General features: G+C 48.5%; 9 protein-coding genes across 19 annotated transcripts in view; 7 read left to right on the top strand and 2 right to left on the bottom strand.

Moving 5' to 3' along the window:
- Positions 1–1,648: 1,648 nt before the first annotated feature.
- TMED10 (transmembrane p24 trafficking protein 10) lies at positions 1,649–22,842 on the top strand. The gene is made up of 5 exons (XM_006268390.4): positions 1,649–1,963; positions 5,748–5,868; positions 11,832–11,905; positions 18,854–18,980; positions 19,477–22,842. Exons 1-5 carry the CDS (start codon positions 1,664–1,666, stop codon positions 19,596–19,598), a joined length of 744 nt encoding a protein of 247 aa, XP_006268452.2. The 5' UTR covers positions 1,649–1,663; the 3' UTR covers positions 19,599–22,842.
- A 13,725-nt stretch (positions 22,843–36,567) lies between these two features.
- Positions 36,568–71,134, top strand: NEK9 (NIMA related kinase 9). The gene is made up of 22 exons (XM_059723096.1): positions 36,568–36,880; positions 38,247–38,424; positions 42,135–42,190; positions 43,046–43,116; positions 46,746–46,851; positions 48,994–49,125; positions 49,743–49,853; positions 50,493–50,557; positions 51,657–51,707; positions 56,853–57,045; positions 58,415–58,559; positions 60,753–60,953; positions 61,435–61,481; positions 62,841–62,996; positions 63,364–63,472; positions 64,178–64,339; positions 64,757–64,927; positions 65,155–65,214; positions 66,092–66,282; positions 67,056–67,220; positions 68,030–68,242; positions 68,662–71,134. Exons 1-22 carry the CDS (start codon positions 36,689–36,691, stop codon positions 68,779–68,781), a joined length of 2,895 nt encoding a protein of 964 aa, XP_059579079.1. The 5' UTR covers positions 36,568–36,688; the 3' UTR covers positions 68,782–71,134.
- A 3,149-nt stretch (positions 71,135–74,283) lies between these two features.
- ZC2HC1C (zinc finger C2HC-type containing 1C) lies at positions 74,284–79,018 on the bottom strand. 2 transcript variants are annotated; one of them, XM_014611351.3, is made up of 3 exons: positions 78,754–79,018; positions 75,497–75,629; positions 74,284–74,688 (listed from the first exon to the last, which is right to left on the bottom strand). In XM_014611351.3, exons 2-3 carry the CDS (start codon positions 75,614–75,616, stop codon positions 74,422–74,424), a joined length of 387 nt encoding a protein of 128 aa, XP_014466837.1. In that variant the 5' UTR covers positions 75,617–75,629; positions 78,754–79,018; the 3' UTR covers positions 74,284–74,421. The 2 variants fall into 2 exon arrangements, with proteins under 2 accessions (XP_014466837.1, XP_006268424.1); XM_006268362.4 differs by having other exon boundaries at positions 75,497–76,793; positions 78,754–79,017.
- On the top strand, positions 79,000–79,945 carry ACYP1 (acylphosphatase 1). 4 transcript variants are annotated; one of them, XM_006268361.4, is made up of 3 exons: positions 79,000–79,033; positions 79,217–79,303; positions 79,412–79,945. In XM_006268361.4, the coding sequence occupies exons 2-3, from the start codon at positions 79,229–79,231 to the stop codon at positions 79,625–79,627; spliced, it is 291 nt and encodes a 96-aa protein (XP_006268423.1). In that variant the 5' UTR covers positions 79,000–79,033; positions 79,217–79,228; the 3' UTR covers positions 79,628–79,945. The 4 variants fall into 4 exon arrangements, with proteins under 4 accessions (XP_006268423.1, XP_006268422.1, XP_014466838.1 ...); XM_006268360.4 differs by having other exon boundaries at positions 79,017–79,037; XM_014611352.3 differs by lacking the exon at positions 79,000–79,033 and having other exon boundaries at positions 79,063–79,270.
- A 96-nt stretch (positions 79,946–80,041) lies between these two features.
- On the top strand, positions 80,042–86,341 carry LOC106740476 (DNA mismatch repair protein Mlh3). Its single transcript, XM_014611317.3, has 2 exons — positions 80,042–81,438; positions 82,338–86,341. The coding sequence occupies exon 2, from the start codon at positions 82,409–82,411 to the stop codon at positions 85,754–85,756; it is 3,348 nt and encodes a 1,115-aa protein (XP_014466803.1). The 5' UTR covers positions 80,042–81,438; positions 82,338–82,408; the 3' UTR covers positions 85,757–86,341.
- Positions 86,342–87,196: 855 nt separating this feature from the next.
- On the top strand, positions 87,197–103,117 carry LOC102567928 (DNA mismatch repair protein Mlh3; the record flags this gene model as incomplete). The annotated part of the gene is made up of 11 exons (XM_014611250.3): positions 87,197–87,311; positions 87,967–88,037; positions 89,201–89,305; positions 93,245–93,317; positions 94,185–94,256; positions 95,800–95,908; positions 98,747–98,903; positions 99,867–99,890; positions 100,325–100,403; positions 101,659–101,810; positions 102,676–103,117. Coding segments are annotated over 11 exons (1,050 nt in total), but the record flags the coding sequence as incomplete, so codon positions are not given.
- A 1,157-nt stretch (positions 103,118–104,274) lies between these two features.
- EIF2B2 (eukaryotic translation initiation factor 2B subunit beta) lies at positions 104,275–111,785 on the bottom strand. Of its 2 annotated transcripts, XM_006268357.4 has the most exons (8): positions 111,555–111,782; positions 110,961–111,081; positions 110,142–110,290; positions 108,784–108,947; positions 108,334–108,429; positions 107,126–107,263; positions 105,636–105,702; positions 104,275–104,808 (listed from the first exon to the last, which is right to left on the bottom strand). In XM_006268357.4, exons 1-8 carry the CDS (start codon positions 111,715–111,717, stop codon positions 104,651–104,653), a joined length of 1,056 nt encoding a protein of 351 aa, XP_006268419.1. In that variant the 5' UTR covers positions 111,718–111,782; the 3' UTR covers positions 104,275–104,650. The 2 variants fall into 2 exon arrangements, with proteins under 2 accessions (XP_006268419.1, XP_006268420.1); XM_006268358.4 differs by lacking the exon at positions 107,126–107,263 and having other exon boundaries at positions 111,555–111,785.
- A 16,492-nt stretch (positions 111,786–128,277) lies between these two features.
- PGF (placental growth factor) lies at positions 128,278–134,810 on the top strand. Of its 2 annotated transcripts, none has more exons than XM_059723094.1 (7): positions 128,278–128,450; positions 128,819–128,861; positions 129,841–130,037; positions 131,006–131,082; positions 132,064–132,093; positions 132,153–132,243; positions 133,871–134,810. In XM_059723094.1, the coding sequence occupies exons 1-6, from the start codon at positions 128,385–128,387 to the stop codon at positions 132,202–132,204; spliced, it is 465 nt and encodes a 154-aa protein (XP_059579077.1). In that variant the 5' UTR covers positions 128,278–128,384; the 3' UTR covers positions 132,205–132,243; positions 133,871–134,810. The 2 variants fall into 2 exon arrangements, with proteins under 2 accessions (XP_059579077.1, XP_059579076.1); XM_059723093.1 differs by having other exon boundaries at positions 128,283–128,450; positions 132,181–132,243.
- RPS6KL1 (ribosomal protein S6 kinase like 1) overlaps positions 134,515–138,728 on the top strand; it is a 17,339-nt gene continuing 13,125 nt past the window's right edge. Inside the window, exons 1-2 of one of the 5 annotated variants that reach the window (XM_019499250.2) lie at positions 134,515–134,604; positions 137,070–137,384. In XM_019499250.2, coding sequence (XP_019354795.2) covers positions 137,117–137,384 — 268 coding nt within the window. In that variant the 5' untranslated portion in view covers positions 134,515–134,604; positions 137,070–137,116. Of the gene's footprint in view, positions 134,605–134,914; positions 137,385–138,728 lie in introns of those variants that run through there. The other 4 variants (XM_019499248.2, XM_019499247.2, XM_019499249.2 and 1 more) reach the window with 4 other exon arrangements.

The following is a 138,728-nucleotide window of genomic DNA, read 5'->3' as shown; positions in this document are numbered from 1 at the left end:
TGTCTTCTGTAGCTACAGAGAAAAGCCCATCTGCATCCTCTGTAATCGCCCTTCAGGTATTTGAAGACTAATGAAAGCCCCACTCAGTCTTCTCTGACTAAACCACCCTATTTCTTTCAGCCTTTCCTCGTAAGTCTTGCCTCCTAGGCCCCAGTCATTCTTGCTCTGCTCTGGGCTCATTAAAATCTGCCCCTGACATTTTTGAAGTATGGGGCCCAGAACTGGACATGGTAGGCTGGGGGAGGAGGGGCCTTGCCAGGGCTGAACAGAGTGGAAGAATCACTTCGGTGGGCACACACTTCTCACAAGACAACCACTCTTTCTCCAGTCTCTCAGTTCTAATCCTCAAAGGCAGTTTACAAAACACCTTTCATAGACAAGCCTACAACTTCACTTCATAAATCTATTGGATACAAAAAATCACAGACTAAATATAGACATTGGATTGACAGCACATTATAACCTGCCTGCCATCTGACAACCCCAGGCAATCAGTCTGCATTTTATCAGCTACATTCTGTCACCAGTTCAACATTCCCCCTTCCTTCCCTGCCCCACCTGTCTCACACCTATTGTCTCCCATTCCCTCTGAACCTCACCGCCACACATTTGCATCTTTACAGACCAGCATTTTACATACTGGCTTCTGTTCTACCCAGGAAAGCATATAAAACAACACTGGACTCTCCTTATATCTGAAGAAGGGTGTTTGTGCCCGAAAGTTTGCAAAGAACAATTTTTCCAACTATTTAGTTGGTCTAATAAAAGATATCACATCTAGCTGAAGAACCGTCTGCCGTGCCTGAAGCCAGTGAGCTTCATACCACCAAAGCCTGTGCTACAGAGCTAGCTAGCTAGTAGAACTAGATAGACAGACAGACACGCGTGCACACACACTTAGTTAGGTAGACACTGTCTCTCTCAGGTTAGCCTGTAAGGTACCAGTCTTCCTGCCTGCTTCTTGACTTCAGCCTAACAAAGCCAGCTCTGTCCCACCTCCCCCAGGTCAGGTCAAATGAGTAAATGTCTCCCTCCCCTCCAGCTCTTCAGAGCCAACATGATGCTCCTCAGGAGCATCCTGCACAGATGCATGGCAGGACAGGGTCCCGAGGCCCTCCTGCCCTAAGCAGGGGCTGAACTAGAGGTCCTTGTGAGGCCCCTGTCAGCTCTGCTCCTCTGTGCCTCAGCATGGGGCAGCCTGGGGAGAGAGTGGCTGGGATAGCTGCTAGGGGAAGGTTCCTGCCTAGAGTTGGCAAGCAGTAGGCTTGGCAAGTCAATCAGTTGACTCTATATTTTTGAGAGGGTCAAAGATGATAGCAAATTTACAAAAAACCCTATTTCTTTGTAGTTTTCTTGACAGAAATATGATGTATTGTTTTTGACACATTCCTTCATGGAAAACTTGTGCTTTTCCTATGTATTATTTGGACCCTTTGGCAATTTTTTACAATGTTTGACTGCTCAATTGACCAAACTTTATTTGACGAACCCAATCCCCACCCCTCCCCAGCAGCGAAGAGGCACGTGGCAGCGCCCCGGTCCCAAGGCTGGAACAGGCCGCGCCGCTGCGGCACAAGGACACGCTACGGCTGCGCGCGCCTACGAGGCCGCGCGCCACTGACCATTCTACTACCGCCCCACAGCAGGGCACGCGCGGCGCAGGATGACGCGGCCCCACGCCCGCCCCGCCCCCGGTGACGCACCACGCAGGCGGTGGCGGGTCACGTGCGGCGCGCGGACGTGCGGCCTGTGGCATCCGGAGCGCCGTGCCGCCGCCATGTTGCCGCTGCCTCCGTTGTTGTTGCTGCTGCTGGCGGGCCCCGCGCGGCCCATCTCCTTCCAGCTGCCGGGCAAGGCGCGCAAGTGCCTGCGCGAGGAGATCCACCGCGACACGCTGGTCACGGGAGAGTACGAGATCGGCGCCCCGCCCGGCTCCTCCGCTGGCCCCGCCGCTAACCTCAAGGTGCCGCCGCGGGCCGGGGGGGGGGCCAGGGGGCCGAGCCCGCCGCAGAGCCTGGACCGCGGCCTACACGTGGCACCGGGGGAGGGGCCCCACGTGGCGGCGCCGGCGCTTGGGGCAGCTCCGCTGCCGCAGCAGCGCCCCCCGCCGGCCCCGCCCATGCAGCTGCTGTGTTACGGTGGGGAGACCCCCATCGTCTGCGCTAGGCGGCAGCCCTGGGCGGCCCCGGGTCCTGGGCGGCTGCACACGCCCTTCCGGTGCCCGTGAGCCCCGCTGGGAGGGCGGGGCGCTGATGGGGTGGCAGAGCTCCGCTTGCTACCTGGGGGTGCTCTGGTGCCCGGGGTGAGCCCCCGAACTCCCTGCCTGGCGCCTCCTGGCTCTGTGCTGCTCCCCGTTCCTGCTCCTGGTACCAAGCACCTGCAGGGATCTCCTGTAGTGCTGCCTCCTTCTGTGGGATTGGTGCTGTAGACAGCCATGAGGTGCTGAGTAAGCAACAAGTTTGAATTTAAAAGCTGTCTTCTCTTGCCCGTGTGCAGCCGCCCCGGTGGAGCAGTGGCCTGCTGCGTGTCTTGCTGCCCTGCTCTGCTGTTTGAGTGCTGTGTGCAGGCTATGTGTTGGCTCTGCCCTAGGAGTGCTGGCTTTTGCCAATGCTTTTTAATGCAGTTCCTTTGCCATTGTGTACTTGGATGCAGAAGGGCGAGGCCAGAGCAGGATGTCTTCAGGTGGCACCTTTTCTTTGGCACCGGAAGTCAGAGTGATGCGGCAAGCTCCCCCTGGTTAGCTATGAACCTGTAGGAGGCTGGGAGTTGATATCGATTGTACTTGGGATGGTTCTTATTGATGAACAGAGTCCTGAGGGTTTGTGAAATCCCAATATGAACAGTGGCACCCTCTGTGCGTGAAGGCTGCTAAGTGCGCCAGCTGGCTGCAGAGTCTAGGCTCTTGGGTGGATGACGTTCCCCATGGCCCCGGTCACGTGCAGCTGTCTCATTGTTCAATTCCCCACACTCCCAGCGTGATGTGTTGTTTGTCAAGCGAGAACAATGCTGTGTCTGTGGGGGGGAGCAGTGTTACTGTAAATAACGCTAGGATATCATGAAGAAACTCTTTCAGGCTGGCTTCTCCCCCACAGAAGTGTTGATTGGGCTTTGTGCAGCTATCCTCTCTCCCATATGCTCGGTTTAACAGATAATGTGTTTGGCTGAGTCTGAGTAATGGGCCCAGTTGATGGGAACAGACAGCAGAGGTGTTATTGTCTGAACTGTGGTTTATGGGTAGTCTGCTGCTAGTGCTGGGGAGAGAACCCAGTCTGGGTTCTGGGGGAGAAATGAGTTAGTCCCAGGAACAGCACAGCCTCGTTTATGCAGAGAGGTATTTAACTGTGTTAATCTGAGGCCAGGCAGAAGGCTTGGCAGAGTTGTATTTTAGAGACTACCTAATTCAGGGATGTGTAAATTTTCATAATCAACAGCTTACTTTGTGAGATGTTTTTGTGGCATCACATGAAGTGAGCTGGTGCTTGTGAAATATTATGCATCTCTGAATTGGTTCGTTTATATGGTGCAACTCTACCCTGCTTTTCTGCTTGTTTCTGTAGAGAGAGCGGCAGGGGTTCCTCCAGCCCCAGAACACAGCAGACAGGGCCCAGCTAACCTTAGAGCAGCAGCGCCCCATGTAGAAGAGACCATTTCAAGTCAGTCCTACTTCTTGCCCACCAGCAGTCGATCTCTTGGATTGATGCCCTGTTGTGCAGACCGTACAGCATCACCCTGAATTAGCTTTGGTGAGTCAAGGTGGTACTGTGACTGGTCTCCAGGGCTGGTGAGCCGGAAGGCTGAACTCTGCCTAGGCAGAGGCCCATCTAGTACCAGATGGTCCAGAGCAGTGGTTCTCTGCAAATGGGTCCTGGTAAAATAGGTTAACATTGATGACCAGTCCTGACCCAATAAATAGTTTAAGTAGAAAACAGCCCTCTGGCCCTGCCGGTGCCCCTCACTCCCAACCCCAACTCCTGGGGGGTGGGGCATGGGGTGCCCCAAACAGCCCCTTGCAAGCTGGAACTCTGCTGGGGAAAAGCCATGGTTTCCCATGTTTTTTTCTATTTTAAATCCATTTTTAAAGTTGGTTGATCCATTTTTAAAGTTTGTTCGCGACCCTTTCATATATTCTTGCAACTCATTTCTGGGTCAAGAAATGCTGGTCCAGAGGAAGGAGCAAGAAGTGCTACAGAGCAAGTTTCTCCCTAATCTCCTGTCGGTTTATGGTTTGTTCCCTGATGTAGGAGGGTTTATCTATCGCCCTTGTTTTTATCCTGGCTGACGTGGCAGTTCTATCAATCGTGTTAAATAGCTGAATCTTTTTTGCTGAATCCTACAAAGTTCTGGGCTCCAGTGGTCTTTTGTAGGAGTTAATTAGATGCTCTGATGATAAATAAGGAGAGTGTTTCTTTTCACAAGTGTTTAAACGTGCTGCCTTTCCATTTTATTGTTTGCCTTTTTGCTTTGCTATTGTGAGCAGGGGTTGGGGGAGGGTTGATAGGATTGCCTGACTTAGCTTTTCTATGTCTTCATTATGTTGAATACCTCTGTCTTACTTTCATACCTCCCCTCTAAACTTGTCCCAAATCTTTCATCTGTTCTCATGAAAGACTTTCCAGACCTTTTCTCATTTCAACACCCCTTTCATTTCTGCTGTTTTTTCAGAGAGTGTGATCAGATGAGGGCAAGGTATCATTTCATGTAAGGCATGGTAAAACCTCAAGTATTCTTTTCTGTCATGCTCCTTAATTGAGGTGTTTATGTTTTTAGGCCACTGCTGCCTACTAACCAGGGCTCTTTGCTGTGTGGTGCACAATGGTTCTCAGGTCTCTTTCTTGAGCAGTGTCTGTCATTGGTCCTGTCTGTCAATTTAACTCCTCTGGACTTGAGAGAAGAATCTAGAAAGTATTGTAGTCTAAAAAGATGGCCTCCTGAGGTCCCTTCCAATCCTAATTTCCTATTCTGATTGTGCCATTGACACACACTAGCAATTATTCTGGTGCAGCCTTTGAGATCTGAAAGCCTGTCTGATCTACCCTGAGCAAAGTGGCCACTTTTTTACAAATCTGACACCTAGACTTTGCCTGGCTCAGGGCTATACAAGCAGTTTGTTCCGGGGGAGCAAATGTGTCCCTTTTTGCATTTTTATAGCTGGAGAACCAGTCCTATTTATCCCTTATTGTCTCTCTGAAGGAACCAGAGAATCCTCTGTTTGTCTGTGCATTGCTTTAGGTCAGCAGTTGGCAACATTTCCTGGTAGGCTGGATCTGAGGTGGCTGACAGTAGAACCTGAATACTGCTGCTTCTCCCTGCCACTCAGTTGCAGCACAGCAGAGGAAAGGGCCCAGGCCAGGAAGTCCCTGTTGCCAAACACTGTTGAGCACTCCAGCCATTGAATGCTTCTGGAGCCAGTCACTCTGGGCTGAAAGTTGCTGATGCCTGCTTTAGGGGATTGCAAATCTAACGTGTAAGAAGATAGGAAGCATGAATAGTGATTCAAGGGAACCAGAACACCTAAATTAGTCTGCATCCAATGCTTTTTAATTAACCACATGCTAGAAGTCCCCCTGGCTTTTGTCAGCTCAGGATATGATTGAAGGAACTGAGTTGGGGTGAGGGAAGAAAAGAGTCTGGTGGAAGTGACAAACATGCAGGGTCCTGGAAAACGCTGCTTGCATTTTCTGCTTGGCCTAGGCATGTGGACATAGTGGGACTGTATTTCCCACTCTCATGATCCATCTCTCCTACAGATAACTGACTCGGCTGGACATATCCTCTATGCCAAGGAGGATGCTACTAAGGGCAAGTTCGCCTTCACAACTGAGGACTATGACATGTTTGAGGCCTGTTTTGAGAGCAAGCTACCTGTGGGTAAGTGAAAAAAAGGCTGGCTGCTTCCAGCACTCCAGTCAAGTGCATTTAGATGAGGGGAACATTTGGGAAAGGGTTTGGGGTAAAGTGACCCCCTGTCTTGTTTGCAGAGCACTTCGCAATTATTCAGGGGGAGCAGTGGGAGGAATGAGATTCCTTAGGTCAAGATGTTCAGTGTTACAGAATAGGCATAACACTAGCTGTTAGATCAGGGTGGGCAAAATATGGCCCAGGGCAGGTCCCTTGGCCTCACCCAGTGCAAGTGCAGAGGGCAGCCTGGACCATGGCGCACGTGGCTGGTCCCACTGCTCCCAGACACACAGTGGGGCTGGGACATCACAGCAGCTGGATTCTGCCTCCTGGCAGCCCCAGTGACGGCTCATTCTAGTGGCCACTGGCAGTGGGCACCACCAGATCTGGCCCTGCTGACTGAGCACCCTGGCCTGTCTACCCAGCACCCATTGCCAGAGGTGCTGGACAGAGAGGGTGGGTCAGGTCTCCAGGGAGATGGGCCCAAGACCCCAGCAGGCAGGGCATGCTCAGTGAGGCGGATGGGGTGGGGATGGGGCTCTGACTGGGCAGGGAGAGGTGACCAGGGCCAAGATTGCAGGGCAGTGGCTAGGGCAGAGCCGTAATCTGCTTCTTGCTTGACATCCTGACAGGCCTGACGTGGGAGCGAGGCAGAGCCCATGCCTGTGACTTGGCTCTTGCTGCCCCTGCCTCTGCAGAGTTGTATGCGGTCAGCCCCAGTACAGCATGGCTGCGGAGCAGTGTGGTTTAGCAGCGTGGGATGTCTCTGATGGATTGTTACCAGATTAGGCCACCCTGTGCTTTTGGGCCACCCTGCGCTATACTGGAGCTACCCGCATGTGCCTGTGCTGGGGTGGGAGTTGGGTCATGAGTATATGCTTCACCCTTCTCCCAGGTTGGGCTGGTCAGGATCTGTTGTACAGGGAGTGAATTGCTGCTCTGCCCTGGCCCCATGCTGTTACTGCCACAAGATCTTGGCTGTGGCCCTGACCCCACCCTCCCATCACACTCCCACCCTCTGTTCCTTGTCTTCCCAGGCCCTGGCCCATCAGCCCAGCTGTGCACACCCTGTCGGTGTACTAATCTACTAGTTGGAGCTCATCACAACTCCCTAAGTGGCCCTCCAGCCCAAATAATTGCCCATCCCTCTAGTTAAATGGAGAACAGTCACTACCTGCATTATTGTTGAGAGTGAAGTTGTCCTTATGTCTAGTCAGCAGAGTACTCAGGGATTCTTTTGGTTGAGGCCCAAGACAAAGGACAGGGAGGACTCCCTGAAGAAGAACCATGGTGCTCACTAGAGGAGGAAGACAGATCCCCCAGAAGTCTAAACGGGACAAGACTATCCCTTCTTGCACTTCCATTCTGCTTCTCCTTTCAGGCTCCTTTCCTTCCTCCCTGTTTGCCCACCTCTTCGTTTTCTTTGGAGGAATGTGATCTCTATGTGCCCCCAATGGTGGCAGCCATGTGCCAGGCTAGTAGCCCCTCTCTAGGGAGGGTGTTTTAACCTTTAGCAATGCTTTTGGGCTGTACCCAGGACCCCTTCCTTTGAGTGATCCACTGACGGAAGGGGAGACGAGGAGGACGTCAGTCTTGCATTTGTGCTGCAGGGACAGTTGCTTAATGAGCATTTGTGCTGGCGTTTCCTGTGAGCATGACGCATTTGCCTGTCTCTTGGCTGAGCATCTGGGCAGGATCAACTTCAGCATGAATACCCTAAAACAGCAAACATGTGGGCTCCTTCCCCAATTTGAGGAGAAGTATCTCTGCTTCCTTCTCTCATTTTCTTCAGGCTTAAGGGCTCTCAAGTCCTCTCACAGTCACTACACAGATTATGCTTTTGGGTATACCATTTCTTTCATGCCTTATCCCAAAAGATCCCAGCATGCTTTGCTTACCAAACATAGAGATCATCTCATCTCCAAACCCTGCCCAAAGCAAGGCACCTTTGCTGTGGGACCCAACAGCTATTTTGAACGTCATTTGGGATATGAGTAACTCCTGCAGAGGAATTTTCAAAGGAAAGTGATACTGGCCTTGGGTGGGATGCTGGTTATGTGATCCTTGTGTGCTGTTTCTCAGGATCTTCAGTGACCCCAAGTGCTCAGGGCTTTGGTTGTACTTCTCATTTAAAACGGAAGTGCCTCCAGAAGCCCAGTTCTCCAGTAACACTGCACTGGGGCACTAGGGGCAATGTTGACTCATTCACACCCTTCACTATACTACTTGTCTCTTCCTGGAACATGTCCAGACATTTCCATACACACTTTCTGTCTCCACTCAGCTGCCTCTGCTGCCAGCAGGCAAGAGGCAGCTTCTGCTGCCACATGATCACATGCACTCCCATGCACTTCTGGCAGCTCTGTGTGACTGTTCAGCAATTGGGCTGCCAGACTGGAGTTGACTCTAGAAATGTACCAGTTGCTGAAGGGACCACAGAAGCTGGCAAAAGGTGCAGGAGTGTCTCCTTGTGCCTTCTGCCAGCTACTGGACAATAGCAAGAGCCTTGCTTTGCTTGGCAGAGGTGGTTTAATTCTGCCAGCAGAGCATCGGGTACCACTGACAACTTTATGGTATAACTAAGCCTTCACTTTCATTATCATAGTCTGAGGCAATGTGGCTTTAGGGTTGCTTCAGTTAGCTGTATGTAGACTTGTGTTCCTGCTGCTGCTGACAAATGCTTCAGTCTTGGCCCTGGCCCCTCACAGCTTGCTGTTAGGCTCCCTTGAGTTTTCTTTTAGCAATTTCTATCTTGATGCAGGCAGAGGATTTCCAGGTGCAGCTTCCCTACAGGGACTCAGTGGTGTGAGGTAACTCCAAATGCCAGTGCCTGAGAGCTCAGAATTCCTCAACTCTGAGGGTTAGTATTTGGTGGCAGCTGAGCTGCCTATGTCTCTGTATCCAGTGGTGCCATGGATTCTGCAGTTGGGACCTTGCAGGCAATGCTGTTGCATATGCAGAGCTTAGTGAACGAAGACATGTAGAGCTGCAGTGACTAAAAGGGTATGGGTTCCTAAGGCTCTGGGGGACTTGAGTTTTTTGGAGAGGAAGCTCTAGAGTCCTGTGAACTGTTGGCTGTGGGAGAATTGACTGAACTCTGCTAAACCTGTCCTGATGGCTGATTCTCCTTGCACCTCTGTAAAGACATTACAGCCTGGCCCCCATTAGGCTGGGAGGACAGTAGACTTTGCTCAACAAAGCAAACAGATCTTCCTGGGCTGCAGCCAGGGAGGTCACTGTCATCAGCATTGTGGCTGTGTTGGGGAAGCAGAGCTGTTGGTGGAGGAAATATGGGGCCGTTGGACCAGGTGGGGTTTGGGCAAAAGGGATTTCTCAACCCCTGGCCGCAGAAATGGGGAAGTGGAACTGAGAGGCAGCAGTGTAACTCTGTGTGAAGAGCTCCAGGCTCTGGGACAGTGCTGCCCACCAGTGCTGGGGATCTCCCTGTATTTGTGAGTGGTCAGCAGGCTGTTTCCTCTTCTTCCCCAGCACTTAGCTCTTGAGGCTGTGGTTGTCTCGTCCTGCATTTGCCCAGTAGCATGGAAGCACCCTGCCACTAATTCCTTAGAGGCTCTTGCTCTGGGCTGAGCATCACCTATTTTCAGGCCAGAATTGCCCTTGGGATCCCCCACTGCCAGTGAAATAAACAAATGCCTGGTTCTCTCTTTTTTTTTTTTTTTTTTTTTTTGGGGGGGGGGGATGGACAGACTGGAGCATAATTTTGGTGCCAACGCTGGGAGCTCTCCCCTATATGTCTGAAGCGGCGCTTTCTCTTTCTGCTCATTTCCTCACCTCAGGAAGAGAGAGACCTTGTCTGGGGTAGTCTCAGTGCCTTTCCAGGGTGACCTGTTGGAAAGGCCTTATCTCCCTGGGGTGGGCTTTGCAGCAACTGGACTGTGAATCAGGACTTCTCATCTCCAAAACCATGGGAACATTGTTTTTATTTCACTCCTGCCACCACCAGCTCTAGGAACAGTAAGGAGTTATTTGGACTCAGATGAGATTGTGCAGTAGTTGGGGCCCAGCTTGAGTTTCTCTCTGGAATGTCTCTGGACTTGGGGTCCTCCTACCTCTGTAGGAGGTCTGCTTCTCCCTTCATTGTGCTCAGCATTTCTTATGCTCTTACAGTCCTCTAGCAGCTGTCTCTTATGCTCACCCTGCCAGCTACGGTTTCTTCCCTCAGTCTGAGACAAAGCCCACATGGTGGTTGAAATGCAAAGGTTGTGTGTTGCATTGTAAGCAGCAGATGAGATTTAGTTTTTAATTCTGTCTTCATGGTGTTTCCTCTTTGTGCATTTCATTACTTGGTTTCTAAAAAATAAACTAATTGCATCATGTCCAACCCTAAGGATCCCCACCCCCAGCAAGGTTTGAACTCTGACCCTTGAGATCCTACAGACCAGACATCACTCACTTGAGTTAGAGCAGTACCTTATCTGTAGGCTGGACCACCTGCTAAGAAAGGTTGCAAAGTATGTAGTACCCCCAGGTTCTACAGCTACTTGGGAGATAGGTGTCCAGGACTCTGCTCTTGGCTGTGGAGGGATGGCTGGCTAGTCCTTTTCAGGTTGCTGGCCAGAATGACCCAGCTCAGGCACAGGGTGGGTGGGAGCTAAGACCCAGCTGGCATGGAGAGCTCCTGCTTCCACTGCTGTTTCCCAGAGGAAGCACAGGGAGAACAACCTCTGCCAAACACTGCTTAAGGCCCCATCTGCAGGCTGGATAAAATGGCTCCGTGGGCCGGATTCAGCCTACAAGTCATAGGTAGCTGACCCCTAGGAGAGAAGAGCTGTGTACCTCTGTTTGGCATGTTGACCCTGAAAAGCAGGGTAAATGAGGGAGGACAAGGGGATGAAACTTTATCTTGTATTTGGGGTCTGGGATCTATTCCCCTCTCTGCCTTATGCAGCCTTTCCAGTTAACTGCTTTGTAACCTGGAGGGGTGACACCTGACCATCTCCTGAAGCACTGCAAGCTTTGAGTATACTTTGTGATAAGAATTGGAAGTGCTCCAGCCAGTAAAGGTGAGATCTGGACCCTGGCAGTCAGCCCTGGAGACTTTTCCTTAGGCTGCAGAGTGTTTGGCTGGGAGCATCTCACATCTGTGAAGACTTCCTAGTTAGATGGCATGGTGGAACAAGTTGCTTGGTTCAGTTTACATATGAGCTGCTCTGCAAAATGCTGCCCCCTGGATGTTGTCTCTCCTTGCCTGCCAAACACAGTACTAGGATGTCACCATGTTGCTGTTGGCATAAGCTTCCCCATCCCCTCTTTGACTTGTTTTTGGTGGTAGCTTTCCCTGTCTTTAAGTGCTTCCTTGCCCTAGCGTGGCTGTTGGCTGCAACCTTTATCATAGTCATTGTGTGCATCTAGTCCAGCAGCTCAGTGGCACAGGGCTGAGCAGGCTCTGGGTATGCTTAACAGTTTGTGCCACAAGTGTAGCCAAGGTAAGTGCACTGATGAACTGTTTGCAGTCACTTCTGCAGGCTTCACTATAGACTAGCTGCATCATTGCATTGAAGAGGGGGCTGCTTTTGCTGTGTCATATGCAAAATTAGCTGTGAACTTAGATTCTGGCAGCTTGCTCATGTGGCTTGTACTAGGCAGGAGAGTGGTTCCTCAGTCCAGTATCTCTTCCTGTGATGACTCCCCGCTGGGCAGTTTGTACCTGTCATAGCTTGTTCTTCGTTTCCTCTTGCAGTGGTTTGTATCCTGCTACTTTGTGGTTTTGGCTACAGCTTGCTTGCATTATCTCTGGGAGATCCTCCCTCAGCCGGGGTTTGTTCAGAAGTGTCTGTGACTTGAGGCAGGACTGTGCAGCTGGCCGGAGGTGCATAAGGGAGGGGTGTTGAGTCCTTCCCCAGTGTGGGGAGCTGGTGATTTCCTGGCAGGCAGAACTCCGTACACAATGAATCCTTTCATTGCACTTCCAGGAACAGGGCGGATGCCGGACCAGCTTGTGATCCTGGACATGAAGCATGGAGTGGAAGCAAAGAACTACGAGGAGGTATGTCTCTTTCCTAGCACTCATGTGATTCCAGGGCAGATCTGGGGCTCGTGATGGGAAGCTGCTTTCCCAGCTGTGATGACAGCCTGTCTGCAACCCAGAGCTTCCAGACGAGCCTTGTGGTAGAGCTTTAAAAAAACTGCTACTCAAATTCTGTGGGGGCTGAGTCCCAGTGTGTGAATTTCTTAAGTCAGGCAGCTTGACTTGGCTTCTGGATGTACGTATTAGAAGCAGCCAGCAGCTGAGACCAGTAGCTTTCTCTGCCCCAGCAACCTAGGACAACTTGACAAGGGAGCTATTCCTCCTAGATGTGAAGCAGGATTACAAAAGGCACTGACTTGTGAGGTGCCCAGGGACAATTTCAGTGTCTCATACTTAGGACAGCTAAAACTTACTCCTGTTTGGTTTGACACTGTCTGTGGGGTATAGTGGGGCTTGAGAGCTGAATCTCTCAGACCCTTTGAGTCCTAGCTTTCAGCTTCACCCAGGACCCTTTTTGTTGGGCCTGGGCTTGGGATATCATTTGCCTTGTGGTTGGGAGTCTCTGGATGGTTTGGCCCATGGGTTTTGATGACTTGTGTTAACGAGCAGACTTGAGCTTTTTGGCATTTGACCTTCAGTGGTATTGGTGCCTGGGAAGATCAGAGCCCCAAGGTGGGGAAGGCTCTTAGAGATGTTCATTGGCAATAACAGGTATGCACCAGATAGGAAACCAGAGTGGCTTAGGGAAAAGAGTGGGCAGCAAAGCAGGTAGGAATTTGCAAAATAATGTGGTGGCAGGTAAGGTTAGTGCTACCCCTGAGGTAAGTACATAGAACCCATGTCTGCTGGAGCAAGGAGAAGACAGACCCTCTACAATCCTGGGCTGACCATGCCTGGGGCACTGCATTCGGTTGTGGGCAGCCACTGTCAGGCTGCTGACAAATTAAGGGCTCAGAAGAGCAAGCACTGATTGGGGAGTAGCTAATGGCATGGGCGTGGGCCTGAGGGAGACGTGATGAGTTAATTTGGTTGACACCTGGGAGAGATTAGCCAGGAGGATTAGGATGAAATCAAGGTGCGCACGCGCACACACACGCACACACATGCGCGCGCACACACACACACACCCCCCCCTTAAAGAAATGGAACTGTTAAAAACATACAGCCCCCAGTGAGGTCACAGCTGATGTAAATGTGCTTATACCACTGTACCTTGCTCCTGTGCTGGAAGGAGCTTGATCTTCTATACTAGCCTAAACAGCCCTGTATTTACTTTGTACAGACTCCTCTCTAGGCCCCACCACAGTCTGACAGAACAGACACTGAAGCAGAGTTCCCATACAGTTTGAAGATGGGGCTGCGAGATGTAGGAAACTCTGATTGACCCACTTACATGCCTTGGTGAAGCCACTCCCAGGATTAGGACCAGGGTCAGCAAAGGAGCTGAAAGCCCAGTACCCATGCAAGTTCTTAGGGCCCTGTCTGCATGAGAGGGACTTCCTTGGCACAGCACGTTGCCTCGAGCTATTGACAGCTCAAGGAGGCTTGATGTCAGCTGCCTGAGGAAGGACTGCCCCCTAGTGTGCAGCCTGTGCATTGCATAGAGTTTGGTTCAAAGCATCAAGGGCCATACTCCTCCTGTAGAGACATGCTGCTAGGTGAAGCCTTTTTGGAACACCCTTGGCTGCCAGCCCCCCTGACTCTGAATCCCATCTTGGCTCTTACCTCAAAGAAGAGCGGTTAAATATCCATTTCTAGGTGAGGGATGAGAGTGAATTTGGCAGTGGTTTGGTAGGAGGTGTGGGGAGTTGCTGTGGTGCTAGCCCCTATCATACATGTGGTGCAGCAGTGTAAAAAGCAGCTGGCATTAACGTGGCTTATTCCAGTGTCGAGTGAGCCCTGGTTGCTGACACCACCGTGCAGCATATGGCTAGTAGGAACTTGCTCCTGTGTCATTTTTCACTGCAAACTCTTAAAGGGAGATTACCAGGTTTCCCTTTAGCTTTGCCTATTAACCTTGTTCAGGGGTGTGAAGGTCTCAACCTGGGACAAGTGCAGGCTGTTCCCTGGTGGAGTCTTCCTTTTCCCATCCTTTCATTCTGAATATGGGGAAAAATAGCATCTCGTTAATGTCTGGGCTTGTTTCCTCAGCATGGATTTGGCCACAGAATTCCTTGGATAGCTCCTGTGGGCCTGCTGTTTGCAGGGTTGGGTATGTCATGCATAAAGCTCTTCACCAGGGGTGGGCAAAATGTCGCTTACGGACCGGATGTGGCCCACCAAGCCATTTTACCTGGCCCATGGGGCCCCTAAAAAATTTAGCAAATTAATATTAGTCTGCACTGGGCTGCCTGTCATGCAGCCCTCGATGGCTTGTCAAAAATCAGTAAGCGGCCCTCTGCCCAAAAGAATTGCCCGCCCCTGCTCGTTAAAGAACTGCTTGGCTAGTTCATGGCATCCCAATTTTGAACGTTTCTGTAAACCCATTCATTCGCTTTTTGCTCCGTCCACCTCAGAAGGACCAGTGTTTCTAGAGCAGTACTTTTCAACATTTTTCCATTTGCAGACCCCCTTGAATTGTAAGTATGGGTATTCACATACTTTTGATTGATCATAGTCATCTTTTGCGGACCCCTTAGATGTGGTCTGTGGACCCCTATGGGGTCTGTGGACCACAGGTTGAAAACCATTGTGCTAGCCTGTCTGGTGTTTAAGCTCCCCCTGCTGGCTGCACTGAACAGCTGCAGCTGTATCAAGACACTTGTCTTATGTTTGTTTCTGGAAGTAAGGTCTTAAGGGTCTGGGGGCACAGGTGGTGTTCTCGTTGATCCTCCCAGTCTCAGGCTATGGGCTGAGAAGGGACAGGAGGATCTATGTGGTCAACCAAAGACTGCGGTGCTGGTGTCATCAGGAAGGCTTTGGCTTTCATGACCACAGCCCGCTCTTTGGCGAGAGAGGCAGCGAGCTCCTGGGAAGAGATGGCCTCCACCTCTCTCCCCTAGGGAGGAGGCTCTTCTCAGCCAGACTGGCTGACCTGCTCCACCGGGCTTTAAACTAAGCCCGTTGGGGGACGGGGGACTACCGCCACTGCTGGCCCGCTGAGCAATCCTTGCGAAGCCAGCGGATCACGGCACTCAAGGGAGCCCGCCCCAGCCCTGGTAAAATCTGTGGGCAAGGAAGGAGCCCCCCAGGGGGCACTTGCCTGCCTGTACACTAATGCCAGGAGCCTGGGGAATAAGCAGGAGGAACTCATTCTCCTGCTCAGTGCAAACAATTACGATGTCATAGGGATCACGGAGACCTGGTGGGACTCCACCCATGACTGGACCACGGGGATAGATGGCTATACCCTGTACAGGAGGGATTGTGTAGAGAAAAGAGGCGGGGGTGTAGCTCTCTATGTTAAGGAAAGCAATGTGTCCACCCTGGTCGCCAATATCGGCTTGCAGGGACGGCTGGAGACCCTCTGGGTTAAAATCCGTGGAAAACACGGCACAGGGAACACAATAGTGGGAGTCTATTACAGACCTCCCACCCAAAGTCCTGAGCTTGACCAGGGGTTTGCCCAGGAACTGGCTGAGGCCGCATGCTCCAGGACCATGGTTGTCATGGGTGACTTCAATTACCCGGACATCTCGTGGGAGGATCGCTCAACAAAATCTGAGCGGTCGCAGAGCTTCCTCTCGTGCGTGGATGACCTCTACCTGACTCAAGAAGTCTATGGGCCAACGAGAGGCAAAGCGCTGCTCGACCTGGTGCTGGCTACTGTGGATAACCTAGTCGGCGACCTAGTGATCGATGGGAAGCTGGGTGACAGCGACCACGAGCTGATCACCTTCACCATCCGCCAAAAAGCTGGCAAGTCCGTCAGCAACACGGAAGTCCTTGACTTCAGGAAAGCTGACTTTGACAAGCTCAGGAGGCTTGTCAGTGAGGCCCTAAGGGACTGTGACCACAGGGAGAGGGGAGTTCAAGAAGAGTGGTTGCTCCTCAAGGGAGCGATCCTCAATGCACAAACTAAGTCTATTCCATCTCGGAGGAAAGGCAGCAAGAGGGCACAGCAGCCCCCCTGGCTCTCCAGGGACCTAGCAGACCTCCTGAGGCTAAAAAGAAAGGCCTACAAAGGATGGAGGATGGGAGTCACCTCCAAGGAGGATTATTCTGCACTGGTCCGGTCCTGTAGGGAGCTGACTAGGAAAGCCAAGGCTGCAACTGAACTCCAGCTAGCTTTGAGCATCAAGGACAATAAAAAGTCTTTTTTCAGATACATGGGGAGCCGGAGGAAAAGCAGGGGCAACGTTGGACCCCTGCTGAACCAGATGGGGCAACTGACAACTGACGCCCAGGAAAAAGCCAACCTATTAAATAGGTACTTTGCGTCGGTCTTTCATCAGCCCCATGGGACGCCCATGCCCGCTACAGGGCCGGGAAGTCCGGGTGAGGGTGATCCCCTGCCCTCCATTAATGCTGACTTCGTGAAGGAACATCTTGAGAAGCTGGATACCTTCAAGTCAGCCGGCCCTGACAATCTTCACTCCAGGGTACTCAAGGAGCTGGCGAGCATCATAGCCCAGCCTCTAGCGCGGATCTTTGAAAACTCTTGGTGCTCTGGTGTAGTGCCCGAAGACTGGAAGAAGGCCAATGTGGTGCCTATCTTCAAGAAAGGGAGGGAAGTGGATCTGGCTAACTATAGGCCCATCAGCCTGACTTCTATCCCGGGGAAGATCTTAGAAAAGTTTATTAAGGAGGCCATCCTTAATGGACTGGCCGACGCCAACATCTTAAGGGATAGCCAGCACGGGTTTGTCACGGGTAGGTCTTGCTTGACCAATCTCATTTCCTTCTACGACCAGGTGACCTATCACCTGGACAACGGAGATGAGATTGATGTCATATATCTTGACTTCAAAAAAGCCTTCGATCTGGTGTCCCATGATCGTCTCTTGGAGAAACTGGCCAATTGTCGCCTTGGGTCCACCACGATCCACTGGCTGGAAAATTGGCTCCGGGGTCGGACCCAGAGGGTAGTAATTGATGGAAGTCACTCATCGTGGTGTCCTGTGACCAGTGGGGTCCCCCAGGGCTCTGTCCTTGGACCCATACTGTTCAACATCTTCATCAATGATGTGGACACTGGAGTCAGAAGTGGACTGGCCAAGTTTGCCGATGACACCAAACTTTGGGGCAAAGCATCCACACCAGAAGACAGGTGGATGATCCAGGCTGACCTGGACAGGCTCAGCAAGTGGGCGGACGAGAATCTGATGGTGTTCAACACTGATAAATGCAAGGTTCTCCACCTTGGGGGAAAAAAAACCTTCAGCATCCTTATAGGCTCGGCAGTGCTTTGTTGGCTAGCACTATGGAAGAAAGAGACTTGGGGGTCATCATTGACCACAAGATGAACATGAGCCTGCAATGCGATGCTGAGGCTAGTAAAGCGACCAAAACGCTGGCTTGCATCCATAGATGCTTCTCAAGCAAATCCCGGGACGTCATTCTCCCCCTGTACTCGGCCTTAGTGAGGCCGCAGCTGGAGTACTGCGTCCAGTTTTGGGCTCCACAATTCAAAAAGGATGTGGAGAAGCTTGAGAGAGTCCAGAGAAGAGCCACGCACATGATCAGAGGTCAGGGAAGCAGACACTACGATGACAGGCTGAGAGCCCTGGGGCTCTTTAGCCTGGAAAAGCGCAGGCTCAGGGGTGATCTGATGGCCACCTACAAGTTTATCAGGGGTGACCACCAGTATCTGGGGGAACATTTGTTCACCAGAGCGCCCCAAGGGATGACGAGGTCGAATGATCACAAACTACTACAAGATCGTTTCAGGCTGGACGTAAGGAAGAATTTCTTTACTGTCCGAGCCCCCAAGGTCTGGAACAGCCTGCCACCGAAGGTTGTTCAAGCGCCTTCATTGAACACCTTCAAGATGAAACTGGATGCTTATCTTGCTGGGATCCTATGACCCCAGCTGACTTCCTGCCCTTTGGGCGGGGGGCTGGACTCGATGATCTTCCGAGGTCCCTTCCAGCCCTAATGTCTATGAAATCTATGAAAGTAATTCCGCTGTGCCAGAGACACTGCCCAGTCTTGGGCCAGGCAGTGACCAGTGCATGGGGTTCCTCTATCCTTCTCCTTTCAGAATTAATTGCGTTTCATGCCTCCTTATATGAGCCTTACCAGTGTGGTAGCCCTGGGGAATAAACGGTGGTATTCCTTCACTCAATGTCACTTGCTTGTATTGCTGTGTGAAATTTACCACTTATACATGTTGCTGCCACACTGCAAGGAGATTTTAAGCATAGTAAAGGCAAGAATTGCCATCTGCTTCTCAGTAGCCTCCGTTGTATCACATTGCCATTCTTATGCTGTAGGTTGAGGTACAGTGTAGTCAGGTCATATCCCTTCTGGGAAGAAGAAATTAATTCATTGTGTTCAGACACTTTTAAGCTTGGATGTCTGTAGTAAGAGTGTGGGCTTTCTGATTGAATTTCCTGCATTGTTTTTTGAAAAATTCTTAGGCCTGAGGTGCAAAGGCTTCCCTTGCTGGTATTACACCATCACCTGCAGCTTGGTCTTTTCATGTTTTTCTTTCTTGGAGGTTCGGGTCCATGGGAGACTCTGGCAGCCCACACCTCAGAAATCAGTTATGAATAAACTAGAATTGGGGGGAATCAGGAAAGGATGTGCATAAGCACACGTTTATATGCCTGCATAGTTCTTGCTGTGAGGAACAAATGTTTGATATTTCACAGGGGGTGGTGAGGTGTAATCACTGTGTTGCCCTACAGTGTTTTCTGGCCTTTGAGGGACAACTTCTCTGGGGAGAGAAGCACGCTGCGCCTCCTCCTCCTCCCCCCCCCCCCCCCCTCGGCATATGCGACTTGAAATGTGCTCAGATTGGTTTCAGGAGTAGCCCACACAGGAGCTATTGTTCCTTGCTAGTGACTGATTTTCCTTTACCAGATTGCTAAAGTGGAGAAGCTAAAGCCTCTGGAGGTGGAGCTGCGGCGCCTGGAGGACCTTTCTGAGTCAATTGTCAATGATTTTGCTTACATGAAGAAACGAGAGGAGGAGATGAGGGACACCAATGGTAAGAATTCATGTATCCCCTTCCCCCCAAGAGGACAGGAGATGTCAGAACTGTCTTCTCACCAGGTCTTTGTTATTGGGGCAGAATTTGGAGTTCAATCTGCAGCTGTTCCTAATTATTTCATTCCCTATTTAGAAACTTCCAAAGACTGTTGGAGTTGGGAGGTTGGAGGGAATATTCAGTTAGTCCTGGATCTCTCCTCTCTAGTTGTAGGTTCCTTCTTTCTCCATCTCCTGGTCCCTAATGTGTGCTCATGTTCCAGCCCAATGCTGCTTCTATCAGATTGAGCAGTTTTACCGTTATGACAGTGCTGCATTGTCCATTTGCCCTATTCCCTCCTTCCTGCCCCTCACCGTCCTCCACTGTGCATGAAATCCCACCTTTGAAGCTTGGCAGGGTGGGGAAAGGTGAGGCGCTGGAGATGACTGTTCAGGAAGTACTGGTTACCTGGCTCTGGGTCTTTTGTGCTTCTGCAATGGTTTATTGTCTATTTCAGAGTCAACCAACACGAGGGTCTTGTACTTCAGCATCTTCTCCATGTGCTGTCTTATTGGACTGGCCACCTGGCAGGTTTTTTACCTGCGTCGCTTCTTCAAAGCCAAGAAGTTGATTGAGTAAGAAGGCAACTCCCGTTCCCCTCTCCTGAGCCCTGCTGGACACCATCGGAACCCAACAATGGCTCTTCAGAGCCATCTTATAGATGATACCACTGACTGGAGCTTTCCTGCAGGAACTGGCCCCCTAAAGTGGGAGGAGGGGAGCATAAGCACTGGAGACAGCTGGGGGAGTCTTCAGTCCTGTTGGAATATGGGTTTGGGGGAGGGTGTGATGGGTGCAGGGACTCAGGGGGCAGCGATTAAATAAAAATGATGTTTCCCTGACAGCTGCAGTTGGCTTTTGCTGCTGTCTGTTCTCCTTTATAATTTAGGTTTGATTCTGTCTCCTATCATGCCTGTGACCATTGCATTACTCTAAGTGACTTGAATCTGCTGAGCTTGTTCTCTGCCACACTAAAACTGGGGTGGGGAAGGGGTGGGACCCCAAGCTCTGACCTGGTGGAACCATATCCTTGTGCCAGCAGGGCTTGTTGCAAAGTGACATGGGTTACTGTTTTAGCAGGGACTCTGAGGCATAGTCTTTGTCAGACCTTGGTGTTTCTCCCTGTGGGAGCTGGAATCCTTGGCTGATGACTGGAGGGAATTGGGCACATGGGTGTGGAGGAAGGGGAACTAAATAATTTAACAATAAATTGTGGAGCTTGGAGATGAGAAGCCTGCCTTGCCTCAGACAAGTTGTTTGCATTTGGCCCAGTCTGACTGGCTATTTTGCCTTGGATTTGCTTTTTCCATTCTGGAATGATGAAGCAGTTTCCTAAAAGCAGCTTTGTTTCTGAGGAGCTTTGTGTGAAAATGGGAAGCCTCACACAGGTATATTTGTAGTGCGAATGGGAACGTGGTAGGTTGGGAATTTCAGTCTTTGGTAAAGAACAGTGAACCCCTCTTCTCATCTGACATGGCTAGACGATGCAGTGTGAGGCTGGCTGGACTTCTATTTTACCAGACTTTAAAACAGGCAGCAGTAGCTTGGTTTAGCTGTAGCAAAGTGGAATGTGAAGCCTTGCATGTGGTGTACCCTGTGTGCATGGGGAGACCCTACATACCATCTAGCAAAGGAGTGGATAGGGGAATGTAGATGACCTGGAGTACAATGTACTGGGAATTGTCATATGCCCTTCTGTAAGTCTCCAAGCAGGTGAGAACTTGTGGTGAGGGTAAAATTGTCTTGGAAACCTTCCTAAGCTGATGAAAACAGCTATGCTGTAGAGAGGAGGAAGTCCTTTGTGATTCTTCTCTTGCCAGCGTGGTGCTGTGCTGAAACAATGCAGTCTGGGAGGACCAGGTAGGCTCATTTCCTGAACGTATTCCACAGCAATTTCTAGACAGAATTATTACAGTTCTTCCACCTTGTCTGCATTTCCATGGAATAAAAGGTTCAGTAGCCTGGAAAACCCCCAGCCCTATAACTTGGCTCTCGTGGCTGGTAGTGTTATGTGTCTCTAACCCTGGGCCTCCTTACTATTCAGAAAAAGCAGCTTTTGTGGGGTTTTTTTAATGTTGTGAACTTAGACTAGAAATAAGTTAATATTTGTGCTGGGGTGGGGTGGTCCAGAGTCAAAGATTGTCATAACGCAGGACTGTCCGCTGTTGCCTCATCACTTCAGGCGCTTTGAATTTTTGTACTGTTTGAAATTGTGTGTCTTTTTAGGCTTCTTGGTTTCTCCTCACCAACCTCCCCATTCCTGCTGCCAGGATTGTGGCATTGCTAGTTCCACCTGCAAGTGCTCAGACTGTTTCTAAAATCCTGCTTATTTTTATAAGCTATATTAAGAACCTTTAAAGCAGGGGTGTCCAACCTTTTTGAATGTGGGGCCGGATCACGAACTTTTTATCGCCCAGTGGTCTGGCGAGCCATATTCAAAGATGGCACAGGAAGTGGTATCATATCAGGAAGTGATGTCACGTGACCTTTGACACCAGTGAAGTTGCAGGGGTTGACATCGTGCTGGTTGACATGGCATGCATGCCTGGGTTGACATAGTGCTGCAGGAGCTGCCTGGCTACAACCGGGTTGACCTGGTGCTGGAGAAGCTGTGGGGCCAGGCTGGGGTTAACCTGGGGCCTGCCTGGCCTGCCAGTGCCATGCCCAGGTTGACATGGTGCTGCAGGACCCGCCTGGGCAGAACCAGGGCGGCATCGGCCAGGAAAAGCAGCATGCAGCTGAAGCCAGCTTCCCATGTGCTGCTTGGGACGGGAGGAGACCGGCCAGGTCTGCACCGGCCAGTAGAAGCGGCAGTGGAGCCGTGTGCCGCTGGGGACTGACCGGTGCAGGCTCGTCCCGTCCCGTCCTGTGCCGAGTGGCACATGGCCCCACCACCACTTCTGCTGGCTGGTGCAGACCTGGCCGGGCTCCTCCTGCCCCAGCAGCACATGAGAAGCGGCCCCCTTGGGGCCTTGCGCGTGGGCAGCCAGGCCTGGAGAACTGCAGCGCCCGGGGGGAGACTGCCCGGGGGGAGCCAGCGGCCACTGCTTGGTGTCCTGCGCGGGACCGCTTCCCCGGTCCCCGTGGGGGTAAGCAGCTCCCCTCCCCCTGCTGCTGGCTGGGGCCTGCGGGTCAGCCCTGCCCGTCTCGCCGCAGCCCAGCTGCTGCTGTGGCTCTGCGCTCTGCTGCTACTGTGGTGGCGGCACGCTCAGCAGCAGCAGCTCTGCGCCCTGCGCCGCTGCCACCACCGCTCTGCTCCGCAGTGGTGGCTCCGCACTCTGTGCCTCCACAGTGGCTCTGCATTCCACAGCGGCGGCTCAACACTCCGCGCCACTGCCGCCATGGGCCAGATAAAATGGCTTGGCGGGCCGCATGTTGGACAAACCTGCTCTAAATCCTGTCTGCTTTATCCCTCTAAATGCTTGGAAGCTGTTAGAACACGGAGTAGCAGGGATGCCATAGTAGGTTGAGATTGAGCTTCAAAGGCATTTAGACTGTCTGAAGACTGTAGCGGAGCTGCTGTATTTATACAAAAGAAAAGAGAATATTTGGAGGTGGCCTCTCTTGATTCCCTGTTCACTAAGGTGCGGTGTTTTCTGATTTATCTGATGTAAATGAGGTGGGGAGACTTGCTTTACACCTGGCTGTCTCTTGCTCCTTTAATTCCCTTGGGGTTGCCCAGCTTCCTTTTCTGCTCATTGTGGTGGTTGAATGGTTTTCAGGACACAGGTGTGAGAATCTTGTACATATCTGCCTGTAATTTCTGGTTTGGGGATTTTTGTCAATTTTCTCAATAAAATTTGTTTAATTTTGTTGGGAGAAACTCCTGAATAATCTGTGAGAGAATCTTGTCCTCTTCATGGCACATACCTGCTAACTACTGCTTCCTGCAGTACTGCCCTCAGTCTTCCAAAGCCAGTCATCCAAACACAAGGACCCTGGTAAGCTTTGGGACCTAAGAGACTCAGGGTTTCCTCTGGTTCAGATTTTACTAACGGATTGTAAATATGTTTTTCTAAAGAATGGAGGTGAACTACAGGCTCCTACAAAGTGCAAAAGCGACCAGTCTCTGTCTAGTGCAGCACAGTTGTCTTCCTGACGATGGCTGCTTGACCTCTTATGAAAGGGCTACCTCTAATGGGAGCAAGAATTCCTTGTTCATTAAATCTATGCCCTCATCACTAATTGTGCAGTCTGAGGATGGTTACCATTTCTGAACCTACCACTGTTTAGTTTCACTAACTTAGCTTGTAACAGAGTTGGATTTGTGTTGTCAACATGAAATGCTCTGCACCTGCTTTAGCAGTCTGTGACATACAGTTCAAGTTAAATCCTATTCATGAGTAGAAGAAGTTGGGTTAGTTTCATCTTAAATTCACACATTAAAGATGAGATTGCTTATTTGTCATCCACATGGGGCAGCAACTAGAATACACTGGAACCTATTCTCCCATTCAGGTAGAGCTCCGTTGCTGTGTTAATATGCATCTTTCTTGGACACAGTGTCTCCTACTACATCTTTTTCTCACCTGCTCTGTGCATGGAGACTGGAGCCATTGGTAGGTTCTTTCATGACTAGTGAACCAGTTTTGTTTTTATGAAAACCCTTTGCTGCCCTTGGAATACAAAACAAAATAATTCAGACAAGTGATTCAAAGAAAACTAGCGTTCCTCAGTGAAGATCTTTTAAAAACCAATGTAATTCATGATTTTGTGGCAGCTTGCTTTTTATAATATGTATATCCTATGGACATTGGTTCTCATGGTGGACCATGCTGAGGCCTCAGCTATTGTGAATCCTCCCAGGTAGTGGGCTGTCTGCTGTATTTATACAGTGTCTGGCATGCTGGGCCCCAGCCTTTAAGTACTACTGAAATACTATTAGATGGTGTTGTCAGTCAAAATTTCAGAAAGCCCCTCCAGGTAAGACTTATTTTCTCAGCAAGTCCTTGCTTGAGTTTTAGGTATGTATTCACTTAGAGTTATTCTGTTTGGCAAGTTTGGATCTGGGTCTGACTTAGTGTTGATGGTGCTGATCTGGTGCATTAGTTCACTTTCCCCTCTGAGAAGTGGGCTGAAGCTGAATGTAGCAGTCTGCCAGCTCGAGGAACCTGGGGGCAGTCTGCAGGTTGGTAGGGACTACAGCCCAGCTGCAGGCAGTAAAACCTGATTACAGGCTACCTAGGAGGACTGGGCCAGCTCAACCAATTAAGAGGGCTCCTGCGGGAAGGAGCCAGAGGGAAAGAGAAGGAATTAGAATGGGAGAGTTGGGCTCAGAGAAAGGAGCCCAGGACAGGCACAGTCATGAGCTGAGAGTGAAGATAAGCAGGCAGCCAGAAGTAGAGGAGTGAGAGCTGTGATAGGCAGACAGTTGAGAGCCGAGGGGGAAAGAGCTGCAGGGTCAGCACAGTGGGCCTTGAGGATCCTGCCTGGAGTGCCTTTCTCCTGGGAGATGGCCAGAGACTGGGAATTCAGCAGATTCTGTGTATGGTTAGAGAAAAGTGTGTGGTCTGGGAGAAGACCTTGTGAGAGTAGTTTGTGCTGTGCTAGAGCTTTTGCTGATTGACTCTTGCTGGGAGAGAGCTTGCCCTAGCAGAGTACAGACAATAAACAGAGAAGGTGAGTCTATAAAAGGACACCGAAAGACTGAGTGAGGAGTTAGTTGACCTTGAACCCACTACACTGAGCTGCAGAGATGGGCTCAGACCCAACTATCTGAACATGTGACAAACATCATTATTAAATCTAGAATTGCCTTGCAGCAGAACTGCATCAGGCACTTCCAGTTCCTTTCCACCCACCCATTCTAACTGAATGCAACTAGCAGTTTAATTATTGTATTGCTTAGACAGCACATTAATATATTAAAGGTATACTTTCATACGTTTCATCTCCTGCTGTGTCAGGGCAGGTTCTGAACTCCATTCAGAATGCCTGCTGCAACTGTTCTGTTACCTTTTTAAAATTATCCTGTGCCATATCGCACATCTCTCAGAAGTGAGAAATGACCAAAATGTGGAATGCCTGTTTTGTATGGTGTGCCATAACCGACAGATCATTGTATTTAATTCTAACACTTATTTTTAAGGGTGTTTTCCCCCCTGTTTGATTCAGATGAACCAGACATGCTGTTAGTCATTAGGGTAGAGAGTCCCTGGTTGGGCATCTTATAGGGCAACAGGGATTTGGGGAAGGAGGAATGGTTTCTGCCAGATTGCAACATTAAAAAGATGGCAGCGTTCCCATATCCCAGCTGCATTGGTTTAGGTTGGCTCCTAGGCCTCCTTTGCTTCTGCCTCTATTATGTTCCTCTTTCTTCCTGAGGCCTAGAAGGTCCTCATCTGCTCCTCTCCCTTTCCCTGTAATGAGCAGGGAGAAATCCCCAGGGTGAGAGTTTAACTGCCCTAAAGCTAATGGTTGCCTCGGGGAGCAGTTCCTTTTTTACAAGAGGGAGCAGAGAGAGAGTGGATACCTGTCTGGGATGAATGTTGCTTTTGCAATACTTAGTTTATCTAGCAACCTTAATTTTGAACTACTCTGTGGGTTTTGTCCTCTGTGTATGTCTGAACAACCATGTTTTTTAACTACAAATTCTTAGGGGGGAAAAAAAAAGCAGAAGATACTTTGAGAGTTTAAGATGACTTTAACTAAAAATTATATTTGACTTAAACTTTAAATTATTTGGGTAAAACTAACTTTGAGATAGAGAATTCAGGTGAATTATTTTCAGTGCATAAAGTGGCATATGTGTATGTTTTTGTTAGGGGGTTTTTTGTTTTGAAAGTTAGAAATAATTTTGTCCATAGTCTGATATGGTTGTAAACTCCCTACAGCAGGTCTCGCCTTCTTTTGTGCTCGCAAACTACTAGGATGCTCCCACCTGAGACTTTTAGTGCTACCACCAATAAATTATAAGGAGAAAGCAGGAATTCTCATTCATATTTATTCTACATGGGCCTTGTGAATTCCTGCTGAGTTTACTGGTTCCATGTATAGCTGAAAGTTCCTGTATTTTTTTCTGTAGGATTAACCTTTTCTATCTGCACTTCTGCAAATGCTAGATATGCTTTGGTCAAATGTGAGTGATTGGGTTTAGTTCATGTGTAACAGTGTAAAATGTAAGTGTGGGATAGACAGGAGGTCACACTAAATGAACTAATGGCTATTTCTGGCTTTAGCCTCTATGAAAGGATGGATAGTAACCTTTGTTCTGGAGGGTTCTAATTTCCTCCCCACTCCTTTTCTCAGCAAAATATAAGTCTCCCCCTTCTAGTGGAGTTAGTCAATTCAGTGCTTTTATGATGTGCTGGGAAAGGCAAAGAGCTTTGACATGGATGATTTCACTGTGCATTAAGTTTGATATCCTGTTTGCCAGAGTCCACTTGCATCAAATTTTACATGCATGAATTACTTGCATGGAAAATATAAATGTCAGCAACCAATGAGACACAATCCAAGTTAAATCCTACTCATGAATAGAAACTGAGTTAGCCTCACATTAACATGTGTTCCTCCCCTATCAAAATCTTCTCATTCTACAGTTATAAATTGTAGTCTGGGGTGGGCAATTATTTTGGGCGGAGGGCCACTTACTGAGTTTCGACAAGCCGTCGAGGGTCGTGTGATAGGCAGCCCAGGGCAGATTAATATTAATTTTCTAAATTTTTTTAGGGGCCCCGCAGGCTGGATAGAATGGCCTGGTGGGCCACATCCAGTCCCCTGGCCAGATTTTGCCCACCTCTGCTGTAGTCAATGCTGAAAATGTAACATGGTGGCCTCTCTGAGGAATGGCTGAATTACAGCAGTAATTCCCAGAGGCTGCCATCAGGATTGGTGTCCTATTTTGGTGCTAATTACACAAACATAAGTCAGTCTGTCCCCTAGTCTGCTTACAGTCCAAATAGGTACAGAATGTAATCGGTGGGTAGAGATTAGAACCAGTGGAAAAAATAAGTGACTGAATAAAGAATACACTTAAAATCACTTATGTTTACAGTTTGGAGAGTATAGCATAGCAAATCAGTTATAGGCGAATCATTAGAAGCCTTTGGTTCCCTTTAAAAAATAATCCAAATGTACAGGACTGATGATGACAAAGGTTGAGCACAATGGGCCTTGAGAACCCTGCTTGGAATGCCTTTCTCATGGGAGTTGGCCAGAGACTCAGAGTCCAGCAGATTCTGTGTGTATGGTTAGAGAAAACCAGGTGGTTTTCTCTAACTTTTTTCCTCTGGAGAAGCTCAAGAGAGTCCAGAGGAGAGCCATGTGAATGATTAGAGAACAAGAGAGCAGGCCTTATGAGGAGAGGCTGAGAGACGTGCAACTCTTCAGCCTGGAAAAGCATAGGTTATGGGGGGGAGGGGTGCCTTGGTGGCAGCCTATAAGTATATAAGGGGTGTGCATTGGGAACTAGGAGAACGTCTGTTCACCAGGGCACCCCATGCAAGCACCTACTCTGGACTCATTCAAAAGGCTGTTTATCTTGCTGGAATCATCTGATCCATGCATACTTCCTGCCTCTAGCAGGGAAGCTGGACTCGATCTCATGAGGTCCCTTCCAAGACCCTAATGTTTATGAAATTATGAAATATGGTGCTTCCTTTCAACGTGTATGTAACAGAATCCTGCATCTGACAGAGATAGGAATGTACAGAGAGCCTGTTAGCAGCAGAAGAATATTCCCAGTGCTCTAGAGGAGCATATGAAAACAAGATCTAGTACCAAATCTTGGTGATAAAGAGGCTGAAGTCCCAAGGTGAAATTCTGGTCCTATTGAAATATACAGGAGACTTCAATGGGGACAGGATTTTGCCTAAGATCTGCTGTAATCAAAGCCCTTAGCCCTAATGTGTGAATGTTGCTGATTGTGCAAGGATGTGCCTGGGCATGGAAACTGTCTTTTTACAAGTCTTAAGTCAAAAACAGGCACTTGGGGGCATTTGCCAATCAGCCTCTGTAGTTACCAACTTTTTGGTGGAGGATGGGAGGGACAGCAGAGAGACTTTTGTAAACTTGACTGAAAGAGTGAACAGTAAGAGCACACAAGGAAGGTGAACCTTTCCTATATTCCTGGAGCCAGGACTTAAGGCCTGCCTAGCGGTATCTTTCAGTTGCAAATGCTCTTTAGGTACTGGCCAGCTGTTAATTGTCTAGAGCTCTGCCAAAGCCTTATTAAAAGAAGTAGGATGTAAATGAGACATTTTCTCATGTGTTAAGGGCCATCTGATCCATTTGTAGAGCCTTCAATGACATTAACAGGAATCTGCAGGAAGAGGGCAGTGTATGGCACATATGGCTGGCAGTGATACATCACTTAGTAGAAATGCAATCTGTAGGTTTGCAAGGACCCTGCAGAATTAGCTGAGTATCTGGAAAGCTACATGGCTTGACAGAAGGTGCACTAGTCTGCCAACTTCCAGTTGAATCACTCTGGGAGAGGCACCAGGGAGCTGTTTGAAAATGGATGATATTAACTGATTGCAGAAGGAAAGGAACAATATGCAGAACAAACAGAGGAATCTTCTCGACCAGCTCCATTGTACAGGTGTCTCTACCTGTGCTGGTTTCTCATATCATCCTAGATTCTCAGCACTATCAGGGGGTGTTCCCTGAAGTTACTGGGCTATAAGCTTGCATTGACTTGGACTTCCCTGGATGCAAAACTTTGGGAATGAAATACCTGGTGACACATGATATTGCTTGCAATAGATTTCCCCCTCTGTCAGCTGCTTGAGACATGGCTAGAGGTGTTTGTCTTTGCATTCCATGGATAAAGTGGTGTAGGTTGTAGCTGTGTTGGTTTAAGGATATAGGCAGACAAGGTTCTTTGGGTGAATCTGACATCTGTTATTAGACCAACTTAAATAGTTGAGAAAAAAATGTCCTAGCAAGCTTTCGGGTTTAAAAACCCTTTGTCAGGCTGAGGAAGCCTCTGCAGTTGGTGTGTGCTCTTCCTGGATGGAATGAACAGCACTATTCATTCCTATTGGAATCTATTCATTCCATCCAGGAATCTATTCCTCAGCCTGGTAAAGGTTTTTTAAACCCGAAAGCTTGCTAGGACATTTTTTTCTCAACTATTTAAGTTGGTCTAATAACAGATGTCAGATTCACCCAAAGAACCTTGTCTGCCTATGGATAAAGTGCAAGATTATCTTGGGTTTAGGTGTCTTGAGGTAAAAATTCTAGTGGAGGCACTGCAGTTTTTACTTTGATATAGCTGGTCAAATTACATCCAGGTGAGAGGATAGGGTTCACCCTCACCAGCTAGAGCAAGGTAGAATTCTGTATATTTCTCTTTAGGACTTTTACCTCAAAGGAGCTATTCCCTTGAGGTAAAGGAATAATTTTTTGCATAACTTAAACTTATATCATGCATAAGTATATATAATTTTGCAAACATGCAACCATGGTGCCTAGGGCTGCATGGTTCTTGGGGGCATTGAACCGAGGATTGCAAAGCTCTCTGTTGTCTGGGCATCTCCTTTTATTCCCTGGGGAAAGGCAGGGATGGCTGCTTGCCATCCATCTGTCACTAGAATCATTTACATTCTTTATGGGATGATGAGAACTTGCATCAGTCAATTGCTAGAAGACGCACAATATTTTTGCTTTGGTTTATGAGGCTAGCCATGTGCTCTGCCAATGCCCTGTGCATACCATTTTACTTATGGTTCTCACTCTTTGGCCTTCCCCATGACATTTGACGCAGTTGTTTCTGGGCTTTTGCTGCAACAGTGAGATACTTGTATTTGTCTCTCTTGAAAGGTGGTAGACCATGCTGACCACTTGCATCTTAAACAGTCCATTAGTTTAGGCTCCTCAACTTTTCAGGCTTGCCTAAATAGTCTGTTGCGGGACTTGTGGTGTCTGAGTAACATTCCCCTCATGCCTGCTAAGTCAAATGCACAGTGGATGCCTGGGAGAGCTGCATAAGCACATTGAGACTTAATTTGATCTATATTATTTAATTTTCTGATACTTACGATTGAATAACTTCCTCTTGGGGACTGTTACTCCAAGTCGTTTGGAACAGTCCTTGTAAATTTTAATCTCACCTCTGACTGTTTTCTGTTTTATCTTCCTTCCTAACATGAGGGGTGTTTCCCTGTGCTTTTGAATCATATACAATGACATTATGTGATTTTCTTTTTGCATAAACCACAGCAGAGAATTCTGTGTTGCATTAGACTTTTTTCTAGGGGTGAATTAGCCTCTCCCTGTTAGGTCGCAGCATCTCTGTCTACAGCACACAGCTCTGTCTTGCAGTTGCATCCTATTGCAACTGTCATTTGTGTTGCAGAAAATTCTCACCTCACGGTTCCTTTTATTGATTTTTGCTTTCCAGGTTTCTCTCTTTCTCCACTGAGTACCTAGGGTTAATATAACTTCACTCCACATGTACAATATTAGCTATACTATTATTTTTCCAAGTTGAATCTCACTCTGTTTCTGTTTCCAGAGACCTTTACATGTATTTCTCATCATCAGTGTCTACACCTCTTGCAACACTTATGTATTTAGTGAATGAGCTGTCATCTTCCTCTTGAAGATCATTAATGATGGGCTTAAATGAGACTGGCTCTAACAACTGATCAGGTGCTATGGCAGCATTCCTACTTAACCAATTTGAATTTATCTTGCAGTTTAGATTTGGTGAGATTTTACGCTTTACCAAATCCACACATTCTTTTCTAAATTAGTGCTCCTGTTCACTAATTTTGTTTTAAAAAGAAAACAAATGCATCTGACAAGGTTTATTTTATTCACCCATATTGCACCTTATTGTTCCTCACTCCCTAGTGGCCAGTTTTTGTTACCCCCTATTTGTGTTGAGTAGAATCTTGTTATGGAAGCAGGTCCATTAATTTTACAGTGAGCAGCTTCTCACTCCACTTTGAAGGCAGGAAAACATGGTCCTTGATGTCCTGTGGTGGTCTTCTCAATATTTGTTTTATCATTTAATGAAGATCAGAATGGCTGGAAGGGACCACCAGAGATAATCTACTCCAGCCTGCTGCCTGAGGTAGGTTCATCCCTGTCCAAACCATCCTATACAAACCCATAGTCCTCCTAGCAAAATTATAGTCAATCCTGACACAATACAAGACATAACACCCTAATCTGCCACAGGTAAAGCAAGAGGACCAGAGCAGCCAACATCCTGGTGCTGCAAAGGTGGTTAAAATATGCTTGAGAGATCCCAGAAAGCCATACCCTTGCTAAAGAGGAAGGCAAAATCCTCCATGGTTTATACCATTCTAATCATGGGATAAAATTCCTTCCTGACCCCAAATATGGCAGTTGGTCTGACCTTGAGCAGAGGGGCAAGACCCTCTAGCCAGATACCTCCAGGTTTAAGTTCCAGCAGGTGCAGGTGCATCCCAGTCAAAATCCCAAGCTTTGGCTGCAGCCAACACCCAATGCCTCTGGAAGGCTTAAAAAAACCCCAAAAACTGACAGCAGTAGGAGGGGAAAAAATATCTCTTGGTGCCATGTGGCAACCAGCAAGAGCAAAAATGGAAAGGAATACTCCTTATTTTCATTTGAACATGAGTATTCATATATTGATTCTTATTCCCTATATAAGCTATAGTTAATCTATAATTAGCTTTGTTTATCATCAAGCCACCAAATGTACTCAAGGCATCCTTACAACCTTTACCCTAGCTTTTCTTTTCAGTCCATCTTCCTTGAATTTTCTAAAATGGTTCACAGTGACATTCTCTTGCATGAACATTTCCTTTGCCTGTTTTTCTTTTAACCAAATTATGACCAAGCAAATACAAATCTATAGTATGCTATTCTATCATGAAACATCTTAAAGAATACTATAGTCTACACAGGTGACCTCCCCATGGCAGAGGGGCTGTGTGTGCAAATATTGACCTTCTCTATAGAGTGTATCTGAGTGTTTACACACCTCTAAAAAGACTTCATTCTAAAGCTGAAAATGTAGCACTGCCATCTTTTTTTCCTGGCTTTGAAGGACAGGTGGAAGAGAGAAGCTTACCTCATAACAACAAATGAGTTTTGATGGGCAAGTAATTTACTCATTTAAAACCGGTACATTTAATGGAAATACTAAGCAGCTCTTTAACCCTAACAGCATTAGCAGTTACCAAATCATGTCATATCCTAATGAGCAAGGAAGAGCTGGTCTGTTTTCAGTGTCACCAAAAAGATAGCTGGATGGACCTTAATTGCTACATTTCAGACTCCCTAACTCCCCAGACTCCAGTTGGTGTGCTTAAGATCAAATATAAACATTTGTATATTTCCTGATCTGTAACCACTACTCTCAAAACAAAACAGCGAAAGGATACATGGCTTACAATTTTAATGGAAAAATATGTAACCCTGGGCATGACACTACCTGTGCCTTCACCTGAATAGTGGGATCCTGGGGTACCCAGTGGCCCTGCCCAGCTCCCTGGGTAGCTGCTGCAGGGTCCCCAAGTGGAGAGCATCTCCTTACAATCAAACAACCTTGCAGACTTATAAAACTATTTATAGGATTTAATTATTGACAAGATAACATAACCAATGCAATAAAACAAATGTTACACTGCATGTCCTAGTGATGGTGGCTTAAGGGTTAATGCTTCTTGGATACACTTTACACTAGGGCAGGGGTGTCCAACCTTTTTGAATGTGGGGCTGGATCACGAACTTTTTATCACCCAGTGGGTAGATGAGCCATATTCAAAGATGTCACAGGAAGTGGTATTATATCAGGAAGTGATGTCATGTGACCTTTGACAACAGTGAAGCTGCAGGGGCTGACATGGTGCTGGTTGACATGGCACGCATGCCCAGGTTGACACGATGCTGCAGGAGCTGCTTGGCTACAACTGGGTTGACCTGGTGCTGGAGAAGCTGCAGGGCCAGGCTGGGGCTAACCTGGGGCCTGCCCAGCCTGCCAGTGCCATGCCTGGGTTGACATGGTGCTGCAGGACCCACCTGGGCAGAACCAGGTTGGCACCAGCCAGGAAAAGCAGCATGCAGCTGAAGCCAGCTTCCCATGTGCTGCTGGAGATGGGAGGAGACCGGCCAGGTCTGCACCGGCCAGAAGTGGCGGTGGAGCTGTGTGCCGCTGGGGACTGACCGGTGCGGGCCCGTCCCGTCCCGTCACATCCCGAGCGGCACATGGCTCCACCGCCACTTCTGGCCAGAGCAGACCTGGCCTGGCTCCTCCTGCCCCAGCAGCACATGAGAAGCGGCTCCCCTTGGGGCCTTGCGCATGGGCGGCCAGACTGGGAAAGCTGCAGTGCCTGGGGGGCAAAACTGGCCAGGGGAGCAGGCGCTGCCTTGCTGTGGGGCAGGGCAGTGGGGCTGGCTTGAAGCAGGCGGGTAAGGAGGCAGGCACGGGCTGGCAGTGCCAGCGGGCGCTGCTTGGCCTCCTGCGTGGGGCTGCTCCCCCAGGCCCCACAGGGGTAAGCAGCTCCCCTCCCCTCGCTGCCAGCTGGGGCCTGTGGGCTGACCCTGCCCACCTCACCACAGCCCCCGCTCTGCTGCTGTGGCCACTCCGCGCTGCAGCTCCGCTCTCCGCAGCAGCAGCTCTGCAGTCTGCGCTGCTGCCCCACGGGCCAGATAAAATGGCTTGGGGGGGCCGCATGGTGGCCCATGGGCCATATGTTGGGCAAGCCTGCACTAGGGGAAGGTATGCAAATTACCCATGATGAATAAGGAACCAATACATAAATACATTGATACTCCAACTAATAAACCATCAAGAACTTATTTACACAGTCTATAACTTGTACAGTGTGTACTGAGGACCCTGGTGGGGTGTCTCAGGGAGCAGGACTGTCTGTCCCTGCACAGGATCTGTGGGCAGTCCCTGAGGCTGGCGTCTAGCTCCAGGGATCTTGGTGCAGCAGGCAGTGGCTCCTCCCCTGCAGTCACCAGCCACACAGGGGCTTGCAGGAGGAGGGTCTTTCCATGCTTGGAGTCTCCTCACAGGCAGCTCCTCTGTTGTTCTGCCCCAGCAGTGCTCTGAGGGGAAAGGGGGGAGAACAGACACACCATAGCACTCTTCCCTGTCGCCTCTTGCTGCTACTTCTGCAGGGCTCTGCCAGGGGCTCTCAGAGGGGCAGCCATGGGGAGATCCTTTCCCTGGTCTCCAGCCTGTCCACCCCCCACTTTTCTCTCCCTGGGAAAACTTTTAACCAAGCCTCTCAGCCAGTCCCAGGCCAGGGCTCTTCCTGGGCTTTTGCTAACCTCTCTCATTCCAACTGGATGTTGCTGGGGTTACATCACCCCTCCCACTTCCAAGAGGGCTACCTCCAAAATAGCTTTACTTGCCCTCAGGGCAAACAGTGTCCCTACTGGGACAAACTGTCTTTTCGCACTCTGTCCCTCTGCAGGGCAGTCCTTCCTATTCCTTCAGGTGGATCCAGTTTTAATGCTACTACAAATAAATTATCCTCCTATGATTAAGTCATTAGTACTTCCTTCTGTTAGTTGGGCTATTGCAATTGCAAGTAAAATATTATTCATAGGGCTGTCAATTTAATATCATCTTGGGTACAGAAATATTTGACATGGCAAAGAGGAGGACATAACATGTTACAGGTGATTATAAATTATTAAATGTTTCTTCTATATCTGACTTCAATGCCATTTACCCTATCACAAATGATCTAATCATCTTAACAAGTTTTTAACTTTGGAATGCAATTTTAATATCTAAGAAAATAAAATGGCAAGCTCCCTTATGGCTATTGAATAACTCCTTAAGATTGTGTACCATACTTAGCTGAGAGGAAAATGACTGAATTCAGGTAACACATCTGTCTGATAAAGAAAGTGAGCTCTTCATCAGTATAAACTAATAACTGATATTCCAGATCCCTGTTTCAAACTATTTTCACTATTAAGGCATTTCTTGTTTTGGGAAATAAATAGAAAGAACTTCAACTCTACCTTTTGGGAAGTTGAATAATGAATACTTCAACAAGAGCTTAGAGAATTTCTAATGCGCATAGATTTTTTTTAATTGATATTCTAGGAACTCATGGCAAAAATCATGGAGAGGTGAAATACAGAATTAAAAACACATTATTTTGTGGAAGCTGGATGTTGATATATGACCAGGTTAACTCTAGAATAAATAATGAACACAGGATGACACAATGTTTTTCAAAGTACATTACATTACTCAAAAACAAATGACTGATTTATGGTTTTGTTTTGGATGCAGGTAAAAATATTCATATTCAGACTGGGGATTTTACATGTAAGATTCTTGTATGGCAAGAGTCTGGCTGGAAACTATAGATTACATGCTCAATTTGAGCAATTGTTTGGTTTATTTAATCCAGGTGTTTGTATTTAAATAATTTTGGGATAAATAATAGTAAACCAATAAAAGAAATCTTATGAAAGGAGTGCTGTTAGAAGTGTTCCTTAAGCAAGCTTAACATTCTTTTGATAGAAATTTGGTACATGATTTCCTAGGTATTCTTAGGCAGAAGGTGGGACAGATTTGCAGCTTAGCCTAACTGATTTGGACAAATTTGGGTTCTGTAGGCAACCCTGCTGAGACCATGGTTAACTAATCAAGTCTGTAAGGGATTTGTTCTGCAATTTCAGGTTCAAATTGGTTGGATTTGAATGTGACAGTGCAGAACTTGAACAGGGACTGCAGTTTCATATCTCATTACCTGCACTAGGTGTCCATTGTCCCTGGGCAGCTAGTGGGGCTGTGGCAGTTGGAGGCTACCCTGCAGCCTGTATCAGTGGTATTAACTACTTTGTTCCTCTTAATTGATCTCAACATCTCACTTCCTCCCTCCCTCCCTTGGCAGCGACCCCCTCCCTATCCCTTTCTTTCTGACAGTCCATTCATTGCATTCGAGGAAGCGGGTTGTCGCTTCGGGAAGCTCATGCCTCTCTGAACCAGTTAGTGTCTAAAGTGCCCCCTGTTCTACCTTCTGCCTGACTTGGGAGTAATAGCTTAACACCTCTAGGCCTTTTTAAAAGCCATTAGAAAAAAATGCAGATGACAGGACATGGAACGGCCCTGTCTGCTTGCGTTAGTCACCTCGTCCGCGGGGCTGGGAGGAGAGCCCCGGCAGGGACTTCCTAAACCCCGGCTACAGCAGCGCCTGCTCTCACCCTCCCTCGGCTTCCTCAGCCAGCGGGACGGGCCAGCGGAGGCAGACAGCAGGCTGCGGCCGCCCCGCACACCTCTGGGGCTCGTGGTGGGGGAGGAGGGCGGCTCGGCCGGGGGGCGCTGCCCGCCGCTCTCCCGCCTCCCTCCGACGCCCGCTCTCCGCTTCTTGGCCGCGGGCAGACCCTGAGCCAGCCCGGGCCCGGCCGCGGGGCTTCTCCGTGCAGCCGCCTGCTCGTGTCCGTCAGGAGCCGAGGCTGCCGCTGCCTCTCGGGCAGGCCTGGGTGGGCGCCCCCCCCCGCAACTGCAGCCCGGTGTGGAGAAGGCGCGTCCCCCAGCCGGAGCCAGGCCCACGACGCAGCCCCTCCCCCGGCCGGCGGCACCAGCCCGCGGGGCCCAGGGCGGGGCGGGGGAAGCGGTTCCGGGTCGCGGCGCGGCGGCACGGGGCCGTGCTGAGGGCGGGGCGCGGCGGCCTCAGCCTCGGGCTCAGGGGCCCGACCCCGACCCCTTCCCCCTCCCCCTCCCTCTCCCTCCACGGGCCGGGCCGGGCGCGATGTCGCTGGGCGAGTACGAGCGGCACTGCGACTCTGTCAGCTCCGACTTCGGCGGCGGCAGCGGGGAGGGGCTGGCGGGGCGCGGCGGGGCGCGGGGCGGCGGCGCGGAGCAGGAGGAGCTGCACTACGTGCCCATCCGCGTGCTGGGCCGCGGCGCCTTCGGCGAGGCCACGCTCTACCGCCGCACCGAGGTGGGCGCCGCTCGCGCCGCGCCGGGGCCGGGGCCGGGGCCGGGGCGGGCTGAGGCAGGCAGAGTCCTGGGCCCTCAGTGCCCGTCCGGGAGGCTCCCCGGGTAGCCCTGCCTGCGCCCGCCGGCTCCAGCCCTGGCTGTGTGTGTGTGAGGGAAGGGGCAGCCCCTGCCCACAAACTGGCTAATTGTGGCCTCTTCAGCTTCCGTGGGTGGCCCGGGCCCCCGTGCTCTACAGCCAGAGGCCGGGACCTTGCTGGGGCTGAGGCTGGTGGCTGGGGATGGTAAGAGCCCGGGCTCCGTTTCTGAGTGCCACCGTAAGGGAGATGGTGAGAAACCCCTGCTGGACAGGGCCCTGCATCTTTCTCTTGGCTGCTGCTGGCCAGGAAGGGCACATGGGCATCTTGCAGAGCTGCCCATAACTCGCCCAGCCAGCCGGGTGAATCTCCGCTAGGATCGCTGGTGCTGACTTTTCCCCCCGTTGTCACTTCCAACTATCCTTCCACTTATTTTTTTTTTTTTGGCCACATATGTTTTTGCTGCTGGCAGAGAACAGTACGTAAGGCAGTTACCGAATGAAAATCTCTAGGTGTTGTTATCACATCTTTCATGCTGAGGGAGACATCTAGGTGTTAGGGCAGTGTAAGAGTGCTGTTGGAGCCATGATAGTCTAGAAATTATGCGAGAGGCCAGGGTTTCTTAGTGATCCCTTTTATTGGCCCGACAACGTAGTTGGGCTAGAATTAAACAGGGAAGAATGTCTTGCATTCGAAAGTTAATCTGACCTCTAGCTCAACTACATCATTAATCCAATAAAGCATATTACCCCAAGAAATCCTTGCCTCAGTATTATGGCATGAATGGTTGGGAGTTTGCAGTGACTTCACCACAAATGTTGATAGACTGATCTAATAGATGGGCAGTTTGATTCCTTAGCTTCTACAAGGGTAAATTCTTTGTAATTCCCTGTGTCTTTCCTGGGAGGAAGCTGAGAGGTTCTGACAGCCATTCTTCCTACATGGGGATGGAACCAAATAATTTTTATTATTGAATGCAGAATGTGTTTGGATTTGTTCAAGGCAGAAACAAAACCCCAAGAAACCTTTCCTCTGCAAAGGCTCTACTTTCTTTTTCAAAGAAGAGTGGTTGACAGACAGCTGAAAAAACAGCTACATGTCACTATTCAGGAGCAAGGAAGCTGAAAATTAATTTTGGGGTGAATCTTTGTTTGAAATCTGTGTGTGTATAAATAAAAAAGTAGAAAGTCTGTACTTTTCTTGGACACTTAATTTCCTGCCATAAGGGCACATGTTGTTCTCTCCTCTTCCCAGTAACGTATTTTAATTAAAAAGTCATTTCTTGTGTTTCAGGATGACTCGCTTGTAGTTTGGAAGGAGGTGGATCTGACCCGGCTGTCAGAAAAGGAACGTCGTGATGCTTTGAATGAAATTGTTATCCTTGCTCTGTTGCATCATGACAACATCATTGCCTACTACAATCACTTCATGGATAACACCACGCTGCTGATCGAGCTGGAGTACTGTAATGGTGAGGTTCTCATTCCCACTTACAAATGGGAGGCTGCCATGCACCTCTGTTGCCCTTCTCAAGAAGCTGCTGGAGGTCAGGTGTATTTCTTGTATATCATCTAGAGCAGCATTTCCCAACCAATGTGCTGCGGCACATGTGCTGTCAGGCATGTCCAGGTGTGCCACGGCCTTTTGGGCTGGAGCCATGACCCCTACCTGCTGCTGCTGCGGACACAGACAGATGGGGAGTGTGGCTCCAGCTAGGCAGGGGACATGGCTCTAGCCTAAAATGCATCTGGCTGGCCGTGTGCCACCCTCCGCCCCCCCTGCTCCGCATGCTTTTTTAGTGTGCTGCAGTGCTTTTTTATTTAGGTATGTGTGCTGTGAGGTGAAAAAGTTTGGGAAATGCTGTTCTAGAGGGGAGAGAGATAGAGCCAAACCCTGCAGTGCAGCTAGCAAAGAGGAGGTTGAGAGCTCTTTCGTGTTGGCCTGTTTGGGAGATGCCAACGAGAGAAATGCCCAGTACAGGGTGTTCCAGATACTGTCCAGTTTCTGGAACATTATGAGTAGATGAAACAATATAAGCAGGGTATTTCTAATACACAGCTCTTTCACACTTTTGCATATACATACAAACTAGGATGCAGCAGGGAAAGACAGGTTGTTCAGGTTGTGACTTTATTTTAGGATTGTAGTCAGAAAAAAAATCATGTCTTTTTCAAGACTCCTTTCATTTGATCGTTAGAACTAGAGTGTGAAAATCCACTTGTCCAGGCTGAGTAGGAACTTGTACTGGTCAGTGCCATCAGCTTCTGCAGTCTCTGCCATTTCGGAGATAAATGCTTCTAGCCATTATGGTTGTAATGAGAATCTTCCAAACTTGAATTGGGTATAGTTCTGTGCAATGATAGTTTCCCAAGTCTGCAGAGAGACTGATCCCAGTTGGGGACAGGGAAGTGGGAAGATGCCACTGTTATGTGTAGCCCAGCTACAGCTAATGGGAGGAGGAAGGTATGTATGTAGAGCTACTATCTCCATGTCTTAGAGCAAGGAGCACTACAACCTGTGTGTGTGTGTGTGTGTATTTATACAGATAGAGTGCGACCAGTCCAGTGAAGAGCTTTAGTCCTGTTGCACCAGTAGATCATTATAGTAAACACTGATTAGTGTGCCATTTCAAAGGGAATGCAAATAATGGCAAATTATCCAGCAGTAACCAATAACCAGGAATTGATAATTGGTGGGGAGGGAGGCTGGCAGGGAGCGGAACAGCAGCAAATTAAACCATAGCAGTGAATTAATCTGTGGGCAAATTAATCAGAATTTACTGCATTCTCTGGTAGAATTCCCTCATACTGCCACTGTGGAAAGGGTGAGGACTCTACCTGAGGTGTTACTGGCAGAGGGAGGCACCTGCACAAGAATCTTTTGTAGAGAGCAGGCAAGGATGGCCAGGCCTTTCCAGCCACTTGGGTCTGCTGCACTTTGTTTGGAGGTAGGCTGAAGTCCAGCATAAGAGAAGGAAAGCATTAAGAGTCTCAATTTGGGGCCAGTATAAATTGATTGGAGGGGATGGAGAAGGACTGTATCTATCAGTTCAGTTGCACACGTTCATTCACACACTCTCAGTGAATTGTTTTATTTGGGGACTCTCCAGCTTTACTTGAATTATCTGGCATAGGAAGAGAAAAATATTTCAACTACAATAGACTGGGATCTTCAGGCCCAGCAGGTTAGGGTACACAGTGGGGTTGAGGAGAGACCATGATTGTGGGCTGAGAATGTGGCTTAGGATATAGGTGTGTTTTGCTACTTGTATTTTTTCAGTCACATTTCACTGTAAGAGATATTAGATTAAATTTTTAGACAAGTTTGTGTTAGAAACGATCAAATAAGTTGTGGAAATAAAATGTGGACAAAAAAGCACATGAAGAATGCCTGTCTTCTTTATAACACCTTTTAAGGGGGTTTACAAGTGATTTTTTTCCCCCATTTTATGGATGGGAAAGCTGCAGTATAGAGACATTGTATGGGCACATATCAATAGCAGAAAAGCCAGATTCTTCCTGGAAGAGTGCCAGTTAATAATAATATGTGGAAAATACTTTGACACATACTTTATAGGCAGACATAATCACTGAAGAAAGAGCAGGGAAGAGGGAGTTTGGTCTGATAGTGGTGAACAAGCCAGCCATAAACTTGATGTGATGCAAAAAAAACTAGCATGCTTTTTGGCCTGTATGTGCACAGCAGCATCATATAAATAAGGAAGTGATTTGTTTCCTTATGAATGTTTGTTGAGATTGCACTGGAGATGATTATGGGTAAGGGCTGGAAGGTTTATTCTCTAAAGGAAAAGAAGAGCTAGAGATTAATAGCTTGTATTGACTTACTCAGGAGTAGGAAAAAGTGTTTTAAAATAATGTAAAAATGTGAACATGGCTGGGAGAGAAACTGTCCAGAGCATTGCGGGGTATAACTGGGGAAAAATGGGACTCTTAATACAGGATGTCTTCTCAAGGGAAGTGAAGAACCTCTGTGGACATATCCATATAGGTTTTCATAGATTCATAGATTGTTAGGGGCTGTAGATCATTGGGTCCATCCCCCCTGCTCTAGGCAGGAAGACAACTTGGATTAGATGACCCCAGTGAGGGTCTCCTCTTGAAAACCTCCACCACCTCTGGAGGGAATTTATTGCATAGTCTGGACACCCTGACTCTGAAGGAGTTTTTCCTGGTGTTAATCCTGAAGCAGCCTTCCAGGAGTTTGTGCCCATTGGTTCTGGTCTTCCCCAGGGTGCCCTAGTGAACAGTTGTTCACCGAGCTCCTGATGCACTCTGATATATCAGTAAGCCGCTATCAAGACAAACTGAATCTGTAGGAAATATCCTGCTCTGTACCTCTGGGGATGGAAAGGCAGCCTACTGGGTCTGTTCCATTCTATTAACCCTAATAACCTTGGGACATGAATACATGATCATGGAGGATTGAGACGGAAGCAGGATGAGATTAAAGATTTGCCACTTGCTGGGAAGGTGCTGGTTTGTTTGGGAGCCTGTTCTTGCTCACTGGGTGCTGCAGGCTACTTTGTTCATGATTTCTTGTAGCTCTTGTGCTTCAGCTTTCTTCACTGGGATTGCTAAGCAGCTTGCAGAGGCTGACAGTGACTATTGATGAAGAAAGCTGTTCTAGTTGGATTGCCAGTGTCACGTCTGTTTGTCCTTCATCAGGACACTTGATGATCATAGAGGTAGAAGGCTGGGTGCAACGGGGGCAAGCTTGATTTGGGAGGATGGGGCTGCAATTACTGCTGCTCTCTGAAGTGGCAATTTTTGTTTTGAGGTTCTTGTGCAGGAGAATCTAGTCTGTTTTCTTGTGCAAGGTAGAAAGGTCTGCCTGTTCCAGGAAATGCTGGGAGGTAAAGGGTTAAGGGAGTGCTGTCATTTCATTCAGGGCCACCTCTTAGAACAGATTGAAGCTGGTGCTCAAAAAAAACAATCCCTATCTGGCTTTTGACATGCCCAGTCTATTTTTAGAGGGAAGAAGGGTGTATTTTGGAGGAGAACTTTGTTTTGGAAGCTCCTGCAGAGTCTGAGTGAAGGGCACAGAGGGAAAGCGGTTTCCTTTATAGAGGCTTCAGGCATCCAGCAGGTTTCCCAACTATACATTAGCAGAGTAATTACCCCCATTAACCAGGTTGTGCTTTTCTTTCACTTTTAATTACAGGAGGGAACCTCTATGATAAGATCCTGAGGCAGAAAGACCAGCTGTTTGAAGAAGAGGTAATTTAGACTATTTGAGGAGAGTGGTGGGGCGGGGCTTAGTGCTGTCAAACATGTCCCATTATCTTAAGTATTGATACCTTAACTAATTTCCATAACATTGGCATTCCTCTACCCTAGTCAAGAGTCTCTATGGGTATTCTTTGTGCTGTAGTCCTGCCTCTTAGATGTCTAAAGCAGTTATGTAGCATCAGGAAGACTTTCTTTCAGGCTGTGGATATCTCTAAATAATGAACTAGGGAGAAATAATGAAAGGAGAGGCTTTGAGAACCTCACTTAAATCACCCCTTCTGCTTTCTATTCTGGTTATTGCTCTTCTCAACTCTTGGCCTTTCACAGGGTCTTTTCCAAGTATGACTAATTCTTTATTGGCATTACGAGTTTGTCTTGCCATAGGCATTTTCCTGGACTATTCTTTGTTACTCTATTTCACTTCCCATTAATTATCCACACTCATGCCATCCACCTCCCACGGTATTCTAAGATCCCTCACACTTACCTATTCATATACTGAACCTAAGGGCTTTATGGATCATGGAAAGGCTTACATGGTCCAAGTTAAAGATTCATAAGACACCCCCATCCTGGATTTCCCCATTAGCTGCCAAGTTACTGATTACTGTGGTACTGATCACAGTGTGTCTTGACATTTATTTGATCAAATGATTTTGTGTAGGTTCGCTGTTGTAACCCATCCCCATCCTCTTTTAGGGGACTGATAAAGATGTCTCTCTCAAAGAACATCTGGCCAGTGGTTTCCCTGCTGACTGTCTTCAGGTCCTCATGCTTTAGCTTTCAAGGAGAGTGGTGTTTGTTTTGCAGTCTCACATACAGCTTTTGTTCCTCCCTCTGCAGATGGTGCTGTGGTACCTGTTTCAGATTGCATCAGCGGTGAGCTGCATCCATAGAGCTGGAATCCTTCATAGGTAGGTGTTGCATGTAAAGAGGCTAGTGTGAGCCTGTGGAACATGTGTCAGAGGACAGAATCCCTCTGAGAACTCGGTGTTCTTACTTTTGGAGCAGCCTGCCCCTAGCTGAGGTGAGGCATGGGAAGAGGGAAATTGGCATGTGCCTGTTTGTCCCTTTGGAAAGTTTCCTTGCGTTGAGCCTAGCTGGATCTCCCTGGATTAAAGACCCCCATCATCCATGAGTTTTCTTTAGGTTAAAAGCAGCATCATCAGCTCTATATAATGAACTAGAAAGCAGTCTTTCTGGCTAGCCTGTGCTGCATCTGTCATCTGCTCTCTGGGGAAGTCTGAAATCTGAATTAATTAGTAAAAAGTCCAGATAAGAAAGGAGTAAACTGGCCTCTGACTGTTTGAGCCACAAAACAGATATTTCCTAAGTGAAGCAGGATTGAGATAGTTTCTGCCTCACTAGCAACTGTCTCCATCTGGAGAATGATGCATGATCTTATGTGAAGTTGTTAAATCTGTGATGTTATTTCTGTGAGCTAATAGAAGCATAGTCTGATTGGCGCATCACTGTGGCATCCACACTTGTCATGTGGCCAAAACATATGACACAATTATCCTGGGTTTGGTTCAGCTGTATTTCCTTGGCCTATTATTTCAGTGCATCACTGGCCTCTTGATAATGACAGTCGTCACATTCTGTCTGATAAAAGGAGGAAATAGGGTTTTTTTTGCCCATTTTTGAGGAATGAGACAAGTTGCTACCTACTCTGTATGTCAGGAGTGGCCAAGGCATGGGCAAAATGACAAGGCTCATGAGTTTTGTAATGCATCTCCTATTTAAGGTAGTGGTATGGGCTGTAAAAATTACTATTCCCAGGATGAAGTGTGATGTGGATGTTCAGCAAAGTTGGTGTGTTGCATTTTGCCTTTGCATCACGGTCCTCATGAAACATATCTATACAGGAGAGCCCAGTCATTTGTATCTGGGTGATTTGCAACCCATTTAATTCATAACTGTTTGCTGCAACTTTTACTTGAGAGTGCCTCTCCTCCACTCACCTGTAGCTCATCCACAGTCTTGCACAGCTGATTGAAGGAGCAGCACCCTTTGAAATTAAAAGCCTCTGAAAATAGCTGGAGCCCCTCAGGAGTTCTGCCTAGCTGTTTGCTGTGACTCTGTACATGTTACTTCTCAAACCCTCATCAGAGCTGAGTTGGGGACCTGTCCTTGTGAAGTATTTGGGTCCTACCATATCACAATTTGTTCCATTTTATACATATTGGATACATCCACCTGAGTAACCTTCATTAGGAGAATCATTTGGGAGTTTTTTTGCCAGCTGCCCATTTTGGGTTTTGGGGTTTTCTTGTTTTGGGGTTTTGTTTTGTTTTTTTATTAATGGCAGATGTGATGCTCTCTGCTGCTTGGTAACGATAGCCCTACTCCATGGACTCAGAGCACCTCTCTGCTGTCCAACATGACAGTGAGGGTCACAGTTTTGAGTAGGGGTACACTGATAGAGATTTTTGGGGCCAATACCAATAGCCAGTTTTTAAGGAGGCATATCGGCCAGTACTGATCTGATTTCCGATACACAGCTCTTCAGCTTGAAGAGCTGTGTCCAGCTGGTTAGTTGGGAGGGAAGTGGGGGTGCAGATCAAGGCACCTGCGGTGAGGGAGGGAATGGGGCTGGGGCAGGGGCAGTTGCTGACCAGCCAGGGCGGGGAGGGGCGTGGGACAGAGCCACAAGCAGCTTGTCTAGGAGGCGGGGGCATGTATCCCCCGGATCTGTGCGGGGCAGGGTGGGCTGGGGCTGGGGTAAGACGGGTGTGGCTCATCGGAGGGGCATGGGAAGAGAGGGTGGGGTGGCTCCTGCCGCTGTGTGCAGCTCGTTTGGTGGCTCCCGCTGCTGCTTCATCCACTCGTGGGGGTGGGACAGGCATGTGCCCCCAGATCTGCGTGGGGCAGACTGGGGCTGGGCTTTTCCTTGCCAGGCAGATCTGGGGGCACATGCCGCCCTCTACCCCATTCCCTCCTGGACGAGCGGCAGGAGCTGCCAGATGAGAACTGGATGAGCCGCATGCAGCCAGTGAGAGCCGTGCCTCCATCCCATGCCCACCCTGGCTTCAGTTGGGTAGTCCCAGCCCCAACCCTAACCCCAGCCCCACACCCTCCCTTACTGCAGGGGGCCTTGATCTGCCCTTCTACCACACCAGACTTACCAGCTGTATGCAGTACTCCACACTGCTGGCTCTGCTCCTTACTGCCTACGTGCTGCACTGCGGCTATGTGCATGCGTGGGCATTTATTAGACAAATTATTGGCCACATTGGGCCAATTTCCAGTACAGAAATTTTCTTTATATTGGTGCTGATCTGATATCAGACCAATGTATCAGTGCGTCTCTAGTCTTGAGGGATGTCAGTGCCCCCATTGTTCCTTGGGTGCTGCGCTGAATTTGTTTTTGAGTGTTTGAAGCTCTTTCCTCCCACTGCACACATTACCAGAAGATACATCTGCACGGCTACCCCTGCACTGTTGACCCTGCAGCCACACAGCAACGACCTGACCCATTGGCCCTGCTCTGTGGGCACCGTATGCAGAAACAAGATGGTGCTGCTGTGAGGGAGCCTCTACTGCTCCCCTCAAGATCTTTCTCCAGCATGCTTGAGCACAATGGAGGGGAGCTCCCATGAAGTGACCTCATTGCTTCATTTTCAGGCTTGGCCTTGTGGAGCTGGTGTGGATGCAGGGGGTGGGGCTGTGTTGTTCAGTGGCAGTCTTGAGGATGTCAGGGCAGCCGTGCTCCTCTGTGGTTATCCAGAGGGACATAGCCTACTGGATAAATGCAGTGTTCTCCTCTGCTTGGGGTTGCCTGGAGCTGTTCTTGGAAATGTTTGCTGGTACATTGGGGGGCATTTATTTAGAGATGCTGGCCCTAGGGGGCATGTAACACCCACAGTTCATGGATTGCAGTGACTTCCTCTTTACAGTTCCAGGTACTAATATTGGTGTGCAGTGCTCTAAATGTAGAATAGTTTGTCAGGGGTTGTGTGCTCTCACTGAGTTCTGGAATTTAACTTTCTTCATAGCTGAGGGAATCTTTTGACTTTCTGGAATGAATGTATAGCTTGTCTGTTCCCAAAAGCCTGAGCAGGGTAAGAGTGGGGATGATCTGTTTAACAGCTAGGCCCTAGGGTTTGATCTTCCAGTGTGTTTGTATTAGAATGTATTAATAACTTTTTTTTGGTGAAGTCAGAGATGCCCTGCCCTCGGCTGCTGATAGAAATGGCAAAAAATAAAGCTTTTTAATGGCCTTCACTGGAGAGTGGGTTCAGAGGGGAAAGAACTGCACTTGTTCTGTGGCTTGTACATTGGGATCTGAAGGATGAACATGTTATTTTTCTGTGTCTGTGTGTATGATAATATAGCTGCTAGGCAGTTTAGGATGAGATCTTCTCAGTCTCTGCAACACTGGGAGAACTTCATGTATGAAGAGGAGAAAATCAGTTCTGGTACAGTAAAGACAGCTGTTTCAGGACCAAGACTGAAGGGATGGTAGTGTGTGTTCACTCCAAATTCTGATGATTGAAATCCAGGCATGTTTTTCTAATGATTCTTTTCTTTCTCCTTCTAGGGATATCAAAACATTAAATATCTTCTTAACCAAGGCAAACCTGATTAAACTGGGAGATTATGGGTTAGCAAAGAAGTTGAACTCTGAGTATTCCATGGCTGAGACTGTGAGTATCTATTTGTTTTGTCTTTTGAATTAATGGCGTTGTCTCCACTTCTTCAATGTCTGATGGATGTTTCCTGGGGGGCAGAGCTAGGACATTGCAATTTTCCTGCCATTTACCTTGTGTGATCTTTCCTTCCCTCTCCACATCCTTGTTAATCTCAGTAGTTTTTGAGAGTAACCAACTATTTTGCCACTTTCCCCTGCCCTGGGGAAATGTCAGTATGTTCATTGCTGAAATTTATTTTTTGGAGACATGTCTCATTTCCAGGCTGGTGATTGAAGAGTAGCAATAGACTACATGCTCGAAGCAATATTTGGAACATGTTTCTTGAAATATAAAATGTGGCTGTATTAAAGGAGTTCTGCGCTTCTCATCCCAGCATCTGATAAATGGCATTTCTGAGGGCTTATCTATGCAAGATAGTGCAGTGACATGCAGATACTTAAGCTAGCCCTGAATGAGCTGAAACTGGAAGTAGTGTATATGCATTAATGCAGTGCTTTCCTTGGTCTCATTGCTTCAAAAGGCCTTCTCAGCCATCAAGTGCAGCCCCCTATATCTGCAGGCAACCATTTATCCAAGACTCTTTTTGCTTACTTTTTCAGGATCTAGAGGAGAGGCCCACTAAAGATGAGTTGCTTGCCCACCTCCCTTTCTCAGTAAAGGCAGGGCTACTTAGATCACTGCACTAGCGTGGCTCTAATTCTTCCACCCAAGGTAGCTTAAATCTGTTTCCTCAGGACTGCATTGTGTCATGTCAACGTACTCTAGAACACTTGCCACTTCAGCATAAGAGCTCTGAACTAAACATAAAGAGTGCAAAAGTGTCCAGGAGAAATGGTAGCTTTTACTCCTGTCTCTGAGATAATGGGGTGTCTCAATATTTATGTTAATTTTTCTTTTTGATTAGTTTTCTGAATATCCTTTCTGGGGAAGAGGTTTACAGAAAAGGTGAATTTTAAGCTTCCAATTTTGTCAGCTTTCAGACTGGTTTCATTCCAGTCCTCTCCAGCAGAGTATTTCACAACCTGAGTTCTAATGTAGAAAATGGTATGCTGCAGTCATCTGGGATCTTGGCCTTCCAGCTCCACTGTTCCTGTGGTGAATAGCATACTTGGAAGGGGAGATGGTCTTTTAGGTCCCAGTGCATTAATGGCTGTGTGTGTTAGGACATTAGCCAACTCTCACTTCCCCTGTACCTGCCCTGATAGGTTTAATGATTGCTATTGGTGTCATCTTGGGATGTATAATTAAGTGTTTGTCAACTTCCTTCCAGAACATCAACATCATTATGCAGCCCCATAATAAACATGAGCATAACATTACTGTACAAAGTCTCTGGAAGCATCTGCTATAGCAAAATCATTTCAATTATGACATGTTTTTCCCAGGCTCATAACTTTCCAAGAAATTTACCTTTTGTGCAAGGAATTTCCATGCTGGTTTGTTACCCAAATGGAATGAGGAGTGGAAAGTTCGAGCAAAATTCCTTTAATCTCTTTAGCTGCTTTGAGCAGGCTGGCCATGCTTTCATTCTTACCAGTCTCCCATCTGGCTGAAGTTTAAACCTGACAATGATTAGAGCTCACAGAGTTGTCCGCTTACCATATGGCATAAGTGAAAATGGATGGTAGAATAGAAGGAATGGGAAAGTAGAAGGGATTGAAGTATCCCTCCCTTTGACTCTACTTGACCCTTTCATTCTGAAATAGAACAGTCCTTGTCTTGTCAACATCCCATAATCATAAAGGGCTGCTTAGAGCTGGAGATGGCATCTGCTTTCAGATACTTTCTGGATCCATTTTCTCTCGCCCTTCCCAGGACAGTTGGGAGGGGATGGGGTTAATTGGGTGGCTGAGCCTCATTTTATGACCTATTCTGAACCCTTGTTTGCCTTCCCAAGTCAGGCAGCAAAAAGGGAGGCAAGGGCTGCAATTCCTGTTCCTGTACTAGTGATATCCACTATATGCTACATCAGAGTTCTAGCAGCTAGGTGTTTTCAGCTTTCTTATAAACACATGACAGACAGGATTTGCAATGGAAATGTTTGGTAGGCCTGTAATAACTGTCATGGGTAGTAAAGTCCAGAAACCAGGACCTGGCTGGTATGTGTCTGACATCTTTCTGTTCTTTGTTTTCTAGCTGGTGGGCACCCCATACTACATGTCCCCAGAGCTCTGTCAGGGAGTGAAATACAACTTCAAATCTGATATTTGGGCAGTGGGCTGTGTCGTTTTTGAGCTTCTCACCCTGAAGAGAACCTTTGATGCCACAGTAAGTCTGCATAACAAGGGACAAACCCATTGTGTTAGTGGTGGTTGTTCCAATGTCTGCACTGATCCTGTGGCTTTTGTTATCGCTTGCTTTTCTTTGTGAGCAGTGATTGTTTGAGTATGAAGAAATTGATAGGGAAAGCATTGGTCTCAAAAACAGTGTTTAAATCCTGTTGTCCTGGTCCCACCTCAGTTGTGAGAGGAGTGTGTCTGTCTGATATATCTGAGAGTCACTGTATGCCTGTGTGAGTGGGTAAAATTATGTGCTGTCACTTTGTCTGCCTTGTCAGTGGAGGCTAAACTCCAATGAGTGAGAGCTGCATAGTGCCTTGGAGTTTGGGGGTGAGCAGCAGCTAGGGTACTCCTTCTCATTGAGACAACCTGAAGTACTGAGATGAGTCTGCCCTCCCCTCCCTCAATGGGTCATTTAGAATAAAAAATGATGTTGCCACCAAGGTCTGATCATGGCAGAGGTAGCATTTCTGTTGGTGAGTCTAGTCACACAGGGACTGGAAAGAGGAGGAGGGCATGTTTCTGCAGTAAACCTCTAAGGCGCCCTGCATCTCCTCCTGTTGAGCATGTTCAGCTCCTTTACAGTAGCACACTGTTTCTACCTAGAACCCTCTGAACTTGTGTGTGAAGATTGTACAGGGGAATCGGGCCATGGAGGTTGATTCCACTGTCTACTCCTGGGAGCTGATCCAGATGGTGAACTCCTGCCTCGATCAGGTTGGTGAGATGTATTTTCTTCTCAGATCCTTTACCCAGCTGCCCCAGTCATGCAGTTTTGAGGGCAACTGGTGAGCTGTGTGTTGCTGGGTGAGGGCTGGTGATATAAGAAGGGTTCTTACATGCAGCTGCCTGTGCAACTCAGTATGTTGGTGAGAGTGATCTGACCTTCCTTCTGCTCTCTAAAGCTACCTCGTTTGGATACTTTCCCAGCCTGATGGGACTGTGGGAGCTGAAGGGTCTGTTTGATGCTGTTTTTAGGTGCTAGTTAGTTGAAGTTACTATATCTCAGCACTGTAGAGATGGAACATTCTTCCAGAATAGCCTATTTGGGCTCCAGCTCTCTGGACTGCATCTCTTGTTGCCCTTGCAGTGTTTCTTGGAGACAGCTACATTTCATATCCTTGGAACGTGCAAGTCTGCAAATCAAGAAGCTAGCATTTACCCTTCATTTTCCGGACACTTGGCTAGCCTCTTGTTTCACTGTGGTGTGACCCCTTTCTATTCTGAAAGGAAGTACCACAAGGGAAAGAGGCTGGGGGGAGGCAGGCGGGGCTAGAATGAGTTATCCTGTTTTAAGATTTCACTGTAGATAATGACCCTTTCCCTAGGGAATGACCTGTTGCTCACCTCTTTCAGGATCCTGAGAAGAGACCCACTGCAGATGAGCTGCTTGAACACCCCCTTCTCAGCAAACGCAGGAGGTAACCAGATGTTTTCACCTCAGACCTGATTGAGTCATGGGTGTTAGGAGGAACAATGGGGCTGCCTTGTGCAGAGGAGTTACTTTGGTGCTTCCCAAGTTAACTGTTTGGAATGACATCTCTTGGGCACTTGTAGAGTCATTATAAAGGACCTTTTATCATCTCCTGCATCTCATGTATCAAGCCCAGTCCTGGGTTTTCTCTCTTCGCCCTTCTTTGGAGACCTGTAATGAAAATGTACCACTATTAGTAGTTATTTGCAACTCTGGTCCTCTGTAGGCTACCCCTCTTTGTTCAAGAGCCTGGAGGTTTTAACATGTGCTCCTCTGTAGTGACTTAAATGGCCTGGTTAAGAATTTGTTTCTGCCATTTGTTATTGTTATTCAATCATAACACCTTGTAGTCCCAGTCCTGGACCAAGACTGCTATTAGGCTGGTCATTGTACAAAGAGAACAATATGATAGCTTCTTCCCCAGAACACTGACAGTCCAACTAATCTACAGAGACTAGGCTGTCTTATTCATATGATAGGGTGGCTGTGGGCTGAGACATTGGACAGTCTGAGTCATGCTTTGGCCATCCTCATGGTAGTAGACCTATTTACTTGGACTCAAGTGGGGTTTTTTTTGTTTGTTTTTTTGTGGGTTTTTTTGTTTTTGTTTGTTTGTTTGTTTGTTTTTTTGGGTTTTTTTTACTGGTAGCCAGTCTTCAGAATAGTACCACAGAGTGGTGTTTTTCTGAATATACCATCTTTAGGAAGATGCATAAAACTGAAGTCTTGATACCACTTTCCCAATTAAAAGTGCCAGGCCACTCTTCACACAAGTAAGGTGTTTGTTTCAGTGCTCCAGTTCTAGTGTATATGTTCCCCCTGCAGCTTTATTAGCTCTGTAACAGATTACTTCTATCCTGATTGTTACTCTTATTGCTGTGCTCTATTAAACAGTCATCTTGTTCCACCCCAGTGAGAGCAGCATTTATTGGAAAGGGAAGCCATCCTTGTATATGGTTTTTCAGTTTGTGGAGTCTGTAAATTGCTTTGGGATATAATAACTCACTGTTTTTTATAACCTTTCTTTTTTTTCCCCTCTGTGTCAGGGAGATGGAAGAGAAGGTTACACTGCTTAATGGGCCAAACAAACGACACAGGTAATTCCATGGCTGCCTGTTTAAATGGACGCTTGTAGATAAACATTTCTTAGATTAAAAAAAGCGTTGCTGAGAGTAGGATAGTGATGTACCTTCCAGAGTCTTTGGGCTAACTAAATCAGAGATGCATAGGCTTTTGTGAGCCTGAGTTCGCTTAATCAGATGCTGTGAAAGGACATGCATAGAGCAGTGTATCAAAGAGCAAATGCTTTGAATACAAAAAGGAGAGAGGGAGGTGGGGGCAGTACTAGGGGAGGCAAACAGGTAATAAACCCATAGTGACAAAGGGGTCACAAAAGCTAATCCAGGTAACAGGATTATGATCTGTAATCATTTTATGCCGTACTTAACATGATTCAGTCTGTGGATGACCATTGTAACAAAGTGTCATAGTTTAGGAGAAATTTAAATGCTTGGAATTTAGTGAATTCCTACAGCTTTGCCCTGATATTTGGTCTGTCCTCTACCTATATGTGGAGATTATGTGGTATCTTGCACAACTATAGTCTCCCTGCTGAAAGGTGAATTCCACAGTGGTCTGATCGATGTATGAGATTATAATCTCTTAGCCTCTTTTCAGGCTTCTTAGGTGTAAAGATGGGAGGGGATCTCCGTTTAAGTGGAGAGTGAATGGATCTCTGTCTTTGAAATCAGTCACACAGTTAGTGGCATGTTACATTTATCTGTCTTGCTGGAGCAATATACAGCTGAGAAAAACAGGTCACCAGTGTACATCTCTACTCCTCAGGTTACTTTGTTATGTGGCTTGACTTTGTGAATGACTTGAAGGAAAAGGTAGAGTGGTGGCATTAGGAGGTGGCCAGCAACAGTCTGTTCTTGACCTTTCTGGACTCAAGGCACCCCTTGCTGGGTTTGAGGCACGTCTCACTGACTTCAGGGCACCCCTCTGTAACTTGTGCGTGAATTGTGTGGCACCTAACTTCAAAAAGTAATTTTATAAATTGCAGTGCTTACTTCCCTACAGAGGGGCTGGGCAGTGGCTGGGGGAGATTGACCAGTCAGGGACAAGCCTGAGCCTGCACTTATCTACTTAGACTATCCTCTTAGGGCATTTATGCACATACGTTTTCATGCTGTGATGCACCAGAGATCCAGTTTGTTGGAGCAGACTCGATTAATTGCACCCAGCACTGCGTCACATGCATTTGTATAAACGGCAAGCTGTGTGTCAGTGCTGGGGAAATGTCAGTGGCACGCTTTTGAACTAAAACACATGGAAGGTAGGGATTATTGGAACATAACATGGAAGGTGTTTTAGTTCAAAAGCGCACCACTGCCATTTTCCCAGTGCATTTTGCCATTTATATAAATATATGTGATGCAGTGCCAGGTGCTTTCAAAAGCACTTGGGCTGCATCACACATGTCTAAAAATGCCTTTAATCTTTTCACACCTTGAGATACCCTTCAGAGGATTTAGGCTTACCCCAGTGGAGAATCACTAGTCTATATGTTCCTTCTGACCTTCCTTCTTAATGAACAGGAGTTAGAATGAATTTCCTATCAGTTTGGGTGTCTGAGTACTTAGGGCTTGTAGACAGGTTGAGGAGTTGTTTGTGTTTTGAGGTTCATAGAAAAATGGATAGCCTCATAGAAAAATGGGGCTGGTAAAGGCTCAGGAGGTCATGTAGTCCATCCCTGTGCTCAAGGCAGGATCATTCCTGTAGAATCATGCCAGAGAAATATTTGACTAATGTGTATGTAACATTCAGTGATGGAGAGTCCACAGCCTCTTTAGGAAATCTGTTCCATTGCTTAACCACCCTCAAAATGAGAAAGTTCTTCCTACTTTCCAACCTACATTTCCTGTGTTGGAATTTAATTTAATTGCTTCTTGTCCTGTCCCAGTGGATATGGAGAGCAATTTAATCACCATTCTCTTTATAATAATCTTTTTTTGTATCTGAAGATTGTTATGCAATTTGCCCTCAGTCTTCTCTTCTGTAGGCTAAATAAGCTCCATTATTCTGGCCTTTCTTCATATGTCATTTTCATTACACTTCTGGTCATTTTATTGCTCTCCTCTGGACTCCTTACAATTTGTCCCAGTATCCAAGATGAGGCCACGCTAGCGCCAGCTAGAGTTGAAGTCACTTCCCTTGACTTGCCTGTTAACTTTCCTGTTAATACATCCCAATAGGCTGCTTGCTTTTTTGCAATGATATTACAGTGCATGGTTGATTTGTTTATACTCAGTTGGTGATCCACTATAAACCTGAGATCCTTTTCTGTAGTGCTGCAGTCAAACCAGTCATTCCCCAATTTGTATTTGTGTATTTGACTGTCCCTTCCCAAGTATGTTGCTTGGCATTTGTCCTTACAGAACTTCATTCAATTTAATTTGAACCAGGTTATCGAGGTTGTTTTGAATCCTAATCCTGTTCTCCAAAGCATCCACTATACCTCCCAGTTTGGTGCTGTCTGCAGATTTCCATCCTCAAAGTAATTTAATGAAAATATTGAATAGTACTGGACCCAAGACAAATTCCTGGGAAACCCAACTTGATGTCTCTTGATATCGCTAATGGCTGTTCTTTGAGTATGATTATCCAGTTAGTTAAACAACCTCTGTATAGTAGTTTCATCTACCCCACACTTCATCAGCTTGCTTATAAGGATGTTATGTGAGAAGCTGAGACATGCCCATCCAAAAGGCTCATTACCTTGTCATACAAAGAAATAAAGAATTATTTGCCCTTGACAAATCCATTTTGGATCTCAGGCTGGCATTGAGAGGGCCATTATGATGGGCTGTGATATGTTTCTAGGACAGTTGGAAGGGAGAGTAGTGAGTGGAGATTGGACTCTTCAGGCCAAAGTGGCAACATTGGATTTAGGCTTTTTAAAGGACCAGATATTAGAAGCTGGCTATCCTTGAATGTGTAAGTGGTTGAGTATACCAGAAGAAGGTCAAATCACCACCGTTATATCATGAGTGGCTTGTGTTTCAGCTAGTCTGTAAACTAAGGAAGACTAGAGAGTCTGTCCTTCTTCAGTGTTCGAAAACTAGTGCTAAAATGGAATAGTGACAATGTTAATATTGCTACTAGAAAATGAACTATAAGTTTTCTGGTCTTTCTAGCTTGTAACATTTTATAAGCAATAAAAAACTTAGCAGTCGTTTGAGGGGTGCTGCATTTTTATTTTCAGTAGCTGTAACAAAGTGTTTGTCTGAGAATCTCCTTTGTGTGTGTGTAGAAGTGGAGGGTAGGAGAGAGTGTTTTGTGCTCAGATAACTTGAAATTCTACATCAGCTGTTTTAGAGAGAATTGTGATTGTAGGGAGAGGAGAAGAACACAATTAAGGAGGTAAGGATTAACACTAATTCCCCCCTTGCAAAAGAACTGCAAATAATCCATAGTTTGTTTGTGGGGTTTTTTTAGTAAAAATCATGTGACAAACTCTCATCCTCAGAGACTAATTTACTTTCTGTTGAGAGTGCCTGTGCCTGTAAAACAAAATGATCAGAGGGTGGGGTGGTGGTCAGAGCAGGTACCCAGCATCCTCAGGACATTGTAATCACTGCCCAGGGGAATCATGCTACTTGGGAGCAATTTGACTACCAGTTGTTTGAATTTTGTGACAGTCTTTCATAAACCTGGGATTGTGGATGAGTTCTGGAATCTTTTCTAATGTACATAGCAGGTGACTGTAGCAGATCATTTTTTCTGCTGGTGAATTGTTATATAGTTTGATTTTCTTTTCTTTTTTTTTCCCCTCACAGATTAGAAAGTGTTGGGCAAGCTCTTCATGGAGTTGCATTACTTGTCATTAGAGGTGCACTGATATGTCTGCGCCCTATGGGATCAGCACTGATAAAGGGAAAATTAACATTATTGGGGTTTTTTTGGCCAGTGTAGCTGATAATGTCACCAATAAATATAATATGCCTTCTTGCCGGGTCCCTGGACGCCACGTGCATGTGGCCAGAAATGCAGTTGGGAGATGTAGAGAGCAGTGCCTTGCAATTAATTCTGTGGAGGGGAAGGGGCATAGGGGAGGGAAAGGGTGTGGTGGGGCAGGGGCAGATCAAGTCCCCCATGGTGGGGGAAGGAGTGGGGCAGGGGCTGAGGGTGCTGCCCAGCCAGAGCAGTGAACAGGACCTGGGGCTGGGGCAGGGAGCAGGATGGAGCTGCGGGCAGCTTGTCCAGGGGGTTAGGGTCAGGGATGGGGAGGCAACTCCCCACTGCTGCACGCAGCCCCTGGGTGAAGGCATGGAGGGGGCATGTGACCTCCCTCAGATTTGTGTGCGGGGTCGATGAGGGCTGGCTGTTTGCTGTGGGCTCGGGGATTTCTGCTCTGCTGCCTTTGCCCCAGCGACTCTGCATCAGCCGCATGTCCCCTGCCTGCCTGGCAGCAGTGGGGGCAGCAAGTTGAGCTCCCAGGGCAAAGGCAGCAGAGTGAAGAGCCCCGAGCCCACAGCAGGCAGCTCACATCTGCCCTTGCCCTGCTCAGCTCTGCTCCAGTTAAAAGCTTCCCCACACCACTTTTAAGCCCCAGGACACTGATCCCTGGGACAAGCTGCCCATGGCTCTGTCCTGATCCCCAGTCCCTGCCCCACTCCCTCCCCACCATGGGAGCCTTGATCTGTTCCTTCCCCTCCACAGACTTACCTGCAGGGCGCTGCTCTCTATACTGCCCAGCTGCATTCCTGTATATCGGTTATCAAATCGGTATTGGCCAATATGGCTGGTTAATAATCGGCTATTGGTATCAGCCAAAAAAATCTTTATCAGTACACCCCTACTTGTCATCCACAACTTATTCCTTCTACTCTAGTTTCCTTTTTGCTATTGTTTTTGTGGAGTGATTAGTTGGTACATACCTGTGTGTTTGCTTCTTGATTGGATGGCTGAAACTCTAATAAAGAGAGAGGGAAATGAGGAATTGCAAGGTATGTGTGTGTTTGCATGATTGTTTTTGAAGCTTTTCTTTTTTGAACAAGAATTGTGTGGATTTTTTTTCTAAAAGAAAAAAGTGTTAATATTTGTAAAGTGCTGCAGCTCAGGCCTGGACAGACGACTCCAATTAGTCAGCACAGGGGAGCTGAAAAAAAGTTGAATACTGTTGACTATGATCATGCCTCAGTACTAAGTACTCGTATGTTCTGGGGGATTTTGTACAGATCGAGCACCATGAATGAGACTCCCATTGCAGTGGTGACTTCGCGCACTAGTGAGGTGTATGTGTGGGGGGGCGGGAAGTCAACCCCCCAGAAGCTGGATGCCATCAAAAGTGGCTGCAGTGCACGCCAGGTGTGTGCGGGCAACACTCACTTTGCCGTGGTGACAGTGGAAAAGGAGCTCTACACTTGGGTGGTAAGTGAGACAAAGAGAAGGAACCCGAGAAGGAACCCGGGAGGCTAGGGGCAGAACAACCAGTATGGTGTCAGCATCACCATCTGTGGGTCATTCATTAGTCTGTTTGAAACATGAGGATGAGACCAAGAGGAGGGGAGAGAGCAGAAGTGAACTCAAGAAATGAATGAAGTGGGGAAATTTGTGGGCTGAGGCAGCACCTTTGGGTGTAACCTGTCAACAGGAATCTGTTTACAGGGTGGGGGAGGCTTCTGCTTTGGTATTAGCTGTTGAAGTACTGCTGATGTTACTCAGAATTGCAGCAGACCTTTGGATGGTGAGGGGGTGGAGGTAAGATACTACTGTGAATTACTGTCCCAAACTCAGGGCCCTTTTCCCTGCCCTTGATCCATCAAAGGGTGGTGGAGGCCTTCTTTCATTAGTCCAGTGTCTATTCTGGGAGAGGATGAGTGGATGAGCCTACCAGGGTGTAGGAGACATAGGATTCTGAGTAGTCTGCAGCGAAGGCTCCTGCCTTCACTGATGAGCTGGAATTTTGGTGAATCAGGACCTGGGGATTTTCAGCAAATTCCGTTCCATGTTCTTTTTGCTTTGATATTCAACTAAATATATTTATCCTGCACCTAAACTATCAGTGTTCATAGATTTCTGTATCAACCATGCATAACTAAATCACAGGAGTAGCCAGCAGGAAATGTTACTGTCTGGGTAGGAGAGGGTCTCTGGGGAGAGAGGCAGTTTAAGATTGTCAGACAAACGCATTCATTGAACAAATGTGAAAAAATGATAAGGGAAATAGTTTGTGGTATTGACATTTAAAATGTCATGTTTAGGTTTCAAAGTCAGCACCTTATCCAGACAAATGGGGTTATTCACTACTTGGAGCTATTATTAGTTTGTCTTTAGACCCTGGCAGACATGTCACTGATGAGCAATGTGCCTAATATGCTTAAGGGTTAGAAATATACGTAATCATCAAGAAAACTGAGATTCTGTACCACAGGTCTGCTGCAAGGACTGGATTCTGTGGTATGACAGATTACTCAGGAGCTTAGCCATACATTTGGGTAGGAATAGGGAAGGAGATTTTCTTTCTGATCCTTTAGGGTTATCAGCTGCTGGCTCAAAACCTGATTACTCCTCCTTGGTGCATGACTGTAAAGCTACCTAAGGGCTCATGTTAGCTTTTCAAGGGTGCTTGCTGTCTACAACACTGAGAGCAGCCCTTTTACTAGGGTGGGTAGAGAACTTCCTTTTGCTCTTCTCTTTTCTTTCCCACCTTGTCCTTGGTTACTCCACCCTTCCCAGTTATTGATTATAACCCTTGAACTGTGGGCATATATCCTCACCAGGTTTCCCTGTCTTACAGAACATGCAGGGAGGCACCAAGCTGCATGGCCAGCTGGGGCATGGAGACAAAGCCTCCTATCGGCAGCCAAAGCATGTGGAGAAGCTGCAGGGGAAGGCCATTCGTCAGGTGTCCTGTGGGGCTGATTTTACAGTCTGCATCACAGGTGAGTGATGGATGATAGGCTCTGAGGTAGAAGCAAGTCTCTACTGTTGGACACAGCCCATCAGTAATCAAACTGGACACAGGGCACATACCACCCACCTCTTGTCCCTTGCTCTGATCACTAGGTATGAGGCGCATATGTACTGATAAGTAATAGATGGGCGGGAAAGTGAAGCAGTTTGAGACTTGTCTTGGACTATGGAGTCCAGGACAAAGTAGGATAGGGCAGGCAAAATACAGCCTGCGGGCTGGATCTGGTCTGCCAGGCCATTCTATTTGGCCCATGGGGCCCCTGAAAAATTTAGAAACTTAATATGTATCTACTCCCGGCTGCCTGTCAAAGATGACAGGAGCCTGGGGCAGTAGGACCTAGGGGGAACTGGCAGGACCCAGCAGCCAGGCTTGCCTGGCCCAGCCCCCTCCCCCAACCCCTGGAAGCCTCTGCCTAGCAGAGTCTTCCGGCCTGGGATCCTGGGGCTGTTCTCACCTCCCTGTGCCAAAGAGAAGTTCAAGTAGGAGTGGTGGGGAAGGCAGGGGATGGCTGTGGGGATCGCCTCAGTGCTTGGGGCCAGGCCTCCTGGCTCCTGCTGAGTCCCATGGTCTGGCTCATAGACCCTGACAGCCCAGGCCCCATGTTCCTGCCACCCTGCTCTGGGCCCTGCTGGCACTGGCCCTGGCCCTGGGATACTGGTGTGGGCCTCCTGCCCAGCTGTCACTGTGCTCCATGCACCCTCGCTGCCGCTGCTTTCAGCATTTCCCTGCCCACCTGCTGGCTGCTCCTGCACCATGTGGCGCCCAGCTGCAGGAGCACAGGGTAAGGAGTGGGAGGAGTGGCGTGTGTTTGTGTCCGTGTGTGTGTTTGTGTCTATGCAATGAAGGAGGGAGGGAGAGCAATGAGGGAGGGACAGAGTATGCGCACACGTGTGCAATGAGGGGGGAAGGGAGGAACACAGTGTGTGTGTGCGCAGTGGGGAAGGGAGGGACAGAGAGTGTGTGTGTGTGTGTGTGCAGTGGGGAAGGGAGGGACAGAGTGTGTGTGTGTGTGCGCGCGCACGTGGTGAGGGAGAGACAGAGTATGTGTGTGTATGTAGTGAGGGAGAGAGAGACTGTGTGTGTGTGTGTGTGTGTGTGTAATGAGGGAGGAAGGGACAGAGTGTGCATGTGTTCGTAAGGTGAGTCCCACATGCATATCCCACCATATACATGCACCCACACCCCCCCTTGCACAGCCATACACACAGATCCCCGCACCCCATATCCACACACATCCACATGCTCTCGCTTCTCCCACACCTATCCACCCCCAACCTCTCCACACATACCTACACTCCCCCACACACCCACAGGCCCCCACAAACCTATACCCACCCCCATAAAATACACAAGAGTATGACTTCATTTTAAGCTATTGTGTAATCACCTCTATATACACTACACAAACGCATGTAAATCAGGACAAAAATATTTTTTGAAATCAAATTAATGAATGCTGTAGATGTTCAATTTTTAGAATATAATTTGGTATTTTTCTGGTTGCAAGACCTCAAAACCCCTTGCTGAAAGGAGTACTTTCTGGGGCAAGGGGAGGGAGTTCTGATGGCAAAGGGCAGGGATTAGAGGGCAGGACTTCTGGTCACAAGATAGCAACTAGGAGGTGGGGCACCTGTTAAGGGGCAGAGCTACCAATGCGGCCTTCGAGAGCTTGCCAAAACTTGGTAAGCAGCCCTCAACCCGAAATAATAGCCTGCCCCTGAAGTAGGAGCTAGGGTTGAGGTTAGCCAGCAAATTCCTGACATGTTGAATATGATGGTATTCTTGTCCTGATATGGTTGATTCCATCACCACACTGGACTGAGAGGATGTGTGGATCGTGGCATGTTTGGTGTGAGGGAGTTTGAACCTTTTGTTGCCCAGAGAAAATAACCTTGTTGACAAGAGATTCTGGAGCTGTTAGCCAGCGAGTGTCCCACAGAAGTGGTACTGATTATCCAATGTGCTGGTATGGAATGGTGACTTGAACCCAAGCTGTCAGCTTGCCAAGGTATATTTAGGCAAAGACTGTAGTCTCCAGGGACCACTGCCTTGCGTTAAAGAAGAGGCTGCAGAGAGCGGGCTTCTTTAGGCACCCATGACAGGTTAACAGGAAATCTAATACAAGCCTCTGTCTGACTTTCCCTGTTATTTTCCCCTACAGATGAGGGCCAGGTGTATGCTTTTGGCTCAGACTATTATGGCTGCATAGGCATTGACAAGGCTTATGGCTCTGAAGTGCTGGAACCTCTGCAGCTGGACTTCTTTCTCACCAACCCTGTGGAGCAAGTGTCTTGTGGTGATAATCATGTGGCAGTCCTAACCAGAAACCGAGAAGTGTACACGTGGGGCTGTGGGGAGTATGGTACGTGCAGCTACGCTACTTCCTCGGAGCTTCGAACAAATCCCAGAGAGAGGGCCTGGGTGTATGTACACAGCCTAACCTTTCCAGGCGGTGGCTCTGCTGCAGATACTTGCAGCCGGAAACAGGTGTAGAGTGCCTGGGGTACCCTTGGAGCCCATAAAGACCAATTGTCTCATGAGACTCTTTTCCCCCAAGTTATAGACTGAGAGCTGGGGACTGAGCCCTTGAGGTTTGTTCTGGGAAGTTACTGGGTATGAGGCAGTTTCCCCAGGATTAGGGCAGTTGTCATTTGGGGTGGTTGGTTCCCTGGGAGAACTGGAGCAATGCCATTTGCTTGGAGGAGGTACTCTGAGGAAGGCAGCCCCGTATCCCCAGAAGTAGGGCTCCTTACCTGTAGGGGATTCTCCTGGAAGCAGGGATTCCCTTCAGTCCTGGGAACACCTTGTTTGACTGTTTCTCACTACAGTCTCTGTTGATATAGGGCGCTTGGGTTTGGATTCAGAAGAGGATCACTACACTCCTCAGAAGGTAAAACTTCAGTGCCCTCTTCCTGGAAAACCTTTTGGGCACTGACCCAGGTCGACATGAGTCAATTTCTGAACATCTGCTGCCAAAGGCTCTCATTCCCTTGAGGCATCCCAGAATTAGGAGAATTCCCTATTCCCTTATTTGCTTCACTAGTCTTTGATCCCAGGAATCATGGCACCTCTCATTTTTCCTGAGAGAGGATGTATTATTCCCACAAAGTCTAGAAAGGGGTGCTTGTTTGCATCACAACTTCTAGCTCCATTGCTCTAAACTTGTTACAGAGATGGTAAGCACTGATTCTGAAAAATGTTCTGTAAGACAGCAACTGCAGGAACTATTGATCATTGGTAAACTCCATGCCCCAGATCTGTAGAGGAAAACTGCACCTCTCTAATCTAGAATTCTCTGGTTAATTCAGTAAAAATAATGGGGGAAAAAAGATCAGATTGATATAATTTGTCAAAGGTTAACTAAAATTAAGCCCTCCTGAGACAAGGTGAAGTTTTGTCATGGATTAGAAACCTGATGAGAGACGGAAACCAAGGAAAGGACAAACTTACTAATTTTCCTTGTAGACAACATATTAATAAGTAAAACTATTAATAAGTAGTGCTATTTTTCTGTGCTGTGACTGATGTTGCTTGATATGTTTAATGATCATGACTATAGGGATGGAGAGACATGACAATTGTTAGATGACACAAAGTGATGTAGTGTAGTGAATACTACAGAAGTCTGAGGACTTTCTGGTGGTTCTAACAAGGAACCAGCATATGGTCTGAGAGTGGCTCAAGTGTTCTGTGATTATTTCCTCACTTAGAAAAAGGTCTTGGGCCTTATTTTTACCAAAAAGATGCTACATAAAATCATAGAATCTTGTTCTCCCCTCTTCCATGTGGCTTCCACCAGCCCAAATTCAATAAAGTATCAAAGAATTACATTAAATAGAAAAGAAGATACCAAAAGAATTAGAACTGCGCGTGCTTTGGGAGTTGGTCTTAAACTTTGAGGGTATCTAAACCACTTCCTTATAAAATAACCATGATTTCCATTAGAAGGTTTTAGGAAGGCTGGATAGGATTCAGTGTAGATCCGATGTTTAGAAGCATGGGCTTCAGGTCATAAGCCAGACTTTGACAGGAGGAGGCAACTTCCCTTGTGTGCAGTTCCTTCTATGGTGAAGTTACTTGTACCTTTATCCAAAGCATCTGTAGTGGCTGTCAAGGGCATCACCTAGACTAAACTGATGGGTGCTGTAATACAGTCTGTATTTCCTGTGGTTTAGGTGTGGGGTTTAGAGACTGGCTTTGGCTCTACAAGTATCAGGATTTGATTCCTCTGAGGTCTGCTTTCATTTAGGTGGATGTTCCAAAGACATTGAACATTGTTTCAGTCCACTGTGGCTGTGATGGGACCTTCCTGCTCACTCAGACAGGCAAAGTCTTGGCATGTGGACTCAATGAGTTCAACAAGCTTGGCCTGAATCAGTGCACATCAGGGATCATCAACCATGATGTAAGTGCCTCTGATACCAATGTACCTTTTCCTGGGTTGTTCTGTAGATGAGGTAGCATAGATTCCCCAATTATAGCAAGCAATTAATTGCCATGAATGTACCCATCCATAAGGTTCCAGTTCACAACTCCGGGTATCAGATATTATGGTAAGAGGAAATCATTTTGCATCCTCATTGCTGCTAATGGCTTTTGTCTCAATACGGTGGTGGTAAAGCAGTGTGTTACCTACATTTAGGCAGTTCGTATGATAAAAAGGAAATTCCATGTTGTAGTCTACCTTCACCTTTGTGGACAGACCTTGTCTTGTGAGTGTGTACCCGGTGCTTGGCTCTGGGCCTAACTGATTGTCTGCTGTCTTTCTTCAGACTTACCATGAAGTTCCCTACACCACTTCCCTTACCTTGGCCAAGCAGCTCTCCTTCTACAAGATCCGCACCATTGCCCCAGGAAAGACTCACACAGCCTCCATAGATGGTGAGCCCTACTCACAGTGCATGGGCTGCTGAAGAAGAGCTCCACTTCCCCACACTCAGAGGACCCCATTGGAGTTGTGTTTATATGCACAGACTGGGCTGTCTGTGTACATAACACTAGTCTATATTCTGTGATCAAGATTAGTGAGATGGCAATTGAACTAGCCCTGTAAATTGGCTCTGTACCTTTCTAATCCAGCTACACTGAATGCACTAGTGATACCTGAAGCTCAGGTAGTGACTGAAATGAGTACTGACCCCTCAGTACTGAGAGTCCTAGGTTGGGTTTGTCCCCTTTACCACTGGTAGAAGAAGTTAGTGCTGGAACAGGTATGTATTTCCTGGAGCAGTGATATCAGAGGTTAGTTCAGTCATCCTAAATGGAAGAGAGCTTGGTTGCGTATGGGGTAGGATAATACCTTGGCTAGCCAAGGTTCAGCTTTACAACATGATCAGGCACCTTGGTTTTGTCCTGCTCAAGTATGTTAGCCAAAGGACAGGGAGGAACCACAGCCCCTGGTCAAAAGTAGGGAGCAAAGGGAACGAATTGGGCAGGGGGAGTTTCCAGGATTGAAGCAATCCACATTGGCTAATGGCACCCTCTAGCATATGTTGGCTATAGGTGGATGTTGCCAGTTCTGTGCATATGTGGCTGCTTTCTTGTCTTGGGTTCTCACTGTCAGTATGTCTTTGTTCCTTCTCTCAGAGCGGGGCCGTCTTCTGACCTTTGGCTCCAACAAGTGTGGGCAGCTTGGTGTCGGTGACTACAAAAAGCATCTGGGAATTAACTTGCTGGGAGGCCCCCTTGGGGGTAAGCAGGTGATCCGAGTTTCCTGTGGAGACGAGTTCACCATAGTTGCTACTGATGGTGAGTGAGCATTTCTGAGGGTCCAGTAGGAGGGTCTGCTGGTTAGTCAAGAGACTTGCAGCATATTTAGTGTTGAGAGTGGTTGGTTTATCATTTGCCACTTGGAACAGCACTGAAGACAGGAAAGGGCAATCCTCCAGATTTAGTATCGCTGGAGCAGAGTAGTACAAAGTTTTCACTGCTGCTATCTTTAGAGCCACCAAGTACCACTGGAGATTCACCTGGTGGACTTGACTACACACATTTAGCTTTCCATTGGCAAGCTTAGGCAGGTAAGCTATTTGCTATGCCTGCTTTGAGACAGTAATTATGGGAGAAGAGGTGGGAGTCTCTGTAATGAGCCTGGTATATCAGGGCCCCCTGGGGGGAAATAAGGTGTCTGAGGTCAGGCTGATTATTACATCCCTTTTTCTACAGATAACCATATATTTGCCTGGGGTAATGGTGGAAATGGGCGTCTGGCAATGACACCAGCGGAGAGACCTCACGGCTCAGATATTTGTACCTCATGGCCTCGACCCATCTTTGGATCCCTGCATCATGTCCCAGACCTGTCTTGCCGGGGCTGGCACACCATCATCATAGTTGGTGAGTGTGATTCATAGGATATTTCCTAACACGGTGGGCAGTATTCTGAGGTGGTGGCTCAGTAGAGTTTCCCTAACATGGGCTACAATGGAGATGTCAGGATTGTTCTTGAGGAACTTTTCAGTGAGCCCATGTCAGCCCTGGTGCTGGAACCCTATTTTGGTTTGTACCAACTTCTACAATTTCTCTAGACCCCTAAACTAAGGGGCTGTTCTTTTTCTCCACAGAAAAGGTGCTGAATTCTAAAACCATCCGATCCAACAGCAGTGGCTTGTCCATCGGTACTGGTGAGTAGCCAGCCCTGAAGGGTGCATAGGTTGTTTGAACGCTGGAGTTGCTGGGTAGCAGCAACCTCAGACCATTTTGGAAAGTTGCAGGCTTGTGCAGTGGCCCTGTCAAAGGGATTTCACTACGCAGTCATTTCCCATCCCATCCTCACTGCTTTCTGTCTGCATGGGGAGGGAGCTAGTTTGTCCGTTTTAGTGTGAGGAATCAGCTGATAGTTAGGGACCTACTTAATTCATGGATTTCTTGATTTCTGCAAGATCCAGGCTTGTCCATGAAATCAACAAAAGAACCCCAACAACTTAATACAGGTAAAACACTGGCTCCCCAGTGGAAGCCTAGGTAGCAGTCCTCGCTGATGGGAGGGGAAGGTACCAGCTGCCGGGGTGGCACAAAAGGCAGCAGAAAAGATGGTTACTTCCCCCTGTCCCTTCTCCTCTACTGGGGCCTCTCTACTAATTAATACTAGAGCTGTAGGAAGGGCAGCCATCAATCAAGGTAGGAGCCCACCCCCCAGGCCTCTCTGCCAATCAGCATCAAGGGATGGGGCCACTGTGAAATGAGAACTTTATGCCATTAAGTCCCTGACCCACCCCCTGTGATTTAGGTAGACCCTACTGATGGTTCTCTCCACAGCTTGGAAGCACCTGTTAGAAACACTATGATGTGTTTAATGATGTACTCCAGTGTGATGTATGCTGCTTATGTAGCTACCAGCAAAACTATTCTTGCAAGCCAGAGCAGGTTCTAGCCTGGATAAACCTTGTGGAACTATGAGGGCTGAAACTTGAGGAACAGGAGTCTGGCAGCAGCTATGCTCCCTGATTGGGAAGGGAAAGTGAATTGTGTGCAGTGGTTGCTTTTTTTCTTGTCTGCTAGTGGCTCAGAGTTGCACAACAGGTGGAGGAGAGGAGGAGGAGAATGAACGGGAATCTGAGACACCTGATCCAAGCGGAGGCTTCCGAGGAACCATGGAAGCAGATCGTGGAATGGGAGGCTGGATCAGTGCCACTGAGGCTATGGGAGGCAGCAGTGCTGGCAGCAGCTCTTGCCCTGGCTGGCTACGCAAGGTAAAACTGCCTCACAGAGTTCTTTAAAAACCCAGGATTTGAGGTCAAAATTTGAAAGAAGAACAAGCTGCTGCTCCTTCCCCAAAGGGTCCAGGTCAGAGAGGCTAGCCTCAGAAGTCTCCACAGCCTCTGTTCTGTCACACAGTATAGCACAGGAAACACCGTCATCACCAGACTGACTTTCTCTGCCCTCTGTGTTCTGAGGTGGTGGCTGAAACGCTCTTGCAGATGGGATCTGCCAGCCAGCTACCCCACGCAACACGCTGAGGGATTCACCCCAAAGGATGACGTGTCTGGGAGCCTACCATAGTTCCAATCTTCTCTCCAGTTCAGAGGGCCTTCCCATAGGTTCACTTCAAACAATAGGGTGTGCTGTGTGAGGAACCCTTAAGTCAGTTGTTTTCAACCTTTTTAGACTCAAGGCATGCCTCAGAAAATGCTGGGTTACTCAGCTTTCACTCACTTTTTGACCATGGAAAAATAATAGAGCCAGTCTTCTGTTGCAAAGAATTCGGACACAGCAAGTCAGAATGATTTTGACACTATGGGTTCCTATCTGAAATATGTGGATTTATCTTGTGAATCGTATGTAGATGTTTGCATACCTACCAGTGCTAATGTTGCAGGGTGGTCATACAGGGCATCCTGGTTGAGAACTTAAGCCATAGTGTTTTTCCACCACAAGAGGGTGCCAGTGTGCTAGCTGAAAGGTACAGGTTGCTGAGGGAAGTGAGACAGACCTGACACTGCCCTGTTTTTTCCTCTGTGTCCAGGAGCTGGAAAATGCTGAGTTCATCCCTATGCCCGACAGCCCCTTTCCTCTGAGCACAGCTTCTTCAGAGCCAGAAAAGGAGACGTTCCCCTACCAGGAACTGCAGGGACTCAAAGTGGCCTCTGATGTGTCTACCGAACTCAGCAAGCCCAAGACAGAGGCCTGGGTAAACAACCAACTCTAGACCATGCCTCCCTTGATGAGTGACAGTGAACCAAGGGGCCATCAGTGGCAACCTTAGAGTTTAGAGGGAAGGTGAAGAAGGAGCTGTGGTCAGGCTAAGTAATGATTGGCTAAGAGGTACCAGTCAGGTGGTTGAAATTCAGATGGTGCTAAGTTTGGAGGGAACTGCAAACAGTAGTGAAGAAGAGAAACACACAGACTCTAGGGAATGTAGGCACTTGGGCTGGAAATGAAATCCATTGTGAGGGCATAATAGACAGTTCAGACATCCATGGAGGAGAGACCAGGTAAGCAGGAACATGTGAGGGGGAGAGGGAAGAGTGAGGAGGGTAGTGAGTTGCTCAATGCCTACCTGGCTGGGGTCACTTGAGCCCAGTTTTCCTCCTGCCCAGGCAGGGGGTCGGACTTGAAGAGCTACAAGGTCCCTTCTGACCCTACTTCTATGATTCTATGATTCTACAGGAGTTCCTGCAGGAGAACCTGTCCCTAACAAGCTGCTAATGACAGTTTCTGCTTCTGGGAAATTGGGTTGGGCAAACATGGACTTCAGATGGTTGGGAGGTGAGGCCAGCAGCTGAGAAGAGGGAAAGTAAAGAAGGTCATGTTCCAGGCTGAGATTGGGGGTTGGCAATGAGTAGGGTAAGTCTGCTGGCTTGTTGCCTGAGGCTTTAGGATCTTGGCCTGAGCTGTGGTGCCATCTTCAGTCCCTCATTGTGGCACAGGCAGGCATTGGACTAAAGTTTCGTACACTTCAGGCAGATGCAGGCTCATCTCCTTTCTCTGTTTCTGTAGCCCACCCATGCTGAACCAGCCCTGCCCTGTGACAGAGTGAAGGCAGCATCTCCGGTTGCAGGTTGCATGTGCAGCACTCTGCAGGCTGAGGTGAAGCGGCTGCAGGGCTTGGTGTTGCAGTGTCTGACAGAGCAGCAGAAGCTGCAGCAGGAAACTGTTCGTCTTAGTGCCCAGCTCCAGATGTTCTGCAAGGGGACAGAGGGAATGCAGCAGGTGAGAACACACCTTAGGCTCAGGCAGTCAGACTGTTGCTTCAGGCTGAGGGACCTTGTGGTTCTTGGTAGGTAGGAGGGGACAGAGCTCTGATCCAGGTTCTATTTAGGCTCTGGAGGTGGGGAAGGAGCGCTGAAACGAGTCTGAAGTCATCAGGATGTGGGACAGAGCCAAAGGCTGTGGGGTTAAGATACCTTGTACCTGTCTTAGCTGACCTGCAGCTACTCTGCCAGTAATATAGCTGTAATAAAGCCAGGCTGTTGAGTCTCTGAGGCACCTGATTTCTGTGGGTGAGGAGGAGTGGGTAGTTCCTGGCAGCATGCCCAGCTTGGGACTGTTATAGTCGGAGTATTTGTGTCTTGTGTGGCCAGTAGCTGAACTGTGGTGGGGTTACTGACTGAGTTATATCTGGACATCAGGAGGCTCGTTCCAAAGGAACACAGACGGCCAAGGAAGAGATGGAAGTGGATCCGAAACCCGACTTAGATTCAGATTCCTGGTGTCTTCTGGGAACGGACTCATGCCGCTCCAGCCTCTAGTCTTCCGAGCCCACTGGGTCCATCCAACTTCACAGCACACTAACTGAATGCAGAGAGCGGCTTTCCTGGCTTCAGATCACTTGCAGATAAGGAGTGAAGCCAGAGGCTCCAGAGCAGCACCCATGTATGTTTGGAGGGGAGGCACCTCCTTTAGATATGAACTAGGAGTGAGTTTTCAGAGGGGCAGGGCCCTGAGCTCCAGGCCACAGCCAGCTCAGTGATCAAGGCAGTGGCAGCAGCAGCTCCTTTCTGTACCTCATCTGTCAGTCCTACCCTTGAGGCAAGATGGCCCCATCATGGCAATGGCTCCAATAGCAGCTTGTTGCCCTTTCATTGTTTCACTGCTTCCTGGGAGCTGCCTTTGGGACCCCAGCATTTATCACTGTACCTCTAGATGAGAGAAGGAGAGCCACTGTGTACTGAATGCTACTGCTTATCTCCGTGGCTTTAGAGGAGTGAGGAACTCCCAGCCACTTTGGCATGGGGCAGATCCCCAGCCTGTGGGACAGCTCATCTCTGCTGAGGGGCAGAGGGAGCACTGGATGCATCTCACTCTGGATCCAGTGGAGATCTCAGTGGGAGATGGTGGCAGATAGCATGTCCCCAGCTTGAGGTGAAGCTTCTGGCCATGAAGCTGTGCCCTGACCTATACAGATGGGGTCAGAGGCTTTGTGCTAAGAGCCTAGCACTCACCAGTGCTTCCCCCTCCAGGCAGAGAATTGAAGCAGGTGTTGTTTCCAGCTGTAGCAGAGGGCACAGTCTGAGATGGGGTTTCTGGTTCTCCATTTTTTACTAGCTGCTTCCTAACCACATACAGAGTTACCTATATCTCAGACTGAGGCACATATTCATTGCTTCGTCTGTTGAGCTTGTTAGGGGTGCCGGAGCTCCTTTTACTGGCAAATTTCTCAGAACAAGCCTGTAGCTGCCCCTGCTTAGTCTCTGCTCAGCCACCACCATAGCCAGTCTCTGTGCTGGGGTGGGAATAGCCAGTATTTCTTTTTCTTCCAGTGTTTCAGTGAAGCTGGGCACAGGTTCCCCCTCAGAATGGGTCTTGAATGCTGTTTACACAGAAAAAAGCATTCCCTGTGGTCTTGGTTCTGAGTATGCCCCTTCTCTAGCAGCCCTGGCTTTGCTCTCCATGGGGATGTGGAGATAAGAAGAGGCAGTGGTCTGCCACTCTGGGGTTTCCCTTTCCCAGATTGTTTAGCAAATTGCTTTGGAGTGAGCCTTTGTGGTGAGAGGGGCCTCGATGGAGTACCTACTCCTTTCCCCTGCCTTAGGATAGGGAATCCAGGGAGCACAGGTCTCTCCCCTCATTGGTGGGGGAAGGCTGTGCTTCCATTATCTCCCAAACCATCCTGGTCACTGGGGTGGCTAGTATTGCCTTGAATCTTTTAGCAAGGGCTATTCTACCACCTCCCTTAGCTTCTTCCTTTTCTGTAGGCTTGTTCTTGGGTGCTAAAGTTTTCCTGATGGCTACTCTCTATCCAGGGATGGATGCCAAAGCATTCTGCTTCTTTGGGCCTTCTCTGGGGCCTAACCCATCTCAAAGCTGAATCGGCCTTTACCATGCAGTATCCTGGGAAGCTATGTACCAACTTGTCAATCCTGATCGCTGGAGGGAGGGTAGGAGAGAGGTGGCCTGAGGAAGTCCCACATGCCAGGACTTCTGGGGTCACTGTGTTGCTTAGTTGCTCATGTGACTGCCCTTCCTTCTCCCTGTGCATTGGAGCCAGGATTCTGTTGCTGATTTTGGGAGATGAAGGAACATATTATGTTGCAGCAGTGGCTTTGGGAAGGAGTGAAGAGCTGAGGCTGAGCCATGACTGATTAGCAAGCACTGAGCTGATGGGAATTGCTGCCCTGCAGTGCACTGCTATCCTCATTTCTCAGTGCTCTGCAGCTGGGAAACTAGGAGCACAGACTGGATTTCCCTTGGATCTAATGGAGGGTTTGGTCCCCAGCAGGGGGTGGCCTGTGCTCCATGATGTCACATGTGCCTTAGAGGATTCATGGTAGCCAAGCTGTGCCTGTTACAGACCACAGATTTCACCAGCCAGCTATGCAACCAAAACAAGTTTTAACCAAGCACCACATCTGGGGCAGGGAAGTGAAGGGCAAGTGGGTAGAAGTGCCTTTGAACAGTTTCAAACCTGTTTTCCTCCCCTTCTTGCAGTGCTAGCTCTATTTGTGTCAGTCTCCTGCTAGTATTGCTATTGAGTTCTTGTAGTGGAATACAATACACCTGCTCTGACACTTTGGCTGAAGAACTAGGTTGTCATTGTCTTTCTTTGAAAGGTTAAAGGGTGGAGTGGTTTGGAGTTTCTGTTTAAATAAATGTTTAAACTCATTTTTCTGTGTCCTGACTCTTCCAGGAAGTTGGAGGGGAGGGGACAGGGGTGGAGGGAAAGGAAGGGAAATGTATTAAAGCATCAGTTAGATGCAGGTTCCTCTCCAGGTGGTCTTTAAAACTGCCCCTGTTGAGAAGAGGAAGAAGACAAGATGGCAGATACTCATGTTTGGGGTGGGTTTGCAGAACTGCATTAAAAGAGGCTCTGTTCACTGGAGTTGTTTCTTGATTCTCTTTTCCTGATGAAAATGTTTGTACAATATGGGGAATACATAGTAGGAAGCACTGGGCTCAAAAAGGACAAGAACAGTTCCTTAGAAGAGCCTGCAGTAGTGTTCAAGCCTTTGGAGACAGCCTGGTCTCATGGGCACCTGCTCAACAGCTCTGACACAGTTACCAGTTGATTCCCTTTCTAGGTTTAATCAGACGGCTGTGGAATCCCCCAGGCTGCAGGACAGCATGTGTTTGGGTTTTTTTGTTTTTCTCTTTTAGTTTGTTGCTTACGAGAGTGACAAACCCAGTGATGTCTGCCTGAGGGGTGTCTGCACTGACCTTCCTAGTGATTCCAGAGTTGGCTTCAGACTAGGTGACTGGGGAATACGTACACTGCGGTCACTTGCGTAACTAATGTAGTCCTGAACTAGTGTTTCCAAACAACCTGAACCAAGAACTCATCAATAGGATAAAGGTGACAAGCCAATTACTGCTGCTGTAATTCCATCAACTCCAGTGGGGTTCCCCCAAAAGACCAACAGCCTGCAATTTAAATGTCCCTTTTGACTTTTTGGCCTGATCATTATGTGAGCAGAAGCTTTTATTAGATATTTATCCCGTGATCCCAGCGTGGAAGCTCCATTGTCCCTACACTCTTGCCATAGCCACCAGTTTCCTCTCTCTGACTTGGTTGCAATTAGGGCTCATCAGTAAAAGCACCTTTGGTACATTGAAACAGGGTACAAGGTAAATTAACTTAATTAAAAAATTCACAGGGGCCTTGGGCTGCTCCTGTGATGGCTCAAGGGTGTGGGGCTTTGCCTACTTTCGTTCAGGGCATATTTTCTGCTTCTCTTGGGAGACTCTTCTACTTCTCAGGGGCGAGAGTAATTTCTTTTATCCAGCTCTTGATTAATCCAATTTAACCTGGCCCATATTTACCTTCTCCAAGCTGTACTGAGCTGGAAAATTTGCTGGGGTTTAATTTTCCTACCATGTCTTCCTTGTTCTGCTGGTCTGTGTTCAGCTTGTGTGCCCTCTGTTAGCACTGAATCTGGTTCTTGCACAAGAATGCTGGGTGGGGTGCAGATATTGCCTTGCCTGGCTGCTCTCCAGGCATATATGGAGATGGGGAAGAACCTTGAAAGCGAGTGAGTTTTAGCTTATCTCAGGCCTAACTTAATAGATTTCATAGACGTTAGGGCTGGAAGGGACCCTGCGAAATCATTGGGCTCAGACCTTTGCCCAAGGGGCGGAAGTCAGCTGGGGTCAGATCACCCCAGCTAGATAAGCATCCAAGAGTTTCTTAAAGGTGTCCAGAGTAGGTGCTTGCACCACTTCTGGGGGGAGTCTGTTCCAGTCTGGAGACTTGGACAGTAAAGAAGTTTTCCCTTATGTCCAGTCTAAAACGGTCTTCCAGCAGTTTGTGACAGTTGGACCTTGTCTTCCCTTGGGATACCCTGGTGAACAGATGTTCTTCCAGTTCCTGATGCACACCCCTTATATACTTATAGGCTGCCACTAAGTCACCCCTGAGCCTGTGCTTCTCCAGGCTGAAGAGTCCCATGCCTCTCAGGCTCTCCTCATAGGACCTGTTCTCTCCTCATAAGGCCTCAACTTCTGAGCAGCTAGAAGCCAACCACCACATGGGCTGCAGACCCAGGAGTCGCTCCTTGCCACATGGGCAGCTTATCCCAAGGAGTGGAGGCAGGAAGTGGAAACCAGAGGAAGGAGGGGGAGCCCAGAGATTCCTGGTGGCTGCAGCAACACAAACCATGGGGGAATGGGAGCCAGGCAGGAACTTGTGGATGACATGTTAACCCTTGCAGGTTAGATAAAGTTCATGGGGCACAGGTTGGACAGCCCTGGACTATGTGATAAATCATCGTTTAATGTTGGTCCTCGGTCACCTGAAGGCTCTGGCCCAGCTCTGGGAGTCTTATCAGTCCCAGGGAAAGCTCAACCATGTGCATGTTGGCTGAAAAACTCTTCTCCAAACATCAGTATGTGTCTACTGGTGCTTGGCTCCCCTGCCTCCTTTCTGCTCTAAGCAACTGTTGCCAGAGCAGCAGTGAAGGGGTTTCCCCTCCCACCCTGCTCTGGTAGGGATGCAGTCAGGTCAACCATGCCAAGGTGAGGTCTGGTTTTTAAAAACAACATTACCGATCCTCAGCCCAAGAGAAAAAGGCCCAGGATTTTCTAGAATTCCAGCACAAATGATCTGAAACCTTCGTTTGGCATAAGGCAGGAGCATGAGATGAGTCTGCCTGCTCTGCTTTTGGTCCTGAAAGTGAATGGGACTAGGTAGCTGAGGGAGAGAGAGAGGTCTGTATGACCTGGCAGGGAATTTATTTACATTATTTGCTAAACCAACAGTGTAAACTTGGCTGCTGATTGCCCTCTGAGAGGAAACTACCTTCCCTAGCTTTGCCAAGCAACTGTATTACCCCACCCAAGGCAGAAATGGGGACCTGCGCCCACCCCGTCCTTCCCCATAGCCAGGTGCCAGTGTCTAGAGGTGAATAGGGCAGTAGGTACCTTCAAGAGAACTGCTGGCAGTTACTTTCCTCAGCACAAGTATGATGCTAACATTTCAACTGGCCCTCCTCAGACCTGGGACATCCTCTGTGGCAGGCCTGAGGTGGATCATGAGGGAACTTAGTAGCTTCTGTGTCTGACTGCTATTTTCCAACAGAAAGAGCGAGCCCTCAGGTGGGTGCTAAACAGAATGCTGAGGACCAGTGTGCTGCTCATAGTTGGTTTTCCCTCCTGCTGCCAGCCTATGGCAGCATGTTCTTTTCCCTACATGGGAGACATTGTGCTCTTGGACTCTTTGTACAGTCACACAGGGAGGACTCTGGAACCAGCCAGGAGCAGGGGTGGAGATGGAAGCTGCTCTGACCCACTTACATGCTTAGGAAACTGCTGGCCGCAGCTCAAAGTACACAAACTTTAATACGCTGTCCATGGCTTCTTGTACATGGGAATATCTTATACCACAGCAGCCAGCTTGGGGAAGGGTGACAGCACAAAATGAGTCTTTAAGGGCAGGCCCTGGTGAGGCCAGATCCCATTTAGCAACGTCTCCTTTGGGGTGGGGGCGGGGGTCTATTTTTGATGGTCTTGCATTTGGGAATGTGTCTCTCCGCCACTTTGGGTGCGAAGCGGCGGCTGCAGTGGGGGCAGGAGACATAGTCTGGGTTCTCTACTGGGGACAGTGGGGGCAAGTCCGAGAGCTTTCCCCCTCTGGACAGCACCTGCTGCACCTGGCGGGCTTGGCGCAGGGTCCGGATGAAATACTCATGCTTCTGTCTCCAGTTGTTTGTCTGAGGTGGCTTATCCTGCAAGGTAGGAGGTGAAGTTAGTGCAGAAGGAAGGAGCAACAGCTGTGCTGGCTCCAAGTCCAGTCTCTACTCACCCTTTTATTGGGAGGTTCCCCCTAGCCTTCTCGCCCCAAGCCCGCCTCAGTGCAGTACTCCCTTTCCCCCACTAGTTTCAACATCCTCTCAAAAAAAGCTTCAGTTCTCAGAAGAGTTGGGGGCAGCTGCTACTTCTACATGCTCCTTTCAGCTTGAGGGTCTCACAGAAGGAGCAGTTGCAGCCTTCTTGGAGCTTAGGGGGCAGCTTGATGGTGCTGGTGCTACTGTCACAGCTGTGAACCTGAGGCAGTCACATGAGCATAGAGAAGCAAACAGCAGAACACTCAGTAGGTCACAAACATAATTTTCCTCTGCTGGGGAGTCTGCAAGACTGCCCAAGGACATACTTCCTCAGGGACTGCTCTGGCACATTCATAGTGATGGGGGAAGGACTGAGACATGCTTAGGTGCCTCAGGCCCAGGTGCTAGGGACCACACAACAAACTCAGTAATGAGCAAGAAGAAGGCTCCCCTGTGAGCAGGTTGTTTCATATCTGTACCTTGTGTGAACGGTACAGACCCTGCTTTCAAGGTGTTGCTGCCATGAGCTATAACCTTGAGCTGGTTCATTGCCAACTTCCCCTAGAGAGGGTTAGATGTCAAGGAGCCTGAATGGAGTGAGTGGGATATGCTACACATTATTAAGCAAGTCTAATTCCAGGTGCCTTACTGCAAGACCCAAAGGAAAGGGGAGTCTGAGCAAAGGCAGCCACATAAGGGTGCATGTTACCTGTGGGATGTCTGAGGCCTTCCATTGCTTAAATTGCTCCAGTTCGGTGCCCTTGGCTCTGGCCTTGCTAGAGTCAAATACTTTCCTTTTGGAGCTCTGATTCTTGCTGCAGATGTTCATGTGCTTCTCCAGCCTAAAGCAGAGAAATTGGCGCCTGCAGAAACCACATTGTCCCAGCTCCCCTTGCTCTGCAGCAGCGGGGACCTGCACATACAATGGTTCTGCTGCTTGGCAGTGGCTTAAGTCTTGGTGGGAGAGAGCTGCTGCAGATGGAGCCTGGCTATAGTTCAAAACCAGCTCTGGGCGGGAGGCCGAGCTCTCCAGAGGGATGTGGTCTCGAATTTTGTTATTGCTGGCTACCAGCCGTTCTTTCTTGAGTCTCTCCATGCCTAGTTCCCAGGGAAGGAAACTAATGCCAGTCAGAAAACTGGCACCCTCCAGAGACTGCCCCTGGTTATAGCACCCCTCACTGGGTCTGGTAGTAGCTCTGCAAACATTTTCCTTTCTTTCAGGCATCCTTTGTGCCTCTGTCGGCACCCCTGTTGCCTTTCTCTCTTCCACCTCCACCTGCTCCCTCTCTCTCTGGATCCTCCTGAGCTCCTCCTCTGTTCTCTTCAGCTTCTCCCAGAGGAGGGCCTCTTTCCTGCGGATCTCTACCTTCATGCTCTGTCCAGCTGCCTCCAACCTTTGAATGTAACCCAACTCTGGTCTGTCCAAATGAGAGGCCAAATGCTTAGGCTCTGCTGACCAAGGTGATGCCTCTGTATCTGGCAGCGCCCTGGCTGTTGTAAAATTCCCTTTGTTCTTTGAGCTAGACCTGCTATTGGGAGACTCCTCCATGGCTTGGGGACTTCTGAGCTGACCAGCACTTGTCACTGGAACATTTCCAGCCTTGCGATAAAAGACTGGTTTCAGGGGGTATGACCGGTCCACTCCTCTTCGCCTGGCTATCCATTTGGAAGGCAGAGTATTGGCCTGATTGGTAGGGTATCTACTGTGGAGTCCCGCAGAGTAGAAGCCGGCCTGCCCAGGGTTCTGTTGGTTGCTCCCAGCAGAGAGAGAGCATGAATAGCTCTGGGCTTTGTGGATGCACAGACCCTTCAGCCTCTCCTCTTTGTCATGGAGGAATTGCTGCTGGAAGTTGTTTTTCAGGTGTTCAAGCTGGGTCTGATGCCCAAGGGGCTTGGAGTGATACCTCTCCTGCCCTATCAAGGGAAGACCAGGAGATGTCACCGTAGAATCCACCTGTGTATACAAGGCCAGCTGTAGCTGAGCCATTCAGTGGCTGTGGTGGAGTCTGGGGGCAGAAATAGAGTAATTACTGACTGGTCAGATTCCCAGTTAGTGTTTCTTCCTGAAAATGTACACCCTAGGGGCAGGGCACTGACCAGTTCGAAAGGAAATGAAGGAATCCATGGAGCTTTTTTCCATTTCTCTATACTCTGAGACTCTATTCATTCCCTGAGCTCCTCTTCTGGCTCAATTGCTTGCTAATACAGTTGTGGATAAGGGCTCCTTGTTCTTGTCCAAGCCTGGGTTTCATCCCAGTACAGAGGCAGCACGAATTAACTCAGATGTCAGGGAAGTCTTGCCTAATAAGATCTCATAGGGCCATCCCACACATTCAAATTAAAGCTGGACAGAAACTGGCTATAAAAGGGTTAGACCTTTTCAAGCACAGACTTGGTAGCTGGTTGGCTCTTGTAGATAGACATTTGTATGGTAAGGTCATTACTTTGCATGTGTGGCCCATCTACAGCTATTGCGTGATTCATCAATTAATTGCATCATATATGAAACCTAGCAGGGGCCATAGTGCCCCTCCTGTGAGCTTCCCTCTCACACTACTCCCCAGGGAGGTTGTTGTCCTTTAGATTCTCCCAAGGTAGAACCATACAGCACTGCCAGGTGTAGGGTAATTATTGTATTTGTACAGTCATTTCAGCTCTTGGATGATGCACAACAGATAATACTAAAGTGTTCAAAATGTAAGATATTTTTTAAGGCAGTTAAATGATGCAGCATATGCAAAACCCAAGTCACTTTCAGGGAATTTTAACTAACTTTCAGGTTCACTGTCAGCACTTTTGTATGACTGCTTGCCTCAAACTAAAGAAATGCTTTGACTTTGACCCAGTTCTCACTCACTGTAGAGTTACAGTGAGCAATACAAATTGGATTTATTTGCACTTTTTTTTCAGTGTATGATAGTTTTTCAGAAAATACAATTTGAGCTTCCACTATGGTAATTTCATATTTAACATACGGCAGTGCTGGGCCCATCGGTAAGAACATAATATTTGCCATTGACTGGGTCAATCTTGCCTGGTCACCTAGCACACAGGGGCAAGGGGCAGGTGCTGAAAGGGGGAGTGAACTGGGTCTGACCAGGGTTCTGTCCCCGCTCCTCTTTGCCCGGCAGCCTCCAGCACTCAAGGTCTAGGCAGTTGGGATTCAGAGGCTCCCTCTCTGTGTGCGCCCCTCGCTTCCATGCTCAAAAGCTCCCAAGGCCCTTTTCCTCCAACGATTTGTCCAACCCCTGAGGCTGGCTGCACTGCCAGGTTCCACAGCATCTGGTGACCACGAGTCCCACCAGGAGCTGGAGTTGGGCTCAGTGTACAGAAATCCTGCAGAACTAGGGAAGGCAGCTTCTGCCGCACCATCTCCCCCTGTGCTACCGGACCAGGCACCTCCGCCCTTCAGGGCATCCGGCAGCGAGACCGTGTTTGACGCTGGAAGCAGAAGCGCGACCCGGAGCGAGACTGCGACGGGAAATAGCGGGGACTTCTGTTCCCTTCGCGGGGGGGGGGGGCGCTGGGGCCACGCGACTGCAAACGGTGCGAGCGCAGTCCGGTGCCCCAGGCGGGAGGGGGCGGCACTGCGGGGGCCTCAGTCCCCCTCGCGGCCGTCCGCAGGCGTCAACCCGTCGCACGCGCTGCCCTCCTGCCTCGGGCTCGCTTGAACGTCGCTGAGCTGCTGATTGGTGGCAAGGGATTGTGACGTCACGGCGGGGAGCGGGCCAACGCCCGCCGGCTCCACCTGGCCGGGAGGCGCCTGACTGGCTCCCTCGGGGCCTGCCGGGACGAGGGGCGGACGGCGGCGGGACTGCCCGCTCCGCTGCCAGTTCCAGCTGCAGAGGCCGCGGGGCGGGGAGGTGATGCCGGAGCTGGAGGCTGGGCCCTGCCGCACCCCCCGTGCGGCCCCGACACCCCGGCCCACCCGACAGGGACCCTCATGGGGTGAGGTGACATCCTCACCTGGGTCTGCGGCCCGCTCCCTGCAACCCCAAGCACGGCGCGCGAACTGTTTACTACAGTTGCCTAGGAACCAGATACGTCACGCTACTTCCGGCACCGCTCGCCTTCATTTCCGCTCTGTACCTTGGCTGGCTTCACATCTCTGGTTCGGAGCCGCTCTGCTCACAGGCGGACTTCGGCTCTATGACCCCGCGCCCGTAAAGGCTGGGCGCGCGGTGGGCGGGCGGGCCCTGTGCAGCCGTTGGGGTGGGCGGGGCGGGGCGGGTCGTACTGGCGGCAGGTAGGTGAGTGGCCCGGGGCGGGGCGGCGAGGCCCCCGCCCCTTCTGCATTATTTATGAGGCAGGGGTGCAGGGTGCCCTCATTGGGCGCGGGGTGGGGCCCACGCGCTGAATTCTCGCCATGGCGCCCGCGGGGGGTGGCTGGGGCTGGTTGCTGACGCTGTGCGCGGTGCTTGTGTGCCAGGCCGGTGCCGCCATGGATAGCCTCGTCTCCGTGGACTACGAGATCTTCGGCAAGGTGCAGGGCGTCTTCTTCCGCAAGCACACGCAGGTGTGGGCTCCGCCCCGCTCCGCCTCACCGCCCTGGCTGCGGCCGCGATGGCGATGTGCAGCGCCGGCTTTAACGCGGGGCGCCCCTGTCTCTCCTTTTCCCGCGCAGGCCGAGGGGAGGCAGCTGGGGCTGGTCGGCTGGGTCCGGAACACGGAGCGGGGCACGGTGCAGGGGCAGGTGCAGGGCCCGGCCGCCGCCGTGCGGCAGCTGCAGCAGTGGCTGCGGGACACAGGCAGCCCCAAGTCCCGCATCGACCGAGCCGAGTTCCGCAACGAGAAGAAGGTGGCGACGCTGCAGTACGAGGACTTTCTCATCCGGAAATAACCGCGGGCGGCAGGAGCGCAGCCTGGGTCGGCCCGGCCACCGCCTGCGGGGACTGGTAGCGAGACCGAGTTCTTTGGGGAAAGGTGATGTCTTGGATTAGACCGACTAAATTTAGATATCACCTTTCCCCAAAGGACCTGGTCTGGCTGTGTTGTTAAACTAGCACGGCTACACCCAACCCCCTGGGACTTGCATTTTGTTGTATCTTGTTACTGTATTTAAGGTATTGGTCTGTTGTGCTGCTAGGTGCACCCTGACACTTCCTGCATGTGCGTGCATGGGAGAGTCGGACTGTGCTCAATAAAGGGCTCACTCGGACACCCAGCCTTTGCTGCCTGAATCTGTGCTGAATGCATTGGAACAGCACAAATGGAGAATCAAAGACTCCGGGTTTCCACTGTGGTGCTATTTTTCAGATGGTGCAACACGTTGTGAACGATCACCCGATTAGATCATTTAATGGGATCTAAAATTAATCCATGCAGCTACCCCTGAAGCAGTGGAATGGTTATCAGATTTGGATATTAATCTACAAGTGTTGTAATTCTAAAATGTCATATGAAAGAAAAACATTGGGACAGTGGTGAATGGGCTGGCCAGCTAGTAGGTCACTTACTCTCTGGAAGTGTCACCCTTGACTGGGGAACTGAGACCTAGAACGGAGCTAAATCCCTAATCTATCGCTTTCCAGTTGAATATTGTTGGAAGAGCGCTGTAAATCACTCCTTTCATATCTTTAAAAAAATCTTGCGCTTTTGGACATGAATGTCTCTCTCTCCAATCCTACCAACAGGGATCATGTCCAGGCATATTTGTATTGACTGCCTCATCTAAATTTTTTAGCGGCAGCATTGATTTATTAGTAGGCCAACTTTCACCCAACCTGAGAAGGTTGTAAGAGGAAATGCCACTGCTGCTGAGGCTGCTCTTGGGGTGGGGTGATGGCTTACATGGGATGGTTACAAGGTTCTGTCCCTTTAAAACTGGTTTAGTAGGAACCTGTTCAGTGGTTTGCTACTTTTGAAATAAGAGGAGACTTGAGTGTTAGGCTCTTTCTGGAGACTGACAAGAGACTGGCTAGAGCTGTCAGCAGGATGGGTTTTGGAGCACTGGGGAAACTTCTGTGAGGCCTGCCAGCTTGTTTTGCAGGTGCAGCTGCCACAGTGAGTCTGACGTGAGATCAGGCTATTAGGGTGACCCTGAAGTTTTTCCCTGGCTCCTTTCTGTAAGTGATCCTGGCCTGTTCCTTCCAGCTGTACAGTAACAGGTTTCTTCAGCAGCCTGATTTCTCCCCTCCTCCCTTCCCCATCCTGGATCATCCTGTGGTAAACGTCCATGATGTGTCAACCCTTGTCTGGGACATGGGGATGCTACTGTTTGATGGCCTGTGGGCCAGGCCAGTGCAGAGACCCTTGCTCACTGGAACTACAGGGAGAAGGAGGAGAGGTGATGCAGGAGGGAGCCTGACTTCCAGCACAGAGTTAGGGACATCCTCAGGACATACCCTGCCAACACAGCCCTGCCCCCTTCCCTTCCCTTCCCTTCCCACCCCAGCCCTTGCTAGACACCTCGCGCAGGCGCGCGAAAGTGACGGGCCGCCGCCGGGTCCCCTCACCGAGACTGGACAACTACATTTCCCAATATGCCGTGTCGCAAGGCCGTGCTGCAGCGCATGCTGGGAGCTGCAGTCGCCCCAGGCCGGCTGCCTCACTTCCTCTCTCCCTCCTACACATCTTCACCGCGCAGGCGCCGAGGCTGCTTCTGTTTGTCCGGCTCCCGGCCGGGCTGCGGCGGTTGGTGTCGAGCTGGCGGTTGGTGTGGAGGCAGCGCCCCCCCCCTCCCCCCCCCCCCCGTGACGGGCGAGGCGGGGCAGTGCCCACTGTCCGGCACAGCCGCCTCCTGTGGGTGGCCGAGGTGCCCTGGGAGGCAGCCAACGGGAGGTTGGGGGCTCCGTGCGGCCCCGCTGGAAGAAGAGGGTACCAGCGGGCGGCAGCCCGAGGAGGGGAGCAGAGGGGCGCAGTACTCCTCGTCTGAGGAAGAGATGGGGCTTCCCGCATTGTGCTTCCTGCTCGCCTTCACTTCAACACCTGGGGTTTAGGGGAAACCCTGCGTCCCCTAATGACCAGCGGGTGACAGCGAATCCACACGCCATAGGATTGCCTATATAAAACAGAAGTTTGGAAAACAATACTGTCTTTATTATCCAAACATCTTGCTTGATACCCCAGTGCCACCCTTGAGCCAGATCCATCCTCCATGTGGGTGCTGGCTGGCTGTGGTGTGAGGGATACACTGAATCCACTTGACAAAACAGCACAATAAGTTATTGGCTAATAACAAAATGAAAAGGAATCTGAACTTAGCTTCTGGTAATTGATGTTACTAGAAACTGGTGCTTTCCCTGTTCAGGTCATCGATAGCCTGTGTTTGGATTTTCTTTTTGCGAATACGAGGTCTGGGAAGAGAGATGACATTAGTGAAGAATGTAGAAACAAAGAGTCTGATCCTAGGACTGGAGGTTTTGCCACAAAAGCACTAGCTGATGTGTCCTGGTAGTCAGGGCAGGGAAAGTGAGCCTAGACAAGCTCTCTTGAGTATCAGGAAAAAAGATAATGAATGTGGGCAAAAATAATGGTAATTTGTTGCTATATGGCAAATGTAGGAAACGTCAAACTGAACTTATATGTGTTCTCCATCTCTTTCTTCATAGGGATTGTTTTAAAGAATGTGGAGGAATGGTCCCTGAAACTTTTTTGAGTTCCTTACCTTTTTCTTTTGGCCATGATCAAATGTTTGGAGGAAGACGTGAGAGCCAGGTTACGCTCTGGAGTGGCCATCAAGTCTCTGGGCCAGTGTGTTGAGGAGCTTGTCTTCAACAGCATTGATGCTGAAGCAACATGTGTGGCCATCAGGGTGGATCTGGACACCTTTAGGATCCAAGTGGTGGACAATGGCTCTGGGATAGGGCGAGAGGACCTAAATAAAGTGGGGAATCGCTATTTTACCAGTAAATGCAGCTCAGTGGAGGATTTAGAGAACCTGAAATTTTATGGCTTCCGAGGAGAAGCTTTGTCAAGTATAGCAAATATGGCCAGCATAGTGGAAATTTCATCTAAGACCAACAAGACAGTTAAAACCTTCACAAAACTGTTTCAAAATGGGAAACCAATGGAAGTCTGTGAAGCTGAACTGACTAGACCAAGTGGTGGAACAACAGTAACTGTGTGTAATCTCTTCTACCAGTTACCAGTGAGGAAGAAGTGCATGGATCCAGTCCTGGAATTTGAAAGAGTAAGGCAGAAGGTAGAAGCTCTTGCACTCATGCATCCTTCTGTCTCTCTTTCCTTAAGAAACAATGCTTCCTGCTCTATGGTGCTTCAGCTTTCCAAAGCAAAAGACATTTGTTCTCGCTTTTGTCAAATTTATGGACTGAGTAGATCACAGAAGTTACGTGAAATAAATCATAAGTGTGGAGGATTTGAGTTGAGTGGCTATATTAGTTCAGAAGGGCATTACAATAAAAATCTGCAATTTTTGTACGTGAATAATAGACTGGTTTTAAAAACAAGATTACATAAACTCATTGATTTTTTATTAAGGAAAGAAAGCGTTATTTGCAAGACAAAATCTAGCTTTGCTGGTAAACAGATGAGTTCAAGTCCTGCACGACATCGGTGTGGTCCAGAGCTCTACGGTATATTTGTTGTCAATGTGCAGTGTCAATACTGTGAGTATGACGTGTGTCTGGAGCCTGCAAAAACGCTGATTGAATTCCGCAACTGGAACGGTCTTCTAGCTTGTGTTGAGGAAGGGGTGAAAGCATTTTTAAAACGAGAACACTTATTTATTGAACCGTCTAGTGAAGACATCAAAGAATTTAATGAAAATAATGACTTTTGTTTGTATAGTGCCACAATAAAACCTATGCTAATTGAAGAGACAAGTATGAAGGACAATTTTAAGAAAGCATGTGATGATATTGTGGATTCCTATGAAATATTTAATTTGCAATCCAAAGACATCAAAAGAAAAGCAACTACTGGAAAAAAATCTTCAGATCCCAGATATTCAAATGACAAAGCTGAGGAAATAGAAGTTTCCTCAGATCTAACCATTGCTGAACCAGCTAACACATTTAAGAATAGTAAAACTAAGAGTCCTTCATTCAACAAAGATGACACTACTACTGAAATCCCAGAGCAAGATCCAGAAGAATGTAATAGTTTCCAAATGGCATCTGGTCACAAATCTTTAGAAAATTTCTGTGGAGAGGCCAGATCAGAAATAATAGAAATAGACAATTGTGATGAAAGGCCATGTTGTACTGAAAATTATGTACAAGTTGCAAGAAGCCATCATGACAAAGTGGCTCTAAAAAGCAACACCACTATTGCTTTCAGAAATGATGTCACTCAAGGGCAGCAGAAGGGAATAAAAGTTTCTACTGAAATAGCTGAAGGGCCAGAAATCCTTGTTGGAAGGGCATCCATGGGAATATGTGCTACAACAAAAGAAAACCGTGGAACTACTACAAGAACATATACCTCTGGTGGACAAAATGTAATTAGCTCAGGACTGTTAAAGTTGTGTTCCACAGGGCTTATAACTCATGTCGTACAAAATCAGTCACCACCTGAACAAACTGAAATGAACTGTTCATTAAGCATGCCTTTTAGGCCTGGTCCTGTAAGTGCCAAGGATATATTTGGAAACAAGACTATTTATTCACTTCCATCTCTAAATATTCAAGATGTTTCTAGTAGTCTAAATAAAGACAATCCTATCCTATCCAAAAGAGAAGTGTGCAAAGCAAATGCAGAGGAGAGGTTGGAAAATGAGACTGTATCAAACCAGAGGAATAAAGAAGTAGCTTTCTGTATAGCAGGTAGTAGAAGGGATTGTGTGAGATCACACACTAATGAGTTGCCTCTGATCACTTCCTCAGGTGATGTTACCAACTACAGAAGGCAAATGTTTGAGCAGTCTGCTTGGTCTGTACCCCGAGCTTATAAGAAGCTGAGTTTGTCCACAAAGGCAGGATCATTAGAGAGATTTAGGAGATGTTATGGAAAGCCCAGGAGTGAACCATCAATATCTATTTCAGAGAAGAGGTGTGAATTTGGGCTCCCAGTTGAGCTCAGTACTCCAATTGATCTTGACACTTCCAAAAATCAGAATAATAATACTGAATGCTTTAGTATTTGTGAAACGCCAACTGTGGAACATGCTCATTCTAATAATAGTTGCCAATCTGGTTGCTTTCCTTCCTTGGAGAGGACTCAGTTCTGTGGCACAGGCTTTTTGTTAGACAGACAGACTTGTGAGAGAGAGAGTCCTTTGACACTGACCAATTACTGTCAGAGTAGAAGAAAAGATAAAAGCAACAGTAGATCTCCAGGGTCCCTGGCCTCTAAACTATCTAGAATGAAAGGTGACCATGAAGAAGTTTTAGCTCCAGAAGTTGGCCAGCTTGAGCAACAATCCCAAACTGATTTAAGCAGAAAAGATGATACAGGGAAACTTGTGTCTCAAAGTGAAAGTGATAATTTATTGCAAAGTTCTTATGAAACGTGTCAGAATTCCTCACAAGAAGCAGAGGTAGGTGGGCATGGTTGCCTCTCTTTAGCCTCTGACGAGATGAATATTCCCCAGAAAATGGATTGTATGAGAGCAGGGGCCATGGAAAATACTGTCAACCACAGCAGCGATGAGGCTTCATGCAGTGGCTTGGCATTGCCTGGTAAAAAGGTTTGGTCTGAAGATGCTTGCCAAGATCAAAGTGTTTTAGATGTGTTTTCAGAGCAGAATTTGAAAGCCACTCAGCTTCCAAGTGTGACCTTACCAGATAGCTTGGCAGTCTCTCCAGATGATACAAACATGGCTAAACCTGTGAATGAGGATTCATTATCATGTGCTTCTGACTGGTTGCAACATTTTGATGTTTCCTTGGGTAAGACAGTTTACATCAACAAAACAACTGGGCTAAGTACCTACAGCACTCCTCCCTCTGAAGAAGTTCAAGCTGTTTGCACAAAAGATATAACTACAATGGCTGTGAACATTGTCTTAGAGAGTGGTAAGAACATGGTGCTTAATTTTTGCAAAGAAAGAATAATGCGAACTGCATAAAGACTTGCATATGCAAACTGTTAAATTACACTGATTGATTGTAGGTGGAAGGAGGTGAAGATAATGATGTATCTTCTTAAATCTGTGATACGCACTTAGCTCTTTAATTTCTTCAAGTAAATAAATTTTGTTATTTCATTATTGTTCCACAGAGAATGGGGGCCTGAACGGTACCAAAGGAGATTGGGTGAAATGTGTACCATGGGCTGGAGGTCTAGGTCACTTTCCATCCTAATCCTGGTAATAGTGTAGGGTCATAATATGCTGCTTAAATCACTCTTGTAAGGATTGGAACAGGCCATTGGGCTAATTCTGGTACTTCACATAGTCTCAGTAACTTTAACTTTCCATAAGCTTATTCATGGACTCTATTTATTTGTTTATTTTTATACAAAGTGTTAATACGAGTAACAGCAAACTAATAGTGCCAGTTTTCCTGAATATGGGGTAGGAATGGGCATTTTTGTATTTGGTATATTGGGGGCTTTTCTATGGTTCTTTCTGTCCTTTCAGAAAAATACTTTCAAATTGCAACCATTCTGGAAATAATCCTGATTGATTAAAGGAGTAACATGCTCTTAAGAATCCTTGGTATGCAGACTCTTCAATAATGTCAGCCATCTCAGAAGTATTATTCACTTTTAGTCTGTGTAAGCACAGGACACCCCTTGGCTCCCTTAAACAGCATTGGCATGTGTAGCAAAGGCCAGAAAAGATGCAAATTACGCCATATTTTGTAAACCTCTGGTTTAAAACATCTACTAATGATTATTGCCCTGTTTCATACATATAGAAGGTCATTCAGTACTCTCAGGTTATGAAATTTGTCAGGATGGGGCCCTTACTGAGGTCAAAGTTGAAATGGTATAAATTAAGTTAAAAAAACAGATGCCTTCTGTATAGTGTGATCAGCTATGCTGTGATATGTCATGGCACAGCTGATTGTGCTCCACACACATCGCAGTGGGCCACGCCCCAACTTGTAACATCTGCAAGCAGGGAAAAAAAACTTTGCTTGCAGACACACTCCCCCACTACCCAACATATGAACAGATATGTTTAATTTTCACCATACTGTGCATGTAAAGGTATTGTATTATGAATCTTAATCATTCAAATCCTTCCTCAAAATGTACTTCTTCTGCCAAACTGGCCAGTGTTTTCCCAGTCACATTAGAAATCATATTAGGTAGCTATATTTGTTTATTTTTAAATGCATTTCCCAGGGCTGACCTTCAGCTGGCCATTCAGAGCATCCAGCATGTTTAATTGTTATTTCTCCAGTTTTAACTGCAAACTCTGTGGGGCAGCACAAGGCCTTCCTCTGTGTTGTACAGGGATGAGCACACTAATGTCTTTGTTTATAAACATGTGAATACCACAGGCCTCTAAATATTTATTTTAGCTTTCTGCCAGGTGTTAAACTTGCTGCAATAATTTTTTGTTGTGTATTCAGGGTTTCAGTGCAGGTGCTATCCCTTTAGAAGTGAGCTTGTTCTACCCTTCCTTCCTAGACCTCGAGAAGAGAGGATTCTAGCAAGCCAGCATTCCAGAGGTAGGGTTATTTTGCCAGGACATAGAGTACTATGTTAAAAACAAACCCAAGAATTCTTCCAGCTGTCCTGACAGGAACTCATAGTTACTCAAGGTCTGTTAACAATGGGAGTGTGAGTCATTTTGTGTGTGTCTGAAAATATACTAAAGAATTAGAGTTGAAGTCTGTTAGGGGGTGCTTATTTACAGGACAAAGTGCCCAGTTCTCTGTAAAATCATGTTAATAGTTTAAAGAGCAGTTATCTAATCCTCTTCTCTGTCTCTGTTCCAGCCAGAGAACATAAAAATGGGTTTTATTCTTAGGATTCTCTTCCCTAACAAGGGGTGAAATTACCACTTTGGTATGTGTCTTTATCCAGTGGGAGTGAGTAGCTGAGGTTTATTCATCTTTTTATTTTTTTCTTTCCAGGGAGTGTTGGATTGTGCTGCAGTGTGTATAATATTGAAATCAGAGAAGCTTCCTAGAGTTCTAGTCCCAACAGACAGTAAGAAGGCACAATCCTGCATTCCCTTGTTAATCTGTTTTCCTCAAGAATAAAAAGACCAATGTGAAATTGGAGGGGGGGCAACTTGGTGGGAGTGAACAATGAATACATCGTCTGCTGACTTTCCTTTCTGTGTCTATGAATCCATGTTTTACATATGTTCTCTCCTAGAAGCTGATGCTGATTCTCTCCAGTCCTTGTTGTCTGGCTGGGATAATCCCATATTTGCTTGCTACCCAGAGGTAGGTATTATTTTGCATCCACAGTTGCAGGGTGGGGTCATCTCAGTCTCATCTTCTATTATGTTGTGACTTTTGGATCAGAATGGCAAGTACTAGAACCACTGTGCATATTTAGTCTGTTATATGTGTACCTAGATACTTGATAGTTATACCGTTCTGTAGATGTTTATACAGTAGTCCCATTTTTTTAATTTATGCAGATTAAGACGAGTATTATGGATGATCCTGTACCTTGTGTTTTTTGGAAACAATAATGTTGTGTAGGCTATGTCTGTTACTACAGAAGTCACAGCATCTGATGAAGAGCTTCAACTCATGAAAGCTTGTACTGTGTATATATGTGTTTACACACACACACACACATATTTTGGTTAGTATAGAAGGTGCAAATCTACCCTGCCTTCTGCTTGACTACAGACTAACATGGCTAACTATGTCTAACTACAGAACTAGCTATCTTGATGAAAGATAAAACACTGTTCCATAGCATGATTTAGGATAGTTTCTGTCCTTTTTAGGGAGGAGAAAAACAAGCACATTTATGTTTGTTATATGAGTAAGAACTGGGTATCAAAAACATATTTGGCTTGGGTTATTTTTATAGTATTGGCAGGATGATAATATGCCAGGGAAAATAAAAGTTGGAGCTTTTAGAGCTACATCCTGTGTAGTTATGGGGTAATGTGTGAGCATACCGTTTTAGTCAGGATGTACAATATGTACATAACTATTTCCACCTGTATACAATTGAGATGGAATAGCAAACCACCTGCTGCTAGGTTTCCGAAAGGGAACAATTCTTTAGCAAATTTGTTACAGTAACATGAATTCTTGCGTCATTCTGGGATAATTCATCTTCCTTCATGTGCAATGCGTTGAATGTGTATGTGTAGGTTGATAACTAATTTCAGGTTGTCTAATGGCTTTTCATTGAAATAGCTCTTATTATCCGGATGTGTGTGAGTGCTGAAGTGGGAGCAGAGGGACTGCCAGATGGTATTTTGAATTAGTGCTGTTCTTATTAGAAGAATCAGTGTACCAGGTACAGAGGAACCCATTTCTAGAATGGTCTTATTCAAAGTTGGCAATATGATTTTTGTGACCTTAAACTCACAAGTCATGCTTGTATCCTAAAAAATGATTTGTGATGTTCTATTTCATAGGTTGCTGTTGATGTGAGTAGTAGCCAGGCTGGGAATCTGGCTGTGAAAGTTCATAATATCTTGTATCCCTATCGTTTCACCAAGGAGATGATTCATTCAATGCAGGTAATGTAAGAGTTGATAAGTGCTTTGTGTAAACAGCTGTATTTCAACAGCCATGGCCAAATAGGATGTGTGAGCCTTTCCACTGAGTGGGAGAGAGAGACAGAGAAATAAATAACACTCTTTATCTGCAAAAAAATCCCAACATTTTTGATTTGTGTGAGAAGTGGCAACAGATATGCTTATCAAGCCAGATTTTGAGACCATCTCTTAGATGACTGTAAACAGTTATCTGCAGAGTGATTCTAAAGTGGTTGCATTTAAAGCTAGTTAAGACAAGAACCAGCCTTGCTATTGCTGCTTTATAATACGCAGAATTATCACTGGCATTGTTTAAGTAATGTATTGTCTGACAGTTTTTTAGTTACTTATTATGGCTATTTGCTTAATTTGGTATCTCTGATAACTGCGTCTTGTGCATTTTCAAATCATTTTGTCTGAATGATGTTGACCTTCAGCTGAGCAGTTTCAGTAACAAATCACAGATCTCAAATAAGGACTTTAAATTTCATCTTAGAGTGTAGGTCAGTCAGATTCTAAGAAAGGCATCATAAATGTGGAGCCCAACCATATCTCAATGATTCTTTATCAAAAGTTTTGTTTGTAAACTGAAAAATTAATGCTGAATACACTCAAATCCAAGGCAATCCTGAATTTAAGATGACCCCCATAAATAGATTCTATATATGGAACATGTATAAATTTGTTTTTCCAAGCATAGAAACTAATTATTGGAGGGTTGTCTTGAATTTGTCCCTGCTCCACCACTGCTACAGCAGGGAAAGCAATAGCTGGGGAGTGGGGGTGGGGGGTTCAGGTTGCCCCCTTCTCTGCCCCCTCACTTCTCCCTGCAGCCTTTCTGTCCCCCCTGCCACCTACACCTGTCCACCCCCAGCTCCCTACAGTCTCTGCCTCTTTCCCCCACAGTGCTGTAGATATAGTGTATCTGGCCTTCAGCAAGGCTTTTGACAAGATCCTGCATGATCTCGTAAACAAACTGGAAAAATGTGAGCTGGATAAAACTACTATAAGATAGACAACTGGCTCAATAGCTACAAGCAAAAGGTATAGTAATTATTAATCAGTCCATGTCAGAATGGCAGGAGACTTCGAGTGGAGTCCCACAGGGATCTGTCCTGGACATGGTGCTGTTCAGCATATTTATTAACAATTTGGATGCTGGCATAGAAAGCTTCTTGAGTAAGTTTGCAAATGACAAGAAACTGGAAAAGATTGAGAACACATTGGAGGATGTGAGCAAAATTCAGAAGGATCTTGACAAATTGGAAAGCTGAGCTAGACCTAAGAGGATGAAGTCCAATGTGGACAAATGCAAGGTGCTACACCTTGGGAGGAATAATAAAAAAAAAATAAAATGGACACCTGGCTGGATGGCAGCACTATGGAGTCTTGGTAGATCACAGACTCCGTGCGAGTCTGCAGTGGATGCAGCCACACAAAAAGCAAATGCAGCTTGGGGCTGCATTGATAGAAGCATTATGTGCAAGACTTGGGAGGTAATAGTGCCTCTATTTGGCACTGGTCAGACCTCAACTGGAGTACCATGTGCAGTTATGGGGTTAATGTTTTAAAAAGGACATGGAGAAGTTAGAGAGGGTCCAGAGGCAGGCAACAAAGATAATCAAGGGCTTGAAAGGCAAGTCTTATGAGGAGAAGCTGAAAGAGCTGGGCATATTCAGCTTGTGGAAAAGGTGTTTAAGTGGGGACATGATAGCAGTCTTCAGACATTTGAAGGGCTGCCATAAAGAAGGAAAGCAGCTTTTCTCTGGTGTTGCAGAGAGGAGGACGTGGACCAATGGCTTGAAGCTGCAACGAAGTAAGTTTAAACTGGATATCAGGAAAAAAAATTTCACTGTTAGAACAGCAGGGCAGTGGAACAGAGTGCCTAGGGAAGTTGTGGACTCTCCATCATTGGAGGTATTCAAGAAGAGGTTGGACAGCCATTGGTCAGGGATGACCTAGGCATAGTTGTGCCTATGTTCTACTATGGGTATTTCCCGTGCTTCTGGGCATCCTTTTCTGCTATGTGTCAGGGATTTTTTAAGCCTTCTTCAGAGGCATTGGGTGTTGGCTGCAGCCAAGACTAGGGACTTTGACTAGGGTATGACAGTGCTTCTGTTGGGATCAAAGCTGGAGGTTCCTGGCTAGAGGGTCTTGCCTTTTCGCTCAGGGTCAGACCAATCACCATATTTGAGGTCAGGAAGTAATTTTACCCCATGGTCAGGTTGGTACAAACTGGGGGGGGTTTGCCTTCCTCTTTAGCAGCTGACCCTCTACCCAAGGTCTTTTCAAGTATATATTCACATATATAAGTATATATTTCATGGAAGCGGGATATTGGTTGCCATGGTTCCCCTGCTTTACCTGTGGCAGGTTAGGGTGTTAGGTCTGTGTTGTGTCAGGGTTGACCATAGTCTTATGTAGAGTTTAGCTTAAAGATTGTATAGGATAGTTTGGATAAGGATGATCCTGCCTCAGTCAGGGGGTTGAACTAGATGACCTCTGGAGGTCCTTTCCAGTCCTTTTCTGTGATTCTTTGAACAACACAGCCTCTGCCTCTGCTTCTGCCTCTGCCTCTTCCATCTTTGGCCTGCCCTCTCCCCCTCTCCCCTTGGTGTCAGAGGCTGTCTGGGCTTTATTCCCTCCCTGGAGCACAGCAAGTGGAAGAGCCGCCATGCAGCAGTGTCAGCACTGCTGATTGGTTGGGAAGAATTACCATGTGATCTGTGCTGGGGGGGGTGGGTGTTGTGGGCCTGACTCTGGCCCCATGCTGATTGACGGGGGATACATCATCTTATATTTGAGCAAATATAGTCTATATTTTTTAGTTGCGAATTCTCAGTGTGAGCTCTGAAAGTCACACTGGGTTCTTTCTATCTCCTACATCTAATCTGGAAAAGATTCAGCAAGCCAAACTATATTTTTGTTTACCCTTATATGGCTACACTGGCATGTAGGAGTTGGCAGGGGTGCAAGTTACTGGGACTTAGTGAAAGAGTCTGTTGATGTAAAATGGGCTGTCCAGCTTCCAGACAGCTGGGAAATTGCAGACCCATGGGCCATGCATTGAGTGGGTGGGTGGGCGGGCAAGTGCTCTCTGTTCAGAACCTGCCCTCCCTACCTGTTGCACACTCAGCATGGGCAGCTCAGCTTCCCCTACTGCCAATTGCGAAGGCTTTGCAGCAGCCCCTCTGCCACACACATGGCATAAGCAACTTGCTTCCCACACTCTCCCAGATGCTTATGTTGTGCAGGCAGCCCAGCCACCACACCCCTTTGCAGCACAGGCAGCCTGCCTTCCCTCTTCCCTTCCGCAGCCCATGAGCAGGACATCCCCTGTTCCCAGCTGTGTGCACCACATAGAAAGCCCCCCACCACAGCACAAGGTAGCTTGGCTCTCTTTCACTGCACACATAGCACCCGCTTTTCCTCTTCCACCTGCACACACTACCCAGCTGCTGTGCATGCAGCTCGGGCACTTCAGCCACCTTCTGGCTGCTGGGACAGGAGCAACTGGGTGGAGGGGCTAGTGGCTGGGTGGGAGCCCATGGGCCTCATGCTAACACTTTGGGGGCCTGCCCTGATCCACAGTCTGCCAGTTGGACAGCCCTGGTATATAAGATGGACTAGAATCCAGCTCATTTACTCTTAGCTGTGTGGCCTCGGAAGGACTAAAAGGAATTTAAAAACACTGTTAGAAAAGCAACAGATATGTCTGAAACATATGGGAAAGAAGATGTTGCGATATGGAGGTATCATCTTCGCATTCACTTTTATAGGTAGGACTCCATTCTCCAACTTATTCAATGATTGTGAGGTTAACAGATGGAGAGGAGAGTAGTTTTCTTCCATAAAGATGTATGTCTCCCTTCTGAAAATGGTCTTGCCAATAGAAAATGGTTATTTTGAATTATGTTACAGGTTCTTCAGCAAGTGGACAATAAATTTATTGCTTGTTTAATCAATACTAGGAGTGAAGTGAATGAATATTCAGGTAAGAAGACTGTTATTACTAGCCTAAATTAGCTAGCCTTCAAGTCCAGTTGCAGTGTCCCTTATCATGGCTGGATGCTGTCGTAGTTCAGAAATGGGAATTTTAAAGTGCTTCTAAAAATAGACATTTTCAAAAGTGTGGGTTTTTTTTAATCTCAGTGTTGTTTGACAAATGCAAAATCTTTGTCAATAATATTAAGGAAAGTCAACAATAGCCAGGAGATCAAAAACAAAGTCCAAGAAGACTGTCTTTGTCTTGTGAAGCTGGCACAAAGTAGTGAGTTTAGAAGAGTGCTAGCCTTCACTTAGAATATCTTGACTCTTTTTTCTGTTTATTTTGGACATTCCTGAAGGACTTGTTCAAATTGCTGTTCGTATGCACTGGTGATGAGTGTGATAGGGAAACATATTGTATTTCAAATTAGCAAAGGTATTAGATTCCATTTTCAGTTAATGGACACCTTCTGTATTGAAACTGACATGAGTTAAATGAGAAAAGCATTAAAAAACCCAGTGGCTTCATATTTTCTTTTAATCTGTTTAAAAAAATTGGAACAGGACTGTACCTGACCTCCTTTTTAGACATGGACAAAGGAAATTAGCCGCAGACATCATTACAAAAATAGAGACTCAGTCTGACCAGCCTAAGTGGTATTTCCCCACCTGTGCCCCAAATATCATTTCTGCATTATTTTATATTCCCTTAACTTAGCTTTCTCCTGGATTTAGTTCTGTTAAAGAGATTGATCCCCACGTAGTAAATCTGATCTGTGAGTGAGCCATGAGTGAATCTCATTTTTCTGCCCAGTTGGTGCAGGTGTTTGGTATGATGGTACTTGTAGTTAACCTCCTCTGTTAACATTGCTAGATGGTAATCTGCTAGTGTTGGTGGATCAGCATGCAGCCCATGAGCGTATCCGCTTGGAGCAGCTCATTGCAGGTGAGAATTCACATGGTTCAAGATGAGCTATTCACTCCCCATCGGCGTGCAACACAAAGCTGTCTATGTAAGAAATATTGCTATTTTGGTTATATTAAGTGTAAAGGTCCCCAAGACGTGCAGGAATCCTTTAGAATCCTCATCCTTCCTTCTGTACAAACCCATAAGATCTTGCAATCATCCTGTGTTAGTAGAAGTATTACTGGCAACCAAATGTGTGCTAGGTGTCTTCCAAAGTATTTAGGAGGGGCGATTCTTGTTCCAGGTAACAAGAATTTTAAATTGAAATAGACCAGATCTAAAAGGGTAATAAGGGTGACAGGAGAAGCAATGGAGAGAAAATAGAGTAATGTTAATAAGAGAGTACATTGTGGAAGCTAATGCACAGGGTCACAGAGTAAAGAGCTTGGGCAACATTGTTTGTGCTTTAACAAAATGGCATGCTTAGTACAGAAACATAAAATCACCATGATTTCCATAATTAGAAGAGCAGTTACAAGCCAAATGAAACAATTGCAACAGCTGTAACATGCCACATACCCACTACATAGCGATTTTTAGCCACAACAAAACCACTTCCACTTGCAATATGATTGGAAATGTGGCAAGTTTCATTTGACAGACTTAACAAGGATATCAAAACGCATGTAGACATCACTGAACACCTTTCCTGCAGGTACAAAGGAAGATTGGTCAATGTGGAGATGTTTAAATTGCCTTAGAACGTGAGTCGGCTGTTCAAAGACATCATAGAGAAGTGAGGTTACTCTGTTGACCTGGACACATGTGACTGGGGTGAACCGTGACCATAAACATCAGTTGTACAGCTGGCTTTTGGAGGACCTGTGCACTGTGAAAGACCTTGTCAAGGCTATACACTAGGCCATATTATGTGGCCAGTATTGGAAAAATCTATAACTGTGGCAGGACCCAAGAAGTAGTAGTCACTTGAAGTTACCTGCAGAAGAATAATGGTCTTTTCTCTGGCCTTGTTAGAGTTTGGCTGGAAATCATGATGCCCATTCAGTATTCACTTAAGATTGTTGACCTTCTCTTTTTTTTCCAGTCTAAAAGCTTCCAGGAAAAAATGTTGGGTTTTTTGTTGTTGTTGTTGGTGGGTTTTTTGGGGGGGTTTTTTGTTTGTTTTAGCTCTGTGGTAAAAATAAAGATTAAGGACCCCTTTGGCAGCAAGGGGGAAATATTTAATGCATGGTATTTTGGTAGAGACTCTGCACTTATTCCAGATAGTTCTGGGAACAAGTGGACGTCTCATGAGCTGAGATAACTGTAGCAACAACTCTTGCTATTTATGATGATTGCTTTTCAGTTCTGGAGGAGGATGCTAAGATAATATTAAACTGTCCTCTCCCCAGAAACCTTGCATCTCTTCCATAGTATTCCCCATGAGTCCTAGAAGGAAGAATCTATGGCTGCTTAATCTAAACACAGAGAGCTACACTGGAGCTCTGACCCACGATAGGAACTCTTGTGAGGATAATACAGAAATAGATATTTTAAGAGTGGTACTTTATCTATTTTACAGAGTCATATGAGAAACCATCTGCAGTATCTGGTAAAAAGAAATTACTGTCCTCCATCATCTGTCCTCCATTGGAGATTGAAGTAACAGAGGAACAAAGGAGACTCTTACGGTTAGTAGTAACCTAGAGCTCCAGTATCTTGGACAGGGTTCCATTAAGTACCACAGTCTGGACTCTGCTTGCTGTTTGCATACCACAGCCATTGCTGAAATTATTTACATTTTGCTTTTAGGAGGTGCATGCTGAATTCCAAGAGCCACAATGTGAGGGGTGGAAAATAGAGTATTATTGGGAAATACACATGGCAAGTCCTCAGAAATGACTCTTCCTTCTTCCAGGTGATCAAAACTGAAGTGACTGCATTGAATAAGCAGTGAACATTGTTTTCCAGATATTTCAGAATGGTGGATTGGCTGGTGTCAGGAATTCTCACTCGTATAAGAATTTGGAAGAATAAAAGCAGATTTGGTTTTGACTCCTTAAACCTCTGTAGCATTAATCAAGGTTTTATTGAGAACTTCCTGTCTTTCCTCACATCAAATATCTTTGTGTTTTCTCCCATGCTATCCCTCATGTTTAGAAAGAACTCTTTATAAGCATCCATAAAGTTTCCTCATTGTCTTCATTAAAATTTCCCTGTGCTCATGCCTACAAAATACTTGGTAATTGTTAGGTTGCTGGTTTGCTGAGACCATTGCCTATGCTGAATAATATTACCTCATTATCCTCTAGTCTTCCATATGTCTAGAGCCACCTCTTGCCTTTTCTTTAGGTTGTGAGCTCTTTGTGGCATAGATTTTCTTGTTTTGAGTTTGTACAGCACCAAGTGTATTGGGCCTCTGGCCCATGTTGGGGACTGCCATGCAATATAATAATACACAATAGAGTAAATCAAGTAGGGTGGGTGCTTACAGTTACAGGGCTTCCTCATCTTTGTGCTTGGGATGGATTTGCTTGGTAAAGGGGCCTCTAGGAGCCAAAAAAGTAAAGGAATAGATCAGATTTTTCCTTCTAATGTGTATGCGTTTTCATTTGTCAACAATTTCTTCTGTTATTTTCCTGGGTTTTTTAGGTTCCTCTGAGGTTTCCCTTTTTTTATCTCAGTCGCAACTACTGTAAACTATTTTTATGTCTTCTACAACTTTGGGTGCCTCAGTGTTCACTGTCTTTTCTAAATTGTTAATACACAGATTTCAAAATGTTGGTTATATTGCAGAATTCTTGGTATGTTGAAAACTGACCTTTTCTTCCTTTGCTCCTTTTTTTTCTGTCTCACACTGTGGGCAGACATAACTATATACAGTTTTAGAAGATGTGTGTGTATGGAAATTTAGGGTCAGATTCTCTTCCATCCATTAGTTAGCTACGTGGACTTAGGCAGTTGGGTATGATCCTTTTCCATCCTGTTCACGTCCCTGAGAATCCATTAATGCATCTATTTTTATAAAACCCTCTCATCTTACACCTACAGTTGCGTCACAAAAAAATAATGAAGGGGAGGAGGATCCACCCACCTTTTTCATTACTGTTTTTTCAGGGACTTGAGCCTGGAATTGAATCATTCTGGATTAAACAGATTTAAAATGACAGCGTTGTTACAGCTACACTTTCTACCAGTACAGGAACATAGAGACAAAATAGTTACACCGGTCCAGCATGACCCACAGTAAACTGGTATTATTTAAACCCAGTATATATTTTTTCTGTTCATGACCTTAGCTTCTTTCTTACCCTTCATGAAAATTTATTTTTCATTCTGTGGCTACTTCAGATGCTTTTAGCCACTTGTGCAAGGCACTGTCAGAGCTTTACATAAATTTTATCAGCTAGTATTCTTTTCCTACATTTTACTGACCTACTTGGGGAATTCAAGCAGATGAGAGAGGCATAATTTTCTCCTTTGGAAGCTGGTTTGTCTACTTTATATCATGATCATCTTGCTATTTTACGCTTGCTTTTAATTATTGTTTCAACGTATATATCTGGTACTGGGATAAGATCCCACTAGTAAGAAATTGTTACTTACTTCCATTCCTCTGTTGTAATAGCTAATTATAATGAGAGTACACATTTTTGCATATTTTGACATTTCCATGCTCATGCTGCTGCAGAACTCTTGGATACCAGATGCTTATCTTCCTCAGCTGGGCCCTTCCTACTTGACAGTGCATTTATCAGTTCTCTTGCATGGTCTCTGGTTTTGCTCTTTAGAGTATCCTGGGTATTTATTTTTGTGTTTAACTATTTGTCCTTCAAACTACTGTTTAGCTTAGCAAACTTTCATCTACCTACTGTAGTTTATTTTTTCTGTTACCTTCTCTAGAATTTGATTTCATGTTTTTGGAAAGATCCCTGTTAGTTTTCAATATCATCTTGGACACACTCGGGAAACCCCAGTGGCTTTTTTTCTGCTTTCATTTTTAGGAGTATTGATGCTTGTTGTGTTTCTGTTATGGTTTTAAAAGTAGTGTTCATGAAGAGTCTGATCATTTTAATTTCCTCTGAATCAACTTTAGAGTATCTTTGTCTAGCTGCTTCTTTATTTGAAAATCCTTTTTAAAGTTGAGTGTCACAGTCTTGGTCCCTGGCCACAGTCCCTAAGGATTGTTATATAAAAATATATATATACTCTCTGTATTATGCGTATAGAGAATAATGTAGCCACTTTTACTTGAACCATTTCCTACACAAAAACACTATGTAGTAAAGGGAACTGCTGAGATCTCAGAAATGTAAAGTAAGCAGTTTACACAGACATGAGGGAGGGGAATATGGTGTGAAAGAGAGAGATTGCTAGGAAATCCCAAGAGGCCATCAGACAGGTGATGGAGATGGGGAGTTGCTGTAGGACCTTCAGTAGTGGTCCAGAATGTCCGGCTCTGGAAACACGCCTGTTGGTGTTTGAGAAAGAGGTGCTTTTGTATTTTAAGACTGAGGTTTTCTTCTCAGGTGCTGTTACAAAAGCCTGGAGGATTTGGGCCTTGGATTATCATTTCCAGAGAACAGGAACCAAATTCTAGTGGGGAAAGTGCCCTTGTGCTTCATGGAGAGAGAGGCCAATGAATTACGACGGAAAAGACAGCCTGTAGCTAAAAGCATTGTGGAGGTCAGTTGTGAACACAGGTTTGGGGTCCACTTATTCTGTGATGGTGACATTCTGTTCTATATTTATGGTGCAGGATATTGGAAAAGTATCTCCTCTGTGAGGCAGCCAAACACCAGAGGATCTGTGCTTTCAGCAAAGCTATTTATGTGTGACATCTGACCTTATGACTGCTGCCTGAGCTGGTGTTCTTTCTTCTTCATTAGGAAAGTAGTCCCTACTGAAAAAGGAGAGCCTGACTTCCTAGCACTGTTCTTTTGTAACAGAATAAAACAGAAGAAAGCTTTACTTACTAATTGTGTCAAAGTCTGGTCTGGTGAATAGAGAAATGACTACTATTTTAATTTTAATATAACTAAAATAAGACTTGTAGAGAGAAACAGTGGTCAGCAATGAGGAAAGCAAGGCTGATTAGGGTGGATCCTCCGTTTTCCTGTGTGAGCGGCTAGCCTCCTTCCCTTAGAGCAGTACTGCAGCAGAGTTGGTGGTGTAACAGATTGTCATGTGTTTTCTCCAGGGTGGAAACCCCTCCTTTCTGGTTAGGTGAATGGATTCCCAACTTGGGAGTCCTAATCAATTTGCTCTGGCTACCTTCTAAGGGAAACTGCAGTGAACTTCAAAGATTACATTAGGCTGGTTATTTACCTACCTGTGGTACTTATATGGTCCTCATCTGCTCACTGTACCAAAGTTGGTCATGCTTCTCCACCCATATGAGGAAGCAGAGTACTGTTATCCCCATTTTTTCAGGTAGGGAACTCAGGTGAAACTAAGTGACTTGTCCAGGATGTCTTTTGCAGGGAAGGAATTGTGGCTCTCTCAACCCAGGCTGGTGCTCAGATCCCTCCATCTTTCCTTGTTTTTTAAAATGGGGAATACAGTAAACATAGCCAGGGTGGGGCAGTAGAATGAAAAGGTGAGAAGGGGAAAGAATAGCAACTGATTGTTCTGTCTTTTGCTTTCCAGGAGTTAATTCAAGAGCAAATTGAGGTAAGTAGCTCTCTCTTTCAGGGAAGGATTGGAGGCTAGTCTTTCTACTGCAGGGGTGGGCAAAATGTGGTCCGGGGCCAGATGCGGCCTGCCAAACCATTCTATCTGGCCTACGGGGCCCCTAAAAAATTTAGAAAATTAATATTAATTTGCCCCGGGCTGCCTGTCATGCAGCCCTTGATGGCTTGCTGAAACTCAGTAAGCGGCCCTCTACCCAAAATAATTGCCCACCCGTTCTACTGGAAGCCTTGTTTCTTTCCACAGGACAAAGCCCTGGAGATTAGCGTGCACTAGTCATTATCAGGGATTGACAGTGGAGAGATGGAAACTAGATGGACCGTTAGATCTTCCTCATCCATAGCTTCTCTAATACTGCAATTCTTCCTTCTTTTCAAACTAGCTGAAAAGATAAGCTGTTTCCTTGCTACTTTTAGCTACTGCAGACCACAGGAGGAGCACGAGGGACACTACCTCTGACATTTCTGAAGGTGCTGGCTTCTCAAGCGTGCCATGGTAAGTGAGCATTCTTTACCTTTCCGTTTCTGCAGTGTACTCTCTGGGGCTGTGGTTTCAGAGTTCTTCCAGGAGTTGCAGGAGGCACATCATTAGACAGGGTGCCTCTTAAGTGTCAGGAAACAACTTCCCCTTTGGACAGCTTTACTTGGGGAAAAGATGCCATACCTGTTGTGTGTGTGTGTGGTTGTAATCCACATTCCTGCACAGCAGAATCACTTACAGTGCTGTCCTAATGTGCACCAACCAGTGTGAGCCATTGGACCACCAACTCATGTGAGCTGTAGGACTTTCAACAAGCAGTTCATGGAGTGGAGGAGAGGGTGTGAGGGAGGTCCTGCATCAGTGCTCTTTAACAGGCAGGGAGAACCTTAAGCAGCAGTACCCTCAAGCCATTTTGTCTGCCCTCAAATGGTAACTACTAGAAATGGCAGTACATGGTGTCCTGGAGACCTGGAAGTATTCTTATTTTGGGAATACAAAGGACTTGAAAGGTTGTGCAAGGGCCCCAAAATAAGCAGGTATCACAAATGTATGCAGCAGTGTTTTTAATCCCTTTGTACTAGCTGGACTGTTGCATGCTGCATTAATATACTCCTCCATTGCCAAAGGGCAAATGTGGACTGATTTGCACCACTTGACTCTCCAAATGACAGAGGGTACATAAGCCTCCCTTTATCTAGAAGAGAAAGACTAAGCGCCATTGCTGAGTTGCAGGATGCATGCTGCTGAATATGGGATCAGAGATGTCACTCCTGGTGTCTGTGAAGAGGGACTGGTAAAAATATAAGATGACTCTTTTAGTAGCCTGCTTGTATTTAGTGCACTAAACACTCAGGAATAACTGGTGACTCTAGCATCTGGAGCTGATATTTAGTATCTCTCTGCTTTGGTAGCTCCTCATTTGTGGAGTGGCCTTGTTCTCATATCTAGAGAAAACTGCTCATGTGCTTCATGTAAGTAACATCAGGTGGAAAGCAAGGAAGCTGTCCTACCATCCACCTGCCAAGGACCAGACAATGAAGTTTGTACCATGACAAAGCCAGTCTTTGTGTTGGAAAGGCTAATTAACTGAAGCCAAATTCCAAATCTGTTATATTGTAGCATGTTCTTCTGATTTGTGGTCTCAGGGGGCTAGAAGGAGGGTGATGCCCTTTATTTATTTGCTGTAGTTTCCAAAATCCCTGATGGGGAGCTTGCTAGCTGAGTCAAATTCCTTTAGCCAACACTTGCTGCATCTCACCTCTCTTTTCAGGAGCTATTAAGTTCAATGACAGTTTGACTATGGAGGAGAGCTCCCAGCTTATTGAAGCTTTGTCCTGCTGCCAGCTGCCCTTCCAGTGTGCTCATGGGAGACCTTCCATGCTACCCCTTGCAGATATAGACCACTTGCCACAGGAAAAGCAGGTACAATGTGGAGCACTGCAGGTGGTATGTCTGGGGCGGATGAATTCATCTGCCTTTCCAGCCAGGTTGCATCTTAAATCAGACATGCTCTGTATCTGACCAGATGTGTGATGTTTAAAGCTGTCATTCGTGTCCCTCTCCTACTGTTCTTATATTAATCCCTGGTGCATTGTTTATAAATGGATGACGCAATTGGGCACAAAGGGCACTTCCCAAGGGCACTGTTTCCCCATTAATATTTATTTAAATTTTGCCTATATTAAACACTCATGAACTTTTTTATTTACTCAGACCTACAACTGTTTAGATTAGAGCCTGAAGTTAGGCTCCTGAGCCCATATGTAGGCACTTACAGGCACAAATCCCACTGACTTCCAGTGGCACACTGCTGGAGAAACATTGCCCAGTCAGAGCAGTTCAGTATATCGGAATATCACATGGGTTGCAGATTGAGCCCATAATATTTGCTGATTAGTTTTTTGTCCAAATATATGCACTTGGTTTTCTAGTGAGGATAGTGATGAGGGCCCTGAACCTATGAGCACTTAACCAGCATAGGTAAATGTTATAGGTGTGTAAAATTGGATGTTCTATTAATAGTGAAGAAAGTTGTGACAAAAACAGGTACAAAACAATTGCTTCACTAATTTGAGACTATAAAGTGGGAAGAAAGCGAATAACCAGCAAAATGTGAACAGTGACACACAAAATCATGACTTCTCTTGTTGCCCATGTGCTGTTTCAGGTTGCAAAACTGGGTCCTCATGGAAGTCATTTAAGACACAGCTTTGATAAAGCATTTGAACATCTCACTGTTGGAAGGGACTATGGTGGTCAGTGAAGTCCTTTTTCTCTTTTCTCCCAGCAGCCTAAACCTAATTTGGCTAAACTGAGAAAAATGGCCCAAGCCTGGCAGCTGTTTGGGAAACAAAGACATCACCATGGAACTGAGCGGTGAAAACCAGGATCCCAAGAGTGCTGTTGTCACTCAACTCCTTTCAACCAGCATTCTGCATGGACTTGCCTCCTGAGCCAGGACAGAAGCAGAGGTCCTGCCCTGATAGCTAACCTGCTGAGGAGTAGAGATCAGCCCTGGGAGTGTGGCTTGAGAGGGCGGCTATATCTCAGGGAAGTGGCTTCAACACTGAGAATGATGGTTTTCTTTATTCAATTCTCAGTCGTTCAAGGCTAGAATCTGCCTCCCACTTGCAGGTGCTGAATTCCCTTTTCCTTGTGAGGATGATTTTAGTCTATGTATTTACAGTGCTTTGGCTACATATTTATTAATAAACCTAAATACACTTTCATTTGGTATTTGATTGTAAGCTTGCCCACAAAATGATGTAGGTGGGCTGTGCTCATTCCAGCTATTGACATGAAACTAATGCAGAGGAGGCCTGGCTTTGGTATTTCTCTTCCTGCCTGCAGCTGCTGCGGTTCCCTGACTCATTTTACCATGCTTATGGAAGATTTCCAAACTAGAGCCTGATGATGTTGTCTTGGTGAAATACAAGCTCATATCATACTGCAATTTCTGTTAAGTTGATGTTTATTTCTGTGGTACTAAAGAGATATTATTGATGTATATTTATTTACTCATAGGCAGCACCATATTATGCATCATTACAATAGGTAAGTGCCTGAATTAGTCAAGAATCTTATTGTAGCAATGCTTACAAGCTAAACAAAATGAAGTAGATGGGATACTTCCATTTCTACCCTAGACTGCAGTGTAACACAGCTGTGCACTGTTAAAATTAGAAATGGTTCTCCCTTCCCAGGAGACCCCACAGTTTCTCCTAATGCAGTGCTAAGCTGCAATAGGAGAAAACAGATGCTTTTAAGTATCCTGGCAGTGCATGGACATGGGAACTGAGGTTTGAGACCTTGGTCTGAAATAGGTAGAGCAGGGACTTAAACCTTGTTCTTTGATAGTGGATGTGAATGCATTCGCTATCAAGCTGCTGCGATGGGGGAAGGGGTCTGTTTGGCATTAAGCAGAAATGCCATCCTTGTTAGAACTAACACATTCATTCCCATGTAATGTTTATTTCAACAAATCCACATTTTCCAACCAAAGTAGTTGCAAATTCCCAGCCAGCTTCAATTAGAATTGCTGTCATAGTGCCAGAGGCAGCTACTCCCAGGACATATCTACAGCTAACTTACTGTGCCAGATGGCACCATGCCAAAGTCCATGACTCTTCTCTAGGCACACTATTTCCCAAAGTGGAAGCAGGGTAGCCACCTTAGCACTGTGCTGCAGACAACTGATTAGCTGTACAGCAAAACTAATCAGTCCAGAAAGTTAACAAGTCAGACAGACCTTTAGTCTCCCAAGTTGTACTAGAAGGAATATCAGGCCGCTACTAGCAAATTCTCATTTTTGGTACAGTGATGATCAGCCTACTGCAACTTAAAGAAGCAACTTATTCTTGCATGGAAGATAAGTCAACAGCCAAGAGACAAGTGAGCCACCTTTATTATAGCAAATCAAGGCAAGGCAGCTTAGCTACACCAAAAAATTCCAAGCACACTTTAGGCAGCACTGAACTGGGCCTTTTGTGGAGATGGAACATGCAAAAAAGAACTAGCTGTTGCCAGAAATCAGGTTAAAGACTGTTCCACATGACATGTAACAAAACACAGGGAGCAAATCCAGTGCAAGAGCTTTGCTCACTGGTACTTTTTGGCTAGGGGAGGAAACATTACACCAGGCAGGCACTTCCTGTTGAAGACTAAGTTCATTTCTTCCACAAAGGGCTTATTTAACCACTGTATCTTCACAAAGATCAAGGCAGGAAGGGTCTGCATAGTGAGGTGTTTTGAGTCACTGGAGCTCAGAGTTCATGGTCATCAGGATGATAAAGCTCACTCATGAGGCGATAGATATAGGAGGGTGCATTACCCCCAATGTTGGAAATGAAGAGAGTGATGAGCTCAGGTGGGACATAGTCAAACACAGGGCAGTGAACATTGATCTTTGCCAGGATCTCTCCTAAAAACAAAAACAGCCACTGTATTAGAAATGAATGTGGCAGCTCGGCCTTCCCCCATGCCCTCTGAAACCAAACTGACAAGGCCCTACTGCCGCCAGCACCAATATTTCACATCTTGTTTTGCCAGCTTGCCTTGCCAGATTAACTGGAGTAGCAGGTATACAGCAGTCTTGGGTAAATGACAGTATTTGGCCCAGCTGTGACAGTTGCTGGCAGCGACCAGAAAACCCCCAGACTAAGGAACTGCAGTAAGTTGAAATGAAAGCCTTAAATCTAAGCGATCCCATGCTGCTACTTGCAGGGTTCTGCCACAGAAGCGTGGCTTTGGAAGATAGTTGCTACATAATAAGCGTTGGAGCTCCTTCTGAAGATGGACCTTGCATGGAAAGGCCAATGACAGAGAAAACAAGCTATTTCTCAGCCAGCTGTAGTGACCCAGAGTCTAAACTCTAAAAGCCACACTAGCAAGAGCAGAACAAGTAGCTAGCATGGTTTCTCTGCCAATGTGGTAGGGGTAGGCCATCCTCCATCTGGAGTCACCACTCACACCTCAAGTGTTTCATTACTACATGTAAATGGTAAAGTCCTTCAGGGCAGGAGCAAAACAGCCAAGGTAGCATGAAAAAATTTTGTCTGAATGTTCTTCCCAGCAGCAAAGCGAGATAGGACCATGGTCAGAGTCACTGTGGACCTCAACAGGATAAATATCCTGCCTTTGGTTACAGGATAATCCTCTATAAATACTGAGAGCGCCAAAGACTGAATTTTGGGGCCAATATGACTACACTCCAAACAAAAAAAACACGTAATGGGGGGGGACCAGTACCTTCTGTGAAAGGAAGCGCTTCCTGGGGAGAGACAAACTTGTGGAATGAATCCTCTTCATTAGGGAACTGAGAGAGAGAGAGAGAGAGAGAGAAAAATACTTAGAACAATACAGATCACCCACCCCCTTCTTCTACATGAAGGCTCAGCACAAGGGCTGGAAGGGTGAAAGCAAAGGAAACAGAGCTTTCTCATTCATCCATACTTTACAGCTGTGATCTTAGTGGTTCTCAACTTTCTTAGACTCAAAGCACTCCTCAATAGATTTGAGGCACCCCTTGGGAAATGCCAGCTCTTAATCTTCACTCAGTTTTTGACTACAGAAAAATACTAGAGCAATTCTTCTGTAGCAAAGAACTTAGAAAAACCCCAACAGGCCAGAATGGAATCATGTTTGTGCATTAACTATGTGGCACCCTTGATGCTGTATTTTCTTCATTCCTTTATGCTTACCTATATTCTGGACACTCTATAGCAGGGATGGGGAACCTTTGGGCCGCCAGGGACTCCATTTACCAGCCGCCTCTACCCATGTGGCTTGTGCCGGTCTCCATGGAGACCTCAGTTATACCAGCAGCGCGCATGGCAGAACATCACGGGGCTGCTCCAGAGCTGCTGGGAACATGGGACTGGGGCAGCTTGCTTTGGAGCTGTGATCTGTAGCTTGCGTGCTCCAGGCAGGGGCACACGTGCAGGGGATTGTGGCTCTGCCCCAGCTCCAGACAGGCTATCACTGCTGCAAGGAACCAGGGCACAGCCATAATCCCCTGCACGTGTGCCCCTGCCTGGAGCATGCAGGCTACAGATTGCAGCTCTGAAGCAAGCTGCCCATGTTCCTGGCAGCTCCAGAGCAGCCCCCTGCGCTGCTCTGCCGCACATGCTGCAGGTGTGGCTGAGGTCTCTGTGGAGACTGGCACAAGCCATGTGGGCAGAGGTGGCTGGGAAATGGATCCCCCGGCCAACTGGATCCAGCCCACAAGTCAGACATTCCCCATCCCTGCTCTACAGGAAAGTCCAGATTTGAAGAGGGCCACTGTTGCTGTAACCTGCTCTCTGATGACAGAAGACTAGGCCTATTTGACTATATCGAAAGAAGCAAAGCAGGAAAGTCCTAATACTGCTTCTTTCCACTTCCCTGGTGGATACTGGCAATGACCTTTCATCTCCAAAGATGTGGTTTCAAATCCCTACAGGATTAAGTACAGTAATGTTGACAGTCTTGGTCTCTGGTAGATGGTGGTCAACATTCTAAGTCTCCACCCCAACAATTCAGCATGTTTGGCAGTTTGTGCTGGAGAAAGAGAGACTAGAATAGTGGAAAGACCTGAGGGTTTCATTGGGCTAGGATGGAGGTACATCATCAGGGCTGGTTGCCCCATTTGAACTTGGACCAGTTGGTGCTAACCATCCCTTGCTTTCATAACTATTAGAATTCCCCAACTCTGTCTCTGACATTATAGCATCTGCTCCCTCTAAAGTTGTTGTCCCTACCTGTGGTGAAAGCTTGAACATGGGAGCACAGACAATGAGGGGAGTGGAGTGGTGTTTAGCTGCAAGTGCCAGGGTGTGAGTCCCACTGACAGCAATCAGTGCACCATTAGCCAAGATAGTCTTTGTACCGATGATCACCTGCCAAATATAAGTGAGAATTAGGAGTGACTTAGAACAGGAGCTTCATATCCACAGCTGCTGCTTCACACTACCAGGAGTAAAGACCTTCAGGTTCCTACCACCCTTTAAGAAGAGACAGAGGGGGAGAGGCTGGAGTGCCAGAGGTAGTAGGATGCTCAATCCATTCTGTCTGATTCTGCACAGAGATTTTTCCCTCTGGCTAGACCAAGACCTCACAACTTAAGGCCAATTGGAAGTTAGAGCACTGTTGTCTGCCCTAGTGGCGAAAGCACCAACCTGGAACTCGGAAAGTCTGTGTTTTAGTCCTGCCTCTGATTCTAGCCTGCTGCTTGTCCTTCAGCAAGTCACCTCACCATTCTATGCTTCACTTTCCCCTTCTGTAAAATGGGGATAATGCTATTGGCCCACAGTGTAAACTCTTCGATCTCCTAAGGAGAACTGGTAGAGTTCAGGATTCTGACATGCACCTGTCACAAGACCATGGTGTTGTATTTTCAACTGTGCAAGACTGAGGAATTGCAGTCAGGATGCCCAGCAGTCATATTTTCACACCACACCACACCTTGTCCATACAGCCTTCTGCATGACTTGTGAGCTAGGCAAGGGAGTTCTACCCCTGTCCCTAGCCATTCTAGAGTCAGGCAGTTTTGTTTTGTTTTCATTAGAAGCTCAAAAAAAAGTTATAACACCTTGCAACTCCCCCAGATACAAGCACCTGTTTTCAAGTGTCTGTTTCCACTGTGTCACTGGGTTTTGTAACACCTCTTTCTCGGAAGAGGGGCAGCTGGGGATAGAATATGTATAAAAGGCTACCAGTGGAACTGTCACTATGTGGTCAGTCATCATGCCGGCTGGTCTCTGCTCTCCCAGCCCTGTGTGGGAACTAGAACTATTGCTACAATGTGGAAACATTAAAACCCTTTTGGGACAGAAGTAGTTCTCTAGTTCCTGCTTCCCAGGTTATCTGGGCTTTTGACAGAAGCCCATCCATCCATCACCACTGCCTCCAAAGGGACCTAATAAGGTCTGAACATCAGCAATCCCCTAGTGTCCTCTCTCAAACCAACCTTATTGACTCGAGACATAACAGCGAAGATGGCTGCATCACTCATGACGGTGGTTTCAATGTTCTCTTCAGCCAGACGGACGGCCATTTTGTGACCCTGTGTTAGAGGGAGATTCTGGTGAGTCACGGGAGGGATTCTCTTGAGTTGAGCTGAGTGCCACAGACACTCACCTGAAGTCAGGAGCTACATTTCAGGAGCCAGAAAACAACCCAAAAACAATACAGCACATACATTGTCTTGTGATCTGGTAACTTGTGGAGAAGCAAAGAGCCTGCCACCGGCTCTTTGCCACAGTCAATTTTCCTACACCATTCCCTGTGGTAGCCTGGCCATTCCCTCCCAATTAGCAGCAGTTCATGTTATTCCTGCCCCTATTGTTCTGGAGGCAGAGCTCTGTGGAAACACTGCCCAGCCCAGCTGAGCTGAGGGGATTAGCAAGCAGGGTCTTACCTGGCAGAAGGGTGCACACTCCGCCACAATCACTTGGAATTTCCGCTTGCGCGCTGCCTCTTTCAAGAAGGCTTCCACGGTGTGAGAGTAGCCAATGGTCATGATCACCTCATTGGAGTGGATGTGCTCCAATGCCTGCATTGCAATGTTCTCCGTTGTGCCCTCTGCAAAGGAAGGAAGCCAGCAGGAAGAGGAATGTCAGGACCATTAACTGCCATGCTGAAACCAGCACCAGACCAATGCCAACAGGAAAAAAGGACACAAGCCCACAGCCACTTAAGTATGCCCTGAATCATCGCCACATGAGTAAAAACCCCCACACATTTTAGAGCTTGGGTCTGACAGCACAGCATCCTTTCATCTACCATCCCTTGAGGAGAAGGAACAGTGTCTCTTGCCCCAACAGGGGCTCCTGGTTACCTAATTCGGCAATTGCGCTATCCCCAAGCCAGGCTCTACATCACATCACCCTTAGTTCAGGCAGCAACACTGGCCTTTGTGCAGCAAGAACTGCTCAACTTCCTGTGGCCTTCATCTAGAACCCAGGCAGATCCTTGTTACATGCCCTTGAAGCAAAATGGAGACAAAGCACCCTGACTTTCACAGGCCCTCTGCCTACTCAGGGAAATGGGATGTGTTGAAAAGTCTCATAACTAGGGGAGTGAAAAGGATAGCACCAGCTCCAGCATCAGTCCCAGCCTAAATGGCTGCCCAGTCCACAAGCTGCCTCCTGGTAGCAAAGGGAGATTTGTGAGGCAATCACAGCCTGCCAGCACTAAGAGGGGAGACCAGGCAGTATGGCTGGCCCCAGCAGTGATGACCTGTGAATAAAGACAACGTGATGGGCAGAGCAGGGTCTGAGAGGCTCCTAGGAAGTGGGTGCTTTGGAGGCAATCCACTGCAGCAACTCCTCTTGGCTGTCTCCAGAGCTGCATGCTTGGCTGCAGGGACCATCCCTACACAGTGCAATAGCAAGGGAAGGAGCATAGTTCATTCAGTCTCTGTGAGGCCATGCTGTCCTGAGCACAGCAGAACTCAACCTCAGGCACTACATGCAGGCAAGATTTTATGTTCCTGCAGACAGGGTTTTGCTCAGATCTTCCCATGGGCACAGGTGGGAAGAATCTCACCTGTCAACACCTCACAGGTCCCTCACTGTTCCACTCTTTCCTTAGGACTAGATGTGCGCAGATTCTAGGACACACCTCACCTGCAAGACAGAGCCTCACAGCTCCCCGCAGTGCCCACGCGAGCTGGGAACTGGGTCTCCCCCTACTTCTCCTTCCCTTCCCCGTCATCCCATGAGCAAGCCACTCCAGTCCCATCCTGGAATGGGAAAGTCCTTCTGCATTGCATACCCAGCTCTATCAGCAGCTCATTGATAGCTTCAATCACGTTAGCCCTGAGTGGGGCGAAGGGGGTGTTGAAGTCCTCACTGAGTCCCCCAGAGGTCAGAAGCTTGTGCAAAGATTCCTGCTGGTCACTCTCCTCACTGCGCCCACGGAGCCTGCAGAGAGAACATGGCCATAAGACTAGGATGGGAGCAGGACAAACCAACTAACCTGACAAAAACTTTCAGGAGAAGCTGATTTGAACCATGCTGTCCCCATAGGACCAAGAACCAGCAAGCCTGATTACTGGGAGCATTGAAGAAGGGAGCTGCACCCACTCTCTCACACAGCTCCCCAACTGCACAGTCACCTGAGACTTTGCCAATAAGCCATACCCTCTGAAAGCTCAGTGAGCCAGCTCCGACAGCTGCAGCAGGCACAGGGAAGGGCCTTGCGCAAGGCTGCTGTGTCACCCAGAAAACTCCCCTGCATTTTACTAAGTGGGGAGAGAAGTGTCAGATCACAGCATTCAGGAGTTTGCACGGCAGCAACATCTACACTGAACAGAGCTTTGAGTGGAGATGTAGTCAGTGACTGGGGAACCATAGGGCTTGCTGGTGTTACCAATGGTCTCACAAGAGGAACTTGGTAGGTTCACCCTTAAAAGGAAAAGACTTTGGGAGGAGGGAGGGTGGAGATGTGCATCTTGTTTGGACACCTGAACGGGTCCTGCAAAAGCAGAAGGAAGAGAGGATGGTGCCCCTCAGGTCCACAGGACACTGTCAGCTCCTCTCCCAGGTTGACTATGGGGAAGATGCACAGGTGATGGGGGTGCAAGGACTTCACCTGCCATACTCCTCCCTAATGATCTTCAGCACTCGCCGCACCATGTTGCCCACCGTGGTCTCCGATGGCTGGGCTGCTGTCATCCTCTGGCCCTCCTTCCGAATGAGGCCCATCAGCTCCCCTGAAACGAGGGCACAGCTACGTGGTCACCAGGCCGCAGCCTCATGCAGCTCCACAGCTGCTGGCCCCAACACCAGCCTCCAGCTCACCCACCCTTGAAGCAGCTCTACAGCCACCAGGCCCAGCCCGTGCCAGGATCTCCAGCAAACCGATGGGGCAAGTGCTGAGAAAATAAAAGAAAGCCTTTGGCCCCGGACAGCAACGGAGTCAAAATGAGCAGGGTGCGCCAGCCTGCCGGGCTCCCGGACCCTGCGGGGCTGCAGCTGAGCAAGATACCTCGCACCGCCTCTGGCCAACTCCTACTGCATGTCTGCCTCGTGGGCTGGACGGGCAGTGCCGGGGCCGGATCCGGATCCGGCCCGTGAAGCGCTGCCGCCCGGCCCTGCCTTGGCTGCGAGAGAAGGGGGCAGGATCCCGCCCCGTCGGGGGGGAAAGGGCCTAGGCCCAAGAGAGGCGCCGGGCCGGGGCTCTCACCAGCTTTGCCCCAGCGGCCGCGGGCGATGATCTTGCGCAGCAGTCCCAGCGTCTGCCGTGCCGTCTCCTCGGAGCGTGGCCGCTGCCCGCCCCGCTTCAGCCGCGCCACGAAGGCCTCGATCTGTTCCGACAGCTCCAACTCCTTCTCGGCCGCGCCCGGCATCTTGGCAGCTGAGGCGGCGGAACCACGAAACCACGTCTGCTACCCCTACCCGGATCCTGCTGAGAACGGACCACTTCCGCTTCCGACCAGTCCCACCCTCCCATTGGCTGAGGAAGCCCCGGTCAGCCAATCCGGAGACCGTCTCTCGCGCCGGCGCGGGACGCTTGAGCGGGTTCGATGATGTGTCACGTTTCGAACTCTGGCTTAGCCCCGCCTACCCCGCCCCCCCGGTGTCCTCCAGCGGTGGCGGTGGCGGTGGCGCTGGCGCTGGGAGCGGCCCGTGCTCGGCGCTGCGGGTTCAGTCGCCGCCAGCGGGACCCGCCGGGCTGGGGGCTCGCGGGGGCGGGGGCAGCGCCCCGGCTCCGGCCGCGCCAGTTCTCAGGGCCTCCGTGCGGTTTCCCTCCCGCCCCCCGGCCACCCGCGGGAGCCAGCCGTGATCCCACGGCTCCTGGCTGCAGCGTCCGGGGGAGACATTCCGCGCTGCGGGCTGGCCGGGCTCTGCCCGTGCCCTCGTGGCAGCCCGATTTGTCCCTGGTTCCCTCGGGGCCGCGGAGGCGATGCCGCCTGGAGCCGCTTCCAGCCTGTCCGCCTGCGTCTGCCGGCTCGGAGTCCCAGGCTCCGGCTGCAATAACAAGGCATTTGCGCTCAGCACCCCCGCCCCTCCGCCCCGGTTGTTGTTTCAGCTGGGCCGGGGTGGGAGCAGCAGTGGGAAGAAAAATCTCCAGGGCAAACGGCCTGAGAAAGCCCAGCTGGTGGCTTCCCAGGGAGGACAAGCGGGGCCTCGGCATTAGCCGTTCCTGTCCCTCGGAGGGGTACGAGCTGCAGCCCCGTCCCCACACCCCAGCCCTTCATGTGGGCGCCTGCCTCCGGTTGTCTAGGGTGCGTTGCTGCAGCCTCCCACAGTGCTGAAGCAGCAGGTGAGAAATCGCTGCTCCTGCTTCCCAGGCAAGAAGTGCCTTGCCGAGGTCATGCTGGGCTTGAGCCAGCACCTTCACCCCACGGTTTTGGCAGCCTGTTTCTACAGAGCTCTTGCTAGGTGGCTGGAAGGGGCCACCCAGCGTGATGCTGGCAGCAGGTAGCTGTGGGTGGCTGCAGCCAGGAGGCACTGTTCCCATTGTACTTGCCCTGCAGCTGGGAGCGCCTCCCAGGCTGCTCCATGGTGGAACAAAGGGGACGAAGCAGGGATTCCCACTTAGTCCTGTTGGAAAGTGTGGAGTCCGCCCTTGTGAGGGAAATGGTGAGTGCTGGCAGGTTTGAGGAATGGAATGGGTTGGCCTCTGGCAGAGACCCTGCATGTACCCTAGGCTGCCCTGACCACTGAGGCCCACAAGGCTCCATCCCAAAAGGCATCCTAGTGGCAGATGCAGATAAATGAACCTGGATCACATGAGCAGGCAGCTGGGTCTGGGCAGCTAGTGGAAGAGACGTGGCTGCCCTCTCACGAGCGGATCCCACCTGCTGTCGTGTCCTGGGCCTTGAGTTGCCTCTTGTTGGGGAAATTCCCCTTCTGCAATGAGGTGCCACATGTGGAGTGTGAGATGGGGCGTGAGAGGGAAAAATTATTTTGCCCTAAGTAAGTGAAGCAGCTGGTTGTAGAGAAGGCAGTTGCATCTATAGGGAGAGTATGTGGTTTGTGCCATGCCACAGGTGTTTGTACCATGGGGGGCTGGGCATGTGGGGAGCAGCAGGAAGAGTCTGTACAAGGAGACGGAGAGTGTGACTGAGCTGGAGCCTGTGCTGGGAGGGAAGGGGAGGTTTGCGCGGCACAGCAGCAGGAGTCTGGTGTGGGGCACATAGCATTTACTTTGGACAGTGCAATATTGTAGAAGCTTAGAGCCAAAGCAAATGGGTGGGGAAAGGAGCAGCTCCTGGCAGCTTTGCTGTCCTTGCTGGTGAAGCCAAAACCTACCCAGCATAAGACAGGAATGTTACTCCTTTGTTTCCAGTTGTGGGAGTGTGGAGTCCACATCTCGGGCAGTCGCAGCAGCACAGTTCTCATCCCAACGCCATTCCACTCCCAGGCCCCACCTCTGGTCATTAGCTTATGAAAACCAAACCATGTGGGTCTGTGCTAGAAGCATCCAGGAAACGCTGGCCAGGGACCCCCTGGATGTTCATTACTTCCAATTCACGCTTCTCTGGTCCCATTATGATTTGTTTCCCTACCAGCTTCCTACACAGTGTCTGGGGCTAGGGCAAATGACACCAAGGCATAGGGTGGAGCAGAGCTTGAGAGGCTGTGTAACAGGATGATTAATCACTTAGAGCATCCAGACTTGCTACTTTTCACTGTCTAACAGCCCCCCCCCCCCCCTCCCACAGAGCTTCTGAGGGCCTAGAAGTCATCCTTGAAGGGAAAGGGGGAACACTGAGATGCCCAGAAGAACAGGCCTTTGAGCCAGGAATCTGTGCTGGAGTAGACTGGCCTGGCCACCCTAGCTTGGGCAGTATACAGGGTTCCACACTCAGGTCAGGCAATGGGGTGGAGGGAAGCACTGGCCTCCCAATGGGTTTTTTCTCTGGGTGGGGATTTGGGGCCTCATTCCAGAAGCACCTGGAGTCTCTGCAGGCACCCCAGATACTCCATGCTGCTGTGACTGAGCCTGGCTTGACAACCTCCTTCATATGCCTATAGAGAGTACACCCCCTCCCCCCCAATGCAGAGCCCCTCCCTCACCTCTCTCCCCACCCAAGGGAGTCCTGAGGTAGACCCCACCTTTTGCAGTAGGAGCCATGTATGCTGGGAAAAGCTGTATGGCCTGCCTGCAGCCTCAATTGGCTCAGGGAATTGCTTTGACTGGTTGGTGCATGCATGTATGTGCATGCACATGTGTATGCATACACCTGAGCATTTAGGCTTGGCTGGGTCTGTGCGGGGGTGCCAGGCTGGTTCTAGGTGAGGGCTTGGGATCCTCTTTGGCCCCCTGCCTACAAGCAATCACTTTCATTAATAAAATGGGGTTAAATTAAAGTCTTTGTTCTACCTGGCACTTGGCTTAGGCTGTATCAGCTTTTTGCCCAGAGATGAGCAAGGGCATTTTGTGTCCAAAAGCTTGTCTAACATCTCTCCCAGCTATAGTATTGCTCATAAATCCTGTTTGTCCAGTATTCCCTGAGCCATCACAGCTACAGGAACCCAACAACCTTGCCTCAGTGTCATCTATGGCTGCCCCAAGCACTTGTGAAATGCTAATTATACAGGTGAAAATAGTTACACGTGCCAGCAGCCATGCTGAGCCCCTGTGCATCATGCCAAATGCATCTGTTTGCTGCTGGTGCCTGTTTCCTGTAGCTGTCTGTGTCCTCTTGTCTTACACTTAACTTCGAAGCTCCCTGGAGGGGATCATCTTTCTGGTCTGTGTTTGTACAGTGCTAGTGCAATGGGCCCCTAGACGACGCTGCAATCCCATCCATGAATATCAACGCCAGGTGTGGGGCTGGACTGAGCCAGGCCTGCTGCGTCCAGGCATGAGCGAATGTCTCCAAGCGCCTGTCTCTGCCCATGTGTGTCAGCACCTGTCTTGGTTTCTTTGCATGCCTGTCTGGGCCTGCCTGGCTCTGCAGACTCTGTGTGCCGATCAGTGCTGATGTGCATCTGTGAACGCAGGCTGGGCCCTGAGCACATGGTAATGTGGTCAAAGAGCCTAGCTTTGGTGCTTTCCTCTGTTTGTTTAGTTTTCTCTGTACTAAACAGTGCAGCCCTAGGGATTAGGGAACAGGGAGCCAGAGGAAAAGAAACCGGACTCTGAGGTTATGACCTCCTGGTGGATGCTGTGGTGTTTACATTCCTCTGCCTCAGTCTCACAACTACTACAGGGCAGCAGCTTCTCAGAGTCTTGCTGGGGGAGGCTGGGTCAGCAGTAGTTGGGAGCTCCCTCACCAGCAGATGCTTCTGTCTTCTTCCCCTGCTGGAAACTCCCTCTCAACCAGTGATCCTACCGTCTCTGCACAGTCCCTCCTGCTGGGAGCTTTCCCCCTGGGTTCCTTACAGACCCTCCAGAGCCAAGAGGTTTGGTGTTGCCTGCTGTTAGCCAGGGCCAGAGCAGACATCTGGAGGGAGGCAGCAGCCCCATGCGCCTCAAGGAGCCAGAGTCTAGCCCCATGAATGTGCTGTGTAATTTTCATGAATGGAGAGAACTTGAATGGGGATTTCAAGAGCATTTTGCCCCTTGTCTCCCAAGCAGTTGGGCTGGGCCAGAGCCCACGCTCCTCTGGGGCCAGGCAGGGAAGTACAGGGTTGTGACTGCCTGGAGGCAGTGTGGCCAGAGACATCTGGTTGTCATTAGTGCAGAGCAGCTGCCAGGACCCAGCTGGCCTTAGGGAAGTCCTGCCCAGGGATCCTTGCAGAGGAGGCGGGGAAGGAAAGTGCCATGGGGAGAAGAAGGTGAGGGGAGCAATGGGAGGCAGGGAGCCCAGGGTGTGGGGTGAGAGGTTATGGGAGGGGGATACATTTCTTCAGCACCATGTCTCTGGCCTTAATGCCCAGCCCTCCTGGTGGTTCCTCAGCTGCAGGCAGCCACTCGGGTGGAAAATGCTGCCCAAGAAAGGCACAAGCAGAAGGGTCTCCGGGAGCAGTACGGACACAGAGCCTGGGCTATTCCGTTACGCTCCCCTTCTCCTGCCCCCCCACCGATTGCTGCAATAAGGCAGCCACAGTGTGGAGAGTAACTGGGATTCTGTGTGGTCACAACTGCCCCTTTCTGTGCCCCCGAACCTGGCCTACAGACCTCCCTCCCACCGCACACCCCTAGATAAACCCTGGGGTGGGCTGGGGGAAAGACTTAGCAGCTTCTCCCAGCAGTGTCTGCACATGCCCCCTGCTGCCAGTGCAGGAATCAGGCAGGAGGTCTGCCCTCAGCCCAAGAAGGTGAGGGAAGGAGTAGCCTGCTATAGTAGGAGACCCCCAAGGCAACCGGCTGGAGCTCCACCTCTGAAGGGAGCAAGGTGAGGGAACCCTGGTAATAGTCATCTGCTCTTTCAGGTCATGTTTGGCTTGGATGTGATGCAGGCCAGGGCCCCCTCCCCAGTGACTGCCACTGCAGACTCTGCTCCTTCCAGGGAAGGAGGAGGGCTGGCTGTATGTGTGCTAGTGCCGCTGTAAGTGAGGAGAAGCTGGAGAGTGGGGAGCCACGGGCGGGGGGAGCAGGGGAAGGTCTGGAGTCAGGGAGTGGTGGAACATCCTGTGCTGAGAGAGTGTTTGGATTAGACACGCTCCACAAGCTGAGGACCATCAGATGGGCAGGGCTTTCAACCAGGACAGAGCACTAGGGAGGGAAAGGAGCTCTAGTAAAAAAACCAAAAACCCAACATCCAGAGGAGCCGAATGAGCCAGTTGGCAATGGGAGACAAAGAAGATATAGACATGCCTGTGCATTAATCCAGATAGCACAACGAAGCACAAGACCCAGCCGAGATCCTAAATGATGCTGGTGAGGGTCTAGCAGGAATACCACCCCGGTGGGGGGGAGGTACAACAGCTATGGGATTGAAAGCATAGATAGGGACAGTACTCCCTGTCCAAATTACCTTCTGTGAAACAGTAGCTTTGGGAAGGAATTAGATTCAGCGAGTAAGGAACATTGGGATGCAGCCCTGTACTTGAGCAGCACAGGAGGAGGCTGGAAAATTCCATAAGGAAGAAGTCCATTCCTCAGAGAAAGCGCTAAGGCCTAATAATGTCACTTCATGAGGAAGCAACTCAAAAGTGTCCCAAAAGTGATCCTGTAATGGAGAAGAAGGGAGGGACTCCTACAGGAATGAGGAGTCTGTCAGAAGCTGAGGAGGAAGTGATATTGAATGCTGCCCGAGGGCCGAGGAGAATCAACAGTGACACCACCTAGATCTTACAGACTACTCAGTCGGCCAGTAGGAAGGAGGTGAAAAAAAGAATGATTCTAAAATGGCCAAGGTGCTGGACTCATTTTTTAAGACCTGACCTGCCAGAAGAATGAAGCAGCATGGCTAATGATCTAGTATAAGGCAAAGAATATCTGGGAAATTCAAACGTGCAGACCAGCAGATTTGGATGAATGCACCCTCCTGATGACACATCTGAGGTCTTGACTGCATTGTGAAGATACTCAAGCTGGCTTCTTGGCAGAGTGACTTGCCCTATGCTCAGGTCTGAGCTGCTGCTGGCAGCTGAACTTGCTTGTTTATAGGCTACAGCTGGCAGTGTGGACATGTCCTGAGACACTGGCAATTGCAGCATATTTGAAATTCGCTGCTGGCTAGACAGGTGCCAGCTGGCTAGAGAAAAAACATACCAATTTTTAAGAATGGAAGTATAAGCCTGGGGATGCCTCCCCCACTCCCAGGCAATCAATCTGTCATTCTAATAAAGACTGAAGCAGGTATAAGGCAAAATGGATCTGCAGCTCTCTAGCAGAGAATGAACAAGAAGCAGTAAGCAACAAGTAGGATTTGTGAAGGACATTCTCCAGATAGAGATGGAGGTTCCCTCAACCCACCTGGTGTCAGGTGGATGAAGGGAAGGCTGCAAGGTTGGTTCAGTGCCTGTGGATTTAGCAAAGCATTTGATACATTTAGTCACGCCAAAGATTAATTCAATTTGGCTTTAGCTTCCTCTTATCATGTGGCCTGAAGAATGGGTGGTATCCCACAGGCTTCAATACAAGGGGCCAGGAAACAACCTGAACCTACAGTGAGGCCCCAGTAGTATCTCCCAGACAATACATGCCCCATATACACAATTAATAGGTGGGTCTTGGGCCAGTTCCCAGTGGACAGGTGTCCATGTCATAAAACCCATCAGCAGAACTGCCCCTTCCTACCTCTACTGGCAGTACTGCTAGAGAAACTGAAGCCTGTGAATTCTCTGGGGTAAAGAAGACCCTGTCTGTGTATATGTATGAGGCCTAGCAAGTTGTGTGTCGCTGGAATAAAAACTAAAGAGGAGGGTTTGATCGAGCTATGTGATGGCAGTGCCACCCTGCCTTTGCTAAGGTCCCCAGAGCAGAGAGGGTGTGGCTTGCTGCAGAAGCCAATTTTGCTGCTATCTATGAATCCAGTGTCTCTGGAAATAGGATGTTGCCCATGGGCATGTCTTTCCACCACACCTCTTATTGCTGAAAGTACAAGAGCAGCTGGATAGATGGAGCTCAAGGCCAAGACAAGACAAGCAGGCAGAAGATGATGAGACATGGGGAAGTGAATAAACATCGTGTAGGTAAGTAAGTCCAGCAGAGGCATGAGAAAGCATCATACAGGGTCAGGTCCATAGGCCGTGGAACTGGGTGGGCCACCCGGGCCATGGCTTTACCAATTTTTAACACGTTAATTTAGCTAGCTATGCAGTTAAAAAAAATAGCTGTACAGTTTTAATGAGAATGACAATTGCACATTTGTGGGTTATATAAATTAATGTGCTAAAAGTTGGCTGGCCCATGGCCCGGGTGGCCCACCCCATTCTGCGGCCTATGGTCAGGTCAGAAAACCCCAGGCACAAATGGCAGCTCAGTCCCAGTTTGTGGGCACCTTTGTGCATTGACGGTCAGAGCACAGTGGTGCCAGATTTGGTCTGTACTTGGACAGAGACACTCACCCTGGGGGAAGTGCTGAGTTCTCAGGAATCGTTGCAGATGAGTTGGCAGGAGGAGCTGCTCCTGTGAATGTTTCCCAGCCTGGGGTTGCAGGAATAATGGCCTGTGGGTGAAACAAAGCAAGGCCCAGACACTTTGTGGTCCCTAAAGAGTCCACAACGTTAATAGTCTGCCCTGCATCCTGGTTATATTCTAGCTCCACACAATTGCCATCAGTAACTTCCTTGTGAAATGCAGGTGGCTAGAAGATTCCCTCTTCACTCTCTGGTCTGTGTATCAGTGGGATGTGCTGTTTGCCTGCTGGGTCCCACCCCAGAAGAGGCTGCATATGGGTGGGGAGTTGAGCTGTCCCCTTCTCCATATTCTGGAAAGTTCCTTAGGATGAAGGCTTAGGAACAGAGGTGTGTGTCCTCACTAAGACAAGCCTGAGGTAACGCCCCATGTGTGGCTCAGGGAAAGCCCTGTATCAGCAGCTCTGGTGGCAGGGCTCCGTGTTCCAGAGCAGCTCAAACTTCAGTCCCGTCCTGCACAGTAGAGGAGCCCACTGCTCCACCCCAGCCTCCTGTTTTCACTTTGGAGTCAGGCAGAATCCTGCCTTCCCTGCCGTACTGCCATGTGTCAATATTATGAGAGCTAGAGCCAAGAGAACTGCATCCACATGATAAGCAGTCAGAGGCACTAAGCTGGGTGTGGATGTGCCTGACAGCAGCTACCCCATGTTCCCTGGACTAGGAAGGCAGGACTAGCAGGAAGGGGCAGATTGGGGGATAGGTATTATCTCTGCCTTCCTGCTCCCAGACAACCTCCTCAGCTCTCATCTCTCCCTGTAGGGGTGACAGTAGTCATGCCCCTGAGGGAAGGGGACTGCTCTGCTCCTGGGAACTGGCTCCTTTCCCCTGAGCAGCTCAGCACCATTCTCAGGGTAGATGGTTTGGTTCAGCTCCCAGCATGGTGGTTCCCACCACAAGCTCTTTGGTGAGCTTGTAGCAGCTGCCTTGACAGCTCCCCTCCTCTACCTGCCTCGTGTTCTCAGTTCTGTCTGTGCTGCACAGGGCGGCATGAACACTGCCTCTCCAGGGACCCCTTTCGCTGTCATTGCCATGGTCATGGTCACACTTGCTAGCTGATGCCTGGAACCTGCCCTTTGTTTTTATCTGTGCACAGGGCTCTGCAACTGTTCAAATGAAATTTCCAGGGCACCCAATGCTCCTCTCCAGACCCTGTGCTAAGGCACAGTAAAGAGGAAGGCAGGACCATTGGCTGCCAGGAGGTACACAGCTGAAGAGAGCAGGGCAGCAATGGCAAGGGCACTATGGTCCCCAGTTCTCAGTCTGCAGCCTCATTGCAGAGGCTTTTCTGGGGACCAGAGAGCCTAGCACCAGGCTGGAGTCTCTCAGAGGCTGGGCTTCCAGTTAGGCTGCTGCTCCCCAGGGCAAGCCAAATCCACCTAACAGCCCCTGAGTAACAAAAATAAATAGCAGCATTCCGGCCACGTGCAGCCAGGGGTGACTAAGGGCCTGGCGCTTCCTGCTGCTGGCGACAGCAACAACAGCAAGTTCGGTTCACAATGCACCAGGCAACAGGGATGCACCGCACAGCCCACTTCCCCACATTGTCAGCCTCCTCCTCGGCAAACAGCCCCCCCTGCACACCTGGACCGGGAGGGAGCTTTGACGCCACAGGAATTCACAGCAAGGAGAACAAGAACATGCAAACACAGATGCCACTAGGGCAGGAGCTGGTGATACCACACTTGTCCTTCTCACTGCTGTGAATAGACTCAGTCCTAAAGAGACATGAAAAAGCAACAGGAAAAGCATGGACAGCCCCCAGCCCACACACACACACATACACAATGCACCTTTCTCTGCTTGCAGCACCCTAGCTATTCCAGCCCCTCTGTAGAGCTCTGCTCATACACCTCCCTGGAGACCTAATGCTGGCTAAAGAAGGCCAATGGATCAGGCTAATCCCTCTGTACCCCCTAAAGCTTAAATGTACAATCATGTTTCTTGTCCCAAGCCATCATGCACTATCTCTTGCAGTTCTTACAGCTGCTTCAAGCTTGTGCTGACCTCAGGCATCACTGGATGGATCACATAATCTGTATCTAAATTAGGGTGCAAATTCTTAGAGTTGTGGATCATATGTCCTTATAGATCCAGGCCCTAGAGCACTGTTGGTTCCTGATAAATCCTTTTATTCCTTTTGCCCCAAGGGGCTAGACAATATTTAGGGCCTTGCCAGTTTGCTTCTTTTCAGAAAAAGGTTGAGGGTAAAAGTCAAGTGTTTCCTTGGTGTGATTCTGTTAGTTCATGACTATAATTCTATACAGAATGTGCATAAAGGCCCGTTTCCTAGAACACAGTGGAAGCAAACAAGAGTAGTCAATTTCCTTGCTTGGAAACCCAAGTCTGCCTCTCCAGAGAGTCCCATACTCAGAACTTCTCTCTCTTGGCTTCCTTCTTTTGGCTCACAATTACTTTTCTTGTGGTCTGATCACTCTCTCCCTCATGCAGATGTGCACAGCTGCAGCCAGTCAATCTCCAGGCCCCTTGTGATTCTGCAGTCTGTCTCAGAGAAACCTCTTATTCTCCTTCAGTTACCTCACTGAGGACAACTTCGAGGAAAGCTGACCAGGTATATTTCAGGGCTGGCTTTGGACTACAGAATTGGACATTTGCTAATACAGTATTGGCAGAAGACCAAAGAACCTAATTTCAGGAGTGAGGAAAGTATTTGAGCTTAGCTAGAGATGAAGTATTACAGTGCTGGGATAAAGATGCATGTGGGACCAATACAGCATGTTTTTGTTCCTCTCTGGCCTTTTAGATGTCAATACAGTACAAGGTAAGTGTGGACTGTGATGTGGGCGTGTCCAGCCTGCAGCATTCTCTACCTGCTTTTGCTTCATTAGCAACTATATGGAGGTGCGGAGCTGTTTTACTGACTCACCCAGGCTGACAGGACCAGGTAGGTTTGATTTTTTTTAATTAATGTATTTCATGTTCGAGGTCAAATCAGCCAAATCAGTTCCAAATCACATTGATTGAGCAAAACTCAGTCGTTCAAAAAACCATATCTATTGAACAATTATTCTAAACACCATGTATGGCAATACAACTGGTGAGCATCCTCCATCCCAGGCTCTCATCCAGGGACTTCAGATGCTCCCAAATCTATTGGCAGGCATCCTACATGCAGACCCAAACCCAGAGGTCTTGGGATTCAGAAGATGCCCCCAGATACTACAGATAAGCATCCTCCATCCCAGACTCTTTAGTCCAGGACTTCAGACACTTCCTACACTCGATCTTAGCCCATCAAACTTTTATCAGCGTCATTCAACAGTAACAGTGCTAAAATAAGTAGACTGGAGCCTCAGGAGCTGCTCTTTGCAGAAATAGTGAACTGGCTGGAGAAGTAGTCATGGTAATATTCACCTCAGAAGGCAGGTTGGAACAAATACATATTTTCATACAAGATTATGGGCAAGCTTTTATGTGGGGGCTGTGAGGGAAAGGTGCACATGAGAGGATCTTGATCTTAAGAAAAGAATCTTACAGAAAAGTAATAAATGCATGGGTCTTTCAAGGCACAGACTGGATTTACCAGAATGGGAATTTAGCCAGCAGAAAGAGGCTTGTATTTATATGCCTACAAAAAACACTGTATCAAGTGCCTGAGACCTTGAGTGTTACAGTGAACCCAAGCAGAGTAAATGCAAGATGGTCACATTCCCCACCATTGCTGGGACAGTCCTGTTTTAAACACCTGTTTCAGGTGTCCTGTTGATTTGGTCAAATGACTGCTTTTGTCCTGATTTCAGTGGGACATCCAGGGCATGATCTGGATGGGATTGTCCCAGCAAAAACAGGATGGTTCCACTTCCCTTTATTCTTTGGTGCTCTCATCTGAGACTGGTGCTCAGAGACAGGTGAATGCATCAGAGAATGGAGTGTCCCCATTTGAAACCAGGGAAATATGTGCACCCTAAGTAAACCTTGAGTTTGCTGCTATTTCTGTTCCTGATAGGGGTTTGCTCCCAAATAGAAGAGGCCAAGTATTGGAGTTTGAGCCCCTGGAGACGTGCCCCTGGAGACTCATCACTCTCCTGCCTTCTATCTGGCCAGTATGTTTCTTCCATTCTCTTCATGCTGCCCTTTGCAGCTGATCTGATGTGCTTTCTTTCTACAGAGTCTGCTCTTGGCTCTGGGGAATGCCTCTGGAATGGGAGTTATCCAAGGGAAAGATCAGGCTTAATTTCACCAGAACAGACTGAAGCTGGGTATGGGTGGGAGGAAAAGCTGTCTCCTTATCCGGCTATATCTCTCACCAGATGCTGTGACAGCATTCCCTGGACACTAGATGGGTTTTGCTTTGCAGGAACCAGTTTGCACTCAGCAAAATTACTTTGTTTCCTTTGTGTCCGTAGTATTTTTCCTGAGCTTTGTACATCCCAGAAGTGGACAGCACCATTTTTCTGTGTCTTGTGCCAGCCAGCCTGTGAGATATGATATCCCAGTTTCCCCTACAGCCTGGGAAAAGAAGGCAAATCCCAGGGGAAAGCAAGAGAACAGGAGGAAGAGTGAGTGGCTGCAGCCCTGAGCCAGCTGGATTTTTCTCCCATTAGCAGGAGGTTTTTGTGGGTCACAGATTATCTGGTTCTAAATATTGTTCCTCTGCTGACGTCTCCATTGCACAGAGGCGGTAGAATGGGATTCTCATCCCTGGAATGTAAACTCTGCCCAAGACTGTGAAGAAATAGCTGCTGCTTCAAACCAGTCACTGGACTATCCTCAGCAGAGGGCAGGTAAAAGGATGCCCCCTCCCCAACCAAGGCACTAAGGGCCTACCCACACCACATCAGACTGATGGAGGGGGTGTTGCTGTGAAAGCAGGCCACCTCCATCCACCCCCATGCCTTGGGCACAAAACACCCATACAACATCCAGTGGATACTCCTTGGTGAACACCTGGCACTGCTCTCTGCCCCCTAGAGTGGTGACATGACATGTTTTCGGCATTTGTGGAATACAGAGTGGGAGTGGATAGGGCTTGCTTTCATGGGAGCGCTCCCTAGCACAGCCAGCACAGTGTAAGCGTGTGCCTTGTTTCTTGTGAGGAAAACAGGCCTTTTTCACAGTTGGATGCCAGGGCATCCACTCTATGTCTAACATGCAGCCCCCGAAGGCCCCGGTTGAAGTCTTTGGGATAAGAGGATTCCTTGTTTTAAGTGAATCTTCTTTATGGGAGTTCAGTGCTCTGGGCAGCTGACCTAGGAGCAATATAACGTTGGTTGCACTAGCCATCCTGCAGGAAAGCAATTCCCTCTGCCTCCTTCATGGTTTCTCTCCACCCCAGGATTCCGCCCTGGGGAAGCTGGTGGATGTCAGCCTGGCTCCCTGCATGTAAGTATTCACAGCAGGAAATCAGGCAGCAGTAATTGCCTCCCCACTGTTAATGCCTGAATGGGCCATGGGGATTGAGTGCTGCTGAAGCAGTCCCTGAAATAGCCATGATGTGCAGCACAACATGGGGCAAAGCCAAAAGACACCTGCCTACCCTGCCTGTGTTGGGACTTTTTATGCTCTTCATTATTTCTCCATCATCTGGCTGTGAGTTTGCCAGGCCAGAAAGGGAAGCATTGTCACAGTCTGAGCTCAGCTGGGATATGCCTGGAAAGTGCAGATGAAATTTAACACCTGCTCACAAATGATTCATCGGCACCTGCATGTCCTTGTGAGGTCAGGGACTCAGACTGGGGTGGGCTGTTCCTGGCTTGTCCCTCTACCCGGGGAAGGGCTGAGATGTAACAGATCAGTGGGGGAGGAAGCAGGCTCTGCCCCAGTCTGGTACTGAAAAGAATGCGTGTCTGCTAGAGCCACATTCCAGCACCTGGCGCACCCGCCTGGGAAGAGGAGCCCAGAGAGTGGCCAGATGCAACTCAGGACTGAGGAATTTCAGCTCGGTGAGGGCCTCTCACTCCCCTCCACTGGACTGTGTGAACCCCCTCATGCAAAGACCCTGGGGAATCCCGTGTTTGTGTTAGTTGGGGGGGGGGTAGGACTAGAAATAGTTTTGAAGACCTGGGGGTGAGTCACCACAGCAGAGGACTGAGCCTGTCTCTGAGGACAACCATAGATGTCTGAATCCTGGCACTGATGCCCTGGAGCGTGGTGCCCATTGTTTTGCTGGCAGGTACCTAGTCCCTGGTGCCTTCAGGTGCCCCTTTCCCTTCTATCTGCCATAACTGCAGCTGTTCCTAGACCCTCTGGGTTAAGCACAGAGCATAAAGGTCCACGTTGAGCCAGGGAATTTACACCAAATGGCTGAAAGCAGAGTTTGTTTCTGTCTGCTTTGGGACATTTTGTGATGGATGGAAAGATAATAGCTCTGTCTGGCTCTGCCTGACAGCAGCTACATCTTCAGATGCTTTCTACATGGCTGAGATTTCAGTGTTCGGAAACCAAACAAGACATTTACAGCACATTATCAGTGGGCCGAGCTTGCAAGCCGCTCTCTAACCCTCTTACATACACAAGGCATCTGAATGTGCCAAGTCAAGCAGTTTCTAAGTGGACTGGCATTGGGATCCCTGGGGGATATAGAAGCCTTTGAGCTGATCCATATACCAACCAGCACAAATGCCTCCACTGATTTTAATATGTTTGTTGTTGCAACCCAAATGTCTGTGCACAGATATATTACTGGGAGACCAGACAAACAGAGGCCCCAGGTTACAAATTAAGCTGCCAATATAAATGTGATTATATGAAAAAGCAATAAGAAATGTATGAGCCTTGTGTCTCAGACTCTTCCCTGTTCTGACAAAGACTTGGATGGGGCTGGTATGCAGTATTATAGTGAGCTGACACTGCTTCCAAGCTGCTGTCTTATCTGGATTCTCAGCTTTCACGAGAAAGCACGAGTAACTCTTTAGCTGTTGTGTCTTCAAAATAGACCTTGAAAATGTGCACTGAGGGCAAACCAATGCTGAGATGCCTGCCTGAGTTGCAGAATGGGTGGAACATAGTTCTGCAAGGTGTGGACAGGGATTATTTTCTGGACAGAGCCTTGACGAGGACTGCTACCTAATTCTTTTTTTCAGTTTGGCTCCTGGCTTTGACACACTGAAAAGCCCTTGGCAAGCAGGCTGGGAAGCCTAAAGGGGAAACAAAGGTTGCCCAAGAGAAGTGTAAATATAATTTTTCTTACATAGAAATACTGTTTTCAAGTCATACCCAGCACCTCCCCCTGGCCAGCAGCAGAGGCACGAGGGTTCTGCAGTCATACAGCCAGCAGCACAGTCCTATTTAGGTACTTGTGTTTGGATGCTGGGCAGAGGAGAGCTGGCATTTCCAGGTAGCTAGAAATCCTGAGAAGATTTTCATTATCATTTGTTTAGCAATTGCGGTGTGCTGGGCTTTGCAGAACACACAACCGCAACCCTGAGGAATTTGCAAATCTAAACAAGCATAGTGAGATGCACTGAAAACCCAGTGGATGGTACAAGCCTGGAGCTTGTCCTACTGCTATGGTAGCAGCTTTTATTGACTCAGCATTCCTGGGCTTTGCAAATTAAAAGGATCTATAAGAGGGATCCAAATGAAGCATGATGACAGGGGGAAGGCTCCATCATCTAGTCTGTCAGCCCCACACCTTTCTGCACTCGACCCCTGTGGTATTGTACTAACATCAGGACGTTCCTGAGAAATTGGGATGCTCTCACATATCTGCTGCTTGCCACAATTAGAGGCGGAGGCCTGGGCTACACAGGTCTTTGGTTGGACACAGTCTAACAATTCCTAGGTTCTTAGTTTTCTTTTGGCTGAAGCAAACTCACCAGATCCTCAGCACAGACACACCCCTCCACGATGTGGCTACATGGGCTGGAACATGCAGGCCCTATGGTGCACAGAGCCCTCCTAAATCACTTTGCTCCCATTCTTGTTCCAAAAGCAGGAAACCAAGGACTTCGGCCATGCGGGAGAACACAGAGGGCCTTCTCCCAGCTTTCTCTGTAGCCCCGTCTACCTTCAGAAGCACAATGGGCAGCAGCTCTGCCCAGCACCCTGCCACCAAGACCATGTACATCTGCAAGTGTACTTTGGGCGAGTACCCACTGATAACAGGACCTGGGCTGACAGGAGATGTCTGTATTTGGCCAGAGGCTAGAGAAGCTCTGCTCAGCTCAGCAGGGTGTGACGCTGCCAGCGGGCTCTAGTGCTGCACTGTGGCCCTCACAGTACTGCTGGCAAAGCCACATCGCATGGAAAAGGCCCAAGCGTCCTGCACAAGCCAGGATTTAACATGGCAGCTCATGTGGAGAAGGGGCTTTCGCCCTCTGAACCACCCGCACCCTTAGCAGTGGGCTCAGCTGTTGTTGAAAAAGAATGAAAATCAGAGTCCAACACCACAGCCCCAGGGGCCACCCAGGCGGAGGCGATTCTGCATGGGGTTACTTGGTTATCCACCTCTAAGGGTTCTTCACGCCCTGAGCTCTTCCAAGGCTGCAGCTGGGTCACTGGCTGCCGCCTGGGCACTCCCACCACAGGGGGCTGTCACCTCCACCGCACGGACGGCATAACCCCGGAGGAGCAGTTCTGGGTCCACCGCAGATGGCTGCAGAGGGGGAGCAGGAGGGAGTGCAGTGGGAGATGGCATGAGGCTCCCGGGGGGCTAAGCGGGCGGACAGCACAGCAGCTAAAGACTGAGGAGGGGGCATGGAGGAGCCGGGGGAGCCTCTAGCCAGCTGCTGCCCCGCTCGCGATCAAAGTGTCTTGAGGGGGAGTGCGGCCCGCACACAGAGTGTCCCTATGCACACACGCGGCACAGACACACGCACACATAACGCACGCCGCAGGAGCAGGCGGCAGAGCACCCCCGGCCGCCACCTGCACCCCCCAGCCATGGCCGCGCGTGCGGGCGGGCGGGGCGGGCGCCCGGGGGCGGGGCGGGGCGGGGCGCGCGGCTCTTGAAGCGGAGCCGCGGGGCCGGCGACTCTCACATGGGCCGGCCGCGCCCCGCGCCCGAGTGCCGCTGCGGAGCCCGAGCCCGAGGGATGCGCGCGGGGGGCGCGGCGCGGTGAGGCCCGGCGGGGCGATGCGGCTGCTGGACGGCTGGGTGCGGCTGCTGGCGGCGCTGGCGCTCCCCGCGCCCGGCGCGCAGGTGGGTGCTCGGGGCCGGGCCGGTGCGCTGCGCTCTGAGCTCCGTGCGGGGCGGGGGCGGGGCCCAGCCCGCGGGATGCTTCAGCTTCCTGCCTCTCCCTCGGCTCCGGCCGCCGCTCCCCGCAGGGCTGGGTGCCCCGCAAGAAGCACTGGGGGTTATTGGGGCCAGGAGCAGGATTGCGGTCTCTGCCGGTCCTCCTCAGAGCACCCTCCAGGCTGGAGTATCCTACAGCTGGTGCAGCTAAAGGGTGGTGGGAAGGCAGGTTTTGCTCCTGAAATCCCCTCCAGTGAGCACAGGATGCCTTTTGCTGAATGGCCCTAGGACTCACCTCTGTGCCCTTTTCTCTCTCTCTCCCTCTCCCTCTCCAGTGGCTGGATGGGTCCCTTGGAAACAGCACCTCAGACGGGGCAGGTGAGCCTCCTCATGGGGTGCGAGAGCTCTGGATCTCAGGGGTTGGTGGGCTCTGGAGGGCTCTCCTCACTGCCAGGGAGCTCTGGGCCCCCTCCGTGCACCCCATGTGGAGCAAGATGCAGCCCCCGTGTGCTCCCCTCTATGTCCCATGGTGGGTTGGGAAGATGGAAAGGGAGGGCCAAAATGGACCTGCAGTTGTCTGGTGTGATCCGGGCTGTGCTCTGGGGCAGCCTCTTCACCCGGTGAGGCTTTGGGGGATCTAAGCAGCAAACTGCTTGGGGTGAGAGGAGACTTTTTCTGGGTCTGCCTATGTCAGTATTGCCCTTTACAGGCTTTCTTCCTCTGGAGCACCTATTTGGGGGCTACAGAGGCAGCACTGGGGGAATGGCCTAGATTAGACAGATCCTTGTTCTGACACGGGAAGGGAGCTCCTACAGCAATGGCATCTGTGTGGGATCCCCCAGGCCTCCCCACCCTTATCTTAAGGGTATAACATTTTCCTGAAATATTCCACACCAGCTGCTGTCCTAACACCCCCATTTCAAGGCTAATTTAACTTGACAAATTCTAGAGGGTCCAGAATCAAGTTTGTAATGGCCACAGCTGCAATCTTGGCTCTGAGCAGTGCCACGCTTCTCCAGAATGGATGGAGCCTCTCCATGTCTGGACATGGGAAGGTTGCCTGACTCCAACCCAGGGGACAATGCCTAAAGCTGGAAGAGAGAAGCAGATAGGACAGACCAGCAAGGAGAGAACAAACCTGATAGTTGCCTCCATAAAGCTGAGGCTCCCTTGGGCTATTGTGTGTGCAGCAGAGCTGGTTCTGATGCCTGGTTGCCCATCAAGACTCCCAGCCCTCAGAGCTGGCTCCAGCCTGGCACCCGGATCATTAGTGACTGCTTGAGGGAGCAGGCAACATGGTATCTCCTGGACAGCAACTCACAGCCCCTGGTGGGGGGCGGGGGGGGATCTCTTCCAGTTCTGCCCTTCCAGGAGGTTTGGGGCCGCAGCTTTTGTCGGCCTTTGGAGAAATTGGTGGACATTGTGACCGAGTACCCCAGTGAGGTGGAGCACCTGTTCAGCCCCTCCTGTGTCTCTCTGCGACGCTGCACCGGCTGCTGTGGGGATGAGAGGCTCCAGTGTGTCCCCGTGGAGATGGCCAATGTCACTATGCAGGTAGGAGCTGGGACTGTCATCCAGATGTGTTAGGATTCACAGCATGGCAAGGGACTTGAACTCCTCTCCGGGCAGCTGGGAGCATAATTTCTAGAGTTTCCCATTGCCAGGGTGTCCTGCCAATGCAGGAGACAAGAGTCTTAGAGGTTGGTATGACCTATTTCAGGCTACTAGGATTTGTGTTGGAGCCAGCAATAGTACTCGCAGGGCATTCCTGATACTCCATCTCAGCCTGACATAGGGGCTTTTCCCTACCTGCTTCTGTGTTTGGTCCCGGGGAGGGGAAAGGGGCCTCTGGCATCATATATGTGTATATATGTCCACCAACTTCTATATATAAAAAAAGTTATTTACATACATGTACACACTATATATACATGCATGTAAATAACTTTTTTCCCCTGGCTTGTACAGCCAGAGCAATGCAGTGTCTGTGGTGGGGGGAGAGGGTGTCCCTGTAGTGTGAGGTACCACCTGGTGAGAGGGAGCAAAGGTTTTCCTGGGAAGGGTGCTCCCATCCCATGTGTGTGTGAATGGTGTGTTCTCGTTCTGTTTGCTGCTGTCATGGCTGAGGATCATATTGTTGGATCTCTTGCCTATTGGTCTTTAGAGCTGTTGACTATCAGGGCTCCTGACAAGTCTGTTCTCTTGGGTCCTTGACTCCATAGGCACTGAGATGTTGACTGGCAGGGTCAGAAAAGGTTGAGATTTATAGCATCTACTAGTTCCAGGCCTTAGGGCCCCTGCATTCTTCTGATGAGAGATCTTGGGCTACATGAATGGTCTGTGAAATCTTTTCTCCTCTCCCAGGACTGTGGGAGGCTGCTCTCAATCTGGCCCCCTCCCACTGCACTGTTGGAGATCATTCTCTGCCAGGGCTATAGAGCTGGGGCGGAGTGGAGGAAGGGGGTGGGGAATGAATCTGCTTTGCCACCAAGATCAGATGGTAACTTGGTTCCTCCTTTTAGCTCCTGAGGATGAAGCCGGAAGGGCAAGTACCCTATGTGGAGCTGTCCTTTATTGAGCACCGGCAGTGCGCTTGCAGGTATGGACTGTCCAGGCTCGTTCCTCTCCTGTGCAGCTATTTCATCAGTAGCAGAAGAGACCCTGCAGGTTCATCTTGCTGCAAAACACTAGGACCTACTTGCATTGTGAGGCTCCTTTCTAAGTGGCTCGGTAGCACCACCTAATGGCCATGCTGTCATGAGCACTAGCGGCGGAGTGATTCTTCTCCAGCTTACCTAATAGCTATGAGCACTGAAAAATGAGTGAAACCCCAGCTTCCAAAAGGGCCTATGATTTGTTTTAGTTGCCTCAATTCTGAACCTCTTAAGTGTGGTCTGAGAGAGGCTGAGCACCTGCAGCCCCTCTGTTGATTTAAGCTGAAGTCAGTGCCTTGATGGAGCAGGGGGAAATGCAAAGGAACTCGCTTTGGGTTCTCAGAACTAATGAATTTTTTGGACATATCTGCTTGGGTGTGAGAGTCAGTCTGGTTTGCTGACACTGCAGTGGACTGGTCACCAGCTCCTGGCTCATCCCGTGTTTTTGTCTTTTTTTTAAATCCAGGTAGCAGCTGGAAAAGAGGCTAAAAATGCTTTTAATGCTTTTCTGTTGTGACTTTGCCTCATGAGCCATCAGTGGTGTTGACATAAGGATGTTTTCTCACTGCTGAGGTGGGGATTCTGGAAGCCGGTCTTGATAAGCTGTGTGTTCTGTCTGTTCTGGTATTTCCATAGTACCACTGCTAACTATGGGGGTGATTTAAGCACTGGCACAGATTATCTAGAGACGTTGTGGAATCTCCATCCCTGGACACTTTAAGAGCAGGTTAGACAAATGCTGGACTGGGATAGTTTAGTCAGGGTTGATCCTGCCTTGAGCATGGCTTGGACTAGGTGAGGGCCCTTCCAGATTTTTCTTCCCTCTCCTCACCCCCACTAATACTATGATTTCCTAGTTGCCAGGAGGTCTGTTAATGCTGTGTATTGAGTGTGATTTACCTTACTCCCTTCCCTTTTTTCTCCAGGCCTCGAGGGGACACATTAAAGTCAGGAAGGTAAGTGATGCCAGCAGGGATACTGGAGTTGGGCCCTGGCTCATCTCCTGTCCATTCAGCCCCTCTTTTTCCCTTCTCTTTTTACAGGAGGAGACGCAAGGGCAGAGGTAAAAAAAGACAAGAAAAGAAGAGATCTAAAGACTGTGACCTGTAAGTGGGCATTAATTTCAGAGGAAGGGGCAGGGGCAGAGGCATTGGTTATGTTGGGTTAATTCCTGTGGAATAACCGGGTCACAAGTTGGAGGCATTAACTTAACCTTGTCACTATAGCTGTAAACAACAAAGGCTCAGTTTTGAGTGGAGTCTGCCTTGTCCCACTGCAGAGCATTCATGGCAGAGTCTGGCTATGTGCTGATTATTAGAGCACACCAGAGAGAAACAAACAAAATACAGAGCACTCCAAAAATCAAGGTACTGTGTACAACAAACTACCCCCAGGCTTAGCCAAATTCCTCTTAGAAGAAATCAGTCTTTTAGTGCATTAAGCAGCCCTCAAAGGATAGTCCTGCTGAATTTTGAGTGGATTGCTACAAACAGTGGTTACTTCTTGAACAACAGAGAGCACAAAGGGCTAGCAAATGGAGGACAGCAAAGGTGGAGGAAAACACAGCTTGATCTTGGAATAAAAGATGCCTAGTTAGTTGTGCTCTGAGCTAGCAGGCATGTGGCTTTTGACAACAGTTGCTGGAGACGCTGCTTAGTCTGGGATGCTGCCTGGCTGCTCTGGTCAGGTGGCTTTCCTCCTCCTCGCCCTGCCCCCTGCCACCCATACTGTGCCTCTGGCTACGCAGATCTCCATGGGACATCTTATTCTTCCGTGCTACTGCCATGCTGTGCCGTTGGTTTCTGGATAAGCTGACAGAGGTGGGGGCAGTGAGGGATGGAAAGAACAAGCGAAATAAGACTCTACAGTACTGGGATCTGTGATCTAGTGGTGGTGGTTGGGTGTTCCACTGACATCCCACTAACTGAGGTTCACTGCTGAAGGACCAAATCTCTGGCTCCTGCACTGCTCCACTGGCCCTTCCCAGGGAAACCAGGATACCAGTCTGCCTCTTTTTTGCTATCCCAAAAACTTTCCCTTTCAATTCTTCAGAAAAGGGGAGTTCTGGAGGGAACAGACCACTTTCTCATGTTCTTTACCAAGTGTAGCTTCTGAGACTGGCTTGAATTTACTTTCTTATTTCTTTCTTTGTTTGCCAGTCACAACCTTAATCTAGTCCTTGGGTGGTATCCATCTGCCTCCTTGTTTGGACTAGTCCAGTCTTTCTGTCCAGAACTTCTTCTGACTGCTATAAACATTCTGATATTGCAGGCTGAGTTGGACTCCTGTTACCTTGGATGTCACTGAGTGCAGGCCTCTGCTCACCTCTCCCAGTGGTGGCTATCTTGGCTGTAGCCTGCTGCCCAAGATGGGCTAAGGGCTGACAAGCTAGCACCTAGAGCAAAGCTGCTGTGTCCCAGTGCACAGGGGCAGGTGTAACCCTGTGTCCTTTTGCCAGCTTCTCAAAGTACCTTTTACAGCTGTTCACATAAACCCTTCTGGTCCTTGCGCGCCCCCCCTCCTGGCACTCACTTCCACCTCTGGGGAAACAACTCAGCCTCACAACCTCTGTTCCACAGGTGGGGAGATGAAGGCCTTGCCTGAGGCCACCCAGTGAATTTGGGGCAGAGCCCAAAACCAGTAGAGCCTGGGAGTTCTTACTCCCAGTGGCTATTCAAACTCATTCTCCCCCCACCTGCTGTACTTACCCTGGTCTGTGCTCTCTCATTGCAGATGCACTATTCCACGCAGGTAGCCACCTCAGCAGGAGAGGGGAGCACCACAGTGCCTGTATTTATTACCCAGCCCACTCTGGCCTTTGTGTGCGCCAGCTGCATCCTTGACTAAACCTTGTGGGCCCACTGGTAACCTCGGAGCTGTGACCCTCCAAGCAGACAGGAAGCTGCAAGCGAGTGATGATGAGGAAGTGGCACTGCCTAGTCTTGCCGGTGAGGACAAGCCGGACTTTTGCTTGGCTACCTGCAGGGAAACAGCTCCAGGTGAAGAAGACAAGATGAAGCCACTCACCAGCCCAGCTGCAGGGCCCTCCCAAGAGTCTCTGTATTGTTAACAGCTCAGATTAAAGGACTTTTGTTCTAGCCAAAATCAGGATCACAGCACAGTGAAGGAGCAGTGGGGCTGAGGCACACAGTTTTTGTCCCCTCCATGGTGAAGGGAGGGGAGCACAGGGATGGAGCTCAGCTGAGCCTGTAAATGAAGCTTAGATTCTGCAGTGCCAAGTCTGGGTCAGAGCTCGAGGAGGTACCTGTTCCATGGGCTGCAGCATTGGGACCATTCCCTACTGCTGTCAACTGCAGGTGTCTGTGCTTTCATCACAGAGCCTCCTGTCCCTGAGCTGCCAGCTAGGAATAGGACTGCACAGTTGCAGAAACATGAGCCTAGCTCAGGCCTCCAGTGCAACATCCCCTGACACTGCTGTGGAAAAAGGCAACACTGGAGAAAAAACAGTAAGCAAAGATGGGGGCTGGCCTGGATCCTACCTCCCATGGGGTGGGAGAAGGGAAGCACAGGCTTGGGAGCCCCAGGCCACCTCAGCACCCTGTATGCAGCACAGTCCCTAGGGCTCTCACCTGGCTGCAGCACAGCACCATCCAATCCTATGCCCCTCTGAAATAAAGCTGCTGTAAACTCCAGGAGCCAGCTGTGCAAACAACGGTTGGTTTCTCTCTCTCTTTTTTTGCCCTACCTCCCTACCAGTGACTGTTCTGGCCTGTGCCTTCTGAGAAGCACTATTCACCTTGTCCTGCTACTACTTTTTCCTCTTCTCCTTGGTTGTAGGAGGTGCTATAGGCAGCAAGGCTGGAGTAGCTAGAAGCTCCCATCCAGCCTGTACTCTGGCCTCTTTCTTCTTTTTCCAGAGCCAGCTAAGGAAAGAGGTGGGAGGCTGCCCTCCGTTTATGCTCTGGAAGCAGGGACCATGTGCAGTTACATTTCTGGGCTACCAGATTATACCACTCAGGGCTATCAGGTCTCTCATGGTTCCTCACCAAACATGGGAAAGAAGTGTCTCAGGTCCATCTGGTTTCCCAGAGGTTAACTTCCAGCTACTCCAGTGGTTCAGTACATTTGTCAGTTTTGTCCATTCCCTGCCAGTGTCTGGCTTCTTACCCTGTACCCTCCCAGGGGGCCTTCAGGTGCACCCCTGCCCACTGACCTGGCTGATTGCCTTTCCCTTATCTCCCAGGACTCCTTTGCTGCTGAACTGCCCATCATTGCTTCTGTGCTGCCCTGTGGGGCAGGGGTCACCAATGCTTGGGCCCTCATCTTTTTGATAAATCATGCATGTCACGGTAGGGCAGCTGGGCAACAGGCCAGGGGCTTAGACTAGCTCAGTTTCATCCACCTACTTGTATGACTGGACCCACTTGCTCTGCCAATCCCCATTTCCTGATGTCTTGGTAAACATGTCCCCAGCTGCATGAACCCCCGTGCCCACCCCATCCAGTCCCTGCAGTGCCAACTGACCTCTGTTTTCCTTTCCCAGGGCAGTATTTTCCCCAGGCATCTTCACTCCAAATCCTTGCAGCCCAGCAGTGGCCCTGCTGACTCATACATGTATACACACCCACCCCTCATTTAATCTATACATGCAAATCTACTTTGTCTCAAGATTCCCTGTGAGGCACTGGCTACCCAGCCCTCAGACTCCTGCTGAGCTCTGCCCCTTTAAGATGCAGCCAAGTGTTCCAGCTCTCTATCGATTGGTGTTTTATTCTAAAGGCAGGGTGATGAGCTCATCTGCAGCCAATCGGAGCAGCTGTGGGGTTCCACTCTACAGCTTGCACCTGAGAGGCTGGGAGCTGGTGGAGGAAAGTGGGTAGCAGCGTGCTGGAGACAAGGTGGTCCCTACACCTCCAGGGACCAGGCTCATAACTCTAACAGGTACTGTCCTTTCTGGGGCATGGGGTTTGCCAGCTCCTGGCCATCTCTTCCCATCCTGGCTGCTCCCACAGCTGCATCAGCCCATGACAGGATGCAGAGCCCCTTTCCTGGCCCCTTGAGATCAGATACCAGGGCAATTCACCTGAAGCAGTGGGGCTTCCCTCCGCATCTCCTTCCCCTTGTGCTGCCAGGGATGGGCTTGCTGCCACGTAGTGGGGCCCCTTCTTCCATTTCAGTGCTGGCATCTCTCTAGCAGTGCCTTTGTCATGGCAGGAGATGGTGCCACCTGAATGAGCACCCTTCTGGCAGCACTTTGCTCAGAGCAGCTGGGGTCCAGCAGAGCCAGTCAGCATCAAGCCCTGCATGCTGTAACACCGCGTATCTGCGAATGATGCTGGAGTCCTGCGAGTGCTCCTGACAAAGGGAAGTGGGGAGGCCGCTTATTACTGAATGACCTCTGCAGCTGGAGTGAGTGTCTGTTGTCTGCAGGATTGATCTGCATCTCAGCCCCTGCAGCCACAATGGAATCCATGTGACAGCCCCTTGTGCCCTGATCTCAGAGCTCTGCATCAATCCTTCACTCCATCTCTGCTGGATAGATGGTTGACCCTGAGCCTGAGTGCAGAGGCCCTGCAGCTAGAACCCAGCCTGTTAGTTCTTGTGCTGCCCTGCAGTTTGCAGCTATTGTTCCACTTCCTGCTTGGTTGGTGGTTGCATGGGCAGTGATGAAAGGCCAGAGCAGATTTTCACTTCTGCTTCCAGGAGAACATGGGGCCTTAGCCACAGCTCTGCATGAGTTTTTCAGTCCTGGCCCCTCTACAGGTCTGTTAAAGCTGAGGGCTTTACTCCTGACTCATCTTGGCTGGTGCATCTATGCCCAAACCCTCATCTGCAGCCCCCTCCCTGCTCCTCAGTCCCCCACCTTCTGTCCTCCCCAGCTCTGCCACAGCCCTTGCACCATCTCATTCCCCAGCCTAGGGTTGCAGGGCCAGATTTTCCTTCTCCTTTGTCTCTCTTCTTTCTGTTGCAGGACTGTGGAGGCTGAGCTACTAAGGATGGCTTGAGAGTAGTCAAGCCATGAGCAGAGTCATCCGTGAGCGCCCTTTGGGCCTGGACTCAGAGCCCTGCTCCCGGGCATTCTCCCAGGCCCGTGTTTACCTGGAACAGTTTCGAAGCCGAGTCTCTCCGGGAGGCCTTGATGGGCATGGAGCTGGGAAGCGTGATTACCTGGTGGATGCAGCGAAGCAGATCCACCTGGCCCTGGAGCGGGATGTGAGTGAGGACTACGAAGAGGCTTTCAACCACTACAAGAATGGTGTAGACGTGCTGCTCAGTGGTGTGCAGGGTATGGCTGGCTTGTGGGGGGGGCCTGTGGGAGGCAGGGAACACGGTGTACATGGCCTTGGTAGCATGGGAGGAGCAGGGGCACTCTAAACATGGGGCAGGGGTGCACAGTGGCTATGTGGGCACTATCTGGGAATTTGAGGGTTATGTAGGTGGCTCAGAGGTACATCTTAGCACTGGGCAAGGTGCAGTGATGCAGCAGAGTTTTATTAACATGGTTGCTGTGTTCACAACTAGGGGGTGGTGGAAATGATACCAAGACCAGTTTCCATGGGAGGGAGCAGAGTGGGTCAGTCAATGGGAATGGGGAAGTGATTCTCTGTCAGGCAAGGGGATGAGGGAGGAAGAGGGCAGTGGCTGATGGAGTGAAGTGCAGTAGCCATTGGCTGATGTGTTTGGGGGCAGCCTTGGGAGTGGTTGGTGTATTAAGGGAGTGGCCGTTCAGGCTACAGTGCAAGGGGCATGCCATTGGGATGTGGCATGAGGGTGGGACGCTATGAGGAGTATCATGTTTGGGGATACTCAGGAACCTGCAGGCGTTCCTTTATCCTTTCTCTGAGGCATTGAGATGCTGGCTACAGTTAAGCCTGGAGGGTGGGAGGGAAATTTGACTGGGAGTTGCTAATGCTCTAGCTGGTGCTTAGAAAACCCAGAGGTTCCTGGCTAGAGAGTCTTACTTTTCTGCTCAGAATCATATCTATAGAACCATAGACCAGTCAGCCTTACCTCTATCCCAGGGAAAATCCTAGAAAAAATTATCAAGGAGCACATCTGTGGGAGCCCACTAGCTAATGTGATGTGGAGGGGTAACCAGCGTGGGTTTTTAGCAGGCAGGTCCTGCCTGACTAACCTAGTTTCCTTTTATGTCAAGGCCACCAATTGTTTAGATGCAGAAGTCGAGGTGGATGTTATCTATCTGGACTTCAAGAAGGCTATTCATAGATTCATAGATGTTAGGGTCGCAAGGGACCTCAATAGATCATCGAGTCCGACCCCCTGCATAAGCAGGAAAGAGTGCTGGGTCTAGATGATCCCAGCTAGATACTCATCTAACCTCCTCTTGAAGACCCCCAGGGTAGGGGAGAGCACCACCTCCCTTGGGAGCCCATTCCAGACCTTGGCCACTCTAACTGTGAAGAAGTTCTTCCTAATGTCCAGTCTAAATCTGCTCTCTGCTAGCTTGTGGCCATTGTTTCTTGTGACCCCCGGGGGCGCCTTGGTGAATAAATACTCACCAATTCCCTTCTGTGGCCCCATGATGAACTTATAGGCAGCCACAAGGTCGCCTCTCAACCTTCTCTTGCGGAGGCTGAAAAGGTCCAGTTTCTCTAGTCTCTCCTCATAG

Source organism: Alligator mississippiensis, chromosome 2 (genome assembly GCF_030867095.1).
Source record: "Alligator mississippiensis isolate rAllMis1 chromosome 2, rAllMis1, whole genome shotgun sequence".
NCBI lineage: Eukaryota > Metazoa > Chordata > Crocodylia > Alligatoridae > Alligator > Alligator mississippiensis.
This window is presented reverse-complemented; position numbering and strand designations above follow the sequence as displayed.

Bases quoted from the DNA above. Each gene is read 5' to 3' on its own strand.
- TMED10 (XM_006268390.4), top strand. From the start codon at position 1,664: ATGACGCGGCCCCACGCCCGCCCCGCCCCCGGTGACGCACCACGCAGG. The intron at 5,869-11,831 runs GTAAGTGAAAAA...TTGCACTTCCAG, and splicing joins TGAGAGCAAGCTACCTGTGG to GAACAGGGCGGATGCCGGAC. The intron at 18,981-19,476 runs GTAAGAATTCAT...TGTCTATTTCAG, and splicing joins GGAGATGAGGGACACCAATG to AGTCAACCAACACGAGGGTC.
- NEK9 (XM_059723096.1), top strand. From the start codon at position 36,689: ATGTCGCTGGGCGAGTACGAGCGGCACTGCGACTCTGTCAGCTCCGAC. The intron at 43,117-46,745 runs GTAGGTGTTGCA...TTCTCCTTCTAG, and splicing joins AGAGCTGGAATCCTTCATAG to GGATATCAAAACATTAAATA. The intron at 66,283-67,055 runs GTAAAACTGCCT...CTCTGTGTCCAG, and splicing joins GCCCTGGCTGGCTACGCAAG to GAGCTGGAAAATGCTGAGTT.
- ZC2HC1C (XM_006268362.4), bottom strand. From the start codon at position 76,774: ATGGCTCAGCTACAGCTGGCCTTGTATACACAGGTGGATTCTACGGTG. The intron at 74,689-75,496 runs GTAACATGCACC...CCTACCTTGCAG, and splicing joins AGGCCTCAGACATCCCACAG to GATAAGCCACCTCAGACAAA.
- ACYP1 (XM_006268359.4), top strand. From the start codon at position 79,154: ATGGCGCCCGCGGGGGGTGGCTGGGGCTGGTTGCTGACGCTGTGCGCG. The intron at 79,304-79,411 runs GTGTGGGCTCCG...TTTCCCGCGCAG, and splicing joins TCTTCCGCAAGCACACGCAG to GCCGAGGGGAGGCAGCTGGG.
- LOC106740476 (XM_014611317.3), top strand. From the start codon at position 82,409: ATGATCAAATGTTTGGAGGAAGACGTGAGAGCCAGGTTACGCTCTGGA.
- EIF2B2 (XM_006268357.4), bottom strand. From the start codon at position 111,717: ATGCCGGGCGCGGCCGAGAAGGAGTTGGAGCTGTCGGAACAGATCGAG. The intron at 111,082-111,554 runs GTGAGAGCCCCG...CCCTCGTTTCAG, and splicing joins CGGCCGCTGGGGCAAAGCTG to GGGAGCTGATGGGCCTCATT. The intron at 104,809-105,635 runs GTACTGGTCCCC...TTTTGTTTTTAG, and splicing joins AGCGCTTCCTTTCACAGAAG to GAGAGATCCTGGCAAAGATC.
- PGF (XM_059723093.1), top strand. From the start codon at position 128,385: ATGCGGCTGCTGGACGGCTGGGTGCGGCTGCTGGCGGCGCTGGCGCTC. The intron at 128,451-128,818 runs GTGGGTGCTCGG...CTCCCTCTCCAG, and splicing joins TCCCCGCGCCCGGCGCGCAG to TGGCTGGATGGGTCCCTTGG. The intron at 130,038-131,005 runs GTAGGAGCTGGG...TCCTCCTTTTAG, and splicing joins TGGCCAATGTCACTATGCAG to CTCCTGAGGATGAAGCCGGA.